The sequence below is a fragment of the Punica granatum genome, chromosome 2 (genome assembly GCF_007655135.1).
Source record: "Punica granatum isolate Tunisia-2019 chromosome 2, ASM765513v2, whole genome shotgun sequence".
Classification (NCBI taxonomy): domain Eukaryota; kingdom Viridiplantae; phylum Streptophyta; class Magnoliopsida; order Myrtales; family Lythraceae; genus Punica; species Punica granatum.
The window spans coordinates 29,577,657-29,719,062 of NC_045128.1; the positions used below are offsets into that span (position 1 = coordinate 29,577,657).

At 37.0% G+C, this 141,406-nt stretch overlaps 14 protein-coding genes and 3 long non-coding RNA genes across 26 annotated transcripts; 13 read left to right on the forward strand and 4 right to left on the reverse strand.

The window, feature by feature from the left end:
• The first annotated feature begins 20,091 nt into the window (after positions 1 to 20,091).
• LOC116194668 (receptor-like protein 9DC1) lies at positions 20,092 to 22,942 on the forward strand. The gene is made up of 2 exons (XM_031523536.1): positions 20,092 to 22,422; positions 22,633 to 22,942. Exons 1-2 carry the CDS (start codon positions 20,996 to 20,998, stop codon positions 22,775 to 22,777), a joined length of 1,572 nt encoding a protein of 523 aa, XP_031379396.1. The 5' UTR covers positions 20,092 to 20,995; the 3' UTR covers positions 22,778 to 22,942.
• A 12,165-nt stretch (positions 22,943 to 35,107) lies between these two features.
• Positions 35,108 to 37,816, forward strand: LOC116195084 (receptor-like protein 34). The gene is made up of 2 exons (XM_031524059.1): positions 35,108 to 37,231; positions 37,485 to 37,816. The coding sequence occupies exon 1, from the start codon at positions 35,137 to 35,139 to the stop codon at positions 37,099 to 37,101; it is 1,965 nt and encodes a 654-aa protein (XP_031379919.1). The 5' UTR covers positions 35,108 to 35,136; the 3' UTR covers positions 37,102 to 37,231; positions 37,485 to 37,816.
• Positions 37,817 to 38,526: 710 nt separating this feature from the next.
• LOC116194152 lies at positions 38,527 to 43,079 on the forward strand. 2 transcript variants are annotated; one of them, XR_004154358.1, is made up of 4 exons: positions 38,527 to 38,788; positions 40,499 to 40,562; positions 40,886 to 41,026; positions 42,738 to 43,079. It is a non-coding gene; the product is annotated as an uncharacterized LOC116194152 (long non-coding RNA). The 2 variants fall into 2 exon arrangements; XR_004154357.1 differs by lacking the exon at positions 40,886 to 41,026.
• A 12,010-nt stretch (positions 43,080 to 55,089) lies between these two features.
• LOC116195019 (receptor like protein 27-like) lies at positions 55,090 to 58,295 on the forward strand. The gene is made up of 2 exons (XM_031523971.1): positions 55,090 to 57,861; positions 58,045 to 58,295. Exons 1-2 carry the CDS (start codon positions 55,742 to 55,744, stop codon positions 58,052 to 58,054), a joined length of 2,130 nt encoding a protein of 709 aa, XP_031379831.1. The 5' UTR covers positions 55,090 to 55,741; the 3' UTR covers positions 58,055 to 58,295.
• A 1,522-nt stretch (positions 58,296 to 59,817) lies between these two features.
• On the forward strand, positions 59,818 to 60,627 carry LOC116197879. The gene is made up of 2 exons (XR_004155111.1): positions 59,818 to 60,089; positions 60,307 to 60,627. It is a non-coding gene; the product is annotated as an uncharacterized LOC116197879 (long non-coding RNA).
• A 448-nt stretch (positions 60,628 to 61,075) lies between these two features.
• Positions 61,076 to 63,977, reverse strand: LOC116197595 (uncharacterized protein YnbD-like). 2 transcript variants are annotated; one of them, XM_031527772.1, is made up of 3 exons: positions 63,240 to 63,977; positions 62,874 to 62,939; positions 61,076 to 61,516 (listed from the first exon to the last, which is right to left on the reverse strand). In XM_031527772.1, exons 1-2 carry the CDS (start codon positions 63,781 to 63,783, stop codon positions 62,917 to 62,919), a joined length of 567 nt encoding a protein of 188 aa, XP_031383632.1. In that variant the 5' UTR covers positions 63,784 to 63,977; the 3' UTR covers positions 61,076 to 61,516; positions 62,874 to 62,916. The 2 variants fall into 2 exon arrangements, with proteins under 2 accessions (XP_031383632.1, XP_031383631.1); XM_031527771.1 differs by lacking the exon at positions 62,874 to 62,939 and having other exon boundaries at positions 63,240 to 63,968.
• A 1,290-nt stretch (positions 63,978 to 65,267) lies between these two features.
• On the forward strand, positions 65,268 to 68,921 carry LOC116195034 (pentatricopeptide repeat-containing protein At4g18975, chloroplastic). The gene is made up of 7 exons (XM_031523989.1): positions 65,268 to 65,417; positions 65,871 to 65,990; positions 66,299 to 66,418; positions 66,972 to 67,115; positions 67,372 to 67,584; positions 67,923 to 68,116; positions 68,380 to 68,921. Exons 1-6 carry the CDS (start codon positions 65,388 to 65,390, stop codon positions 68,112 to 68,114), a joined length of 819 nt encoding a protein of 272 aa, XP_031379849.1. The 5' UTR covers positions 65,268 to 65,387; the 3' UTR covers positions 68,115 to 68,116; positions 68,380 to 68,921.
• A 1,934-nt stretch (positions 68,922 to 70,855) lies between these two features.
• On the reverse strand, positions 70,856 to 80,635 carry LOC116195032. 2 transcript variants are annotated; one of them, XM_031523987.1, is made up of 16 exons: positions 80,245 to 80,635; positions 79,040 to 79,572; positions 78,448 to 78,688; positions 77,903 to 78,177; positions 76,407 to 76,577; positions 75,555 to 76,322; positions 75,361 to 75,455; positions 74,943 to 75,005; positions 74,769 to 74,857; positions 74,578 to 74,643; positions 73,879 to 74,478; positions 72,963 to 73,037; positions 72,727 to 72,794; positions 72,490 to 72,547; positions 72,113 to 72,356; positions 70,856 to 71,787 (listed from the first exon to the last, which is right to left on the reverse strand). In XM_031523987.1, the coding sequence occupies exons 2-16, from the start codon at positions 79,462 to 79,464 to the stop codon at positions 71,189 to 71,191; spliced, it is 3,837 nt and encodes a 1,278-aa protein (XP_031379847.1). In that variant the 5' UTR covers positions 79,465 to 79,572; positions 80,245 to 80,635; the 3' UTR covers positions 70,856 to 71,188. The 2 variants fall into 2 exon arrangements, with proteins under 2 accessions (XP_031379847.1, XP_031379848.1); XM_031523988.1 differs by having other exon boundaries at positions 79,040 to 79,601.
• Positions 80,636 to 84,200: 3,565 nt separating this feature from the next.
• LOC116196733 (ACT domain-containing protein ACR12-like) lies at positions 84,201 to 88,754 on the forward strand. Of its 2 annotated transcripts, none has more exons than XM_031526604.1 (10): positions 84,201 to 84,628; positions 85,701 to 85,755; positions 86,003 to 86,125; positions 86,418 to 86,512; positions 87,261 to 87,345; positions 87,467 to 87,526; positions 87,946 to 88,001; positions 88,074 to 88,179; positions 88,260 to 88,328; positions 88,467 to 88,754. In XM_031526604.1, exons 1-10 carry the CDS (start codon positions 84,216 to 84,218, stop codon positions 88,527 to 88,529), a joined length of 1,125 nt encoding a protein of 374 aa, XP_031382464.1. In that variant the 5' UTR covers positions 84,201 to 84,215; the 3' UTR covers positions 88,530 to 88,754. The 2 variants fall into 2 exon arrangements, with proteins under 2 accessions (XP_031382464.1, XP_031382465.1); XM_031526605.1 differs by having other exon boundaries at positions 86,006 to 86,125.
• On the reverse strand, positions 88,646 to 91,154 carry LOC116196734. The gene is made up of 5 exons (XM_031526606.1): positions 90,276 to 91,154; positions 89,896 to 90,158; positions 89,554 to 89,765; positions 89,218 to 89,482; positions 88,646 to 89,073 (listed from the first exon to the last, which is right to left on the reverse strand). The coding sequence occupies exons 2-5, from the start codon at positions 90,154 to 90,156 to the stop codon at positions 88,777 to 88,779; spliced, it is 1,035 nt and encodes a 344-aa protein (XP_031382466.1). The 5' UTR covers positions 90,157 to 90,158; positions 90,276 to 91,154; the 3' UTR covers positions 88,646 to 88,776.
• Positions 91,155 to 91,960: 806 nt separating this feature from the next.
• LOC116197192 lies at positions 91,961 to 93,223 on the reverse strand. Its single transcript, XR_004155002.1, has 3 exons — positions 93,084 to 93,223; positions 92,793 to 92,939; positions 91,961 to 92,561 (listed from the first exon to the last, which is right to left on the reverse strand). It is a non-coding gene; the product is annotated as an uncharacterized LOC116197192 (long non-coding RNA).
• Positions 93,224 to 97,604: 4,381 nt separating this feature from the next.
• LOC116197944 (nifU-like protein 4, mitochondrial) lies at positions 97,605 to 101,175 on the forward strand. The gene is made up of 6 exons (XM_031528226.1): positions 97,605 to 97,935; positions 98,380 to 98,541; positions 98,633 to 98,808; positions 99,311 to 99,414; positions 99,528 to 99,639; positions 100,772 to 101,175. The coding sequence occupies exons 1-6, from the start codon at positions 97,737 to 97,739 to the stop codon at positions 100,838 to 100,840; spliced, it is 822 nt and encodes a 273-aa protein (XP_031384086.1). The 5' UTR covers positions 97,605 to 97,736; the 3' UTR covers positions 100,841 to 101,175.
• A 5,527-nt stretch (positions 101,176 to 106,702) lies between these two features.
• Positions 106,703 to 110,508, forward strand: LOC116194928 (hippocampus abundant transcript-like protein 1). Its single transcript, XM_031523851.1, has 14 exons — positions 106,703 to 107,161; positions 107,720 to 107,831; positions 108,130 to 108,242; positions 108,335 to 108,457; positions 108,563 to 108,735; positions 108,824 to 108,899; positions 109,042 to 109,128; positions 109,227 to 109,307; positions 109,393 to 109,425; positions 109,528 to 109,581; positions 109,695 to 109,736; positions 109,846 to 109,924; positions 110,025 to 110,095; positions 110,177 to 110,508. The coding sequence occupies exons 1-14, from the start codon at positions 106,943 to 106,945 to the stop codon at positions 110,282 to 110,284; spliced, it is 1,371 nt and encodes a 456-aa protein (XP_031379711.1). The 5' UTR covers positions 106,703 to 106,942; the 3' UTR covers positions 110,285 to 110,508.
• A 385-nt stretch (positions 110,509 to 110,893) lies between these two features.
• On the forward strand, positions 110,894 to 113,750 carry LOC116194930 (organelle RRM domain-containing protein 1, chloroplastic). Of its 2 annotated transcripts, none has more exons than XM_031523858.1 (8): positions 110,894 to 111,280; positions 111,606 to 111,837; positions 111,927 to 112,024; positions 112,117 to 112,182; positions 112,609 to 112,692; positions 112,788 to 112,856; positions 112,975 to 113,061; positions 113,160 to 113,750. In XM_031523858.1, the coding sequence occupies exons 1-7, from the start codon at positions 111,097 to 111,099 to the stop codon at positions 113,031 to 113,033; spliced, it is 792 nt and encodes a 263-aa protein (XP_031379718.1). In that variant the 5' UTR covers positions 110,894 to 111,096; the 3' UTR covers positions 113,034 to 113,061; positions 113,160 to 113,750. The 2 variants fall into 2 exon arrangements, with proteins under 2 accessions (XP_031379718.1, XP_031379717.1); XM_031523857.1 differs by having other exon boundaries at positions 110,903 to 111,280; positions 112,955 to 113,061.
• Positions 113,751 to 114,271: 521 nt separating this feature from the next.
• Positions 114,272 to 116,862, forward strand: LOC116194929 (GDSL esterase/lipase At5g03610-like). Of its 5 annotated transcripts, none has more exons than XM_031523855.1 (6): positions 114,272 to 114,428; positions 114,561 to 114,755; positions 115,351 to 115,625; positions 116,061 to 116,169; positions 116,262 to 116,367; positions 116,539 to 116,862. In XM_031523855.1, exons 1-6 carry the CDS (start codon positions 114,359 to 114,361, stop codon positions 116,609 to 116,611), a joined length of 828 nt encoding a protein of 275 aa, XP_031379715.1. In that variant the 5' UTR covers positions 114,272 to 114,358; the 3' UTR covers positions 116,612 to 116,862. The 5 variants fall into 5 exon arrangements, with proteins under 5 accessions (XP_031379715.1, XP_031379713.1, XP_031379716.1 ...); XM_031523853.1 differs by having other exon boundaries at positions 116,543 to 116,862; XM_031523856.1 differs by having other exon boundaries at positions 116,265 to 116,367.
• Positions 116,863 to 117,039: 177 nt separating this feature from the next.
• LOC116194932 (GDSL esterase/lipase At5g03610-like) lies at positions 117,040 to 119,022 on the forward strand. The gene is made up of 3 exons (XM_031523859.1): positions 117,040 to 117,911; positions 118,263 to 118,571; positions 118,707 to 119,022. The coding sequence occupies exons 1-2, from the start codon at positions 117,534 to 117,536 to the stop codon at positions 118,548 to 118,550; spliced, it is 666 nt and encodes a 221-aa protein (XP_031379719.1). The 5' UTR covers positions 117,040 to 117,533; the 3' UTR covers positions 118,551 to 118,571; positions 118,707 to 119,022.
• Positions 119,023 to 138,821: 19,799 nt separating this feature from the next.
• On the forward strand, positions 138,822 to 140,843 carry LOC116194927 (cytochrome P450 94C1-like). The gene has a single exon (XM_031523850.1). The coding sequence runs from the start codon at positions 139,148 to 139,150 to the stop codon at positions 140,654 to 140,656; it is 1,509 nt and encodes a 502-aa protein (XP_031379710.1). The 5' UTR covers positions 138,822 to 139,147; the 3' UTR covers positions 140,657 to 140,843.
• The last annotated feature ends 563 nt before the right edge of the window (positions 140,844 to 141,406 follow it).

Here is a 141,406-nt window from a genome sequence, read left to right on the forward strand (position 1 = left end):
GTTCCATTAACTCGTGAAGTGAACCCCTATTCTGACAGGAGAAATAGCATTCTGACGCTCGTGTCTAAATAGATTCGTTGCAGAATCAATTTGGACACAACATGGTGTAACATTTCAGTATTCAGAACTGAAAACCAACTTTGCTAATAGCAGAATGTTTAATTTGTTAACCATCAATGCAACAATTCTGATAATCCATTAAGTAGCGTAAGAATTTAGAATGGAGTTAATAATAATGCTGTCCAACCTATTCTCTAAGAAGAACCATAGATAGACGTGTTGAAAATCACGAATTTTGGACGTCACTACAAATAATGAATAGTTCCCAGATAGAATTTCGATGGGAAATTTTCCGTCAGAAATTACTGGTCCAAGGCAGATATGGCCAGTCCATGCGTGGGAACTAATCCTAGGATGGTGGAGGACTCGACCCCCTCCCCTTCCCACTTAAATGCCAATGCCATAATCACTGGCTAAGACCATTAGTATTGTTGTCTAAACAATCGAAATTTCCCGGGAAACTTACTGAAACGTTCCATCGAAAATTTCTTTTGGTAAATTGTAAATTTATAGTGCATGATTGAACCAATACTTGCACTATTTTTATGAAAACGAGCTCAATTCAACCAAAGTATTAGATGTTAGAGAAAGAACTGTACTTTTTTTCCTTTTTCTTTCTCAATCTTCTTTTTTTCAGTCCTGCCCCTCGTAAAGCGGTAACCTATTCGAACTTCTTGTAGGTATATTTTATGATTATGTACCCTCTCAGAATTTGAGATAAACTTTTTGAAATATTAATTGTAAAGTGTGACAAAATTATTCACCGAAAAAAAAAAGTGCTACAATATGAATGTAGACGGAAATATTGGTGGTCAAACTGACGCACTTTTAGGAATAGAGAAGTACAATAGAAGCATTATAAGTTTGCACTTTTAGGAGAGAGTACAATAGAAGTCTTACAAGTTTGCAGTTTTTTGAACTTCAATCCTATAATTTTCATTTGAACTTTTTGGTCCTATAACGTTTGCAATGTAGCACATTTCCAGTCCTGGGGCGGCTCTCTTTCTGCCCACCCTTCCCTCCTGGTAACCACGCCGAGCCTTCAACGAGGTCGCTGAGAGGAGGGGTGGTTAGAGGTGAAGCCCTCTTGGATCTGGTCCCTCCCCCTCCTCTCTCCGTCAAACAGAGAATATAGAGATATGGGAAGGATTTGACCAAATCTAAGGGGCTCCTCTTCCGATCAACCTTCCCTCTCCCCAATCTAGTTCTTACCCCCCAAAACCTTGTAGAAGAGGAGACGACAGGAAGAGGAAGAAAGGAAGCAAATTGTGAGGATTGAGAAGCCATCAGACCTAACTAGCGTTCGACACTTTCATTATAAAGGAATCAATAACCTTTACATGGTGAAAAAGACTAAAGTACCCTCCTAAATTATAACAAAAAACATAAGGTGCTGACCTCGAGGATAGTCGATTGCCATTCAGATGCACAGTCGATTGTCCTTGAGGTCGGCCAATTCATATAACTCGCAACCCTGACATCTATGACTGTCAACTGTCATAACTTACACCTGGTTGTTCTTGAGGTCAGCTAACTAATATAACTTACAACAATTTGAAACGAAGAGAGAAGGGGGATGATGAAATTGGGGGCCCTTCCGGCCATCCGTCCCTCATTGTAAGGTTGCTACCGGGCAACCTTATCTCCGGAGAGGGGGTCGCCGATGAGGGCCCACCCCCGATGGCGAGGGCTGTCCATTCGGTCCAAACCTAACTGAACTGAACGGACCAAACCAAATTATATTTTGCCATTGAAATGTCAACCGAAATGGAACCGAACTAACTCAAAACCGAACCGAACCGAATTTTTATTCGGATTGGTTCAGTTTGGATTCGGTTTAAACCGAAATTGGAAGCGAAAAAAATAGAAAGTGGGGTTCTTGAATCGGACAGAGGACGGGTGGGGTCAAAATGTCCATCAATTAACAATAAAGCTTTCCAAGAGAAAAACAAAATTTCCCATGTAAAAGCTATAAATTTGAGGCATTTGATCTGTGCATCTCTCGACTCTCTCTCTCTCTCTCTCCCTCTCTTTTCTCACTCTATCAACAGTCATCTTCTTCCCCAACACGCCTTTGCACTTTTGCTTCCCGTCAATCAACCCAAGCAAGGATCTTCCTGCAGCAGCTGCTCTTCGTAGGAGGAGGACCTGAAATTGAAGCTGGCGACCATTTTTGAGCAATCTCTCTAGCTCTCTCTTTCCCTCCTCTATCACTCTACTCTTCGTAGGAGGACGACAAGCTTGATTCAGTTGACCGACCACTCTGATTGAACGGAGACGTCGAACTGCTGAGGAAGACTCACCATAGAGAGACCGATGAGTGTGATGACGTGAGTGAGAGGCGGGCAGAAGGCTCTGAGGGGACGTTGAGCTGCTGAATGTCTCAAACCCTAACTCAAATTCAGAGACAAAGATAGAGAGCAGACCGATGAGTGCTATGAGTGCTCACCCCGCCCGTTAAATTCGGTTTTTTGGTTTGGTTCGGTAGGAACAGAACTTTCCGGAGCAAAATCCGAACCGAACCGACAATTTTCGGTTCGGTCTTTGGTCCGGCTCGAGTTGAACCGAATAATGGACAGCGACAGCCACCCAACTCTCTCTTTTTTTAAAAAAAATTTCTTTTAATTTTTTATTTTGTATTAGTTTTTTATTTTTGAAATTTTTTATTGTTTATAATTTTCAACCAATAACAAATTTCCACATGGACAATTAACAATCAATTAGAACAAATTTAACTGCCATTAAATCCATATTAACAGCTTTGTAACTTGCTTGTTATAGAGAGGAGTAAAAAGTGTATTACAGAGTAAATGTTATAGGACTAAAAAAGTTCAAAATGAAAATTAAAGAAACTTCAAACGTATGGAATTTTTACAGCATTTCCCTCTTTTTTGAAATGTTAAAGGTCAAAGTGACATAATTTAGACGTTAATAATAGATATAGACGTAGCCTAAATAGTAATAGGTAACGTTAGCTGCCAAATAATTTTCCCGTTAAAACTAATGAAAAGTTACTAATATGAGAGATGCGATCTAGTGCCCTAGACACTCGCTCTCCATGGTATTGGATTTAATTGTTACAGAAGGATTTTTCCAATTAACATGGGTTGGTTCAAGCGATTTAGTACTTGTTCTCCTTAATTAACGTCTTGAGTTCTAGTAATAGAGAAAATTCATGCTGGGAGAATTTTACCATCTTAGTGGATCGATCCGACTTCAATTTAATTAGTCTGGATCATGAAGTCTTCAAATACCATAGTGCACAAAAAAAAAAACTCTTGCGCCCCTTCATACTATTTCCTTTGTAAATAATAACTTGTAAAACATATTTCAATAGGCAATAAGGGTCCGTATTTGTGTGTTTTGGGCTTTTTCTATTTTCTTGCACAAATTGAGGGAAAAGAAAAAGAAAAACAATTTAATAAAACCACTAGAGGGCAGATATGACGTTGTCGAGCAAAAGGAGCAACTGAGAGTGGGAATTATAATACCATAACTTACAATTGATTGTCTTTGAGGTCAGCTAACTAATATAACTTACAACAATTCGAAATGATGAGTGCAGGGGGAAGGAAGAAATTGGGGGCCCTTCTGGCCATCCCTCCCTCCTTGTAAGGTTGCTGCCGAGCGACCTTATCTCCGAAGAGGGGGTCGCCGGCGAGGGCCCACCCCCGATGGCAAGGGCTGTCCATTCGGTCCAAACCTAACTGAACCGAACAGACCAAACCAAATTATATTTTGCCATTGAAATGTCAAACCGAAATCGAACCGAACTAACTAAAAAAGAACCAAACCAAACCGAACTTATTCGGATCGGTTCAGTTTTGGAATCGGTTTAAACCGAAATTGGAAGCGAAAAAAAAAAATGGGGTTCTTGAATCGGACAGAGGACGGGTGGGGTCAAAATGTCCATCAATTTACAATAAAGCTTTTCAAGAGAAAAACAAAAAAACCCATGTAAAAGCCATAAATCTGAGGCATTTGATCTATGCATCTCTCGTCTCTCTCTCTCTCTCTCTTTTCTCCCTCTATCAACAGTCATCTTCTTCCCCCAACACACGCCTTCGCACTTTTGCTTCCCGTCAATCAGCCCAAGCAAGGGTCTTCCTGCAGAAGCTGCTCTTAGTAGGAGGAGGACCTGAAATTGAAGCTGACGACCATTTTTGAGCAATCTCTGTAGCTCTCTCTTTCCCTCCTCTATCACTCAGCTCTTCGTAGGAGGATGACAAGCTTGATTCAGTTGACCGAGCACTCTGGTTGAACGGAAACGTCGAACTGCTGAGGAAGACTCACCAATGAGTGCGAGTGACGTGAGTGAGAGGCGGGCAGAAGGCTCTGAGGAGACGTTGAGCTGCTGAATGTCTCAAACCCTAACTCAAAGTCAGAGACAAAGATAGAGACCAGACCGATGAGTGCTGAGTTTTTTTTTTTTTTTAAATTCGGTTTTCGGTTCGGTTGGATTCCCCAGTCTTGGAAACCAAAGCCGAACCAAACATTTGGATCTTCGGTTTGGTTCGGCAGGAACCGAACTTTCCGGAGCAAAAAACGAACCGAGCGGACAATTTCGGTTCGGTTCTTGGTCCGGCTCGAGTTGAACCGAGAAACGGACAGCGACAGCCACCCAACTCGCTCTTTTTTCTCTTTTAATTTTTAATTTTGTATTATTTTTAATTTTTATAGTTTATAATTTTCAACTAATAACAAATTTCTACATGGACAATTAACAACCAATTAGGACAAATTTAACGGCATTAAATCCATACTAACAGCTTTGTTACTTGCCGGGTATAGAGAGGAGTAAAAGTGTATTACGAAGTAAATGTTATAGGACTAAAAGGTTCAAAATGAAAATTATAGAAACTTATGGAATTTTTACTGTATTTCTCCGTTTTCAAAAATGTTAAAGGTCAAAGTGACATAAATTAGACGATAATAATAGATATAAACGTAGCCTAAATGGCAATGGGTAACGTTAGCTGCCAAAATGATTTTCCCCTTAAAACTAATGAAAAGTTATTGATATGAGAGATGGGGTCTAGTGCCCTTGACACTCGCGTATTGGATTTAATTGTCACAGAGGGACTCTTCCAACTAACATATTTAATGTTTATTCTCCTTAAATAACGTCTCGAGTTCTAGTCTTATCAATAGAGAAAATTCATTTCAGGAAATCTTTACCTTCTTAATGGGCGACCTGACTTCGATTTAATTAGTTAGGACTATTAGGTCTCCAATTATCAGAATGCACATAGAAGGAAAAGGACACTTGCGCTCCTTCATACTATTTCCCTTGTAAATAATAACTTGCAAAACACATATCAATAGGCAATAGGGGGTCCGGATTTGTCTGTTTTTGGCTTTTTCTATTTTCTTGCACAAAGAGAGGGAAAAGAAAATGAAAAACAATTTACTAGAACCACTAGAGGGCAGACATGACGTTGTCGAGCAAAAGGACCAACTGAGAGTGGGAATTTTTTTCTTTTAATGTTAACACAATATCATCGTAACACGTGATACTTTCCTTAATATGATGCGCAACTTTCTATTCAAATGCATAGTACTTACGTAATATTATTAGAATTTTTGAAAGTATTAAGCAGGTATTATGCTTTTGAATATAAAATGCCACGCTCTATAAAGTAAAGTATCATACATAAATCATTGATTGCCATGATGCTATCTCACCATATAAAATCCCTCTGAGAGTAATATATTTTGATAAGTTTGAAAAGTCAGGGAGACTGCAGTCCACCCTCCACCGTGCATGATTTGCTATCACTTATATGCATCAAACTTAAATAATTTCGAACTCACCAGATTTATGAACACGACTCGAACATTGGTCAAAGGAGACCAAGTCAAATTCAACTGAGGTTGGGGGCAAAAGAAAATTGATGTTGTGTTTGGTTTCGGAGTTAAAGTAACTTTGATTTTGATTGTGAAAAAAGACAAATGATTGTGTAGTGTGTTGAGTTAAAGTTAAAGTTAAAATTTTTATGATTTTAACTGCGAAACCAAACGGAGCATTGAAAATCCCAATTGGATAATTCTTTAATGAGGCTACCAACCGGCAAATTGACTTAGACCAAGCCATGGCACATGGACTTCCCGGTTCCCACAAATTAAAATACAAATTTTGAAGCAGCTTACCCCGATTTCAAAGAATTTCCCCGTTTGGATTTCAAGAAATTTGATTTTAACTTTAACTTTAATTTTAATTCAACACACTACACAACAAAAATATACATTTCCCAAGTCAAATTTATAATTACATCTCATTTGTCCTTTTCCACAATCAAAATCAAAGTAACTTTAACTCTGAATCCAAACTGTCTAAATTATTCTTTTAGTGAAATACTTGTTTTTTACTTGAAATTATTAGCAATTTACTTAATTGTCTGACCGCTCGCTATAATGTGCTTATAATGTGCTCTGCCCGCGAGAAGCGGAAAACTAGGATTAACAATTAGAGGTATTTACCTAAAATGGTCCATGATTTGTCCGTTTTGTCAAATCTATCATATGTTTTTTTGGTCAAATCTATCCCATGGTTTACTTTTTGCATCAAATCTATCCCGGCGTTATCTTTTCCGTCGACATCTAAAGGCCGTGCTGACGTGGCGCCTACGTGGCAAGTGTGGCACACTATCTCTCCATGTGCCACGGCAGCAGGGCCGTTAGATGTCGACGGAAAAGATAACGCCGGGATAGATTTGATGCAAAAAGTAAATCATGGGATAGATTTGACAAAAAAAAAGTATAGGATAGATTTGACAAAATGGACAAACCATGGACCATTTTAGATAAAAACCCCTAACAATTAGCAGTTTCTCCGTAAACTACAAGTTGGTCTTCTATATTAAATATGCAGGTGGATTTCTGCATGTGACTTGGTCTTGCCCTCTACAGCAAACTGTTTCATAATTAATATATATTTTTGTTGTTAAGTGTAACTTAGTGTGTGTTTGATTCAACTTAATTGTAAGTATTGAAAATTAAGTGTTGAATTTTAATCACCTTGACAATTACAAATCTCCCCTCTGATCCTTTGAGAACGTGGGCTACTTGTTATCCAATTGCCCTTAACTATAATCTTATCATCACGTAATAATTATCATCGCTTTGACTCAATTCACCTTGAATAATCTTTATCTCCTAGATCTATAATTGCCTAGTGACTGTGACTCAGAGATAACATTGTGACTGCTCAGATTTTGAGACAGTTAAGATTCGGATACGACGTTGTCACTATTCAGATTTTAAGAGATAGTTTATCACAGAATCTGAATCATGCAGCGCTATGCACAGTTATGTCTAGATTCTGCTTATTCACAGGCTCAGAATCTAAATCTGTTTGCTCTGTCCAAAGCGACGTCGTCCTTCTGGTGTTCCACCAATATTACGCCAATACCCCTAGACTTTTGTAATTTACAGAAATGTCCCGACACGTCTAATGACCTGATTGGACCACGTGGCGAGGCCCTAAAAATTATTCTAGTACCATAACATATATCTCTTGTATAATTTATAGGCATTTTATAAGTTTTTAATAAAAAATATTTATACATGGTTCTCAAGTGATTCTTTATATCTTGTTCTTCATAGATGTTACTCTTTTTTTAAGGAAATCATAAATTTCCTCTATATTTCGAGATATTATTTGATTGTCTCTTATCATTTTTCTTCTAATTTTTTTTCTTCGTACTCTTGGTCATATTTTCATAGGAAGTAAGAAATTGAGCAGTAGGGGCCTTCGCCCGGCAACCACCATTGCTAACGACCTCGTCAGGAGCTATGGTTACATTAGGAGCAGTGGTTACCTCTGATGAACCACCACTGGCTGATCTGCCTTTCTCTTCACTCTTTGATCCCGTAAGTTTGATCGTTATATGTATCTATGTAATTGTTCTAGTTTTTAGAATTTACGAATTTTAGGTTTAACTTTTGAAACATAAAAATATTCAAATTATTGAAAAGGCCTTATTTAAATATTAACAACTATTATCTCCCGTTTATGCAAAAATAAACATTTGGTTCGAAACAGAATTTTTCAATTTTTTTTTTTATTTTTTTGGTACTTATTCCAAATGAAAATTGATAAGAAGTTAAAACTATATGGGATTTACACACAAAAGAATATTAGCAATAATTAGTCATTACTTTCGAAGTAATTTTTTTTACAAAGTATTAGAATTATAAGCAACAAGATTTGTGCTCGCACTACGCGCGGCTTAGTTGTCAGGACTTGTACTCTGTGGCCTAACACAATTTTTTCATTGATATTTTAACATTTTTTCAAAAACATAATTACATTCAATACCTTCATACATATATCAAATAATATAGATTATCAAATATTTTTATAATTTTAACATTAAATCATAAAATTAATTATAGAAAGGACATTGTGAAGGAAACTGGAGAGATAGGAGAGAGAGCAGAGAGAAAAAGTGAGGGGAGAAATAGGAAAAGTGAAATAATTGTTAATTAATGAAGATAAGAATTGACTAAATCACCCTTTAATTAACTTCCAATAGTTTAGTGATTTTTATTTAATTTTATTATCTAACTAAGGATATTTTTGGAAGAACGAAAGTCACACCACCTACTTTCGTTTCGCCATTATAATAGTATAGATTAGATGATCTTTTGTTATTTTGCTTTTCTCTCATTTTCCTTTGACAGTGTTCATTCATTTTGTTCTTTATTATCATGATTTTAATCATGCTTTCTGCTAATTCTTTTTTATATTAATTAATGTAATGCCCATGTTTAATTTTTGTATTTTAACATTTAATATATGTGTAATACAACAAGAATATTTAATTGCCAATAAACTTAAAATGAATGTTTATTACAATTTCTTTTCAGTTATACATTATAATCGGAAATTTTTTCATTCTTTTGTTTCGATTAACTATTTCAAAAGTCCAACAAATATATAATAGTCTAGTAATGTGCAATATTAAAAGATTATAACTTTAATTCTTATAGTAACCTTAATTTTTTTAAGGTAAATTAAATTAATTTTGGCAAAAAGATTGAATTAATTACTTATGTTTGTTGATATTATCAATTATTTTTATTTAAATCATAAATATGCATTAATTATATTAAGTGATTCATATTTATTAATTTGGTATCTTTAAACCGATCAATAAAATTATTAATGATATTATACAATTAATTATATATTTTTCGAATAGCACTTTATATGTATTATATCTTACCACTTAATCGAGAAACGTTTCACGTGCAACACACGTGTAAATTCACTAGTAACTAATAAATGGGCGCGGATGGTCCCTAATGAGTATCAAATCTGAAACCTCTTAATTATCAGACGAAAGCATGCCTCACTGCACTAAATCATATATCATACACAGCTTACAAAGAGAAAACAATTAAGAATCACTATCTAGAAGTGCCAGCTACGATTGAGCAGTTAGCAATAACTTCATCGATGGAGACAACAAAAATCAGGTAGAATTCAAACCACATGTATATCGACTTTAATCAATTTTAAACTTATTAGCCTTGCAGGGACAACGACTTGATCGGTCGTTGGAGACCAAATCAGTTCTCTACTAACGCAGGAAATCAAAATTTTTTTTTGGCACAGTTGGTGAAATGCGAGACCTATGTCTCACTTTTTATTTTCTCATATTACCCGTATTTGATATACTTTAATTAATAAGGGACTAATATGGAGTTGAGATGGCAAAATTACCGTAATTAAAACTACCCACTAAATCTGAGAAAATCATGTTCCCCCACTTGCTCTCTCTCACATCCCTTAATTTTTCTCAACTCTAATTTATCTCACCTGCCCATTGGACGTCTCCTCTTAACCATAAATGAAGTTGAACATTCTTTTCTATGCATGCTAATGATGATTCGTATTATTTTGATTATATTTTAACTAAAAGAACGTCGAACATGTAGGGAATTATACATATGCTTAATATACTTGAGTTAATAGTTAAATACCAATTATATATTTCTTTTGTACGTAGCCCCAATACACCTCTAATGAGTATTGGCCCAAATATGTGATTTACGTCATTAAATCTCTTGTTCAAAGTGTGCCGAGTCTGCCGACCCTAAGCTTCATATCTTTACATGTTCTATCCTTTTCAATGTCGAGTCATCTATTACTATTTGTACTGAAAAAGGGGTGAGTGATATATAATATTCACTTTCCTACATTACCCGTAGAAAAATAATAAAATTAATTTTGAGTCATTAGATTAAAGATATATTAGTAAATATACATATTATCTCTAACTACTCACTAACGCTTTCTTTTACAATTCTCTCTCCATTTAAAGCTTTTTTTTTTAACTTCCGCTTCACAATTTTTTGTTAATTTCATTACTTCATTTTTTTTATTGATTGTAAAATTCAAAAAAGAATTATGTCTGACCACGGTCTTGTCTTTATATGTCCAAGAGCATTCAATCTCAAATACTGGACAATTCTTGAATTCAGTGTCTGAATATTCAGTTGATGCCCTCATACGAAACGTTATTTTTCTTGTATGAAACGTTATTCTCCAAATACGAAAACATTTTGTACAAAATGTTAGTCGACCGATTTGTATATGTAGTCGACTGATTGTTTAGTATAAAGTGTTATTCTCCTTGTACGAAATGTTATTTTCCAAGTATGAAACATTTTGTACGGGACATAGCGATTGAATATTCAACCACTTGACCCAAGAATTTTCCTCAAATAATATTTAACTTGGGCATAATTGATATCTATATATTATGAGTTTGTTACCATAAAATTCCAAACAAAACCAATATTGCATATCTTTTAATGGTAATAAATTAACTTTACTTTTTTCTTGGCCAGACGTAATATAGTTATTTCTACAACGGGTTTTTCCGCGGGCAGGTTTGGAAACTTGTCTAAGTCAATGTCAGAGTCTGAAATATCCGGATCGGGATGGCGTAAAATTTTTTCAGAAATTTTGAGCTTGTTTGGATTGGAGTCATATTTCAACTCAACTCCATCCATATGGCTACAGGACAAAAATTGCCTTCAATGCAGCCGGATGTGGGACCCATTTCGTCTGTCAACGGTAAGTGGGTCAATTGTTAAATTTCAGCTGAGAAATTACCGTTGGACCGAAGAAGAGAAGCCCCGTTCCATATCCCCTTCCCAGCGTCTTCTTAGGGTTGTAGAGCATCGTTGAAATTGGCTGCATACATCTGAAATCCAGCGCAATAGAAGCCGATTGGTAAGTGGGTTCCTTCAATTTGAGCGATTACTGACCTCCATACCTTCAATTTCATCGATTTCTGACTTCCACTCCATCAATGGCGTCGAATCGGACAGTGTTCGTCCGTGACGAGCAGAGGATCGTAAAAGGCGAGCAGATCGAATCTTGTCAGGAATTATTTGCCAACATTTTCTGTGCATCATCACGCTTGTCCCAGCTGTCGCGCATTAAGATCATTGGTAGGGGCCCCTCGTCGTGCTCTGTTCTCGACTAAATTTGCCGATATAAGCAGCGGCAGTCGGTTTTCCCAGTCAAAGCATTCCTCAGTTCAGGTATGTTCGCTTGCATCTGTCTCCGAGTGCTTGTACGATTTCGTTCTTCTTCGTCAGTTGCTTGTTCGTGGGCTGAGCTGCAATAATCTGAAAGCTGACTGCTTGTTCGTTCGTGGGCTAAGCCTTTGTTATCTGAAAGCTGACTGCTTCTTTGAGCTGCAATAATCTGAAAGCTGACTGCTTGTTCGTTCATGGGCCGAGCCTTTGTTATCTGAAAGCTGACTGCTTCTTTGAGCTGCAATAATCTGCAAGCTGACTGCTTCTTCGTTGAGTGCTTGTTCTGCGATTTTTTAAAGCTGAAACTCGTGACTGTGATTGTGTTCGGTGTCTGCCCTTGCACTGATGCCTGTCTGTTCTTATGGGAAATTTCAAGCAAAACAAGCTTCAGATATGTCTCGAAAACATGTACGAATCAGTATGTACATTTGGAATTGCATTTTATTTGAAACTGTGTGTTTGATAACTTGTTATGAGGCTCAGATATGTTGATGTGTTTTTGCTGGTTTGAAAGCATATGTTCTGCTAAGACATTGTCTGACATAATGATCTGCAAGTCAGTGCAATTTCAGTTTGCAAGCTTCAGTCTGAGGACTTTCATTGTGTTGTGGTATGGGGTTATATTACTTGCTAAAATCGTGCGCAGATTGTGATTAATTTGTTGCGAGAAACACCTTCGAAGTTCGTATTTATTTGTAACCCTCAAAGCTGATTGTACCTCTTTAAACAATGAAATAGGCTCATGGATATACGCATTATGGCATTCAGTAGAAGTGCTTTGTTGCTGCATTGTCTTTCTGATGCAAGCACTAGTTGTTTGGCTGTTATTCATCTTGTTTTGCATGTTATTTGTTGAGGTTTTGCAACAGCAACTGCATGCAGCATGGCTCAAAAATGTGAAAATATCATCGAATGGAGTGATGCAATGGATGTCGCTTTCCTAAACGTACTGCTTGAGATGAAGAGAAGAACACACACTATAACATGGAAAACTAGCACTTGGAAAGAGATCACACAGGAAATGATCAACCTTTTTTCCCGAAAAGCATCTGTTCTTGCAGAAGGTGAAGGACAAGTATCAAAGAATGAAGACAAATTTCACCCGATTTTCTGAAATATTAAAGCATACAGGCGTCGGATGGGATGCTGACACAAACACCATCACCGCCGACTCAGATGTTTGAGATATGTTTATAAAGGTACATGCTTGTTTCTTTGTTTGTTCGGCTTCTATTGTTGTTTCCAACATATGTCACTGATCTCATTCGATCATGTCGTTGTTCTTGGTACAGAAGAATAGGGCGTACAAGACTTTTCGGAGTAAGGGATGCAAGCACTACGATATGCAGAAGCAACTGTTTAGTTCTTCCGTGGCCACCAGTGTTCTTCACATATCCTCGACCGATCCACCACCAACTTTAGAGGAAGAACGGCGGGTTGAATGCGGAATTCTTATCTAGGGGGAAGGGAAAGCAGAAACACCATGTTGATCTCGAAGAAGGATCCGATGAGAGTGACGACCCCGTCCATGTTGCAGAGCCCATTTTAATCGAGTCTCGACGTCGAGTGCCAAAAAGATCGCAAAGCAAGAGCTCACAAATGCAGGAGTGCATGGACATATTCAGGGGGAGTTTCACGAAGAACCAACAGCACACCCCACCGTCAGCAAAGAAAAGCAAGTTCGTATCGAGTCCCGAGAAACCTGAGAAGAATAGCATCGAGGAAGCCCTCAATGAGTTGGCTAAATTGGAATCGAGAATCCCTCAATCCTTGTTTGTGAAAGCGGGCAAAGCAGTCCTTGATCCGGCCTCCCGAAGGCTGTTCATGTGGTTCAAAGAGGAGTCACGAATGGAATGGATATTGCAGCTGGAGCATCCTTGAAGCAAGCGTCATCAGATCTTCCTTTTTTTTTCCACGCATCGAACACAACGTTTTTAAAATTTTTCTGACTGAACTCGTACTGCTGATGTTTGTTATGTGTGTTTGGTTATGCTGATGCGTTTTTTTTTTTATGTGGGTGTTAAATGTTATTGGGTTATGATTATAATTGAGTTGTTTCACTGTTAACGATTCATTTCCACAGTAAAAGGCGATCATTTGGCGGACAATATGTCTCGTTATCGGACGCCTTCAGACAATGACAATAACCCCGGAGACAACGAGAATGAACGTATGCAACATATGTTCTACTCCTTGATGATGCAATATGATCAGATGGAAGATCCCGTTCCACAGAACTTGCCGTGTAGAAATTCTGCACTTCAAGGACGGCAGTATATTGTTGAACTATTAGGGAGTAACGTCCGGTGCTTCGAAAGCTTCAGAATGGAACCACACGTGTTTAGAAATCTATGCGACACATTGCGGTTGCGCTGTGGCATCACAGATACTAGAAAATGTATTACCGTTGAAGAGCAAGTCGGCATGTTCATGTTGGTTATTTCACATAGTATGCAATTTTCAATGGTCGCTGAAAGGTTTCAGCATTCGAAGGAAATTGCACGTGGAATGAACCAATTATCTGGCGATTTTATAACACCGCGGAACGTTATTGTCCAGCCGGAAATTGAAAATGATGAAAGGTGGCGCTTCTTTAGGGCATGTTATCTACTAATTTCATATTGTAGACCTTCTGTATTCGGATTAATATGTGAGATAGATATAATTATGCGTTTTTTTTCATGCAACATTGTATTGGAGCTATCGATGGAACTCATGTCGATGCATGCATGCCACATGCGAACATAGTACCTTATCGCGATCGTAATGCCGATATATCACAAAATGTATTGGCTGCTTGTACACACGACATGATGTTCACATACGTGATGACCGGCTGGGAGGGTTCAGCACACGATTCAAGAATATTGTCTGACGCTGCGTCACTTGATCGCTTTCCAACACCGCGTGGTTGTGAGTATTTGCTTTTACCTTTATAATTTTCAACGAAATTGCTTGCCGAAATTCGTTTTGTTTAATTTTCATTTTGTTTTTTTGCAGGACAATATTATGTTGTTGATGCAGGGTTTTCAAATATACCGGGATATTTGGCTCCATACAAGGGAGAACGGTATCACCGAAGCGATTTCCCTAATCATTATCCGCTAACATCGGAAAAAGAGCTATTCAACCATCGCCATGCGTCAGTGCGTAATGTTATCGAGCGTTGCTTTGGTATTTTGAAGAAGAGATTCGCAATACTGACTGCCATGACGAACTTCAAACCGTATACTCAAGGAGAACTTGTCCTTGCTTGTTTTGTTTTGCATAATTTTATACGCCGTAATAATTATCATGACAGATTATTTATGGAGTACGGCGATGCATGGGCGGATTACGATGAATTTCGCAATCCACCACAAAACACGAAACTAGAGTTGATGTGGACATGAGTAGCACGGAAATGAATGTTGTACGCGACCGTATCGCTAATCGGTTATGGCGTGCTGAGCGAGGAGGCCGATGATATACACTGAGGTGTTTGTATTTGAAATTAGTAATAATTATTATTATGATTTATCCTTGTTGCAGTTTGATTTTTGCTAGCATGCGTATTTTTTTCATGCGTACAATTACTCGATTATTGCGGCACGTTCACCCGGAAAAAGTCAAAGGAAGATAAAGAAAAAAAAAAATTTGCCTCAAAGGCAACCACTTGAAATTATGTGTATGCCGTGGCCTTCTTTACTCAACTCATGTGGAAGAATTCTTTGGATGGAATTGTCATGGGTATGGGCCCCACTATATTAACTTATTTCAATCATATTTTGTCCTTTTATGAATTAAGTCGAGTTGAGTTGGACAAAGTTTCAAATCCAAACACACTAACGTGATCAAAGAAAGAAAGAAAGAAAAGTCAGCTACTCTCCCCTCTGAATCAGGAGCAAGGGGTGAAATCCATGCATTCCATAGATTAATTCTCAACTTCAAGTTCAAATATACGACTAAATTTTGCTGCATTCTTATTGTTTGAATTTTTATACCTCGACATAAAAGATAACAAAAGTTTCTCTTGAAAAACACGAGACAAATTACTTGAATTGGTGAGATATGAAATGGAAAATAATATATTTTCTTATTTTTGTAGAAGCACAACTTTATTAAATTTTATCGTATTTAGTTTGTATATTATTTGCTAGAAAAAATATTGGTAAGGTGTTAGTTATTTAAAGTGAATGATTAACAACCAATCAAAATGTCATAAGTGGGAATATGTAGGCCCTACAGTCACTAGTCATGTCCAAGCCACCGCAACACTTCTTTCATAACTTGAACAAGACACGGAGTGCTGAAATAAATGTCAAGGAGCTTAGAAGCTACATCATTCGATGAGAAATATAGAACTGGGAAAACTACGAAGTACTAAAGTTAACATCAAATGGATTTAGAATAGGGCATACGAGTAACGCCTTTGGTTACAAAATACTACAGTTAATTTAGGTCCATGGCCTAGAAAAGGATAGTTAACAGAAGAAAATTATGGGGATATTGAAGTTTTATTGACTAGAATCAAATTATAAACTTTTTAATTTCAAGTTAAGAAAATAAGGATACATCGTAAGGTGATCATGACTTAGAGGATGCGATAGATGGCATGGCAAAATATGACTAATGGACCAATCAAATCAGCTCAACATGGATTCATACATCAGTTTTTCTTTTTGTTAAATCAAATTCCCTCGCTCACTCAATATGACATTATTTTCCAAGATAAGAGAGACTCCAGGAGACTTGACTTTAGATCGCATTATTGGGTCCACTCATATGTATGAAGAGAAGCGCAAAAGCTGCTGAATCTGGAAATCTTTGCTCGCCGGAAGACTTAACTTTAGACATGACTTGATAGTTTGGAGCATATAAGGGGCAAAGTAGACTGAGTGATAACTCAGAACACAGCAAAAGAGAAGAAAAGGGGGGAGAGAGATAGAGAGAGAGAGAGAGAGAGAGAGAGAGAGAGAGGAATCTCATTAGTTTTTTTTTTATTTTTTTTGGGGGATATCTCATGAGATTTTTTCAAATCGAACAATTAGCTCTTACTAAAGATAGGGAGAACGATCTGGGCATTGGTTAAACTGGTTGTTTTACCTTTACATTGTGCGAGATTGTCATTCGTGAAAAAAAAATATAAATTATTATTCAATTCTTTCTTTAAATATATTTAAGTAGTTTATGATTGTAGTAATTAATTCTATTGAAAGTATGAAGTAGAATAGATGGGAAAGGCTGGCATATGAATTCCTCCCTTCATATCGCTCCTCAACTTAATAGAAATTGTCGATGAGAATATTTAAGAAAACTAAGTGATCAAAGAAAGAAAGAAAGAAAGAAAAGTGAGCTACTCTCCCCGCTGAATCAGGAGCAAGGGGTGAAATCCATGCATCCCATAGATTAATTCTCAACTTCAAGTTTAATATACAACTAAATTTTGCTGCATTCTTATTGATTGAATTTTTATACCTTGACATAAAAAATAACAAAAGTTTCTCTTGAAAAACACGAGACAAATTACTTGAATTGGTGAGATATGAAATGGAAAACAATATATTTTCTTATTTATGTGAAAGCGCAACTTTATTAAATTTTATCATATTTAGTTTGTATATTATTTTGCTAGAAAAAATATTGGCAAGGTGTTAGTTATTTAAAGTGGATGAGTGATAACCAATCAGAATGTTTATAAGTGAGAATCTGTAGGCCCGTTGTTGTACCAGTTTTCCACTTTCAAGTATTGTGATTGGGTGTTACATAAACAAGTGACTGAGTAATACTCACCGAATATTGCTCATGTTACGGTCTTAGAATTTTTATTAATTCCAAAAAAAATTATTCTTTTCACTCCTCTCTTTAATCAAGGACCATTTTGTCATTTTACAGTAGATGGTTGATTCTCGATAATTATCTTTGAAAAAATAATTATCAACTTCAATCCGCCATGAAAATAATTGATCAAGTCCTATTATGAAATTGTCAATTTCAATACGTTCTACATAATGTAATTTATTTATAATCGGGCTAACTTCGAGCTGACCGTTCTCATCGCTCAAGCCACCAATTTGCGAGTTCCTGGATGTTATGAAAACCTCATATAAAGAACTACATGTTAAAAGTAAGTTTTGAGTCAAAAAGTGAAGTAGCTTCCTTGCGACATGAGAAATCTGACCATGTGAATTTTTCTAATCGAGAATTACTCTAATAGAATTCGCCATTAGAGAAAAAAAAAAACTCGATGGCTCATTAACAGTGGTCACAGGGCTTGTGATTGCAGTCGAACGCGCAAATTTTATCCAGATCTTTTCCTATATTCTTAAAATTTCTTATAATTTGAGAAAATCAAATAGATACATCCTAAAGAGATGTCAGTGTATCTGCTTTCCTTTGAGTTTTTTCCTTTCCGCATTCCAAAGAAAAAATAAATTAAAAATCACTTTCTACAAATAGCAGCTTAGATCACTGAGAGTGATATATCTATATCTACATCAATATATATATTTAATATATAGCGAAGCTGTGGTGGCCGGGTCAGATGGCTTCAGAATGCTCGTTTTTTTAAATGGGACTTTCTCAAATTTTTGAGTTTTTTTATATTAATTTTATTTTAAAAAATGATTTTTTTAAAAAAAGAATTTTTAAAGATGTGATATGATAAAATTTGATTTTCTCTATTTTTTGAGTTTTTAAATTTTTATGATAATTTTGTATAGAAATTTTTTTATAAAATTTAAAAGATATTTCTTGACAAAATTAGAGTAAAAAAATATTTTCTAATTTTCAAATAAAATACTGATGATTATAAAATATTTATTTAATAAATGCTGAATTTTTAAATTTTAAAAATAAAAGGAACATTTTTTATAAGATGTCGACATACTCCCGAGTACTTTTTTAAATGTATAACATTTTATATCTACATAATATTTGATAATATTGAACTTTTATTTAAGTTACAAATTTATAATGACATAAATATTAGTATTAATATATATATATATATATTAAGATATGTTTATACATAATATAAATATATTTATATATATTTCTTCTGATAATATATAGTCATGCAATTATCTCTCATATAGGTTTTTTTTATTTAAAAATTGAATGAATATTCTTTTTCGCAATTGTCTCTATGCTCTTAGTCCTCTTTCTCGGCGAAGAGGGAAAAGATATGACTAGACTAGAAGTCTAGATATTGATATAATAGAAAAATTTTGAAAATTTTGAGAAGATTTTACAATTTACATAATATTTGATAATCTTAAATTTTTTATTTTAGATAAAATTAATATCAAATCAAACCAATATCAATAGAGTACCTTAAAAATATATATTTATATATGAATAACTATATATTTTTACTGATTTTATTTTTTAAAATAAGAATGTATATGATATAAAATCAATTGACAATGAAAAATGATATCACGTTTTATCCAATGCAACACAGGTTTCACTATTAGTGGATATATATATATATATGCCATTGGCAATGACTTCATCGAAGGCGAGTACAAAAATTAGGTAGGCTTCATTAGTTTACACGCCGTTTCCAATCGCGTGGATGTCGACAGAATAAATTTCAAACCAATTGTACTTGCAGAGAGCACGACTCAATTATTCATTGGAGACCAAATTAATTTTGTATTAAATGCAAGAAATGAGATTTTTTCCTGCAGTTGGTTATTGATTCAAATGTGACCCTAAACAATATATATATATATATATATATATATATACCCTCTGAATCAGGAGCAAGGGGTGAAATCCATGCATCCCATAGATTAATTCTCAACTTCAAGTTTAAATATACAACTAAATTTACTGCATTCTTATTGATTGAATTTTTATACCTCGACATAAAAAATAACAAAAGTCTCACTTGAAAAACACGAGACAAATGACTTGAATTGGCGAGATATGAAATGGAAAACAATATATTTTCTTATTTATGTGGAAGCGCAACTTTATTAAATTTTATCGTATTTAGTTTGTATATTATTTTGCTAGAAAAAATATTGGCAAGGTGTTAGTTATTTAAAGTGGATGAGTGACAACCAACGATAGTGTTTATAAGTGGAAATTTGTAAGCCCGTTGTGATACCAGTTTTCCACTTTCAAGTATTGTGATTGGGTATTACATAGACAAGTGGCTGAGTAATACTCACCGAATATTTGCTTATTTTACTATCTTAGAATTTTTATTAATTCCAAAAAAAATATTATTCTTTTCACTCTTGTTAATCAATGGGCCATTTTGTCATTTTACAGTGATCAGTTGATCCTCAATAATTATCTTTAAAAAAATAATTATCAACTTCAATCCGTTGTAAAAATAATTGATCAAGTCATGTTCTAAAATTATCAATTTCAATACATTCTGAATAATATAATTTATTTATAATAATAATAATAATAATAATATATCCTTCCGAAATATCAAGTGAACTCAGGAGGCCAAGAGCGCAAAATGGTAACATTTGTCCCCAAAAAAAAAATGAATACACCATGAAGCTTTTAAATACACCACACCATAGCCTCCGACCGGCAGAGCCCAGTGCCCACAGACATGAAAACCATGTGTAGTATTATAGCGGCCCTCTGTCTTTCCTTTCTTCTCACACCATCCTTAGCTGCATTGGCTGCATCACCTCCGACGCTTCCATCCAGACATTCCGGTCATGCCGACGAATGTACTGCCCTCCTCCAGTTCAAAAATTCACTCAAAATCAATGAAAAAATTGTGACTGGAGAGCTATGTGGAGAAAGTGGCTTCAATTTCACTTCGTCTCTGAAGACAGCCTCTTGGAAGCAAGGGACTGATTGATGTACATGGGAGGGGATCACATGCGATAATATTACTTCTAACGTAATCGAAGTGGACCTTACTTGCAGTTTTCTTGAAGGCACCCTCCATTCCAACAGCTCCCTCTTTTCGCTCCATCATGTTCAGGAACTCTATCTCAGAGGTAATCATCTCACTGGAACTATCCCATCTTCGATATGCCGAAAGAGCTCTCTCAGAGCCCTGTCCTTGAGGGATAATTACCTGAGTGGCACCATACTCCCATGCTTGGGTAATCTGAGCAATCTCGTCTCTTTGGATTTGGGTGATAATCATCTCACTGGAACTATCCCATCTTCAATATGCCGAAAGAGCTCTCTCAGAGTCCTGTCCTTGAGGGATAATTACCTGAGTGGCACCATACTCCCATGCTTGGGTAATCTGAGCAATCTCGTCAATTTGGATTTGGGTTGGAATCAACTGGAGGGTTCACTGCCGAGGACTCTAGCAAACTGTACAAATTTAAAGTATCTTTCTGTCCATGGTAATGATATAAATGACACTTTCCCTTTCTGGCTAAAATCACTACCGCTTTATATGTTGGAATTGGGTGCAAACAACTTCCACGGACTCATTACATTGGGTCATGCTGCATTTCCCTTCCTTTATCTCGGTACCCTCATGATCGGTCATAACCACTTTCATGGCCAGTTGCCACCAGAGTACTTTCAACTTTCGAACTTAACTTATATTGGCCTATCAGGAAACATGTTTGATGGTTTTCTCCCAATTCCACCAGTCACTACTGAAGTATATACTGCTGTCGGCAACAAATTTACGGGAGAAATCCCTTCCTCTTTCTGTAATATTACTACTCTATTTTTCATTAACATGTCAAATAATAGCTTGACTGGCAAGATTCCTCAGTGTCTTATCAATGTCAATACCAACCTAGCGATATTAGCCCTAGAAAAGAATAGATTACGAGGCCCCATACCAGAAATATTAGCTCGAAAAAATTGCAGCCTGAATGCCGTTACCTTGAGTCAGAATCATTTACAAGGCAAGCTGCCACGATCATGGGCGAGTTGCAAACAGTTGGAAGTTTTAGATCTCTGTGACAACGAATTGGAGGACTCATTTCCGAGCTGGCTTGAAATACTCCCAAACTTGCACATTCTTGTCTTAAGGGCCAACAACTTCCACGGTCCGATAACTAGTTCCAAATTCATTCATCCGTTTCCAGTGCTGCACATCCTTGACATCTCCAACAACAATTTCATTGGAACTTTTCCGAGCCAATACATCGCCAATTTCAACGGCATGATGGGTGGAGACAAAGGACAAGGGTTCTTAGAGTATCATACCGATGTGTGGTCCGTACCCCTGTTTACAACTATGATTTACAAAGGGGTGCAGATGCAGTGGTCAGATATACGTGAAGCATTAGTTGTCATTGACCTATCACATAACCATTTTCAAGGGGAGATACCCGAAGTAATTGGGAATCTACAATCACTTATTGGGCTCAACTTATCGCACAACAACTTTCGAGGTTCGATCCCAACTTCTCTAGGAAATTTGACGCAGCTCGAGTGGCTTGACCTGTCCTCGAACAATTGCACGGGAGAGATCCCTGCAACATTGACAAATCTCACATTTCTGGCCATCTTCAATGTCTCCACAAACCAGCTCACAGGACAGATTCCTCGAGGGAAACAATTCGACACTTTCAGTAGTGATTCTTTTGAAGCGAATCCCAATCTGTGCGGACCTCCCCTGCCAAAACCTTGTACTGAAAGCCATCACCAAGAGGCTTCATCGGCCTCCCAGGATGAAGATGATGCAGAGCGCTGGATTGAATGGAGAGCAGTGCTGATGGGATACGGATGTGGAACTGTAATCGGTCTTTCTATTGGATATATTTTTATTCAAACTGGAAGGGCGCCTAAGTGGCTCATCAAAATGGTCGCGAAAATGCAAACCAGAACAGAAAACAAGCCACGGAAGACCTCTCATGGAAGGTGGAATTCTGAACAAACTCTCACTCTGTTGTTTGTCCTTCCCAGTTTCGCTTCTATCTTTGGTTAGATTAAAGTCGAACTCCCATTTTTCTTCACCAATCTTGTTCATAGGTTATATTTTCTGATGCTATCTGATGCATGTTGCAACTCTTTTCTCTAGCCAATAAATCATTCGTACTTTCTTTTCTTACAATGGAAAATGTTGTGCAGGAACCATCGAGGCAACATATGGTTGATGTGGGTGGACTCTGCATCAAGTGCGAGGAACAGAACAAAACAGCGGTCCGACTGTTCATGCTCAAGCCAGAAGGTCATGCATGCTAGTTATTTACATAGTACTTATTTGGATATATGATATATGTGTGCACTGTGTTTCAATAGTTTGAGTAAATTCTGTCCGGTGTTTACCGGGTGTGTAATTTGTTTTTATTGTAAGTACTTGAGCAATATCTGTGTTAATGTAATTTCAATAACTCGTCAAGTGGACTGCTATTATGACGGATGAAATAACTTCCCAGCATTCGTGTCTAAATAAGCATTCACTGCAGAATCAATTTGAACACATCACGGTGTAACATATCAGCTGAAAGCAGAACTGAAAGCCGGTTTCGCTAACAGCAAAATGTTATTTAGTCCAAACGATGCATTGATAGACATATTGAATCGTGGCTGAATCGGGTGGAAACTCGTGGAATCGTAGAATCGCTGTCTCCAGCCAAAGTCGGGCCGAGGCCAGCCCATTGAGCAGCCCAACCCTCTGCGTCCAGCCCAAAGTTGGAACGGACCCTTCCTAAACAAATTGGGATAGGCTTCGGAGTGGGCCCTACTCATAAATGCAAGGGTTGAGGTTGAGCATGACCTCCGTGATCATATGGTTTTACTTTTCTATACAATTGCAATTGACTGGAAAGACTGCACCATATGAGTGAACTGTGTCAGGACGCTCATTCCTCGCTGAGGTAGACATGCGGTGCTTCAACCATTCCTCCAGGGCTTGGCAGTGGAGAGCGTCCATTCGAATATAATGCCGCCTCCTTATTGTAACGCACGCATTCTTACGGTGTTCTGCAACCCCTTGAGCCACACCAGTAATGCACAGATCAACGCAACGCTTCTTCCATGACCTGAAGGAAAGTTCGAAATTGAGGATATCACTATAAAGAGTGCATTGATCCATCCCCACAATTGACCTCCCAAATCAAAGAAAAGAATTTTACCTATTCATCGAGAGATCCAAGAAGTACAAGACAAGTTGGCATTCCATTATAGGGAAGCTCAACTTTAAACTGATCAAATATAGTATAAATCCTAATAAAATCAGAGAACTTTCAACCTTAACCTGAGGAAAATCGAAAGTACTTATCAGACTCAATTGAAACTAACTATATCCACACCTTCGCATCTATACATAAATATTCCATAAAAAAGATATATGCCTGGTTGCCTGGGATATAGCGCAAATATGTATCTATATATATATATATATATATGAAAATAAATTTTCGAGCCGGGATTCTCGCACCACCACATCATCAAAATCCATGTCATCGTTTATAAATTCAGAAAAAAAAAATTATATGGAACGCCCTCTTTTAGGAGCAAAATATATCGACCGAATAATATATATATATATATATATATAGTCCAAAACATATCTACGGAAGATAGATACATACTCAATATATTAAATATATTAACGGAAGATACATATATATTAAATATATACATAAGTGCAAACGAATATATATATATATATATATGTATATATCAATTCTTTGGGATTTTTATTTAAAATGGTCAATGATTTACGCGTTTTGTCAAATTTATCATAAGTTTTTTTTTGTCAGTTATATCATATGATTTATATTTTGTTTCAAATTCATCCCGCCGTTATCTTTTACGTCGACATCTAACGGCCGTGCTGACGTGGCACCCACATGGCAAGTGTGGCTCACTATCGCTTCACGTGCCACATCAGCACGGCCGTTAGATGTCGACAGAAAAGATAACGCCATGATAGATTTGATGCAAAAAGTAAATCATGGGATATATCTGACAAAAAAAAGCATATGATAGATTTGACAAAACGCGTAAACCATTGGCCATTTGAGATAAAAACCCCTCAATTCTTTCAAATAAATATCGCATGGTAACCAGAAAGGACGTTATATCAATTCTACAAATATATATGCATATATATTGATTCCCTTATTCAACCTTATGATCTTTATGTGTGTGTGTATATATATATATATATATATATATATCGCACGAAGAATCTAAATTCAAGAATTTGGACACAACGTCAACTAGTAAAGGTAACTATGCCCTCTTCTTTCCATCAACCAAATATATTATGAAGAGATGTTAGTGTATTTCTGGAGATATCAGTTAGGTTATATAAGGTACTAGGTGAGACCCCTTCGAGTAGGAATAATTAATAATTTTTTTGATAGAAAGTAAGATTTGAAATTAAATAAATTATGAACTTTTCAAAAAAATTATGGATTTAGAAATTATTTCACTTGAAAATTAAATAGGTTTATTGGAGAATTATTGATATTTCATCCAAAATCGGGGTTTTGGTATCCTAGGTAGGATTTTTGTGTCCTAAACCAAAATCACACAATTTAAGATTAATATCTTAGAAATGTAAAACAACTGAAATTGCACCATTTTGAATGAAAAAATAAATTTTAAGCCAAAAAAGGTAATGTGTCGGTTTTCAAATATGGAAAGACGCATAATCTTAAATAATTATTTTTAAAAAAAGTAAGTATCTGAAAAAGAGAATTATCTAAAATATGTAGGCGAGGTTAATTATTTTCTCTACAGTCATTATCATAACTAAAACTTATCCATGAAATCGCTCATTTTGATTTTATGTTGCAGTAGCACCAAACTAAGCAATTAATGATAATTGTTTTGTCCACCCAAAAGAATAATTGTTTTAGGAAATCGAAGTAATTAGAGATAGTTATCTAAAATAATTAAATTTGGAGGAATGAATTTATTCCTGCTGAGAAAATTATTGATCTCATTCAACAATACATATAGGCACAAATTATAAAATATAAAATCATAAGAGGTAAATGAGTAGCATTCATTGACATATTTATTAGATACAATAATGAATAGTAAAAATTTGCATACATATATATATATATATTCTGCATTTTAGATTATGAACATTATTCCTATTTGGTTATCATAAGAAAATATTCGGAAAAAAGTTTATAATAGCAATTAAAAAGTATCTTATAATTTCAAATTAAGAGAGTTAAATTTATAATATATATGCATTGTATAAATGAAATTTTAGGCGGAAAAGTCTTAAAATTATTATTTTTATAACGATGTTGAAGTAAATATATAAAAATATTGTAAATTAATAGCTCAATTGTAATTTAAATAATAAATCAAGATGGACAAACCATGTATTCAAACAATAAAAATTAGGATGAAATTGGAAAGCACTCAAAAGTTGAGACCGAAAACGAATTTTCTTATTGAGTCATGATGATCAATGAGGTGGAGTGTCAATTTTTTCCAAGAATGTGTTGAGTATCATTAAGTAAAACCTTAAAGGAGGAGAGTGTATTTTACCCTTAAATATTCCTTACTATTATAAAATTAAAAACTTGCCCGCGCAACACGAGAGTTTTCACCTAGTTACACATCGGTAGGGTTGTCAATTATTCAGTTTACACCAAACCAAAATTTGTCAGTTCGGTTTAGTTCGCTTTCAGGTACTTCGGTTTGGTTTTTGATTTTTTTTTAGGTTTGTGATTTCAGTTCACCCTATACATCGTATTAGAACGCAAGTTTGATAAGTCATATATGCATTTGCCACCCATCTAATTAACTTCATTTTAAAGTAAAGGATCGTGATTATCTCAGCTTCTCACATTTTCAAAATTACTAGTAGAAAACCACGTGTGTGGCACACATGGTTACATAAACTTAAATATTCAAATTTTCTTTCATAATTTTAAGGTAATAAACCAACTATGATAACATTTACAAATGTATACCTTATATAAAACATGTGAAGTTAAGTAATGTATTTTTGCACATACGAACTCCACTTGTGCATCTTCTCTCCAATTTTACCTCCTAATATTCCAGAGAATCCTACCAATGGCGTTACTTGAATCCAAAGTGACAATTATTACATATAAGCAATATTGTGAACTCTCGCTCCTCATTGGTCACACATAGGAACCCCTAAATCTCCCTGCTGCTCCAACTACCATAAGTCACGAAAGTGTTGCCTTTAAGCACCTTCTAGAATTGCTTCCTCGGTACGATTCTATACACTTTCCTTTTATCTCCATGATATTCTTCAATTCCTACTTTTCATCTACTCTACGCTTTCTCATTAAATATAAAAAAAAGGAAAAAATAAATCTTCCACCGTGAGACATGGTAGCGTGCAAAATAAAGATAAAAATAGTGAGAGAATGAATAACAGGCAATGGTGACCTCAAACATCTCAGCGCGAGGATAGTGGCCAGTAGGCGGTGGAGATGGATGTCGAGGCCACAGTGTCGTTGGAGGTGGTCCCAACAAGCATCAAATCGAGACTCTCAAGTATGAAGAATAAACAAAAGCTGACAGGATGTAGGACCCACTTGGGTGAATTGACGACGCTTTAGGTGAGACACTTCACCAGAGTTTTTCTAAAAAAGTTCAGTTTTCGCTCTATCATTGAAGCCAATGAGATTCAGATTATTGAAAATAATAAATAACAAAAAAATAATCAATCAAATCAAAAGAATTTTTAATTGCAGATCATAGAGGAACGAGGGACAAATTCAATGGGAGCAGAAGCTAACTGAAGAATATGCCGGCTCCAGCCGGGGGAACGGGGCCGATAGTGGCAAGTCGAGTAAATAGTGAGGATATAAAAAGGTAAAGTGGCAAGAGAGTATCAGAAGGTTTCTTTTATTTAATTTGAAGAATTATTTTTCAATTTTAAAATAACTAAAAGGAATTTGAAGACATGCCTCGGTTGTTGAAAGTGTTCGAACGTATTCAGTCGAACCATGAAGAATAAATCCAATTGATTGATTGATTCTATCGAGCAACAAAATGTTCTATCATGCACTACCAAGAGGGCAAAGGGGAAGAGAAGAAAAGGAAAGTGAGGAAAGGTTGTTTCCTAATTTACACAACGCCATTTTTATACATAAATAATGGAAAGTTTGAATTAAACCGTTATGTCTCTTAATTTTTTCCTCTTTTCTTTTCTTTTCTTTTCTTTTTTTGGATCGAAAAATTTATAGTTGCGATGTTTAAAGGGGAAGAGGAGGGGGTTATTATGAAAAACCACTATTTTATTATGAAAAAGACACTACTATGAAAAGTCAATTATTGTTCACCCAAAAAAAGTCAGTTATTTAGTTATTACGACAATACTAATTTGGAAAAGGATAAGGAAGGATGGTCAAATGAAGAAGAGATACTTTTAATTTGTTATTTTTAATAGAGAGACACCACCATAATTCAAGAGTTAAATGAATTAGAATTCAAATTTATCTAGATACATTGAATGTGAGTAGAAATTGAAACATGCCTATATATATCAAAGAGTAAAAATGAAATTATGAGAAATTGAGAAACACCCCAATGAGCTCCATACTTTTATATTAATTATAGATTTTAGATTATAGATTATAAATTAGATGTGTGGACAGGACGACTAGATTGGTCAATGGAGACCAAATCCATTTCATACCAAACTCATTTTCTGCCATTGGTATGGAATGGATTTGGATATTTTGTGCAGTTGCATCACAGGACAATTAACCCAAATATGTGGCTTAGAGTCATAAGACTTCTTGTCCAAACGTGCCGCCTCCAAGCTTCTTAGTTTTTTTTTTTGGCCCGATCTCAGCTTCGTATTTAGTTTACATAGACTTTTTTTTAACTGTTATTTACTATCTTGGTTTCTCCATTATTTAATATCTACTAGCAAAAAGAACTCGCGTTGCTGCGGATTCATTTCAAGAATCGAGTTGACTATAAGATTACAATGAACTCTATCTGTTATAATTTTCGAATATGTTTAATCTTTTTATTTTCTTAGTACAGCTTCCAGCTCAATATATCTTATTTTCGAGTGTTACATATCTATCTGCTATAGATATAAAACAATATTTAAGTAACAAAAATAACAATTATTTAAAAATTATATAGAAATTGACAATTTGGTAAAAACAATGCCATACTACAACATATTAACTAAAATATTACCTATAGATGAGGTTCTCACCTGAATAAAAATTAGTATGATTTATTTATGAGTATTCTATTGAACTTCTTTCAACTTAAAGCTTGTCGAAATGTTTTGACTTTAGTCAATTTATTCGAGATATACTTTATTTTTCTTGTAAATATTAAAGAGTAAAAATGAACACAAAATGGGAAGAAACATACTTAATAATACTTGTTTTTAATATTACACCTATAGAAGAATGGACTAGTCAAAATAAATTTAAGAGAAAGTATTTAAGTTGGAATAAAATGATTATAAAGTTAACAGGTCAAATTGTAACAAAAATAAGAATCTATAAACAATACATAATAACAAAACGAAAAAAAATAAGTTTAACGAGGTTGCGCTATGTGTTATCTCAGGATTGACAAGGTTGTGTCTGTGTCAAATTCTCAGCTCTCTATTACCTAAATTTCACTAATTTTCTCTATCATCTTTAATGCATAATAATTAATGCACAAGTAAATAAATTAATTTATAGAGATAATATATTTATATCAATTTAATTTACTAAAATAATTTGCATTTTTTTAATTGGAAATATAACAAACAAAATTATGTTTACTAGAATATCTAGTTGATATGTAACTAAAAAACTTAGAAATTACTAAAAAAAAGGGAGTAGAAAAGCCCTTATTGGGCCACTTATCAACTAAAGGAGGGTTGCCTTTTGACAAAACCTTCCTTTGAAAGTACAAGAAGTTTTCATACTTTTCAAAAGAGAGGACATTGCCAGAAAAACCAAAAAAGAGAAGAAATTGCAAGAAAAACCAAAAGCTTCCGGAGAATTAGAGAATAGTCCCTGAGAGTCCTGATTCTGTTCCAAATAAGTCCCTTTTAGTTTTTTTGTTTGTGTAATAATTCATGAACCCTGAATTAGACCTAATATTCGCTATTAGTGCTGTTAGAGATATTATAGGATATTTTAGAATCTTGTTTAGTGTAATTTCTCTTTTTCCTGAAAATCAAGGGATTTGTTCTTACAATTGTCTCATAACATGAGTACTCAAGTAAGGACCCCGTTGGTTCCTCTTGGTAGAGATTGCAACGTGGATCAAGACATGTGAAGAACAAATCAAGGTTTGGGAAGAACAAAAAGAAAATAATTTCATGAAGTTTCTTTGAATGTTCCATGAGTCCATAGGTACCTCTATATCACGAGTCAAGCCATCCATTACATTATACCTATTATTAGTTTGGTGTTGTGTGTAGTTTTTATGATGACAGTGACTTCATTATGCACATGAATTATGAAGGTACACATGACATGTATAATTAGCATGTGGCATACATGAGAGTAGCAACGTTGTGTCTATATAATCATGAAGTGTCTAGGGTTTTATATAATTACTTTTGTGAAAATGACATTGAGGGTAGCCATGAAGATTGTGCATGATAGCAGCATGCACTAGAAGAACCTTAGATAATTATTGGACTCGCCCCGAATAATAGTTCTGATAATGAAATTGGAGACTCTAGTTGGTATGAATATTTTAAAAAAATATGTAACTATTTAATTTTAAATGTTACTTTCTTTTATATATTTTAATAATCCGTCCCGTGCAATGCTCGAGTTCTCACCTAGTTTTATATTTAGGACTTATTTATTAGTTGATGACGTGAGACATGTACGAAATCAGGAAAATTCTTCAATTATTAATCGCATCTCGGTCACAAATAGAACAATAGTTGTTACAAGTGCACTGTAAAACTCATACTGAACTTAAAGGGTTAATTCACCCGAAAAAAAAAAAAACAACTTTAAAAAGTTAAGTTCATACCTACTCGAGAGAACGCGCGAAACTGGAAAAGTTTATGAGAATTAGAGTTGATACAGATTGTCGAGGCATAACCATAGGAGCCAGGAGGCGCAAGATGAAGAGAAAGATAATTGGTTTTAAAGGCGATATTTGAGACGAGGACGAAGGAGTATTGCAGGGTTTCCATGGGGACGATGGAGAATTTTCTTTTTTATTTTATTTTGGTGTGTCGATTAAAGTGAAAATTTTTTTACCATTATCAGTACACCATAGAGAACTTTTCAAAATTTTAGTGGGATCACCTGACCCCTCTAGTTCATTGCATAGATACCTCCCTAATAGCATTTTGTGTGAATGTTCTTTCCATCTCTCTTCTCTAAAGTTTCAATAGAATCAAATCGAATCAAGATATATAAACCGCACCCACAAGCCCTTCTCTTCCGCCACATATTTTATTGAAGATTCACAACTCGAATTTTACAACTTATTAAAAGGCGTGGGACTAAGATCGGGCCGTAAATATGAAATTTAAGATACACATAACAATAATCGATTAGATTTAGAACCATGCGAACATTATAAAATATGACTGTGGTTAATTAACATGAAATGGATTTTGTGTATAGGCCCAGCTACCTGAGAAAGAGTAAACAGACAGTCAAATGGATTTGGAGCAGCATATGTTCAATGGCAAAACAGATTATGACAACTAAATCAATCAAATCTCCGGATAGAACACATACACCAAACCCCTCATTTACTCAATGCGATATTATTTTCCAAGATGAAAGGAGAGTCCGGAAGACTTGACTCGGATGATATTATTGGTCCACTGTAATATATTATTTAAGGATAGGGATGGAGATGGGAAGAGGTTGAATTTGAAATGCCAAAAATATAAAATATATTAATCAAGTGTTTGGAGACTCGGGTGTAACAAGGACTAGGATTGAGATATAAAAAGGAAATGAGTAATGCATCCATAAATAATAATTATCTTAAAATATCTTATAATTAAACAAATTTGAAAAAATTTTCCGGTGTGAACCCTGTTATCCGAAAATTCAATTGAGTTTCAACTAATCCAGTCCAGCGAGGTCAACTCACAAAGAGATAAAGCTCTCATAGCATAGATGTTCTACAATCACAAGTACTCGAATACGAGACATTGCTTAAGCGGAATAAATGTCGAATTACTTGAACCAACCCATATTGGCATTTTTTTTTTAAAAGACACAATTGCAGATGGCCAAGTTAAGGCCCAACACCACCCCCCATTCTGCAATCACAAGAACTTGAACTCAAGACCTTACTTAAGTGAAATAAATGCCGAACTACTTGAACTAATCCATATTAAATTTTTTTTTTTTAAAGGACACAATCGCAGGTGGCCAGATTAAAGGCCCCCCCCCCCCCCCCCCCCCCCCCCCCCCCCCCCCCCCCTTCTCTCTCCTTCTCCAATTACTGTAATGGCAAGTTTTTGGATATGTGAAATAAGGGCAGACGTATTATGCTATGCTAGTCTACCCTTAACCCACTCCTCGCTGGGATTAAACTAACAATTATATCCTGGTAAATTCTTATCCTGTTGTCTTTAAACACGGGTTTGAGATTTCTAAAATCCCATCCCGCTCCACATCCGACCTACCAAACATGGCCAAAAAGGTATATAATTTTCATGACTACATGGATGTACGTACATTAGTTTCTCTGTCAAATCAAAACCCCCATACTCTCAATATTATATTATCCAATGTAAAAGGGACGCCAGAAGACTTGACTCTAGACGGTATTATTAGGTCCACTCGTATGTATAAAGGAAAGAAAAGGCACGCTGTTGAACGTGGAAATATCTCCTACTCTTGCATGTATGAGAATGACGTCCCACGAGAGAAGTCGAGTCAGAATAACAAGTAGACCACGGAAGAGCTCTCCGGGGACTCATGGAAGGTGAATTCCTAAACGGACTTTCACTCTGTTGTCTTAAGCTTATGAATTTTCATTCCTGATGCTTTTAATAAGTGCCATCTGATGAGCCCTTGTGAAGATGTGCTATTTGAGGTTGCAACTCTCTACTTTCTAGCAAATAAATCATCCTGACTTTCTTTTCTTTCAATAAAAAATGTCATGCAGGAGTCTTTAAACTCAATGAACTAGACAAATCAACAGCTGCCCAACTATGCTCGAGCTCGAAGATCATGCATTCGAGTGACATGCATATAGTAAAATATTGGATGTCTGATATAGTCGTGTTCCAATAGTTTGAGTGAATAGAGTGTCATAGCGTGTATAATTCATTGTTGTTAATGTAGGCTATCAGTGTCGATGTAATTCAAATAACTCATGAAGTGAACTTCTGATCTCATGGATGAATTAGCTTTCGGACTACTCATGTCTAAATACGTTCTTTGCAGAATCAATCTGAACACACGATGGTGACATATCAGGAATCAGAACTAAAAAGGGGCTTTGCTATCAGTACAATTTTCATCTGAATCTCTAAGAATATATTTGGAATTGAGTTACAAATAATGCTGTCCATCTGAATCTCTGTGAAGAATCATAGATAGGCATATTCAGGTTGAGCACATGACCACCGTAATCGTATCGGTTTCCATATTATCGGAATCTCTAAGAATAATGAGTGGTCTCCTCATTTAGTATTATATCATACCGTACCACTCATAGTACGATTGCTAAATCTATGAATTTCCACCATTTCCTTCGGACTCGACAGTTGACAGGGTACATTCAAATATAAGGCCAGCTTTTCCAGGCATTCTTCTATCTAGTCTTATGACCCCCTACAGCCACTAGTCAAGTCCAAGCCACCGCAACACTTCTTTCATAACTTGAACAAGACACAAAGTGCTGAAATAAATGTCAAGGAGCTTAGAAGCTACATCAATCGATGAGAAATATAGAACTGGGAAAATTACGAAGTACTAAAGTTAACATCAATTGGATTTAGAATAGGGCATATGAGTAACGCCTTGGTTACGAAATACTACAGTTAATTTAGGTCCATGGCCTAGAAAAGGATACTTAACAGAGGAAAATTATGAGGGTATTGGAGTTTTACTAGTAAGAACCGAATTCTAAACTTTTTTGTTTCAGGTTAAGAAAATGAGGAGATATCGTAAGTTGATCACGATTTGGAGAATACGATAGATGGCATAGCAAATTATGACTAATGGACAATCAAATCAGCTCAACATGTATACATACATCAGTATTTCTTTTTGTTAAGTCAAACTCCCTCACACACTCAATTTGACATTATTTTCGAAGATAAGAGAGGATTCCAGAAGACTTGACTTTAGATCGCATTATTAGGTCCACACGTATATATGAAGAGAAGAAAACGCAAAAGCTGCTGAATCTGGAAATCTTTGCACTCCGGAAGACTTGACTTGATAGTTTGGAGCATATAAAAGACAAAGTAGATTGTGATAAGTGATAACTCAGAACACGGCAAAAGAGAAGAAAAGGCCGGGGGGTAGTTGGGAGAGGAATCTCATGAGTTTTTTTTTTTTTGGGTGGATATCTCATGAGAGTTTTTCAAATGGAACAATTAGCTCTTACTAAAGATAGTGAGTACGATCGAGGCATTGGTTCAACTGGTTGTTTTACCAGTACATTGCATGAGATTGTCATTCGTGAAAAAAAAATATATAAATTATTATTCAATTTTTTCTTTAAAAATATTTTAGTAGTTTATGATTGTAGAATTAATTCTATTGAAAGTGTGAAGTAGAATAGATGGGAAAGGCTAGCATATGAATTCCTCCCTTCGCATTGCTTCTCAACTTAGTAGAAATTGTCAATGAGAATATTTAAGAAAACTAAGTGATAAAAGAAAGAAAGAAAGAAAAGTGAGCTACTCTCCCCTCTCAACTTCAAGTTTAAAATATACAATTAAATTTTGCTGCATTCTTATTGATTGAATTTTTACTCCTCGAGATAAAAAGTAAGAAAAGTTTCTCTTGAAAAACATGAGACAAATTACTTGAATTGGTGAGATATGAAATGGAAAACAATATATTTTCTTATTATGTGGAAGCGCAATATTATTAAATTTTATCGTATTTAGTTTGTATATTATTTTGCTAGAAAAAATATTAGCAAGGTGTTAATTATTCAAAGTGGATAAGTGACAACCAATCATAATATTTATAAGTGAGAATCTGTAGACCCGTTGTGATACAAATTTTTTACCTTCAAATATTATGATTGAGTGTTACATAGACAAGTGACTGACTAATACTCACCGAATATTTACTCATTTTACTATCTTAGAATTTTTATTAATTCCAAAAAGAAAAATTATTCTTTTCACTCCTCCGGCTAATCAAGGGCAATTTTATCATTTTACAGCGGCTGGTTGATCCTCGATAATTATCTAAGAAAAAATAATTATCAACTTCAATCCGTTGTGAAAATAATTGATCAAGTCCTGCTCTGAAATTGTCAATTTCAATACGTTCTGCATAATATAATTTATTTATAATAATAATATATATCCTTCCAAAATATCAAGTCAACTCATGTGGCCGAGAGCGCAAAATGGTAACATTTGTCCAAAAAAAAAAATGAATACACAATGAAGCTTTTAAATACACCACACCAAAGCCTCCGACCGGCCGAGCCTAGTGCCCACAAGACATAAGAACCATGTGTGGCATTATAGCGGTCCTCTGTCTTTCCTTTCTACTCACACCATCCTTAGCTGCATTGGCTGCATCACCTCCAACGCTGCCATCCAGACATTCCGGTCACGCCGACGAATGTACTGCCCTCCTCCAGTTCAAAAATTCACTCAAAATCAATGAAAAAATTGTGACTACTGCAGTATGTGCAGAAAGTGTCTTCAATTTCACTTCGTCTCTGAAGACAGCTTCTTGGAAGCAAGGGACTGATTGCTGTACATGGGAGGGGATCACATGCGATAATATTACTGGTAACATAATCCAGGTGGACCTTACTTGCAGTTATCTTGAAGGCACCCTCCATTCCAACAGCTCCCTCTTTTCGCTCCATCATGTTCAGGAACTCTATCTCAGAGGTAATCATCTCACTGGAACTATCCCATCTTCGATATGCCGAAAGAGTTCTCTCAGAGTCCTGGACTTTGCGGATAATTACCTGAGTGGCACCATACTCCCATGCTTGGATAATCTAAGCAATCTCGTCATTTTGGAGTTGGGTTTTAATCAACTGGAGGGTTCACTGCCGAGGACTCTAGCAAACTGTACAAATTTAATGCAGCTTTCTGTCCATGGTAATGATATAAATGACACTTTCCCTTTCTGGCTAAAATCACTACCACTTTATATGTTGGAATTGGGTGCAAACAACTTCCACGGGCTCATTACATCGGGTCATGCTGCATTTCCCTTCCCTTATCTCGGTTTCCTCATGATTCGTCATAACCACTTTCATGGCCAGTTGCCACCAGAGTACTTGCAACTTTCAAACTTAACTTCTATTGACCTATCAGGAAACATGTTTGATGGTTTTCTCCCAATTCCACCAGTCACTACTGAAGTATATACTGCTGTCGGCAACAAATTTACGGGAGAAATCCCTTCCTCTTTCTGTAATATTACTACTCTATTTCTCATTGACATGTCAAATAATAGCTTGACTGGCAAGATTCCTCAGTGTCTTATCAATGTCAATACCAACATAGCGACGTTAGCCCTAGCAAAGAATAGATTACGAGGCCCCATACCAGAAATATTAGCTCGAAAAAATTGCAGCCTGAACACCGTTACCTTGAGTCAGAATCATTTACAAGGCAAGCTGCCACGATCATGGGCGAGTTGCAAACAGTTGGAAGTTTTAGATCTCTGTGACAACGAATTGGAGGACTCATTTCCGAGCTGGCTTGAAACACTCCCAAACTTGTACATTCTCGTCTTAAGGGCCAACAAGCTCCATGGTCCAATAACTAGTCCCAAATTCATTCATCCGTTTCCAGTGCTGCACATCTTTGACATCTCCAACAACAATTTCGTTGGAACTTTTCCGAGCCAATACATCGCCAATTTCAACTACATGATGGGTGGAGACAAAGGACAAGGGTTCTTAAAGTATTATACCGATGTGTGGATGGTACCCCTGTCTACAACTGTGATTTACAAAGGGGTGCAGATGCAGTTGTCACGTATACTTGAAGCATTAGTTCTCATTGACCTATCACATAACCATTTTGAAGGGGAGATACCCAAAATAATTGGGAATCTACAATCACTTACTGGGCTCAACTTATCGCATAACAACTTTCGAGGTTTGATCCCCACTTCTCTGGGAAATTTGAAGCATCTCGAGTGGCTTGACCTGTCCTTGAACAATTTCACGGGAGAGATCCCTGCAACATTGACAAATCTGACTTCACTGGCCATCTTCAATGTCTCCACAAACCAGCTCACAGGACAGATTCCTCTAGGGAAACAATTCAACACTTTCAGTAGTGATTCTTTTGAAGGGAATCCCTATCTGTGCGGACCTCCCCTGCCAAAACCTTGTACTGAAAGCCATCAGCAAGAGGTGCCATCGGCCTCCCAGGATGAAGATGATGCAGAGCGCTGGATTGAATGGAGAGCAGTGCTGATGGGATACGGTGTGGAACAGTAATCGGTCTTTCTATTGGATATATTTTTATTCAAATTAGAAGGCCGCCTGCGTGGCTCATCAAAATGGTAGTGAAAAAGCAAACCAGAACAGAAAACAAGCCACGGAAGAACTCTCTGGGGACTCATGGAAGGTGGAATTCTGAACGAACTCTCACTCTGTTGTTTGTCTTTCCCAGTTTCGCTTCTATCTTTTGTTATATTAAAGTCGAACTCCAGTTTCCACCGAAAAAAAGTCGAAATCCAGTCTTTCGTCACCAATCTTGTTCATAGGTTATGGATCCTGGTTGAGAATTTTCTGATAATATCTGATGCATATTGCAAATCTTTTCTCTAGTCAATAAATCATTCATACTTTCTTTTCTTACAATGGAAAATGTTGTGCAGGAACCATCGAGCCCTGTGAATTTGACGAGGCAATGGATGGTTGATGTGCGTGGACTCTGCATCAAGTGTGAGGATCAGAACAAAACAGCGGTCCGACTGTTCGTGTTCAAGCCAGGAGGTCATGCGTGCTAGTTATTGACTTAGTAATTATTTGGATTATGCTATATGCGCGCACTGTCTTTCAATAGTTTGAGTAAATTCTGTCTAGTGTTTATCGGGTGTGTAATTTGTTTTTGTAATTGTTAGTACTTGTGCAATATCTGTGTTAATGTAATTTCAATAACTCGTCAAGTGGACTGCTATCATGACTGATGAATTGGCTTTGCAACATTCGTGTCTAAATGGCTTTCCAATATCTGTGTTAATGTAATTTGAACATATCAGCTGAAAGCAGAACTGAAAGCCGGCTTCGCTAACAGCAAAATGTTTATTTAGTCCAAACGGTGCACTGATAGACATATCGAGGCTGAGCATAAGAACACAGAGTTGAGTTACCAATAAGGTCGTCCATATGAATCTCTAAAGAGAAACATAGATAGACATATTGAGGTTGAGCATGACCTCCGTGATCATATGGTTTTCTACACAATTACAATTGACTGGGAAGACTGCACCATATGAGTGAACTCTGTCAGTACCCTCATTCCTTGCTGAGGTAGACATGCAGTGCTTCGACCATTCCTCCAGGGCTTGGCAGTGGAGAGCGTCCATTCGAATATAGTGCCGCCTCTTTATATTAACGCCTGCATTCTTGCGGTCTTCTGCAACCCCTTGAGCCATACCAGTAATGCACTGTGAGACCTAAAATTTTTATATTTAAATAGCATACGTATACATATACATATACTTACATTCTTTTATATATATATATATATATATATAATCATACACATGTTTGCTGAAGGAAAAAGAAAAAGAAAAAGAAAAAGAAAAAGAAAAGAGTGATGGCAAGGGCCCCACGTGGCCTCAATTTCCCCTGACCCATTCCACCGCCTCATTCATTTCATTTCTTTTGTTCTTTCTTCCTCTTTTTCCATTTTATTGGGTTTTCTCTTTTCCTTCTTTCTTTTCCTCTGTTTTGGCTGAGAAAAACGGAAGAATGAAAAACAGAGGAAAACAGAGAGGGGGCACGAGAGAGAAACAGAGAGAGAGAGAGAGAGAGACAGAATGAGGGAGAGAAACGATGAGAGGGAGAGAGAGAGAGGGAGGACAAGAGCAAGAGCAAGAGCTCGAAAGCACGGGAGGAAGGCACAGCTCGGCATGCATGAGTTCAAGGGAGAGGAAGATGGAAAGGAACAAATCGGGTAACGTTCAAAGGGAAGAAGTTTGTTTGCTCACAATTTCGTTATAGACGCTGAGTTGATTAGTTAAGCTTTTTATCTGATTGTGTTCTTCTTGTGAAATTGGAAGTGTTAGGTAAGTGGAATTACGAAATTGAAGTGACAAATTGGGGGGAAATTAAGCCAAAAAGGGATTCAGATTGGAACTAAATAGGTTATTAGATAGTTGATTCCTTTTCTTCCAATTTGTTTTTTGGTTCAATTATGTTGTTCATTCTGTGAAGTTCAAATTAATAGCTAATTAGATTGATTAATGAAATGATGGAAGAAAAATATGATACGTAAGAGTATATGGGAGACCTGGAATATGTCTTTTTTTTTGCTATGAATTTAGAAGCAACGCTAAATTAGAGAAATTGATAGAACACCTTAGACCAGCTCATTTGAATGTTTAGTGAATTGAACTTGGATAAATTGATGATGCTGGAATTTACTTATGACTACCTTGTTCTTATTGATTTAGTGGTTGTACTGAGAATTGGTTCTCTTTCAAGCTTTTGTCCTTCATAGCTGGAACAAGATTCTGAATTTGGTGTTAATGAGTTAATGGAATTTCCATATTTGATTGAGAAGGTGATATGTCGAAACGAAAGAGTGGATGGTGGGTTTCGATAGTATAGGGGAATTTGGATGAAATTATTGATGTAGTCGATTGTTTGAGCTTTGCCCTTTTCAATTAATATGATTGGGTTTTTCTATGATCATTTAGGGTGTGTTTGTTTTTTTAAAAAAAATTCAACTCAACTCAACTCAATTCCACTTTTCTTCAATTCAACATCACAATCATTACTTTTTTTCATTTTTTAAATTTTTTTAACCATTCAATTCAATTTTTAATATTAAATTTTATCAACTATTCATTATTTTTTCACAATTCAACAACACAATTGTTACTTAATTATTACTTTCTCTCAATTATTTATTACTTTTTCACACTTTTTCTCATAATTCAACAATACAATCATTACAAACCAATTAAAACCAAAACTCAACTCAACTCAACTCTAAATCCAACGCACTCTTAGTTATTATTGAGATATGACAAGAAGAAACGTATTTTCTTTTAATGTGAAAAATGTACTTTCCTTATCCTTTAAGGTTACTAGGGATTTACGATGGTCTTGCCTTACTAATTTTAGTGAATTAGGATTTTGTTTAATCGTGATGGGATAAGCATGCCAAGTTGGACATTGAGGAATGTGTTAAAGTTTATAAGGATTTATTTATTCGATTGCTCAAGAAATCTGTGAGTTTAAAGCTTGTTAATGGGTGACTTGTGGAATAAGACAAATCGGTATTAATTAGCTGTTAATGTTGATGGTAACTAAATATGGAATTTACTTACTGATTTATTTGGAATATATGGTTATCTTCTTTAGCTTTTGATACGGTTTTGGTGCTTGTATGTATTTGCTCTTTTATGAATCTCTCATTTACCTTGAAATTGACAAGAGCAATTAGGTTTGTTTAAATGAGAATTTTAGAGATTGTTTTAGGTGGTTTTTGACATAGATAAAAAAATGGACATAATGAATATGATATATATATATATATATATATATATATCGGGATTTATTGGAAATAATAGGCTCTAGAGAAGATTGTGGGAGATATCAGAAGTCCCTATGATGGTGCTATATTTTTATTATCTAATCTAATGCTTGCAAATAATAGGGATCGTGGAGATTGAATTCTTGCACTCTGAAGGATTGACTCAGTGATTACTTTGACGAGTTCGGTGAGTACCTTACTCCATTGCTAAATGATATATATATATATATATATATTAGAGTTAAATGCACTTTGGCCCCTGACCTATGAGGTGAAATTAGGTTTGCCCCCCGACCTATGAATTTTGGCAGAGTGCCCCTTCATCTAATCTAAAAATAAGCAATGTGACTCCCGGATTAAATTTTGGTCATAATTCCGGTCAAAAGAAGGCACATGTTGATCACATGTCAATTTAATGGGGGCAAAATTATCACAGGGAATAATTAATTAAAAATTGAATTTTTGCAAAATTAGGCTATTTTGATCGTTCGTCTTCCCCGATGTCTACAGCTCTTCCCCGACCGCAAGCACCACTGTGAATCTAATTGAATCCGGTAACCGTCAGCCTTCTCTGCTCGTCTACCGCAGTTCATCATTCTCTAATCGTCGTCCGCCTTCTCTACTCGTCCGTCATCTAACCCTCTTCATCTGGTGATTTTTCGATTCCTTGCTATTGAGTGCCACTGATTTTCCATTGCTGCATCTGATGTTCTAATTGGTTCAATTTAGTGTGTGGGTGTTCTGGGCAGCTCAAAATAATCATTATCCCTCATCGTCTATGTGCAGTTTGCTGGTTTTCTGGAATTTCCACACGCCTACTCTGTGTTTGTGTTGTTTTGCAGACATCGGGAAAGACGAACGATCAAAATAGCCTAATTTTGCAAAAATTCAATTTTTAATTAATTATTCCCCGTGACAATTTTGCCCCCATTAAATTGACATGTGATTAGCATGTGCCTTCTTTTGGTTGGAATTCTGATCGGAATTTAATCCGGGAGTCACATTGCTTATTTTTGGATTAGGTGAGGGGGCACTCTGCCAAAATTCATAGGTTGGGGGGCAAACCTAATTTCACCTTATAGGTCGGGAGGCAAAGTGCATTTAACTCTATATATTATGTGAGTACTTTATTCCATTGTGAAATGATATATATATATATGTATATAAATATATATTACGTTAGTGGATGGTAATGTTGGTGTAATTAATAGGATTGATTATAATAAGAGGATTTGACAGATGTTTTATGTTTGTATTGTAGTCATTTGTTTGAGGTTATATGATTATTATGATTATTGCAAGAGCTTTAGCTGGTAATAATTATATGGAGTGTATAAATTGATTTATGCGAATATAGGATAAGTGGTGGATTCTAATGTCATTTATGAGACATGAATTGTATGGATGTTATTATTATAGGGAATATTGTAATAATTTGGAAATGAGAATTTGGTGTGGGTCTTTGATGTGAGATGGCATGGTTGTAGTTGATTGTGCTTGTGAGTGTTGTTTGACTATAGCCATGGGATCGCTGAACCCGGCGGATTACAAAATGGGCCAGATCGGCCGCTGGACCCAGCGGAATACAAATAGGGCCTGATCGGTCGCTAGACCCGGCGGAATATAAATAGAGGCCTAATCGGCCGCTGGACCGTGCGGAATAGAAAAATGGGCCCGATCGGCCGCGAGACCCGGCGGAATATAAATTGTGGTCAACTCTTACCGCAAGAGGTTAATAGGCGGCCCCTACTTATGAGATATGGATATTGGGAGTTAAAGATGATATGAGTGAGATGTGCGGGGTCACGGTACCATCATTACTCTGTTGCGAGGAAATGCAACCCTATGGCTATATTGATTGGTTTGTGTTGTATATTGTTTGGCTGGTATGATTGTTGGAGATATGATGATTGTTGAGATTGTTGGAGTTGTGATTATTGTTGAGATTGTTGGAGATGTGATGATTGTTGAGATTGTCCGAAGTCGTTCTATGAAAGTCGTGTTGTTGTTAGAGCTTGATATGTCAATTGATTGTGTCGTGAGTTGCCATGGAATGCTAATGAATGAATATTTGATATTTATGTAATATTGGATATTAGAGAAAAGGTTGGAGGGGTTATGTGTATTGGTTAGTAGAACTTAAATTTAGTTATTATATTGAATATAATTATTATTATAGCTTGTTTAAATATATATACAGTGTATGTATGCTGGGTGAGCTGATAATTGGATTGGATGTGATTGTATTATTTGTTTGAATATTCGGTTGTTTGCAATTAAATATTTATTCAACAATAATTCATTTTGCTTTGGAATTTAGTGTTCACTGATATGCAACTCACACTCTGCATATGTTTTTCAGATGAGCTAGGAGCTAGATTAGCAACACATGAGAACTCTTTTGATATTGGGGATCAGCTCGGATGACTAGGTATGAACCTTAGTTATTTCATAAGTATTCTTTTTGTATAGAATGTATTTGAATATGTTACGACCTGAAATTTTTGTTTAGTTTGGTTTAGTGATTGATTGAGAAAAGAAAATTACTCTCTTTTGAGACGTGTATACATATTAGAGCTTACTAGATTAGTTTTATATTTTTGGGAGTTTATGAAAAGTCGGTTTTTTTTTTTGTAACTAGTGTATGTGATAATGGATATCAAGTTAATATAGGGAAAACTCTAACAAAATTTTCGGGTCGTGACATGCACAAATCAACGCAACACTTCTTCCATGACCTGAAGGAAAAGTTCAAAATTGAGGATATCACTATATCGAGTGCATTGATCCATCCCTGCAATCGACCTCACAAAGCAAAGAAAAAAATTTACCTATTCATCGAGAGATCCAAGAAGTATAAGACAAGCTGGCATTCAATTATAGGGAAGCGAAACTTTAAACTGATCAAACATGGTATAAATCCAAATAAAGTCAGAGAACTTTCAACCTTAACCTGAGGAAAATCGAAAGTACTTATCAGACTCAACTGAAACTAACTGTATCCACCACTTCGCTTCTATACATAAATATTCCATAATTATATGCTTGGTTGCCTGGGATAAAGCACCAATCTATCTATATATATATATATATATATATATATGAAAATAAAGTCTCGAGCTCAATTCTCACACCGTCACATCATTAGAAATAGAAAATAGAGCTCTTTTGCATTGCCACGTCATCATTTATAAATTTAGAAGAAAAATTATATGGAACGTCCTCTTTTAGGAGCAAAATCTATCAACCGAATATACACAATGTATATATATATATAAGTCCAATATATATTAACGGAAGATACATATATATTCAATATATACATAAGTGCAAACCAAAATATATATAGATATATATATATATATGTATGTATATATCAATTCTTTCGAATAAATATTGCATGGCCATATAAGTAGAAAGGACGTTATATCAATTCTACAAATATATATGCATATATATTGATTCCCTTATTCAACCTTTATATATATATATATATTGCACGAAGAATCTAGATTCAAGAATTTGGATACAACGTCAGCAAGTAAAAGTAACTATGCCCTCTTCTTTCCATCAACCAAATATATTATGAGGAGATGTTCGTTGGGTTATATAATGTACTAGATGAGACCCCTTCCAGTAGGAATAATTAATAATTTTTGACAACAAGTAATATTATAAATTAAATAAATTATGAATTTTTCAAAAAAAATTATGGATTTAGAAATTATTTCACTTGAAAATTAAATGGGTTTATCGGAGTATCATTGATATTTCATCCAAAATCGGGGTTTTGGTATCCTAAGTAGGATTTTCATGTCCTAAACCAAAACAGTTGAAATTGTACCATTTGAAATGAAAAAATAAATTTTAAGCCAAAAAAGGTAATGTGTCGGTTTTCAAATATGGAAAGATGCATAATCTTAAATAATTATCTTAGAAAAGTAAGTCACTAAAAAAGAGAATTATCTAAAATATATAGTAGAGGAAAATTAATTATTTTCTCTGCAGTCATTATCATAACTAAAACTTATCCATAAAATCGCTCATTTTGATTTTATGTTGAGGTAGCAACAAACTATGTAATTAAAGATAATTGTTTTGTCCACCCAAAATAATAATTGTTTTAGGAAATTGAAGTAATTAGAGATAGTTATCAAAGATAATTAAATATGGAGAAATGAATTTATTCCTGCTGAGAAATTTATTGATTTCATTCAATAGTACATATAGGCACAAATTATAAAATATAAAATCATAAGAGGTAAGTGAATTACATTCATTGACATATTTATTAGATCCGATAATGAATAGTAAAATTTGCATATATATATATATTCTACATTTTAAATTATGAACATTATTCCTATTTGGTTGTCATAAAAAACAATATTCAGAAAAAGTTTATAATAGCCACTAAAAAGCATTTTATAATTTCAATAAGAGAGTTAAATTTATAATATATTTGTATTATATAAATGAAATTTTAGGAGGAAAAGTCTTAAAATTATTTTTTGGATAACGATGTTGAAGTAAATATATATAGATATATAATACACTAACTAAAAATAAGGTAAAATTTTTCTTCAAATAGAAAATTATTATTATTGATTTTTAAACAAAAAAATTTCTTAAAGTCTAAAGATTAGATGAATTATCACCTATCAAGAAAAAATTGATAAGTTATGTTCTATTTTGTGAACCTTATCAAGAAAATTAAAAAGTAATAAATAAGTATGCATCTAAATTTATGTAAAATAATTATTCATTTTAAAAAATTGAAATAATTGCAATAATAATTCTGATGCGTGCATTTTAAAATGATTAGAATAGTTAGAATAATAATTTATGTACTATATTATTTTTGCAACTTATTATCATAAAGAGAAATCTTGAAATAATGAACTGGTTGTTATACATGAATAGAAGATTGAGATTTATATAAATTGAAAAATCTGAAAAGGATTTAAAATGTAAAAACAAACTGCCTATTATTTCTTTGAATTTCAATTTGTATTATAATAATCTAAAAGTTTCATGAAAAATTGACCTAATATTAAAAAATCTATAATTATTAAGTTTAATTCTTATATATATAATTTGAGATAGAAAGTATATTTTGTAAATATTCATTGGCATACATACATTGTTATCAGAACCGAACAGGACCGGCCGATTTGACCGGTCGGATCAGAAATCGGCACCATGTCCGATCCGGTTCGCTTGAAAACCGAAATTGCAGCTTTGAACAGCCGGACCCATTGAACCGACCGGTTTTAAGTAAAATTCCATTGAACCGGCCGGTTCTATGGGTTTTATGGGTTTCCTATTTAATATAAAAATTGGTTGTTCATGTAAGGATTTGAACTCATGACCTCTTGCTTCTTATACTAGCACACTACCAACCAAGCCACCACCATTTTTTTATTCTTTTAACTCTACTTTTAAGTACTTATTAAAATAAAATATTTATTTTGAAATAAGAAATATCAAATATAGATACTTTCTTATACTATTGTTATATTTCTTTAAAATCATCATACTTTTATCTTAATTATCATAATTTTTTTAATAATATGAATATTTATTTTATTTTAAATAAATGTGTGGTCCGACCCATCAAACCCCCGGTTTGACCTATAAACCCATGAACCTGTACCCCTTCCGGTTCATTTTCCGGTCCGGTTCTGATAACACTGTATACATATAAAAAATATTTAAGTCATATATACATGAAATATCTTTCCTAGATATTAAAGGAATACATACAATTTGGTTTTAAAGTTAAGAAGAGTTGGGTTTTGATTTTAATTGGATTGTAATAGTTTTGTTGTTGAATTGTTGAAAAAGTAATGAATAGTTGAGAGAATTTAGTATTAAAAATTAAATTGAATATAATGGAGTTGTATGTGGGTTTATATATGGGGCCCACATATTTGAATTGGAAGAGTTGATTTTTCTTGTGTAGTGAGTAGAATTAAAATTAGAGTTAAAATCTTAGGTTGCGTTTGGTTTCATAGTAGGATTTTAAAATCAGATTTTGATTTTGATTTTGAGTGGTATAAATGGGGCCCACCCTTTGACTTTGTATGTGTTATGTTGTTTTGTTGTGTAAAAAAGTGATATAAATGGGGCTCACTCTTTGACTTTGTATGAATTATTTTGTTTTGTAGTGGGTAGAGTTAAGTTAGAATTGTGATTCTAAAATACCATCTTGAAACCAAACAGGCCCTTAAAATCATATTGTAAAACCAAACGGGTAACATTTCTCATGGATTGAATTATAATATAATTTCCATATATAACCAAGCGATGGTGAAAATAAAATATATCTTACAAGATAATAATTTGAAAATCTATCTAATAAATAGTACCTAGTATAAGATAAAAGAAAGAAAATCTTTAGAAAATATGAAAAATAATATTTAAAAAAAAGGTCATAAGGCCGAAGGAAGGGGGATGGGCGACACCAATTGAGGGGCGACGGCCAGCGTCGGGGCCTCCTCTACTAGCCCTCTCCCATCCCCCTCCCTTACGGCCTTACAGACTCTTTCTTTTTTTAATTTCTGAATATTTTTGTTTTTTAAACATATGAAACTCACTCGGCCAATCATTATGAAACACGTGATACCATCATGTACTCGTTAATAATTTCAATTAAAATTAATGGATATAATAACGGTATGCTAAATTTTTTTATCAAATTGATAGTTTGTGATTTAATTGGTGAAAGAAAAAAATCCGTACCAAAATCGTTAAAATGTGAAAAGTTTGAAAAAAAAAAATTTGGTTATTAACCCTATCAATCATATCGTAAATATGCTTTTCTTTTCGTATTTTTTTAATTCACTATTTAGGCCCATCGATGACGACACGGGCTTAAAATATATACAGACATTATTTTTTTATTAAAATATTTTGCAGGTTGTATATTTGTATATGTATCTCGATGTTTTTGTTTGAAGGTTAGCAGTTGAAAAAATATGACTTGCTAATAACCAGCTATACGTGTACGCATGCTTGATTTTCGGCCGATGTGACTTCTTCATATCACCGGAGAAACTTATCGAAACCGGCCGATCCAATTTATGAAAACCTGCTAAAAATCGAGTATCAATAGGAGGAGAATTATTCCCCTCCTCTATCGCTACGAAGCACTTTCGTTTTCTTTTTACGCAATTTTTTTTACCTCGGTTTTAAACCATTTGAACATCTCAAAGTTTCATCTATGTTTCTCACAAAATATATGTATTTAAATCTAGAGAAATCATCTATAACAGTGATAAAGTAACATTTTCCGCCTCTTATGAGAGAACTATTCAATTCACAAATCTCCGAGTGGATTAATTCTAAAAGTTGCATCCCTCTTTCGCTTAGGAAATGATTTTTTAGTGATCTTCGATTGAATACATATTTCACATTTTTCATCAAGTTAATTGCCACAAAGATTAATATCATTATTTCATAAATCGAAGAGATTTAACATTCAAATGTGCGAAACCAGCTTCACAAAAAACAAGAATCAATGATATAATCACATGAATTTACTTTATTCATGTCCACATTTCACTTGAACTTCCCCTCGATACACTTCACTTTACTTGACCTAATCGAATCAGTCACCGTGGTCACTAAGTCCATCTCCTCAACTACATTGGCCTTCGGAGTGGTGGATTGCTATTGTTGATTCTCCTTCTTGGGAACTCGGCAATCCTTTATTTAGTGCCCTTTCTTATGGCAATGGTAGAACGTACGCTTCTTCTTTTGATTGTCTTGCCCTTTCTAAATAGGAATAAAAATTTTTTTCCAAATTTAATTATCTTAATCACTTTTCTAATTGTTTTGATTTCATAAAATAATTATCTTAGATTACATATCTAGCTGCCACCGCATCATCGAATCAAAATGGGCAATTTCATCGATAGGTTTTAATTGTGGTAGTTATCATAGAGCAAATAACTATTTTTCCTTGAACAAATACCTCAGATAATTTCTTTTCTAATTATTTACTTTCTTAGAACAATTATTTAAGATGGTGCATTTTTCTATGTTTGAAGAACCGGCGCATTGTTTTTTTTTATTGACATAAACTATTTTTCTATTTCAAATTATATAATTTCCAATTGTTTTATTTTGCTAAGACATCTATGTTTGATTGTTTGATTCCGGTTTAGGATACGAAAAGTTCACTTAGGATATCAAGACCCCGCTTCCTCATGAAAAGACAATCATATATTTAAATATTGGGTAAATTATATTCCCTTCTCTTGAGGTATTGCTAAATGACATTCCACCCAGAAGAATGACACTCTATCCCATTCTTGGTAAGAAATTGGCACTCCACCCCATTGGCTATGTTGAATTAATATAAAAAATTCTTTTCGCCCTCGTTCTTTAACCTTTTTAAAATTTTATTCTATTTCATTCTTTTGCTCAATATTGTCTTCAACATTAAGAAAATTAAAAATATGAAAACAACATCAAGTATTTTAACGAGGTCTATGATGACTATTAAGCCCTTTAATTATTTGGGGCAATGTATAGCTTCGAGCCTATCCCTTAATTTCGATATCCAAAAGTAGGACCTCTAAAATATTTCTTAAGTAAAGGGGTCTCCTGCAGTGACAATATTACCCAGGGTTATTGTTACCAAAGTATTGCTTACAACTTTCACGAGGTGATGATGGCTTCTTGGAACCACAAGTTTTTTTATATAATTTGCAATTATGGAATTTTTTTCCACAATAATAATATAATTTTTAAAAATTAATAAATAAAAAATGAATGACAACAAGGAGGAAAGGAGCGGATGGCGTGGGCCACCACCTTGGGAAAATAGCAGGAAAACATATTTGGCAATGATCACTTTGAACAGGAGTGGGAAGGGGTACGAGCATTCTCCGGTTGAATCGCCTCCCATCAAGACCATTGAAAGTCTCTATGAATAGTTTTATCGTATAACTTTGGACAAACTCTTTACATCTACTGTAATCTTTCTTTATAACAAAACTATTCTATTCACAAAAATATTGCATGGTTATAGGCATATCTCGAGATCAAGATATCAAAAGTAGAAATTTAGGATATCATAGAAAGCATCAATTATTGTTGGGGAGTTACTTTTTAAAATTTTCGAAAAAGATATTATTCTTAAAAATATTGTAAATCAATAGATCAATTGCAATTTAAACAATAAATCAAGATGGACAAATCATGTAATATCAAGAATAAGATCAAACAACAAAAATTAGGATAAAATTGAAAAGCATTCAAAATTTGAGATCAAAAACGAATTTCCTTCTTGAGTCAAGATGGTTAATGAGTTAGAGTGTCAATTTTTTTCAAGAATGTGGTTGAGTGTCATTGAGTAAGACCTTAAGGGAAGGGAGTGTATTTTACCCTTAAATATTACTTACTATTATAAAATTAAAAACTTGCTCACACAACACGAGAGTTCTCACTTAGTTACAAATCGGCAGGGCTGTCCATTATTCGGTTTACACCGAAGCAAAATTTGTCGGTTCGGTTTGGTTCGATTCTCATGTATTTCGGTTTGGTTTTCGATTTTTTTAGGTTTTTTCGTTTCGGTTCGCCCCATACATGGTATCAGAACTCAAGTTCAATAAGTCATTTATGCATTTGCCACCCATCTAATTAACTTCATTTGAAAGTAAAGGATTGTGATTATCTTAGCTTCTCACATTTCAAAATTACTAATAGGAAACCACGTGCGTTGCACGCATGGTTACATAAACTTAAATATTGAAATTTTCTTTCATAATTTTAAGGTAATAAACCAACTATGGTAACCTTTAAAAATCTATACCTTATACAAAACATGTGAAGTTAAGCGTCTAAAATCGAACTCCATTTGTGCATCTTCTCTTCAATTTTACCTCCTCATATTCCAGAGAATCCTACCAATTGCGTTACTTGAATCCAAAGTGACAATTATTACTTATAAGCAATATTGTGAACTCTCGCTCCTCTCTGGTCACACGTAGGAACCCCTAAATCTCCCTACCGCTCTAAATACCATAAGTCACGAAGGTGATGCCTTTAAGCACCCTCTAGAATTACTTCCTCGGTACTATTCTATACACTTTCCGTTTTTGTCCATGATGTTCTTCAATTCCTGCTTTTCATCTACTCTATGCTTTCTCATTAAATATATAAAAAAAAGGAAAAAAAAATAAATCTTCGACTGTGAAACATGGTAGCATGCGAAATAAAGATAAAAATAGTGAGAGAGTGAATAACAGGCAATGGTGACCTTAAACATCTCAGCGCGAGTATAGTGGCCAATAGACAATTGAGATAGATGTCGAGGCCTCGATGCCGTAGGTGGTGGTCCCAACAATCATCAAATCGAGGCTCTCAAGTATGGAGAATAAACAAAAGCCAACAGGATGAAGGACCCACTTGTAATGGCTTTGGTGAATTAAAGACGCTTTAGATGAGAGACTTCACCTGAATTTTCCTAAGGAAACTCAGTTTTCGCTCCATCATCGAAGTCAATGAGATTCAGGTTACTGAAAATAATCAATAACGAACAAATAATCAACCAAATCAAAAGAATTGATAAATAGCATATCATAAAGGATCGTGGGACAAATTCAATGGGAGCATAAGCTAACTGAGGAATATGCTGGCTCCAACAGGGGGAGCGGGGCTGGTAGTGGCAAGCCTAGTAAATAGTGAGGATATAAAACTGCAAAGTGGCAAGAGAGTATTAGAGTGTTTCTTTTATCTAATTTGAAGAATTATTTTTCAATTTTAAAATAACTAAAAATAATTTGAAGACATGGCCCGGTCGTTGAAAGTGTTCGAACCTATTCAATCAGACCATGAAGAATAAATCTAATTGATTGATTGATTCTATCGAGCAAAAAAATATTCTATCATGCGCTGCCAAGAGGGCAAAGGGGAAGAGAAGAATAGGAAAATGAGGAAAGGTTGTTTCCTAATTTACATAACGTTAAACCGTTATGTCTCTATGTTTTTCCTTCTTTTCTTTTCTTTTCTTTTCCTTTTTTTTTTTGAGCGAAAAATTTATAGTTGTGATGTTTAAAGGGGGAGGTGGTTATTATGAAAATTCACTATTTTATTATGAAAAAGTCAATTATTGTTCACCGAAAAAAAGTCAGTTATTTAGTTATTTCGCCAACATTAATTTGGGAAGGGATAACGAAGGATGGTCAAATGAAGAAGAGATACTTTTAATTTGTTAATAGAGAGACACCAACAAAATTCAAGAGTTCAATGAATTAGAATTCAAATTTATTTAGATACATTGAATGTGTGGAGTAGAAATTGAAACATGTCTGTATACATCGAAGTGGAAAAATAAAATTCTGAAAAATTGAGAAACACCCCAAGATTGGTCAACGGAGACCAAATCCATTTTATACCAAAATCATTTTCCGCCATTGGTATGAAATGGATTTGGATATTTTGTGCAGTTGCGTCACAGGACAATTAACCCAGTTACCCAAGTATGTGGCTTAGATTCATAAGACTTCTTGTCCAAACGTGCCTGCCACCAAGCTTCTTAGTTTTTTTTTTTTTGTTTGCCATATCTTAGCTTCTTATTTAGTTTACATACACTTTTTTTTTTGTAAATTGCACTGGTAGTTCAAAAAATTTTACAAATATTTCAATATGGTACAAAAAGTTTTTTTTGCTACTTGATGGTACAAAATGTTTCAAAGTTGTTTCAGTATAGTACAAACCGTCATCTCGCCATTGATGCCGTCAAACTGTCCTTTACAAGATCTATAAATTTTGCACCATCATGTAACTTACGTAAAACATTTTATACTATTAAGTTACAACTTCAAAACATTTTACACCATTATATAATGTCCCACAAAAATCGATTTTGTATCATCAGCGTCGGCTTGACGGCGTCAATGGCGAGATGACGGTTTGTATTATACTGAAACAACTTTGAAACATTTTGTACCATCAAGTAGCAAAAAAAACCTTTTGTACCACATTGAAACATTTGCAAAATATTTTGGACCACCAGTGTAATTTACCCTTTTTTAAACTATTATTTACTATCTTGCTTTCTCCATTATTTAATATCTACTAGCAAAAAGAACACGCGTTGCTGCGGATTCATTTCAAGAATTGAGTTGACAATAAGATTACGATGAATTCTACAACTTATTAAAAGGTGTGGGACTAAGATTGGGCCGTAAATATGAAATTTAAGATACACATAACAATAATCGATTAGATTTAGCACTATGCGAACATTACAAAACATGACAGTGAGAAAGAGTAAACAGACGGTCAAATGGATTTGGAGCAGCATATGGTCAATGGCAAAGCAGATTATGATAACTATATCAATCAAATCTCAGGATAGAACACATAAATCAAACCCCTCGTTTACTCAATTCGATGTTATTTTCCAAGATGAAAGGAGACTTCGGAAGACTCGACTCGGATGGTATTATTAGGTCCACTGTCATATATTATTTAAGGACAGGGATGGAGATGAAAAGATGTTGGATTTGAAATGTCAAAAATATAAAATACATGGGAAAAAGACAAAAATTCCCTTGTGATTTGGAGTTGGGACAAATCGCACCATATGCTTTTTTTTCGGACAATTAGCCTTCTGTGGTTTGCTCCGTTAGATATAGGGAATTACGACGTTAATTTTTTTTCCTTTTTAGTCCTCAATCTTTAATCTTTTAATCATTTTGGTTATAAATCTTTTCCTTTTATCATTCTTATCCTAAAATTTTTATTTTGTTTCATTTTAGTCCAACAGAGAAAATTGAAAGGAAAGAGTGGTCGGGGCCTCCAATCGGTAACCCCGACCCCTCCACCGGGGTCGCCGGTGCCCACAGAGGTCGCCGGCGACCTCGATGGAGTGGTCGTGGTCGCCGATTGGCAGCCCCGACCCCGAATCGACCGAGGACCTCCGAGTCGGAGTCCTCGGTCGATTCGGGGTCGGGGAAGCCAATCGGCGACCCCGACACCTCTACCGAGATTGCCGGTGCCCACATAGGTCTCTAGCGATCAAGGTGAAGGGGTCGAGGTCGCTGATTGGCGGCTCCGACCCCGATTCCCTTTCGATTTTCTTTGTTAGACTAAAATGAAATAAAATGGAAAGTTTAGGATATGAATGATAAAAGAAAAAGATTTATAACCAAAATGATTAAAAGGTTAAAGATTGAGGACTGAAAATGAAAAACAATTAACGCCGTAACCCCCTATGTCTGACGGAACAAACCACAGGGGGCTAATTGTCTCAAAAAAAATAACATGGTGCGATTTGTCTTAATCCCAAACCACAATGGGGGTTTTTGTCTTTTTCCTAAAATACATTAATCAAGTGTTTGGGGATTCGAGTGTAGCGAGGATTAGGATTGAGATGTAAAAAAGAAATGAGTAAATACATCCATAAAAAATAATTACATTAAAATATCTTATAATTAAAAAAAATTGAATTTTTTTTATGTGAACCATTTTATCCGAAATCTCAATTGAATCCCAACTAATTCAGTTTAGCGAGTCGACCCACTAAGGGATAAAGCTCTCCCAGTATTAATTTTCTACAATCACAAGGAATAGAACTGAAAACTTACTTAAGCGGAATAAACGTTGAACTTCTTAAATCAATTCATGTTCAATTTAAAAAAAAAAAAAAAAAAACACAATCGCAGGTGGCCAGGTTAAGGCCCCTGCCGCCCCTCTCCTTCTCCAATTACTCTAATGGCAGTTTCTGGAAATTTGAAATAAGAGCAGACGTATTCCGATCTTTTCATATGAAATGCCATGCTAGTCTACTCTTAACTCACCCTAGCTGGGATTAAACTAACAATATATCCTGGTAAATTCTTATCCCATTGTCTTTAAACATGGGTTTGAAGTTTCTAGGGAAAAAGTTTCCGTTTTGGTTTGGGATCGGGACAAATAACACCCTGTTATTTTGTTTGAGACAATTAGCCCCATGTGATTTGTTCCGTTAGACATAAGAGTTACGACGTTACTTTTTTTTCATTTTCAGTCCTCAATCTTTAGTATTTTCAATCGACGGCCCCGACCCCCTCCCCTTCGATTTTTCTTCATAGGACTAAAATGAAACAAAATGAAAAGTTGAGGATGGGAATGATAAAAGAAAAAGATTTAGGATTAAAATGATTAAAAGACCCCGTTTGGATTGAGAGTTAAATGATTTTAACTTTGACTTTAACTTTACCTCAACACACTATACAACAAAAATACACATTTCCCAATTCAAAAATTTTAACTTTAACTTTAACTCAACATACTACACAACAAAAACACACGTTTCTCAAGTCAAATTTATAATCACATCTCATTTGTCCTTTTCCACAATCAAAATCAAAATCAAAATCAAAATCAAAGTAACTTTAATTCTGAATCCAAACGGCCTCTTAATTTTAACTTTAACTTTAACTCAACACACTACACAACAAAAACACACATTTCCCAAGTCAAAAATTTTAACTTTAACTTTAACTCAACACACTACACAATAAAAACACATGTTTCCCAAGTCAAATTTATAATCACATCTCATTTGTCTTTTTCCACAATCAAAATCAAAATCAAAATCAAAATTAAAGTTACTTTAACTCTGAATCCAAACGCACCCTAAAGATTGAGAACTGAAAATAGAAAAAAAATTAACGCCGTAATTCCCTATGTCTAACGGAGCAAACCACATGAGACTAATTGTCCCAAATAAAAGAACAATGTGCGATTTGTCCTGACTTCAAATCACTAGGAGGATTTTTATCTTTTTTTTTCCAAGTTTCTAAAATCCTATCCCCGCTCCATATCCGACCTGCCAAACATGGCCAAAAAGGTATATAATTTTCTTTGACTACATGGATGTACATACATCAGTTTCTCTGTCAAATCAAAACTCTCGTACTCTCATATTATATTATCCAATGTAAAAGAGACTCCGAAAGACTTTACTCTAGACGGTATTATTAGGTCCACTCGTACGTATAAAAAGAAGAAAAGGCACGCTGTTGAACGTGGAAATATCTCCTACTCTTGCATGTATGATCAAAGGAAAAGTAGTTTCCGATGACTAGGTCAGAACACGGCACATCTCTACATTACAGACGGATGAGAATTGGAAACAGAATGACTAATTTCAGTTTCTATTTGGTTTAACACGTAATTAAAATTCGTTTCCTTTATTCATATTTGGTTTGAAACTTGTTCAGAATGAAATTTCATATTTAAATTATTATTCATAAAAATCAATACCTTTTCAGTTGCTTTCCCTGTTATTGGAACTCTTGGAAATTTGTCCCAATAAGAGTGAATACACAATGAAGCTTTTAAATAGAGCAGCCCATAGCCCCCATGTCCACAAGCAGTAGCACAAAAATGATCTGTAGTATGGCCTTCTTTATTTCCTTTCCTCTCGCTCTTTCCTTAGCTGTGTTTGCTGCATCTCCTCAACCACTTCCATCCAGAAATTATTCCTACCATGCCGACGAATGTAATGCCTTAATCCTGTTCAAAAATTCACTCAAAATCAACGATCGAATTGAGTCCAAGCGATTATGTCATGAAAGTCATCATAATTTCACTTCATCTCCGAAGACAGCCTCTTGGAAGGAAGGTACTGATTGTTGCACCTGGGACGGCATCACATGCGATGATATTACCGGTAACGTAATCTTAGTGAACCTTACTTGCAGTTATCTTCAAGGCACTCTCCATTCCAACAGCTCCCTCTTTTCACTCCATCATGTTCATAGCCTCCATCTCGGAGGTAATGATCTCACCGGGCCTATCCCATCTTCAATATGCCAAAAGAGTTCTCTCAATGTCCTGGACTTGCGGGATAATGACCTGACTGGCACCATCCTCCCATGCTTGGGTAATCTGAGCAAACTCAACAGTCTGGAGTTGAATTATAATCGTTTAGAGGGGCTACTTCCAAGAACTCTAGCAAACTGTACGAGTTTGATGCATCTTGACGTCACTGGCAATGAAATAAATGATACTTTCCCTTTCTGGCTAAGATCACTACCACTTTATAATTTGGGATTGGGCGGAAACGACTTCCACGGACTCATTACATTGGGTCATGCCACATTTCCTTTCCCTTATCTTAAGTACCTCACAATCCGTCCAAACCAATTTCATGGCCAGTTGCCACCAGAATACTTGCAAGTGTCAAACCTGACAATTATCGATCTATCATGGAACATGTTTGATGGTAATCTCCCGATTCCGCCAACCACTGCTGAAGTATATGAGGTCAGTGGCAATAAATTTACAGGAGATATCCCTTCCTCTTTCTGTAATATCACTACTCTATCCATCATTCACATGTCAAATAATAGCTTGTCTGGTAAGATTCCTCGGTGTCTCATCAATTCTATTACCGATCTAAAGCGATTAGACCTATCAATGAATAGATTGCGAGGCCCCATTCCAGAAATATTAGCTCCAAACAATTGCAGCTTGAAGTCCATTGCCTTGAGAAGGAATCATTTAGGAGGCAAGCTTCCACAGTCATGGGCAAGTTGCAGGCAGATGGAAGCTTTGGATCTTAGTAACAACGAAGTGGAGGATTCGTTTCCTAGTTGGCTTGGAACTCTTCCAAACTTGTACATTCTCATCCTAAGTACCAACAAGTTCCACGGTCCAATAAGTAGTCCCAAAGCCAATCATCCGTTTTCAAAGGTGCACATCTTTGACATCTCCAACAACAATTTCAATGGTACTTTCCCGAGCCAGTACATCGCTAATTTCAACAACATGATGGGTGGAGATAAAGGACAAGGGAGTTTAGGATATATGACCAACGGGTGGTACAGTTTAGAGTCCGCAAATGTGAATTACAAAGGGGTCCAAATGGAGTTGGTAAGGATTCAAATTGCGTTATCACTCATTGACTTATCATGTAACCGATTCCAAGGGGAGATACCCAGAGTTATTGGCAATCTACAGTCACTTAAAGGGCTCAACTTATCTCATAACAACCTTCGAGGTGTTATCCCATCTTCTCTTGGAAATTTGACCCAACTCGAGTGGCTTGATCTATCATCAAATAACTTTGCTGGAGAGATTCCAGCAGCGTTGGTAAATCTGACATCAATAGCCATCTTTAATGTTTCCTCAAACCAGCTCACAGGACAGATTCCTCAAGGGAAACAATTCCACACTTTCAAGAGTGATTCCTTCAGTGGTAATCCCGGACTATGCGGACCTCCCTTGCCAAAACCTTGTACCGAAGGCCACCGACAAGAACCCCCATTGGCTTCCCAGAATGAAGAAGATGCAGAGCACTGGATTGACTGGACATTAGTGCTTCTAGGATATGGATGTGGAACTGTGATCGGTCTTTCTATGGGATACATTTTCATTCAAATTAGAAGGCCTCCTGCGTGGCTCGTCAATATGGTCGAGAGAAGTCGAATCAGAACAGCAAGTAAACCACGGAAGAGCTCTCCGGGGACTCATGGAAGGTGAATTCCTAAACGTACTTTCACTCTGTTGTCTTAAGCTTATGAATTTTCATTCCTGATGCTTTTAATATGTGCCATCAGATGAGCCCTTGTGAAGATGTGCTATTTGAGGTTGCAACTCTCTACTTTCTAGCAAATAAATCATCCTGACTTTCTTTTCTTTCAATCGAAAATGTAATGCAGGAGTCATTGAACTCAATGAACTAGACAAATCAACAGCTGTCCAACTATGCTCGAGCTCGAAGATCATGCATTCTAGTGATATGCATATAGTAAATATTGGATGCCTGATATACTTGTGTTCCAATAGTTTGAGTGAATAGAGTGTCATAGTGTGTATAATTCATTGCTGTCAATGTACAATATCAGTCTCGATGTAATTCAAATAACTCGTGAAGTGAACTTCTGTTCTGATGGATGAATTAGCTTTTTGATTTCTCATGTCTAAATATGTTCTTTGCAGAATCAATTTGAGCACACGATGGTGGCATATCAGGAATCAGAACTAAAAAAGGGCTTTGCTAACAGTACAATGTTCATCTGAATCTCTAAGAATATATTTTCAATTAAGCTACAAATAATGCTGTCCATCTGAATCTCTGTGAAGAATCATAGATAGGCATATTCAGGTTGAGCACATGACCACCGTAATCGTATCGGTTTCCATATTATCAGAACCTCTAAGAATAATGAGTGGTCTCACCATTTAGTATTATATCATACCGTACCACTCATAGTAAGATCGCTAAATCTACGAATTTCCACCATTCTTCATAGCAGTAGAACAGCCAGCGTAGCGACCTAATTTCCTTCGGACTCAACAGTGGACAGGATTCATTCAAATATAAGGCCAGCTTTTCCCGGCTTTCTTCTAGCTAGTCTTATGAACCCCTACAGCCACTAGTCATGTCCAAGCCACCGAAACACTTCTTTCATAACTTGAACAAGACACAAAGTGCTGAAATAAATGTAACGGAGCTTAGAAGTACAACAATCGATGAGAAATATAGAACTCGGAAAATTACGAAATACTAAAGTTATGATCAAATGGATTCAGAATAGGGCATACGAGTAGGGCCTTGTTTACGAAATACTACAGCTAATTTAGGTCCATGTCCTAGAGAAGGATAGTTAACAGAGGAAAATTATGAGGGTATTGGAGTTTTACTAGTTAGAATCGAATTCTGAACTTTTTAGTTTCAGGTTAAGGAAACGAGGAGATATCATAAGTTGATCACGATTTGAAGAATACGATAGATGGCATAGCAAATTATGACTAATGCACCAATCAAATCAGCTCTACATGGATACATATTGTCCTCGACTAACTCCTACAAGTGATTACCGAAATAAAGGCAATTACATCATATTAACGCATCAGCATGAGGCTTGTTGGCAACTTCAGCTGATCTGTGAGTGCCTTTGTCACTCGTCGTGAACGATGCGACTTTAGAGATCCCTCCGCCTTAGTACATTGGCACCATGGAGGTGAAGCTCCCTCCTGTGCTCGTGCTTCAATGTCTCGATCTCCTCTAGAGGCTCATTCCTCGACTTCTTGAGGGCGTCCAGTTGCTTTTTCCTGCTCATTGCTCAAAGCTTTCCCCAACTAAGCATTTTCTTTTCTAGAGGTTGACGCATTCAACCTCGGTTACAAAAAAGTTTCTGGCAGACCATTCAATGTCTGCGCGACTTCAATTTGGAGCCAGTTGAGCAATAGCCCACTGAACGAGTGTAGTGATTCTCATTTACTTCGAGCCTAAATTACCTCGACTGAGCGAGTGGAGTCATCTTCGCCTGATAATGGGCGGGTCCTCAGGGTAATCCTTGCCGACATTCCCCTCACACTAGGGGCAATATTGGAAGCCTACTTGATGTGCGGGGACTATTTCTATTATTACACGCTCCAGTAAAACTTGACACTGAAGAAGCTTCCATAATTGACAACATGATCCTCGCTAGCATGGTCAACTAGTATTTCATCTACTAGTCGCTCATGCACTCATCAGTAGGGGCAAAAGCATTTACTCCAGAAGCATCAAAGCTACTGGGGGCATAATGATGACCAATTCTCGGAAATGGCTACACCATATCATACACATTATCAGAGAAGAATAATAACTGCTTCGTTCGGCGGAGCGACTGAGCGCAAATCGAACCTCAGAGTCCGAGAGAAAGCGATCCAGAAGAGTAATCAAGCCACGGAGGAGCTCTCCAGGGACTCATGATAGGTCATTTCCAATTTTCTCTCTATCGTTTGTTTGATTAAAGTCGGACTCCAATATTTCATCACCAATCTTGGTCTTAAGGTCATGAATCCTCGTTGAGAATTTTCTTCTGAGCAATACGCTTCATAATATATATGTGCTTTCTGATGAATGTCGCAACTCTTTTCTCTGTAGCAAAGAAATTGACTTTCATTTCTTACAATGGAAAATGTTTGTGCAGAAACTCTCGAGCTCAGTGAATTACACGGGGTGACGGATGGTTGATGTGGGTGGATTTTGCATCAAGTGTGAGGAACAGAACGAAGCAGCAGCGCAACTGTTCGTGTTCGAACCCGAAGGTCATGCATGCTGGTGACATACATATATAGTAAGTATTGGACGTATGATAAATGTCATCCAATCATTTGAGTAAATTCTGTCAAAGTGTTCTTGGGGTGTATAATTTTCTTTTGTGTACTTGTGCGATATTAGTGTCGATGAAATTTCAATATATAACTTAGTGAGGTGAACTGCTGTTGTGACATATGAGATAGCTTTTCAATACTCTTGTCTAAACAAGCATTCGTTGAAGGATCAATTTGAACTAAAACAGTGCAATGTTTTAATTAGTTAACCAAACAGTGCATTGATTCTGACGATAAATACATTCCCAGTAGCATAAGAATTTGTTCGGAGTTTGAGTTACAAATAATGCTGCTCATCTGAATCTCTAAGAAGCAAAGATAGACATTATACTGAGGTTGAACACAACCTTCGTGATCGTATCAGCAAAGCAAATCATGACAACAAGACCAATCCGAATCTGTAAGAGGCATATATAAGCATGAATACATGTTTACCAATTCGTATCTGTGATATCAGTGCTGATCTAATTCGAATAACTCGTGAAGTGAACTACTATTATGGCAGATGAAATAGCTGCCTGACACTCGCGTCTAGATAAGCATTCATCGCAGAAACAATTTGAATAAATCATTGAGTACCATATCAGAATCAGAACGGAAAACCGGCTTCACTAAAAGTACAATGTTTAAATTAGTTACAGAACAGTGCAGTGACTCTGATAATACATTCCAAGCAGTATTAAGAGTTCAGAGTTTCCAATAAAACTGTCCATCAAAATCTTTTAGAAGAAGCATCGATAAGACATTAAGGTTTAGCACGACCTCCGTAATCGTATCGATCAATATCTATACCATTACAATTGATTGGGAAGATCGTACCATATCACCGAACTCTGTCGGTTCCACCGTTTTTTGTAGAAGTAGATAGCCTGTGTTTCGACCATTCCCCTAGGGCTTGGCGGTGGAGAGCATTCATTCGAATATAAGGCCGACTCTTTTTAATAACCTTCTCTGCATTCTTCCAGTCTTCTGAAACCCCCAGAGCTACCAGTAATGCACAGGTTACCGCAACACTTCTTCCATGACCTGAAGAAAGTATGAAGATTAGAATTCACTAACAAGAGCGAGTCCACCCACCCCCACCCTGCAACCCCACAATGCGAAGAAAAAGATTCACCTATTCATCCAGATCCAAGAAGCAACAGACAAGCTGGCATTTGATTATAGTGAAGTGAAACTTTAAATGGACCATATATAACCTAGATCCCACAGAATCGGAGAACTTTCGACTTCAAATTAAAGTAAAACCGTAACCTGACGTAAACCGAAAGTATTTATCATACTCTGTACAAACTAACTATACCCATCCTTTGGGATAAACGACCAGTTAATATACCCATGTCCATATAAATACAATTGCCAACAAAGGACCAGTTTATTATGGAATGGAAGAGAATGGCCATTCAGGCAATAATATTGGGAGTAATATTTCCACTGCCTTCCACACCATCCCAAACAGGCTGCAATCACCTGTAGAAATACATCATCGGCCTACCTAGCTTCCAATCCTAAGCTACCCTGCTCGGTTCACTCCTTGCCCCGAATTTATCAAAGTCACCCACATAATTACTTGCTTTATATCTCAATGCTCATCCCAATGGATAAGACCTATTATCTCTTTTAAGCAAAAGATTATAGCAGATCCAAAATGGACAGAGAAGGGCTGGTATTTGACCATGGTGTCACTCATTAACAGTCGAAACTTAAACTCGACGTCTGTGACCAAGGTTATAATAAAGGTTCCAATCTTCAATTAATTTGACTACTGCTAATTCATATATGGGCTAGAGTTTAACACTGAACTATAACGTTGGAAGATAGAAAAGTATGAGGTAATGACAGACACAAAGTGCTGAAATATCAGTCGATTCTGCAGGAAGTTTGAAGCTGCAGTAGTCAAGGAGTTAGCACTGCAAATATTAAGAAGTACTACAGCAACATAAGATCTCTGAGACACGGATATGAGGTTTATTGTTATCCAACAATTAGCTCTTAGAAAAGATAATGAGCACGATCCACGAATTTGTTATATGAGCCTGAAGCACAGTCAAGTGCAACATAGAAGCTAAACTGAATTGTTCTCGAAATTTAACAACCCTTCCGTAGGCACAGTGGTTAAAAGACTGGCTTATTCTGTAATCTCTTCTGGGAAGCCCAGTTCACTGCTGCAGAATCAAATTCGCATTGCATTCCACCAGTCCAAACAGGCAAAAATCACTTGAAGAAATAGATCAATGGCCTATCTAACCCTCAATCCTAAACCACACCTGCTTGGTTCACTCCTTGCCCAAATTTATCAAAGTGAGCCACATAACTACTTGCTATATCTCTCATTTGCTCATCTCAATAAATAAGACCCACTATCTCTTTTAAGCAAAGTTACCAAATCCACATGGGCAGAGAAGGGTCGGTATTTAACCATGGCGTCACTCATTGACAGTTGAAACTTCTGCAGTAAAAGTTAGACATGTATGAGGTAAAGACATAGGCACAAAGTGTGGAAATATCTGTCGATTCCACAGGAACTTAAGAGCTACAAGAATCAATGAGTTAGCACTGCTAATATTATGAATTGCCGTGGTTAACATCAAGCTTCCGAGACACATGAATGAGGTTGACTGTTGTCGAACAATTATCTCTGAGAAAAGATAATGAACACTATCTGCTCATTGGTTAAACGAGCCTGAAGCACATTCAATTGCAAAACACAAGCTAAACTGGAAATGTTCAAGAAAAGCTAGAGCTATACCATAGGCACAGTGGATGAACACCGGCTTATTCTGCGCTCTCTTGCGCAACGCCCACTTCACCGCGGACTCAATCTCCTGGGGCTGGGGGGACCGGGTGTCCCAAGTTGGGACACAGAGGTACGGCTGCCCAGCAAACTCGGACCGCCTCGGGAACTCGCAGGTGCAATCGACGATCGCGGGGTCCCCGGGCGGCATCTTCTTGCGCGAAGAAGGCCAGCCTCCGACGTACACGCCCTCGCAGACCTCACTGTAAGGTTCCTCTCCACTGAGAAGCCTCCTTAATTTAGAGAAGACCCTGACGAACAAGAGATAAGGGCCGAATATGACGAGTGACCAAATGGGGAAGGACCCATCGGGCCTCTTGCCCAGAAACAAGGGGAGGTTGATCCATGGGTGGGAAGCTACTGAGACGAGGAAGGAGACCAAGGAGGAATACAAGAAGGCCAGTGACAGTTTCGGCAATCCAAGGATTCTGAGGAGTGTGAAGATGATGAACCAAAATGAAGCTTTCAATGCTATCAAGACGGAGATGCCGAGACCCATTGTCTGTTCTCGAACGCGGACACAGAGAAATCAAAGGAGCTTACTTTGCATTATTCGAAGACTTATCTCATGTGGGTGTTTGAGATTTGTCTTCCCATTGGACCAGAGATGTCGAATGTGAAGAGAATGACTTGAAGCAGAGGTCTATCAGAGGAGATGGGCAATGCGGGGAAGGAAGATCGAGCGGTGGGACTGCCACTTCATCGCCACTGCTCAATTTCCTGCTCATCAATTAGGGGTAATTTCTCTTCGCCCCTTCAAGTTTCAATTTATTTTGATTTTGCTCCCAAAAGTAGTCACGATTTTCCTGAGACTTTTGGCAGTTGCTGCAGTACGGCATCCACTCATGAGGATGTAACTTTGTATATGTGATACACACCCATGGGATAATTTCTCTTCGCCCCTTCAAGTTTCAATATATTCTTCAACGGGGGGTTTTTTTCAAAGGCTTGTGAGCAAGGGGGCCGAGGGCGGGCAGGGAGAGTTCACATTATACCGCCGGGACTGTGGGAGGTGGAGGCGGGAAAGCAAAGATTGGCGGTGATGGGGGGCGGGCAGTCGATCAGGAATGTCGAGAGTTGTTGCAAAAAAGATCTCATGGTTGCTCTCACACTCGCACTCACTTGCTCAGAAAAATAAAATAAGCACTACAATGTGCGAATTTGTTCTTAGGGACCGCAAGGGCTGGAAGGGACCGCTTCACATATACAAACGGAACTGCGGAAAGGTGGAGGCTGGAAGGGAGAAAATTGACGGTGACTGGGGGCAGTCGAGTGAGAACGTCGGGAGTTGTTGTAGGAGAATTCTCATGGTTGTCTCATACTTGCTTAAATGAAAATAAGCATTATGGTGTGACAACTTATTCTTCGTTGATGAGTTGGGAATTGTTCTTGTTTCCATGTTCTTGCACGAGTTACTGTTTATAGTAGTATTTTTAGATGAATTTTTTAAAAATATTTGACATCGCAATTGAAAATTTTCATTAAATTATATATTCTTAAATTGAAAGCATTTAAATATTAGTGCATATAATGATATATTCAGAATAATTGGAAAAAATTATAATACAAATATGGATAAAAAAAATCATATTCCAAATGCTTACGAAATCTGAAAGAGTTAATGATATTAGATGGTCTTCCTGCTGTAATTCACTAGTTATTCCAAATGCTTACGAAATTTGAAAAAAAATCAGAGGTAATTTGTATTCTTTAGAAACCACGTCCATAGCGCAATCAGTTATTAGAATCAATAGCTCTTCGACCTTATACTCTATAAAACTACATTTTTAACCATATTTATTATGGGGATACAAGTATATATATATATATATATAGATATAGATTAGATGGAAGAATTTTATAATCTTTTATTGTAGCACGTCACTTTGAAGAATTGTGAAAGTCTCAAAAATACATGGGCAAGCATTGAAACTGCAGGATGTAAATAGAATGGGCGAGCAAACTTCAAGGGGGTAAATGGAAATTAAATCTTTTCGACAGTCGATAAAAGCCCGAATCTCGCCAAAGGTTGCTTCTCCTTCTGTTCCCCGTCTCCCGCTCCCCTCACTCTCTCTCTCTCTCTCTCTACGGGCCTTCCTGGAGATGTGGCGTTCGTTGGGGAAGCATTACATGGTATTCTTCATTCTTCTGCGTACTTTTCCTTAGAATTAGCTATCTGCAGAAAGAAAGAAGCAAACAAGAAAGATATAAGTAACTGGGTCGTGGCTGAGAGGATGGTTTCTAACACCTCCTCACTGCCTTTTCCCAATTGGAGATAAGAAAAAGTGATTACTAACAGGAAAAAGAGAAGGGGTCATTTGGTTGGGTTAACTGATGTGTTTGCAAGTTAAAAGGTTGGTGCTTTTCTGTTTTGTTTGAAGATACAGTCCTCAGCCATCGTTAATGTCGTTTGCTTTGTGACCTCTGGGACCATTTGTTCCGGACCGCGGTTGCGGTGAATAGCATTCCTTTCTAGTTATCTTGTGTCTCAAACAATGTGAAAAGCCACTGAGCTGATAGGTGGGTTTTCTGATTGGCCTTAGCGGTTCAGTGAGTTAGTCTTAGAGTTGTTTATATTATGTGCAGGTTCGTCAGTCGGCTTGGTTAGAAGGGATATGGTTCGAGAAACTGAGGCCTGCATACAGTACAATGACTCAAGCTCAGAGTTACGAGCGGGTCACTAGTAGAGCTGCAGCATCTCCTAGGGTAACCATCAGCACATCGCAGTTCTTACGTCCTTTTCTTTGGATGAAAGTAAATATCTTGGTTACTGGTTCTTGGTAGATGAATGAGACATTCACCTTATGGCTCAGTTATACTCTGATGTAATCTGTTGTCGCCATATTTATGACCTACCTGATATTGCATAACTCGAAAATAGATGTAATATTTTCTTATGTTATTGAATCTTTGTGTATATGTCGAAAGGATGGTTAGTTTGATTTAGCAACATATTCTTTTAACAACATGACTCGGATTCATTTCTTTGTGATATTCATTAACTGCAATTTCAGTTGGATGAGGACGATTACCATGTTATGAAAGATGGATCAGAGGATCCAGGAGGATTGCAAAAGCTTAGAATTGGTGAAAACATTTCAAGAAGGGACAAGTTCAATTTTCTTTTGAAAACAGTGAGTAAGATTAAACAGATCATCATGTTATATACAAAATTACCACTCTTGCTCATGAGTTTTTAGCTTTATCAAAATCAAGTTGCAAATTCCTGCCAAGATGTTTGATGAGGTATTGCCAAGTTAATCAAGCTATTCGCCTAATTAGTACAAGGAAGCTAGAGGTCTAATGTAGATTTAGTATGACTGGAAGATCAGTTTTTTAAGGTGGGAATATTTTGATTGATATGTCATAGTATGGCAAAACATTCATGCTCCTCTTTCATGTTTGTAAGAGAAAGCCACAATCTATCTATATCAAGAGATTGAGCAGCTAAATTTCAGCGAGGTTGCAAAGCATTTTAGGAGGTTTTGTGGATTCTCGTATGGAATTTTTGCAGAAAGATATTTGAAAAGACTCCTGCTTTTTGTCTTTCAATGTCTTATTATGCATCTCTCTCGTTCTTTCTCTTATATTCTGTTCTAGATATTAAGTGTAGTCTTGATTCATCTGTCGCTTACTTAATGAGCTATACCTTTGAACTAAGGTCCATTCTTGTTAAATCTAATGTAGCTCTTTGAGTTGAAAGACAATAAGGAAGCTGTATATGGTGCTCTTGATGCCTGGGTTGCATGGGAGCAGAACTTTCCAATCGGCCCGCTTAGGAGAGCATTGGTCGCTCTCGAGAAAGAACAACAATGGCATAGAGTTATCCAGGTAAGTTATCTCTTCTCTCTTACTCTATCTCAATTGTGTAATAGACCTCCCATAATATAAAGAACTTTGGTAGAACAAGTTTCAAGACATTCAAGGATATGGACCTTACAAACCCGAGAACTGCCATGATCTGCTATGCATAAATTTTTTATATCCAAGAATTGAATTTCCCTTTTGTGACTGTGTGGAGAGTAACACTTTATCCTGGGTCCATTAATTCGGTGCCACAAGTGGTGTGTCTATGAATTTCCTGTAGGTAATCAAATGGATGTTGAGCAAGGGACAAGGAAACACAAACGGAACTTACACACAGTTGATTCGGGCTCTGGACATGGATCATAGAGCAGAAGAAGCCCATCGGTTTTGGGTGAAGAAAATTGGTAACGATCTGCATTCCGTGCCTTGGCAGTTATGCAGCGCCATGATATCGATATATTACAGAAACAACATGCTCGACGATCTTGTGAAGGTATGCTTTCGTACGAGCCTCATATGCTTGCCATGTTTGAGGTATTAAGATGTCGAAATGTCACAGAATGGAATGCTGCACGTAGCTCAACCATTTCACATGGCAGTTTCCGTGCTTTCCTGTTTAACCAAATCCACTCTCTGAATTTAGAGGGGGGTTTAGCACGTAGAAGAATGAAAGTCAAAAGTATGCATCTTTGGGTTGTGATATTGTTATTACAATATTCCTCTGCTATTTGATCCGTGTTTTTTCTTTTCATTGTTTGATCTTATATTTTTTCCTGCTTTTTTTTTCTCTTGATTGGAATTTTTTTTTTTTGGGGTTCTGCACTGTCAAAGCTCTTCAAGAACCTCGAAGCTTTTGATAGGAAGCCCACAGATAAGTCCGTCGTGCAGAAGGTGGCAGATGCTTACGAAATGTTGGGCAGGCCCGATGAGAAGCACCGGATCCTAGACAAGTATAACGATCTTTTCACCGAAAGCCCCAAGAAGTCTCGGAAATATTCCTCGCCAAAGAAAGGAAAGAAATAAAGGTCAAACATCTTCTACTCTCTCTCAAATTTTTGCAAGAAACGAGTTCATCCAAATTTAATACAATTCAATTCTGAAGGAAATATCTGTCTGGGATGTACAGGAACTTCACCGAATTTGACTGGAAAGTACTGTTCTTTCAGTTTAGTTGAATTCTGGCAACTCATATTGATTTTGGCCTTATTTCAGTTGCAATGCTATACTCTGTTTTCCCGCTAAATAGTGGTCGAACTCAATTGACCCGTACTAAATACTACCATTTCAGGTTATCATGGCACGTCTTCACAAGAAAGCTCAATTTTGTGATGGTTACCACATCTTTCTTTCCACCCAATTGTTCAGATGCAGAATTGGAAAAAAGGCAATTCAGTCATTATGGATAGAGTTTCAGATGAAAAGGAGTAAACTGAGTTCCATCTGAAGTGCACAAAATGGACATTGATCTGGCAGTGATAAAATGCAGCAGAGTCCCCGAAGAAATGATTTTATATATGGAATGGGAGATGTAGGTGTTTAGCTGCGTACATCTGATTCTCACAGTAACATATTGTACCCTCGTGTTTCCATGCGTATGCGGACATAGATGCCTGTTACCTGATCCGAAGCCGGTTTTCAGTGTCCTCTTTTCTAGTTTGTATATGCCTCCTGTTTGTTAATGCATGTCTCATTACTGCTAGTCTGCTACTTGGCAGCGGAAGTCTTTTCTTGAGAATCCATAATGAAATCTCGGGATCGGTATGGCACAGTGGAATAGAAACCTAGCGAACTCCCCCTATTGTAATCTGAATCTTGTATCTTGTCGTGTTCCATGTCCCATTCCGTTTCATCGTACCATATTAGCCGACTCTTACTGAATAAGCATTCACAATCGCTTGAAAAAACGGAGGTAAAACAACTACAAGGATAGCACTTTTCAAAAAATACATACGGTAAGAACTCATCTAAAATCCTCATTTATTCATCTTCGATTAACTCTGATCTCCATTCTTCTCCTTATGCCACTTGAGATGCGTCCTCAGACACGCCGGCCTTTACCGGTGGGTTCCCCTCTCTCGACTTGAGGAACCTCCTGATCGCTTCTGAAAGTTTCGCGACCTTCCACTCTAAATAATTCTCCCCTCGTTCCACCCTCCAGTAGTTCTCCCTCGATGATGTAGAGGGGAATGACTGGCCGCTCCATTCTTCGTGCTCGAGCTTGAACTTGCGGAGCTTCTTGTACTTCATTTTCTGCCTGTATCTGTGTGTCCGACTAGACGGGGAAGAGGACGTTGATGAACTTTTATTGGCCAGAGGTGAAGGGATACAGACATGAGTTAGGACAACAAATATCCCTAAGGACGGATTGAAATGGTATTTTTTTATTGTCCCTCTCACAAATGTAGGTGTCGTCTGTTCACCAATAAATTGGTGGGAGTCTCATAACCGTAGAAGCTCCAGTTGAGCGTTCAAACTTAATCGGGTCCGAAGTTAAAGATCATATTACAAGAAAAACTACGGATATGCTCGATAAAAGGCTAATTGATCGAAATGTCAAACTGGGAGCAGATTGGATTAGTAGCTAAGGACCGGATTATCTTTACACAGCATGACCCAATGATGCTCAAAGATGTTTCGCTACTCTGATCGATCTGGCTGTCTGAAAGTGCACCAAATGAAATGCAAAAGTATAGAATTTAAAATGAGCCCACACATAAAGCAACGTAAAGGCTTCGTAGATTCATATGGAACTCTATAAGTGACATGTTATCTACGAAACATTCTGTCGAGTTATCAGAATGAGAGTTTGCATATAAGGAAAGGCTAATCTGAAGAGCAATACACGAAACCTGGCGCACAGTCGATATGCATTGAGTAAGAAGAGAACTGTAAAGATCAGAGTCTCGACTGGACCTGAGTACACGGAGTCGCAAGCAATTTGGAAGTCAACCCAAACAAGTCATTTGGAACTCGAAGGCACAAGTGTACTCGAGCCTGATACCCCGTGCCCTCCCACCTCATTGCATCTCCAAATTACTGATACCTTACAACCTGGACAGCTTATCTGCCTCCAACTTCGAAAGCTTATTTTCTTCTCGTGAAATTGCAAATGGACTCATTTGCAAATTATGTAAAAGTTGAGGGGCACCGCCGCAAATATGATAAAATTGCCTTCAGCTGAGCGATTCAGCGAAAGAACCGCTGAATGATTAAGATACACAGCCCAAATGAGAAACTATCAAATATCAATCATTTTGTCCAGCCAACAGTACATAATTGTAAGCTTAAAGAACCTCTGAGCACGACAAATTTACCTGCGACTATTTCAGAGAAAGTCTGTTTCCTCTCTTGTTAAACCAACTTGCTAGTGACCAGAACGTGCTCAGCAGTTGATGGATGATTATGAAGCAAAATAGACAGCAGCATGGTTACCGTATCTGAAATATATGAAAAGCTTGACAAAGTAACAAGTAAACACCCTAGAGAAGAACTAAAAGCACGAATTTTCATAGCTTTATAACTTACCCGGTGAGTCTTCTCGATAAGCCCGTGCTGCGTTCTCCATGTGACTGAATATCAGGACCCAAAAGTTTTGTCAGACTCCAGCCAGACTAACTGGGGAAAAACCCAAACAGCAAACGGGCAATCCCAGAGAGAAACAATGTAAACTAAGCATGAAATGACCGAATAACAAAAATGAGTTCCAATAAGAGCAAATAATCATATCCCAAAGGATTGTCGTTACCGGACTATAACATCAAAGAGAGACAAGAAACAGAGATCAAGATTAAATATATCATCGCATCACTAATCAATACAAGAATCAAGAGTTCAAGAGAGCCAACCACTATGGCAGAAAAGAGATGCTAAACTTTTGAATGTACTTTGTTACAGAGGAAAATCACTCCTATAACATAAACTTCTTTGGGTTTTTCTCCTTCCAAAAACCTTCCCGAACAAAGTATACAAGAAAGAATGGCCATAATTACAGGGTGCTAATTGTAAGGAGCAGGAAACAAATTTCAAATTATATCAACGTTGCTTGTCCCAAGAAACATTTTCTGCAGCTGCTTCTTTTATGGTACACGCTGTCTTCTTCACAGAAATACATCGGACAGATCGTCCATGGGGATCTCAAGACCCGCCGAGTCAATATCCTGTAACCCATCTCCATCGAAGTTAAACCAGCCCGGCACATCTAGGTCGTCAATCGAGTCTATTGGCAGGTCCAGATTTGCAAGTTCGACAGATTCCTTATTCTCCTTAGCTGTATCTGAGCCAACATTACCATTACTGGGCATCGCACCAACAGTCTCTCTTTTCACGTCCGAACTATTGCTAATAAAGCCGTTAACGGATGTGGATAACTGGGCAGTTCTCTGCTTAGGCTTCGCCTTTGTTTTACGCTCACCTTTAGCATTAATCTGACGGCCGGTCTTAGCGTTTTTGGTTTGCGGATCCCGATCTCTGTCTCGTTCTCTATCACTCCTCTTACCCTTTGCTCCACCGGAGAAAGTGTTCCCAAGGCTTGCCGGGATTCTGAGAGAAGGAGGTTTGCCTCCGATGTCATCGAGCAGAACTTCCTTCTTCTTCCCTCTGATCTGTAACGGCCCAGTTTTTGCAATGGTTCCATTAGTTTCACATGTACCATGACCGTTGTTAAGATCATGCCGATCAACTCTGCTGGAGAAGGGCCCTGAAGAACAAGGAAAGGATGAGTCAGCACAATATGGGTTCACGTGTTGGAAATATGGCTCGATGGATTCAACTGAGTTTCAAAATAATAACAGAAATCATTTAGCAAAATAAATTCAATAAACTGAAAAGGAGACTGATACAAAGCAAGGATCCTTGATCAGTTCACCCAGAAAATCGGCATAAATGGGACCAGTTCAAGGTTCTGTAGCCGGTTCAGTTGTACTCGAGCCAGTCAGACAATTCTGGTTTCTAAAACTGTGGTTATAGTTATAGATGAGTTACTCCTGGATAATCCATTTGAGAGAAGTTCAAAAAACTCGAACCTGCTGCTCCACTTTCTGGTTTAGAGTTGGGAGTTGTTTCGGATAACTTAGCACAATCCAGTGACTCTTCCCAACGAGGAGGGGGGGCAGAAAGGGCTTCAATAAATGGAGGCTCACTGAAACAACTCTTGCCTGTCTCTTCGAACTTACGACATCTCACAAGAGCTCTCTTTGTGAAAGCCACAGCAACGTGTTTAGGAACCTTAGGAATCCCATACTTCGAAGCATAAGTTGCTCGAGTGGCCTGCAATTATCATCCAACCATAACTTTGCTATCAATACTATATTCTAAAAGAATATAAGTACTAATAGATGATGAATTTTAAGAATAGTAACATCTCAACAAGATAACAAAAGGTAAGGCGTTCGAAGATGACCAGCTGCTTTTTATAAGCTGCCTCAATGTGTTTGTCCATTGCAATCTGCTCGAGGTCCCTGCAAGTTTCAGAAACAATAATAAATAATAAATACATAATCTATGAAGCAACAGGCTCTGTGCAGTAATTTTATGAATTGTTGTCATATAATTCAAACCCCAACAGATTTACTTCATATCAATCATAAAGAAAGTCTAACATCAACGATAAAACCTCCTAACTATCAAAAAACCCCACCTTCCATCTTTTTGATCTCCTTTCCCAGCTGCAATTAACTGACTTAGACAGGCCCTCTTTGCGTCAATCTGAAATTCAGTTAGCAAGTGAGAGATGCAGCCCCAGATGAATTAAAGGAAGATTGCCGCTGAAGAAATGCTCTTGCAGGCACCTTATGATGGTATTCTCAGATTACATGTCCCAATAAAATAATAATAAAAAAAAGGAATTTAAAGGTTCAGGTTGAGAAATATAACCTTTTGGGTAAGTATTTTATGAAGGTCAGAAATTTCATTGTTGATCGAGTCATCCTCCCCATCTGCCAAATCAGGCTGAAAAAAGCATCCAAAAAGACATAACATCAATTAAAATATAGCTGGAAAAAGATGAAGCGGGAAGCACATGGATAAAGTTACAGGATTTGGAGCCTATCGGATATAACTCAATAGAGGAGGGAAAAGGAGGGAGGAAGACAGGGTGGAGAGACATCGTTAGAACCATCAACAAGTCAATCGGTACTCAAACTTCTCTCAAGATGTCTCTACACTCTCTTCTCTCCACCTTTTCCCACTTATGTCAAATAATTTTCAGCACAAACTTAAATTTCTCTCTCTATCTCCACTTTTCTTGAATAATTTCCCAGCAGAAATAAAGGGCCTGTTTACTTTTAGAGAACTGATTCTTCATTTCCATCTCTATTTTCCACTTTTCTTAATTTATTTCTCCATAGAAAAGTATAAAAGCATGTTTACTAATATTAAGTTAGAAAATTCTTTACTTTGAGATAATTCATCATTCATGGAAATTTTGAATTTAATTTGTAAATAGAAAAGCAAATATAAAAAGAAAGTCAAAAATTGGAAGATAGAAATGGAAAAAATTAGCTAATAGAAAATTGGAGAACTAAAAAACATGCTTTTCTAATTCAGATACAATTATGAATACTGGAAAAGAAAAAAAAATCATTTCTATATAAGTAAATATATTTTTTATAGTTCTCAACTTTTTAGAAAATTTTCTAGGAAAAATGAAAAATTCTCCAGAAGTAAACATGCCCAAAATTTTGCCAGATGCCACCTCAAAAGTTTGTCCGGAAGATGCAAAGAAAGAGAGATGAGAAAGAAACAATGAAGGCAGTTTAAATAATAAAAATTGGGTTCAGAATAGACTTACCACGTTCTCGGGATATAACCCAATACTGTGGAGCTCCAGCAGTACTTTGCTCTCAACAGACATTCTCGCATATTGTTCATCACAAGTATAACCATTCTCAGTTATCTCAGCAAAACCTCCTCCGCTATGGATGAGTTGACCATATCCTCCTCGTAGGATATCGCAGTTGGCCGGACTATGAATGTTTTTGCTCATGACACCATTGCAAGATCTTTCGACACCCAACTGATTGGGAAACTGGGGACCCGGCACAAACTGATAATCATATTCAATATTGTAATTATTCTCTCTCAAGTTTCCATTAATGGGCGGGCAGGAAATGTGATTTTCTCCACTATGGTGGAAAGGATTACTCCCTTCACAGTCACCTCCAACCATAGCTTCATCTTCCACAATAAGAGACGCCAATAGTCTCTGGGTCATTGGAATAACTTTCATCCCTCCAGGGTCCAATCTCCCATATATGTTAATTATGTCATCCTCGACCAAACTTATGGCTCCATCCATTTCTTTCAATGCATGCTGACCTTGACTGTCATCATCTCCTGCTCCGTAAATATGAGTTTGAGACATAGGGTTTTCTTCAAGTTCAAGGTTGCCCTAAGAAAGAAGGAATTGTTAACACTTCCATAGAATGAAACAAAACGGGCAATGAATATTTGAACTTATCCGGACCACTCAATAACTCCAAGTAATTACCTTAAGACTATTGCTGCTGTTAAGTTTCTTGGACAGCTTGTCATGGAACTCCTCCGAGGATTTGATCTAGATCCAAATAAAACCGACTTCAAATAATAGAAGCATTGGACCAATAAAATAACAACTTCCAGGAAGGAAAAGTTCTATTTTCAAATGCGAAATCAACAATCAATTCTTAATTTTGTCAGTACCTGCTGTTCCGAGTAGGAGACGTCCTCTGAGCAGATTGAAGCAAAGACTGGTTCCATTTTCTTCCAGAAATTTCCAATGCAAGCAGAATCTGAGAATGAAACCAAAATCACAATTGATTAGAAATTTCCATCATGTGGTCATCCGACCAAATTAAGACTGCTGCAAAGGCATACAGCTTGCACTAGAAGCAAAACTAGCAGCCGCTAATAGTTCTTCGCGATCATCATCTGATTCACCTGAAAGAGAACAAGAAAGGGAGTGACTGCCGAATCCAGCATTTTAGCAAATAAATAGGTAATTTCCACCTACTCATGAGTAATTCAGTTGCAATCAAATAAGAAAGACAAACAACAAAAATAACATTACTTGCATTACTTCTTCTTTTTTTTTTTCCCTTTTTTGAAAGCAAAATGAAAGAGAAGAAAAATCCCTCAATAAATTATCCCACATGTTGTGCTGAACAAATTAAATTGACACTAACAAAGTTATGAACGAACTCTCTTGCTCACTAAAACTATCACTCATGTAAGAAAATAATTTCTAATCCAAACTTCAGTAACATAAAATACGAAAAGATAAACAGACGTTTACCACTGAAATCTGGGGTACTGCCAGCTGGTGTCTTCCCAGGACGAGTAATAACCTTTCTTTCAGATAATTTCTTCAGAGGAGGTCGTCCCGATTTGCTGAAATTAGCATAAAAATAATTCGTAAATCACTAAATTTTAACCCCAAAAAAAAAATAAACTAATGGAATTAGCAAAAAGAAAAACAGTTTTGACTACCTTCCATTCTTATCAGACCCGGCTCTCATACTTCTGTGTGGCTTAGAGCCTGCAGCATTCTCCAGCTTTTCCCTCGAAGGGGAGCTACTAGCCCGTGCAAATGAGGGCCCCCGACCACTCCTTCCTTCTCTCTGTACAACGTCTCCAATCTCATCCTTGCTCGTCATCCGACTTTTTTTCATTGGTCCTCCAGAAGAACCAACATTTTGGACTGGAACCACGTCTCTTTCATCCACTTCAATACTGCCAGCTCTCTTCTCCTTCGACCTACCTTCATGGCTTTCCCCTGCCCCAGATTCCTCGCTCTCAGATAATCTAGCGGGAGAAGAAACATTGTCAAGTTTCACCTTCAACTGTTGGATTCCACTGGCAAAGTTTCTCGACATGGAAGTCATTTTGGGGCCCAAATCTGAACTGCATCCTTCAGATGAGTTTGGGATCTCATCATTGTTCAAGACAGGAGAAATCACGTTTGCCCTCCGTGTTCTGGATATTTTTTGCGGCCTTTGCCCAACCCATTGGGTCATGGGTGGGGACGAGGACGAACCAGATGGAAGGGGACGTTTCCGATTATTATTGGGGCCACCCATGAAGTGCACTTTTGGAACACTCGGAGACTGTTCCCAAGATTCCAACCCTCCAGAGGCACGAGGAAGACTATTGGGTGAGCTAGCAGCCATTATAGGGCCACTCCTTGGGGCCCTCGAGGCTTTTCCTTTCGTCACTGGAGTGGGATTTTGCATAGCAATGTCCTCCCGCATACTCAATCTGAAAATAAAGATCCTCTCTACTTCAAACAAAGACAAATTAATCATTACATGAGAAGTCAAACCTCAATAAGATTATACATACTTATTATTTCCTTTAGCTAAGGCTCGGTCCTTCGCAGAAGCAGGTGAAAAATCCCTTTGAAGAGAGGCCTTCTCCTGTTCATTCTTGGGAAACCCGCGGATATTTGAGCCTGGAGCCAGCGAGGAACTATCCGACTTATTCATTCCACCACCACCATTCAAAGACCCAGATCTGTACCAATACACCTTTGATGAGGATGTCAAGTCTCAAGATTTTTAGCACAAACAAAACAACTCAGCTCAACAACATACGCATACTAAAAACTTACACGGGACTTATCTCGTCTAGACAGCAAAGCCAAACACTATGGATCTCCAAGAGCTACTAAAAAATCTATATCTATATCTATATCTATATCTATATATATATGTATATATCACATAAAGCGGAGCAGGTGGGCCCGGCTAGATAGCATTCTGAATAAATTTTCTCATACTTTTTATTTTTTTAATAAAAAATATTTTTAAAAATTTTAAAAGATATTTTATGACATTCAACCAAGTAAAAGATATTTTATGACATTATAAAAAACAACTTTTTAATTTTTAAAAGATATTTTGTGAGTAAAACAGAATATTTGCCTCATCTTCTAATAAGATATTGTTGATTACATAATATTTAATTCAATATATCATGAATTTTGAATTTTGAAAAAAATGAATATCTCTATCTATATCTATATATATTTATTATAATATAAAGTGGAGCTGTGGTGGGCCAAGCTAGAATTTTTTATAAGATACTGTTATCATATAATATTTTTGAAACTTTTTTAGAAGATTTATTATCTATATAATATTTGATAATCTTGAACTTTTGTTTAACATAAAAATTTAATATCTGATCACATAAATATTAGTAATAAAGTAAGTATATATTAATATATATTTATATAGCATAAAAATATATATTTCTTCTAATAATATATGGTCGCCGGGCTATCTTTAATATAGGCTTTCACTAAATTTTTAAATTTTAAAATTGAAGGAATACTTTTTATTAGATACTGACATAAAAGGAAATTTTTTAAATTTTATTGAGAAGATTTTATCTACATAATATTTGGTAATATTTAATTTTTTATTTAAAATAAAATTAACATCTAATCAAATCAATATTGACAATGAAATAAATATATATTTATACATATGGTATAACTATATATGTTTACTTATTTTATCGATGACATTTTACTAACATCAGTTATCTAATATAATATTTTTTTATTGATTATTTGTAATAGTTTGAAATAAGCATATGATATAAATAAAATTGATAAAGAAAAGATATTACGATCTACCCCGGGCAACGCACAGGCTTCATGGCTAGTTTAGTAATAAAACTAAGGTCCATCACAATCAGTTTCCAGAAGAACAATCCACTTCCGAAAAGAAAGTCGTAATAACTTCAGTTCCCAGATTTCATGCTGTCAGTAGACATTCCTCTTAGGGAGGCAGTAGACATGATGTATCTACTGTATAGACCCTGATCATTACCTTAAAGTTTGGGCATCAGAAAACTGAAGACTTGTATCATTTTTCACCTTCTGAGTAGCTCTCTTTACTTCTCCATCACCTTCCACTGGTCTAGAGAAAACAGTTCCTATAGACCGTTTCCTCTTCATCTTCTTGTCCCAACTTTCTCCTCCAGCAGGTAGCCTTCCAATCTTTTCTTCCAGGGGATCAGAACCTTCACCACCATCCCTACCCACGTCCCGATCCTTTCCCATGACAAAGGATTGTCTCGTTGGTGTATTTCCTTGGCACTCACCCTGATAAAGCAATTTCAGAGTCACTAAACAGGATATGCTATACAATCCCTTTTTTTGCGCCTGAAAGGAAGCTATAGTATAACAACACCAACCAAGAACAAAATGCAAAGATATCATGTGAGACAACCAAGGTAATATCTAATGAAATTGCAAATGCATTTCGCAATCATTGGTTTGAAAAACTAGTATCAGAATAATTATATGAAGATAGAGAAGAAACATTCTCATGGAATCATGATGTATGATGTGTTATTCTATTTTGCAACTGACCCGAAGTTCGGCGACTGAAGTACGGAATCTCTTATTTAAAGGAGCATTCTTTGCCCTGTCTTCAAGTCTATGGGTTGAAAGGTCAGAAGAATTACGATGCAACTGAGAACCCGTCTTCAAATTTGACCCGCCTGGTCTTTCATTCATCAATGACTCACTCCTTTGCTGCTTTTTGGGGTTTAGAACTTCATGGTACTTGTTCAACTTTTGCAAGGAATCATCCAACCTTTTTACTCTAGTCCTGAGCAAGCACAAGACAGTAATACCAAATTCAATGCAAGTCGCTTAGTCATGCTTCTAAAACTAGGAATGTCTCAGCTTCTGCTTTCAATGGATCCATCCAATTAAGTATCTTCTTTTATGTGAACACTTTGAAGAAGATCAGAGGTTGAATTTCACTGCGTCGTGAAAGTGGGAGTAGGCATTACAACAGAGAATTAATTTGTCCGACTTGATGACATGATTCTTTTTCTTCCCCCTTAGTGGAAGGGTTAATCTAGTTTAGACAAACTGCAAAGACAATTTATCCCAAGGCTGAATCATCAAACATAAACATAAAAAGAACAGCTTTGATGATAACTTATGACACTACCTGGCCTTCATGGAAGCATCAAGTAAACTTGACTTGAACCGCTTCAGTTCCTCCATGGCCACTTGATGGGGAACCTTTGCGTGATTAGCTCCAAAAGAACCATCTTCAGCACTACTTCCTAATGGAACTCCGAGGACCTTCCTCAATTCTCCCGATTTAGGGTATTTCGGGTCCACTATTGGAAAGGGTTCCAGAACCAAACACTGAGATATTGGAGGCAAATCCCCGAGCAATGGGGAACTTCCCCGAGAAAGATTAGAGGCAGAAGAACTAAACATCCTGCCCTCACTACCCTCTCTAAAGCTTCCTGACCTATCGAGACTAGCCCCCGAGTGGTTTCCCCTCTGTACATTTGGGTGGGTCCCACTGAAAGATAACTCATCTGTGCTCGCAGGAGATGATTCAAACCTAACATTTCCCGCCATCACTCATACTAAGTTGCTCCGCATCATGTCTTGAATATGAGCATTCCCGTCAACAGTAACTCCGCAAAGAAGGTTCATCAGTTAGTATGGTCATCAACACTCCACAATCTAGGAAGCCACGAAAACAAAATTAGTCCCTGAAAAACAAAGCAGAGCTACATTTGTGACAAGTAAATATAAACCATTCAGATTCTTCAAACACTGAAGCAAGACAAACCACAAGTCATAAGTAAGCAGTCAGCCCCTTCAGTATATCCGAATGTGAAAGAAGTGTGAGCACTAAAAAAGAACAGACCAATGATTCCAAGAGAGAAAAGAAACAAAACTCCTCCAACGTTTCTACTTTTTTAGCCCAAGTACCTAACTTCACATCAATCACACTTCGGTACAAGTCTCAATTCTCTCTGCCAAAAACAGAGAAAAATCTATGCTTGAACCTTTTGTCACATTCTTCTGATTCCCCACAGACTTCAGGCAACAAAAGAAACAGAAAATCACCCCGAAGTCACTTAAAGAAGTAGCAAAAATCACACTTTGATTGAGCAATTCACTAGTTCAAGCCCCCCAATTCAGACAACGATCGATTGACTCGGCCAACTAAAAGAAGTTCAAAGAAACCCAAGTGCCCAAATCCGAAATCAGATTAAAAAAGAACACGAGCAGGAGCTCGAGTAAAGCCGGCAGCTTCACGGACCAACTAAATTCCAATCAAACCGAACCCAATTCAGCGGTTGAGAGGCGGAATTGAGCAGCACGGAGTTAGGGGCGATTGGAGCATACCTGCATTGATCAATGATGAGGGAGATCGATTGAGCTGAAGGTGAGGGTTTCCCTTTTGGTTAGTTTGCCGGTGCAGAGAAGGAAAATTCAACCAGAGCAAGTAAGCGAAGAAGAAGAGCAATTCGGGCTGGGGGCTGATTGGGCTCTGGGTTGCCGTCGTGGAGATTCGAGCGACCGAGCGACCGCGAGAGAGAGAGAGAGAGAGAGAGAGAGAGGGTCCCACTAAACTTCAGGGGCGTTGAGCAGTAGAGAGAGAGAGAGAGGAGAGAGATGAAATCAGGGCCGTTAATCAGGTCTTGTTTCCTAATATGGATGGGGGTGAGTACCAGACGAGGTCCCTTCGATCTAGGGCCGGGGGGAAGAATTAGAGTTGATCTTTGATCAAAGCTTCGATGCGCCCCTTCTTCTTCCTTTATAACTTCCCCATTGGTTTGACTATGCCTTCACGGGTCAACCCGCAATCATATATATTGGATGGGGACATGGATGTCATTTTCCACCCCTCTCCTGTGTCGATCAATCGATCGATCGAGAGGACTCACTTCGACTTTCTCGAAATCAATGACACCCGCCATCTACTAGGTGTCGCGGAGGGATGTCTAATCGGTTAGTTTTTACTCTTTCACTTAGGAGTTGGCTGAGCGTTTAGAATTCAAATAGGCAAGTGATTGTTTCTGGAGAAGCAGAACGCAAACCTCTGACGAAGCTTGAGACATTAACGATGCTCGAAAATTGAGGTGTTGTGACCTTAATACTCGAAGTGGGTCAGTCGATTGCGAGTTATAGTTTAGGGTCCGAGATAGATCGCGATATAGATTTGCAACATTATTGACTTGCCATATTAAGGGATTTGAACAGTGGATCAACCAAATGGATGATCGTGATTGCTGGCCTAGTACCATATCAAACTCATGATCTTACATTCATGTACAACTCTATCAAGGATCTCCACATCCAAGTAATGGTGGTGTAGCACTTATAAGTCTAATTTACTTTATTCGAGTTCGTCCGTTAAGCGGATGATCTTCTAGCATGTCTTGAGCCAAAGCATTCGAGAGATTCAAGATCATTCCAATTCCCAAGCTCAAACTGAGAGAGAATTTAAATTGAATTTTTATGGAGAATTGATCGCATTATTTTGCTAAAAGTCTGAAATGTTGAACTCTTTATTAATAAGAAAATTTCACTTATCTTCATATTTACATGCCATAATTGCAGGAACTCTTACGCTGGTTGTCGTATTTATTATGTAACTTCATACTTGATTTTTTAGAAAATCCAGAATGCGAATGAGTATTACGATATTGATGAACGAAAATATGTGTTCAGTTGAGGTCAATGGATTGGACAAGTCGTCAAAGTACAAATACTCAATATTGCCCAAGCACGTTGCTGAGTCTCAATCCCGCGTGACGACCCGAACCACTAGTTATTTACATCTCCTGCAACAATGTTTGGGATGCATTTGTGAATTCAAAATATTTTAGGATGAGTAAGTTAAACTGAAATAGGACTTCCTCCAAGTGAGTGACAACCCAACCTTTCCAAGCTTATACTAACTAAGCTTTGTTTGGTAAATTTTTTTGCTTCACTTCACTTTAACTCTACTTATCTTCAATTCAACAATATCATTATTACTTTTTCTCATTTTTTTTCAATTTTTTTATCTTATCTACCATTCAATTCAATTTTTAAGGTTTTGTTTGGTAATAGAGTAATTCTTTTTACTCTACTCCACTTAACTTTACTTATCTTCAATTCAATAATATAATTATTACTTTTATATTTTTTTCAAATTTTTTTATGTTAACTACCATTCAATTCAATTTTTAATACTAAATTCCTTTCAACTATTCATTATTTTTTTTACAATTCAACAGCACAATCATTACTTTCTCTCAACTATTCATTACTTTTTCCCTTTTTTTTTCATAATTCAATAACATTATCATTACAATCCTAATTATATATATATATATATTTATTTATTTATATATAGTTAGAATGAAGTGGGGTTAAACCCCACTCCATTTGTGAACATAGCCTAACTAGCTGAAACTTGAGACGGCCCAGTTGGTTGATCCCATCCAATCTATTCAGTATGTGTGTTGATATTGTCCTGATAAAAAAAGAAAAATTAATAAATTAGTAAAAATCCTCATAACTAACCAAAAACTAGAGGGGGAAAAGAAGCAAAGTAGAAATTGTAAATTCCAAATTAATTCTAGCTAGAATTTCTATTACAGATCGAGGGCATTGTTCAATAAAAGTTGTTGTTCAATTAACTTCAAAGTGTAAAATTTCGACAAAAATTAACCCCTAGCAATTGATTGATGCAAATAGTGAAAAAATATTATCTATATATTGTGAGGAGTGTACGAGGATGTACGCTCCTATCCTTGCTAACATGTCCTTTTTTATCGATGGATAAGATGGATAGCCCACCCATAACATGATTGGTTCATTCTTATGTGCGCTCACGAATGTACTTGTTGAGTCCTAAACTCATGCTTGCTCTCATGTTCTTGGTGGAGACACAGCCATAAAACATTGTTTGAATCATAAATTTTGATTGATCTCGATCAAAAATAAAATTTTGAATTGATACAAAAATTCTTCAAAATATTCGAATTGAGCAGTTTCCCCTTTATTATTCTTAGAATTACATGTGATATCATTGCGAGCAACCAATATGATTATTCATTAAAATTTTAAAAGAATTTTGGTTTTAGAATTTTAATGAATAATCATATGTTAGTTGTTCGCAATGGTTTTAAGAAGTTAAATTTCAAAAAAAAAATACTGGTTTTTGTTTTTGCCAGTTTTGTTAAGCAAAAAATGAGTAGGAGGCTCAAATAATGAAATAAAGGGAGTGAAGATATATTTTCTAAAAGTTCAAGATGCGAACTAAACCATGCAAAATTATCTGATCTTATAAAGAATCGTCTATTGATGTGTCAAAAATAACCTCGTTCATTATTCATGACATAGAATGATAAAATTTATTCTTGTATCTAGACGGGTTGTGCTCTATGTTTCATTTTTTTGGTGCTCTATGTTTCACTAAATGTTCAATTCAATCCTTTTCTTTTTACAATTTCGTTTTTTACGTATTGATAATTGTTTTATTTCGTCATTTCCTCTATCAAACTGTTAATATCGTTGAAGTGACAAATAATTTCGTGACACATGTATCTATGCATAAGTGCCAGTTTTAGAATACATATTTTTTCTTTCAAACTAATAAAAATAAAAATAAAAATAAAAATGATTGTTGAAAATAATATAGATAAACTATTGTGAGGGGAAAAATGATTGAGGTGGCTGGTTGTCAACCACCGCTGCCACCGACGGGATTGCCGGTAACTTGACCACCGGTGACCTCAGAAGAAGCTAGCGAGCCACCACAGCCACTAACTGTCGACAACTTTACCTAAGGTGGTGGCGGCGGTGGTTTTAAGGGTGAGCTACCACTGCCTCTTTTCTCTTTCCTCCCTTTCCCTCTCTCTCTCTCTCTCTCTCTCTCTCTCTCTCTCTGAAGAGCGAGACAGAAATAGATTTTGGTGGTGGCTCACCTCCAAGTCACTTTCGCCTACTAGGTCATTATCGGCCAGAAAGGTTGTCCTCTGCTCCCTCAGTGGCTTGCCTTTTTTTCCTTTAATTTTCAATATTATATTTTTATACATAGGTCAATATGTTAATGATCGACACTTTAAAAAAATATAAACCAGTCTGATTGAAAAAAGAATCTGATAAAAAGGATAATCATAATATAAATGACAAGACTAAAGATAATACTTTTTACCTATCTAGATGAATAAACGGCGAGCATGGCCCATCAGTGGCACACTGGCATCAACCATGATTATCTATTACTGCAACTTCGGCGTGAATTGCGACCCCAACGGTCGATAATCGATATATGATCTCCGAAACGATTAAGGTCATGATCAATCATTAATCAGACGGTCATGGCTTTAAGGCCACTCGGAAAATTCCCCGTGCTGCGGTATTTCCGAAAGGAGACTTCGCCGCTCGAAAGAGTCAAGCAGAGTAGGAAACTGGTCAGCGTCATCACACGTCACTGTCAGCCTATCACCACCTTCCTCTATAAAAGAATCACTCTCTCTCTCTCTCTCTTTCGCACACTGCCACTTCTCCTACATCACATCACCGCCAGCCACAGAGAGAGAGGAGACGACGAGCTCTGCGATTTGGTTGCAATGGCTTCGATGAGCGCCATCCTCTCCTCTTCGCGCGCTCTCCACCGATCTCCGGCGGCCTTCGGTTCGGCTTCCAGGCTCTCGCCGTTTCTGGAACCGTCCAGGACGCTCCCGCTCCAATTCAAGTTCCCGGAGCTGGGAATCACCTCCCCGAGGAAGAGGTAAGGACAGTGCTTCTGCCGCTTGTGTTTTCTGTTTGCTTGCTGCTATGATCGTTAGCTAAAATAGTTGACGAGATCAATCTGCACTCGAAATTGAGTGGATGTTCCGGTGGTGAATTGCATACGAAATGAACTGTGCTGTTCGGTTGCGATGATGATGGTTATGAAATGCACATAACCTGAAGTAATCTCTCGATCGCCTCGCTGGAATTTGGCCTGCAAGTTCAGATCATCATTTTTTGTAGGAAAGGAGCGAGACGATTCCTCATGTGGAGTTTGCTGGCGAAGCTTGATCTTATCGAGATAGATAACCTAATTTCCTAACTTTTGGAATTAGGAGTCTAGGAGATGGTAACTGTGAGTAGAGAGCAGTCGGTCAGGTCATTTCAGTCGGAATTGAGTAAGAACAGAAGCACTTTTTTATGCTAATTTGGTTGCTGAGGTTATTGGATTCAGTTAAATTATCGGTTGTAGGAGTTATACTAAGAAATCATGAAGGAGGAGGAAGCGCCTTGAGTTGCCTATGTTCTCTTTAGGTACCTGAAACGATCAATTTTATTGAGTAGGAGTCTATTCCAAAGTCAACGCAGTGATCATTTCTTTGGATGTAATGTTAGAGAGATAACATCTTTTTTTTTTTTGGCTGAAATAGACGGAAAACATCATTGGTGAAAGAGGAGCGTTCCAATTGCTTTGATTTTACTTGATGTTGGAAAAAAGAAGCAGTAGGTTTTTCTTGTTTCCTTTTAATTTTATTATCATAATCATATTCATCTGTCTAAGTCCAGTCCTAGAAGAAGGAAGCAACAATAAGAAAATCAGACATGTAAAATGATTATTTATACTTCATACTACAGGAAATACAAGCATCCGTGATCTTAACATAAAGATGAAGCTGTTATATAGGAGTTGAGATTGTTATGAAAATAGGATTTGATTGATGTGATAATTCCTTTGTCTGTCCTATAAGTTTTATTACAATACTTGTTGCAAATTTTTTGTGAGTTTAATTGTCCACTGATAAATTTTTTATGGATCATTGCTGCTTAACACTGCTAGGATTGTTGTGTAGGGCTGTCATTTGTGAATCAACCAATGACGTAAATGCTTTGCATTCAGCTTCACTGGTAAGTGGCATCTTTTGACACCTTTTTCCCTTGCATTGGAAGAGAAAAGATGATGAGTTTCTCAGTTGCTTGGATGTATGAAAATTGAGTTATTTGTCCTTGTTGACTTGCATATTTGCCTGCAAATTCTTCATGTTAATTGGTATCTAGAATTCAGGTTAAAATTTCTGTGTCTTGGCTAGTATGATATCTCTTTGCTTCTTGTCTGCGAAATGTGATGCTAACGGAAGGTTTTATTTATTTGTAGCAGTCTGACTACGATGCTGACTCTGTACCTATGCCAGTGGTGCATATAGATCAGGATTCAGATCCAAATGCAACCATTGTGCAACTCAGCTTTGGGGATCGCCTTGGAGCTCTAATTGACACTGTAATATATGTCTGCTAATAGAAAATATGTTCCATTTCTCTTCTAGAGATAATATCTTTCATGCTCCAGAGTGCTTTGTTATTCTCTAGTGTAGACATTGAACTGAACTAAGATGTGCAAGTATTAGCTGAACATGCATGAATCTAGAGTTAGCATAGGTAAAAATATGGCATGTTTTATGATTTTGAGCTGGACCTTTTTTATTTTTTTGAGCTGAGCTTATTTCCTTTCCTGTTATTTGGATGTTTCTAGAAGATTGAACTCTGTTAATTATAGATTGTATATGTGGCAGATGAAAGCATTGAAGCAGTTGGGATTGGATGTCTTGAAGGGAACTGTGACCACTGAGGGACCGGTTAAACAAACAAAATTTTTCATTACAAGATTGTGAGTAATATCTTCTGATATACCTTATAAATTCTGTAGGTTTTCCTTAGAGCAGAATATAATGGATCTTTTTGTCCATGCACTTGCATTTTGGAGTCCTGCATTGTCTTTTTAGTTACAGGAGAATATTTCTCTTCCTAAATTATTTCTTGTTATTGGAAATTTTTGGCCTGCTATAGACTTGCTTATTTTGGTCATAAAGTTTGTTATGTTATAGAGATAATAGTGATTGATCCGTAAGAATATCTAGTCTAAACTCTATAATTAAATTTATTCTCGTGTGCCATTCCCTTTATGTTAGATTGAGTCGGTTTCCTTGTTATGGAATGCAGAATTATCATTCTTATATCAAAGGGGCATATATGTACTGAAAGGGGGAGAAGAAGTTACTGATTCCACAGAATGATAGTAGTGATGAATACCTTTTGAGTATTTTTTTTTTTTGGCTGAATGTTTGATCATGTTATTTTAATTATAGAATAAGTCATATAATTTCCTTTAGAATTACAGTAAAACCTTTTGAGGGTGCATCTTGGCTGAACGATTCATAATTTTCATGTATAGTAAGTCAAATATTTTCCTTAAGTTTTTCGAAAAGGTGTTAATTGCCTGAAACTAGTTCACATATTTTCTGATTTTGAAAGTAAACATGAAAGGTTGCAAAGGAAGCATGCAATGTCTTATTTTGCTAAGAGTGGTAAGTTTTGCTTTTAGTGACCTTTAATTTTATGCTCATTTTTGGATATAGAGACACCGGGCGCAAAGTTGAGGAGTTTGATATGTTAGAGAGGATCCGTCTGACAATAATAAACAATCTTTTGAAGTATCATCCAGTAAGTATGGGTATTATGTTCCAGAGTAGTCGAGTAACTAGGTTTTACTTCCAACTGTTGCCAAATGTACAAGTTATAGCTGATTGTCTTTTCCTATACTTTTGTCCTTTTTGACATGCAGGAATCTAGTACCCAACTTGCTATGGGTGAGGCATTTGGAGTTATGGCTCCAGAAAAAAAAGTAATGTATCCAAAATATTTTAATGAAAATGTTATTCGTGTCTTTGGCTTTTCAATTCCCTTTTCTGATCTTCTACATCAGGTGATGGCTTTAGCCAACCGCAAAGTTTGATTTTGATATATTTTGCTTAAACATCATCCACTAATGGTACCTTCCAATTATAACTGGAGTAGAATCAGTGGCAGTCTTCAGTGATGGACATTTGATTGATTTTATGCATATCATTTCCTGTATGCCTCGAAGCCTAAGAAACCATGTTTACGTAAATATTGGATTCTTTATTTTATTTTATAGATTATTTGGGCTCTGATAGTAAGGCAGGAAGGAGATTCTTCTCAGGAAAAAAAGAACTTGCAACTCACAGTTCACTGCCTTTAGTTTGAGACTGAGAATATTGGTTTTGTTTTGTCTTAAAACAGCTCGATGTTGATATTGCAACTCACATACATGTCAAGGATGATGGGCCAAAGAGGAGGTAATAACTGCTTTATTGGTTTATATTTGATCTTTTCTCGAATCACTCCTCACTAAATCTCATATTTTCCAGCTTGCTTTACATAGAGACAGCAGATCGCCCAGGATTGCTAGTAGAAATCATAAAAATGATTTCTGATGTCAATATTGATGTGGAATCAGCAGAGATTGATACCGAGGTACTCCCTCCCTCTCTCTGATGGTTGCTTTTTACCTGTTGATACTTTGTGATCATTGATCTTTGTTCCATACTGTACAGGGTTTGATAGCCAAAGATAAGTTTCACGTGAGCTACAGGGGCGCTGCCGTGAACAGTTCGTTATCTCAGGTATCCGTTTACCCTCAAGGCTTCTGTACTGCTTTTAATGACTGATGCTTCTGCTCATTGAAGCTTTTGTGGTTGAATCTCGGTGAGGTTCTTCCTCTTAATAGAGGCTTTGATATGATTCCTAATCTGAACTGGCAGCTGTTGGTCAATAGCCTGCGTTATTACCTCCGAAGGCCCGAAACCGACATCAACAGCTACTAGGACCTGCAGGGGAACAACCTATTGAGTGTAAAACTCCGATATACGGCTAATAAGTGTACTGTATCTTCAGTTAGCTATGTTGTGTGTCCAATAGATTCAGATAACAGGCACTAAAGTTCACCAACTTACTCGACCGAAAATGAAATGGCTCGTCATTTAGCAATATCGAGTCTTCTCTCTATAAGATACAAGAAAAAAAGGGAAATGAATGAGCTCTCATCTAAAGTGTGCTTGCCAATCCCTCAATTTACTTCTGTCCTTCTACTAGTGACCTGACCACAGCTTCACTTTTTCCCTCGGCTATCGGGAATAGATGCCCGGCACTGGGGATTTCATGATAGTGGATCCATGGGAGTTTCTGGGCTATTAACCGCTGCAAGGAGACTGGCATGACCTTGTCGTCATCTCCCTGCCATAGATGGACGGAGCCTGCATTATCAGGGAAAGGGTTCTCGAGATCCATGGGACTGAACTCCCAATGTCCAAACCCAACCATCATGTCTCGGTGAATTGACTCGAATTCTCCTTGCTGCCTCACCTGTGGCTGTGAGACAAATAATTACTGTTAGATTACGAAAGCTGTTCATCTGTAAGCCAGTTAAATCGAGTACTGAAATAAGCTCCCAAAAAAGTGTGTAGCATCCCGTATAAATTTCACTATAGTGTGGCAGCAAAGACTTGGACATACCCTGTATGTCTCTCGCCCAGCGACCTTGCGAATGAGCTCGATATCTTGATGGGAGAAGATAGCGGGATTGTTGCGGGCTGTGACACTTGAGCTTGGGAACCATCTTTGGGTGTTCCACCAGTAGGTGAGCCACGGGAAGTAGTGTGCCACCCTGACAGCCCACTGGTCCTGCTTGGGTTGCCTATGGTATTCCATGGCCGAGTCGTCTGGAAAGCCTGCCCACCAGTAGTTCACCACTGGAGCCAACAAAGCCGCCCCAGCTAGCCTGTAACCACGATCCTTGCTGAGGACGAATTCACATACTTACAAGCACGTAAGGTGTTTTTCTACACATACCTATGAGGAATATACTTGAGGCATCCCCAAACAGCCTGACCTCCCATGGAATGCCCAATAACATAAAACTTCAACCCCAGCCCCAAGCTGTCGGCGAGCTCTTCCACATCTAATGCTAAGCTCTTCGGTGTTCTCCTTGGGTCAGGATCACTTTCTCCATATCCCGGTCTGTCGAAGGACACGATGTACAGACCGAGTTCTTCAATCACTTCCTACACAATGATCAAGGGTTCAAACTGAAGTAGTTAATTTCTCTGTTACTAAAAAGTCCAACATATATACAATGAAAGAGTTTTTGATTTTTCCTAGTTTCCGGGATTCCTGCGATCAGCAGATCCTTACCGGGGAAAGATTTTTCGCTATGGTTGCATGCCTGCAGGAATCAAAAGCATGACCAAAGATGATCTTGCGAGTGGCCATGTCCTTTGGCACCCCAAACTCACTGTAGGCCAGATGTCTGCCGTCTCTGAGCCTTATCCTCGGGGCCGTGACTGGTGGACCGCCGGTAGAGCGACAGACTTTAGGCGGAGGGGGGCGGAGGACACTCTGGTAAGCCCATGCCAGCGCCACTATCAGCAAGACAGCTATAAGTCCCCTCGACATCCCTGAGAAAATCGAGAACTGCGATCACATTACAAAAAATGGAACAAACACATAGAGCCAAAAACCAAAGCAGAGGAATCAATGTACATTTGAAGAAATTAATGAATCATCACAAGAACCTGAGAGGAATCAGATGATCAGTCGAAGGCAGAAGCTGAGTCCCTTTTTTCCGAGGATTCCCCCAATCAAACCACAGCTCTTGGGATTGGGACACACTTCTCTCTGTCAATTTACATATATATGTGCATGTATGTATGTGTGTATGGGAGGATTGATGAATGATGATGAACGATGGGAAGTGATGACATGCACATAAACTCATCTGCCAGTAGAATCTTCCATGGAAGAGAAGAGGCTTAAATGAAGCAACCTACTACTCACTATCCCAGCAAGAAATCGTTTACAATGAATTTCATTAGATCTCACCAAATAAATAATCAATTCCAGGAAAAAAAATTATTTACTTCCTCTGTCAATGGAGTAATTAGGAAGTGGGTGAACTCCTTAATGCATGTAATCAAATCTTGCAAGTAAAAAAAATATAAATTTTAAAAATAAAAAGAAAGAGAGAAAGGGCCCCACTCCCACCATGGATGTCTCTCGTCTCTCAATTCACAAGATGCCCAGAAAAACAGCAGCTCCAATACATCCCCAAGATTTGAGGGTCCACTGCCACCTGAACCTCTGCACTGCAGCAAGGCAGATCTAACAAAGCAAACCTAATACAATGTGTTCATCTGTTTGCTCACGTTTTCGCGGTCTTTTCCGGATTCCGTCACAGCCCGACTTCGAGTTCGAGGTCCCGTTTTATGGGAATTTAGGCCCTCTCTGGCTTCTGGAAGTTATATAACATATATTGGCGGGGGTACCGGTCGACACGTCCATGAGCCTTGCAATGTGGGACATGCTGTTTAGGTGTGCGCCAAGTATGGTGTTGATAGATAAGATTGCTCCACAACTTAAGTCTTTTTTAATAAATAAGAAGTAGGCATTTCAGATCAAGACAGGGATGGTTTTACTATTATTCCAAATCGACCAACTATCGTCCCTAACTTGTGGAATTTGATTAAGTGGAAGGTAAATGTAGAGGCATGTAAAGCTCGAATTTCGCTATGATAGAACGACTATATTTTTTGTGGACCATTGCGACCTATTCTAAAAATTTAATTGTGCTAGATTAAAGTGCGATTTGCTTTTTATTGCTTAATTGAAGTCATATAATGAGCCTGAACCAGCCCAGAATCTAATGGACTATAAACACACCGACACATATCTCATTACGAGCTAAGAAATTCTTCGGGCTGGGACCTCTGACCTGCTTGGTAATCAAAGGGAGGTGTTCCTACTAACTGGTGTGCCAAGGGGGGACCGACTAAAGCGATGGGCAGATCAGGATAACTTCATGCATAATGTAATATCTCTGAGGTCACCGGCAAATATATAAATGAAAAGGGATAGAGAAGTAGGTGAAGATAACACACTATCCCTATATACTCATCAATGGGTGCATATGCAATCCCCGTTTCCACAATTGCTGCTGATGAGATGGGTCCTTTTGGAAGTTGATTAAAAGTGAGACAGCTCTGCTCCAATCCCCAACTCATTTACTGATCTCACCAATTTCTGTGGCCACATCCTTCACACTTTCCTTTACTCCCCCCAAAAGGTGAATATTTATGCATGTATTCGGTTGTATGTTATATCAGATGCTCAGACTGATAGAGTTCAGTCTGATCTGGGAAAATCAATAACGATCGTGGAAGATTTGCTGCAAAACTGGGGGTCTGATTGAGCTAGAGCGATGTCTACCAGGACCTTAACTCGGACATCAATAAATAGCGTTGCTTCATCGCCATGGTACCGTTAATTATTCCAAACCTCTTGTACTGCATTATTCACCATGGAGGCTATAAACAAGAACTTGGGTGAGAAATTATGGGATCTAGCTAATTTCCCCTTGTGTAGGATCCATGATCAGGTCTAAGCATTCGAACGTATATCACATGTATTTTATGTTGATATAACAAGACATAAACTATACTCGAAACATGTCTCCGACAGGAAGACTTATTTTATACCAACACTTTCATCTCTCCATCTCGATTAGTTTATAAACGGACCCTTTTGCAACCAATTAAGGATCAATCAATCAATCTATTACTTTGTCACTGGACTACTTTGACTTGTGAGCCTTCTCGGCGGAATTAATGGAGGAGGAAGAGGAGGAGGCCTGTTGTTGTTTAAGTTGCTTGAGCAGAGATTCACGCTCCTCCTTCAGCTGCTCAGCTTTCTTCCTCAGCCGCTCATTCTCCATCGTTATCTGGCAGTTCTTCACAAACAGCTTATAGTTCTCTTCCTCCATCTTATGTTAATCCTCTGTTTGCTGTCTTTTGATTTCCCCAAACCTGCAATTAAAGCAACAATGTCAACCATGGGATGAATGAGTTACTCCATCAATTACAATATCTTCCATTTAGGGGAACAAATAACCATTTGCAAAAGGCTTCTGTTTTGTATACGTGCAAGATGATTTATATAGGAAATATATAATATTTTCGAACGAAGATCAAGATTCGGTTTCTTTAAGGTGCAAGATTGGACATTTGACAGTTTGGAATTGAGGATGCGGACATCACCGGACGTGTTTTTCCACGCAAATGAAGTTCTGATGTAAGCTAATAAATCTTGCAATGCGGGATTGGTTGAGGTCGACGTATCCCCAAAGGATTTGAATGAACATGACTTGCTGTACATGTATCCTCAAAATGTTGAAAGGATCAAACCTTAAAACAAGAGTACACAAATTAAATATCACGAAACATAATTCAAGTGAAAAAAACATGAATCAACCTTGAACGATATTGGGCCTCCTAAACAACAGAAATTGTGTTGAGAAAAAATTCAATAGAGATTTAAGGAAAACTAACCTTAATTAAATCCAGCTGATGATCGAAGATATTGAATATTTGATAGAGACACGTACTTGGTGTGCATGGGATATCATGAATATATAATCATGGAAAAGGAAGATCATAATGCAAAAAGGTTCATGGGCTTTGCTCAGAGCAACAAACAATTAACGATTATCATATAGGAAGGCGTGGTGGAATACGTGCGCAAAAATGCGGTTCTCACATGGGACATCACTCGCGCACAGTACCACCACGATGCGCGGGACTGGTAAAAAAAAATGTTAATAATATTCTAGTATATATCTATAAAAATTGTATTCTTGAATTAGATAAAGAAAATAATTCTTAAACAAAGATAAGAACAATAATAATAACTAATATTGGGTAAATTATCTCCTTATATTTAAAATTGAAAACATGATATATATATATATATGTATATATTAATCATCTAGCAAAAGTAAGATCAACAAAAGAGTTAGAATGGAAAAAAAAAAGAACTTATACCAATAAGATAGTCGTATAGCTTATCTCTGATATTGACTTTTCGAACATTGAATTGTTCATCAAATAATATAAACCTAATTATGCGAATTTGGATAAAAATTTAAAATATTCAACTATTTTTTTACATAAACATGCGATTACTCATCAAAATAAAGTGACAAATTGCTTGTAGACATAAGCTTGACAAGAATAGAAAATGAAGTGAGAGATGAACCTAAAGAGAGAGCTTCAAAGAGCTTGGAGGCAGAGCAAACATAATACGAATTTGTAAATTATATATTACTGAGTTAAGAAAACATAATAGGAAACACCATGTATGAACTATTTCATTCTTAATATCAAATTAGTAAATAATATTATATCATGCATACTTCAAAATTTTCTTATAATCTAATATTTTTGCGATAAGCGATATACGAAAATTATTTCCTTAATAATTAATAAGCATATTCATTTTCTTTTTATTAAAATACTTTACTATAATAACTATATATACACGCACAAGAAAACGACATCTACTTAATTAGAATAATATATTGTATATTTCACTATACATTCACTTTCCTTAAGAGTAAACAAAAAAATATTCTGAATATAAAAGACAATCTATATGAGAATATTTTATTGATAAAATAATATAGAAATTTCCTTTATATGGATGATAATAACGTAGCAAAAGGAGAGGATTCCATTTTATATTTTTGAATACGTTGTGATGTAAGAATTCAGATTATGACTCGTTTTTTTTTTTGAGTGAAATGGTAGTGTTTTATTCATGACAAACATAATTTACATTATATTGCCAAGAGCTACCCAGGCCATTCCATGGTTGATTGAAAAACTAGCCTTGACCGATAAATGGGTGATTAAAGAGTCATCCTTGATGTAAAGAAAAAGCAAAACAAATTGCACAAAATACAGTCTTTATTATCGGTCCTATTGATTTATCACATCATGTGAACTCACATGTATGTTACTTGATATAGCAGGGTCATATGGTTTCCTATGGAGTATCACGAAAACAACAAAACCCTCGTATTTGTTACACTCTTGAATAGGGATTTCAAGATGTTTATATAGGTTTAACTATATATTGGTCAAGGAGAACCATTAGATTATAAGAGATCCACACACACACACATATATATATACATTTTAATTTACTGCTCATATTGCGGTGCCAATTCACTGTTAAAATATAAGATCGAAGTCGTATGTTGAAAAATTCTTGATAAGAAAAGGAAAAGAAAAGAAATCAATTAGCAAAAATGGTGCGTCAATCGGATCATATGGGATTCACATAACTCTAGATCATGATTTCACGTTTTTAGTGCAGGACCTCCCTTCAGACTCTATTAACACGATCTTATCGTGCTTTAACCGTTTTGTCAGCATTTAAAAAGAGTGATATAATTGTTGATAGAAAGTCTGGCGGGATGTAAATTTTGCAATAAGGCATGAAGTAAGTGTTGCTTATTGATGTTGTGATATTCATGTGACCACGCAACGAAAACAAAGCCTGGACTTGCGTTTGCATGCATCTCAAAAGAGAGAGTGAACCAGTTTTAGTCTCATAAGAAAAACGAATGTTTTATGTATTGAGAGACACCTAGCATAAGATTATGACATAAGTTTTCTTTTCTTTTTCTTCTTCTTTTTTTTTTCTTTTTGTTTTTGTAAAAGAATATCAAAGAAGTTCTACCCAAGAAATTTAAATTGGGACTTGGTCTTAGTAAAATTTTCATGGCAACTAAGCTTGACGTTTAAACTATATGTCTTACAAGTGGAGGATGATTTTCCGATTCGAACATGATATTCGAATGCATGCTCTCACATTGAAATGAGCCCTTCACTCCAAGCTAGAAGGCTTTGAACACACGTGTAGCACCGCCTTCTAGGATAATCTTATGTTGATCGATTTAGTTGATTATGATAAGATAGATCATTATGTTACATGTGATTTCCCTAAGTGGATGAGGATTGTATGAGCAACATAGATCGTTTCCATTGATTTGTTATACTCATTTAGTATGAGGAACATTTTTGTCTTTCATTCTATGAAAACAAGAAATTGTATATCATTTTTTTTTCCGATTAAAAGGGAGGTTCATGGACCTAGTATAATGAAATATAAATCACAATAGCTAATAAATGAGCATGGATAGTCTCACTGAATATTGAACTAAGATTCTCTTGATTACCAGACGAGGACATGCGTCACTGCACTACACTCTTTTTTGATAAATTGTATATCATTTAGATTATACAAGCCTTGATTATGGGCCATCGAAGATACGGAAGACGTATGTGCCACTTTTAGACATCCCATGCTCCTCAAAATGCGGTCTACCAAACACACCCTCCCTGTATTGTGATGAAAATAGAATAGAAAGAGACCATTACATATTTTCAAGTTATTGTTTTTCAATGTAGAAGTGAAATTAATTCGGACATGAGAATGATATAGAAAAATAACTCATTCTTTTTGTATCCATTGCTGTGTAAAGATAGTGATGTTTCTGCGCTGATTTGAGAAATAAAATTGTGTTCTTTGGCCAAAAGAAAAAGAAAAATTCCACATCAAGCAAGTGCCACGGGTTCAGAGTTTGGAGCCCGTGCGGTTATCGAGGGATCAGATACTCAGGATTAGCGAGGCTCCCCAGGCTCAGCCCTTCTTAGGATTAACAACCTCACTCCAAAGTAAAAACAACACCACCTGAAATACCTACCTAGTCCAACACAATGCAGATGATCCATATACAAATAGAGAATCTTATTATCGCACTTAGGGAGGGACTAATATGTTAGCCCGTTATGCAAGAGTCCTTAGTTCATAAATTTGTTCATTAAATTTTTTTTTTTTGGCTAAAGGTATTTCAGTATTAGATGAATCAGTCTAATGCTACATCAAATTCAGCAATAGCTAATACATATTGCATATTGTTGTATCTTTTGTGAATTTTTTATTCGGTTAAAATATTCTAGTTTCTAATTTAGTTCTATCTCATTTTCATTTTCATTTTCTAAATAGCGTTTGTACTTTTTTTTTGGGTGAATAAGTATTTGTAAAGCCAGCGAAGTCCAAACTATCAAATATCTTTTACATTTCTGAAATTATATTACTATTATGGTTGAGTTCTTGCCCTTCCTTGCATAGTATAGGGGGTCGCCGGGTCGATTCCACCTTATGGGGAAGACACTTTGGAGGCCACCGCTCACGTCACGTACAGTAATCGTGCATGGTACACTCAGTTCTATGGGAGGTTGGGGGGGTCCATGAGACCCAAGACAACTGGGGTCATAAATAGAAAAAATTAAAATTTAAAATCTGCTAATCGTGATTTATATTTGTTTACCTCAATTTTAGCCTACTTAGAGCATACGAAAAAAGAAGAAGAAAAATGACGACTACAGCACGTAAAATCTGAAAAATAAATTGACACAAGTGATGATCTCTTCGTTTGAAAATAGAAACAACGTTAAATTTAAAAACACAATCATTACTTTTTTATTCTTTTAATTTAATAATAAATTCCCTTATATATTTGTTCTTATCTATTATTAAAATTAATTTTTTAATACTAAAATTTCTTAACTATTCATTACTTTTATCTCAATTCAATAACACAGTTATTATTTTTTATCTTTTGCTCAATTTTAATAATAATTTTTCTCAACTACTTTTGCCTTCATCCCGTGAAATAAAAAACTAAATCAAATTAAATCAGCCTATCGAAAAAAATAAAATTAAATCAAACTCTATTCTATTACCAAACGCAATAAATGTTTTAAGTTTTGCTAAATTCTCATAACCACGGCAACAATTGCAATATTGCTAATTTTATATTGATACTTATTAAATCGGTTTGTCTATAAATAAATTTCTATTTTCTTTTTTGGTGAACTAATTTTTTGTTACTTGTATCTTAAATTTCTTGGCAATGTTGTAATTTTGACCAAACATGATAAAGAAGAAAATTAAAAGAAAATGGAAAAAGGAAAAAGAAATATTCTGTCATCGTCTTCAAGTTGAAGAGCTCCTCCTTGTCGTGTCCGAGAAAAAACAGAGCATCTCTTCTGTCACCGAAATTTACAGACAAAATCGACTTCTTCAGCTGAAAGAAATCACCTCCGAAAGCAATCCACCAGAGAGAGAAGACAATGAGAGGGATTGGAAGAGCTGTTGGGCATTCTCTTCTTCAACACTGTCGGAACCCTAACCGCCCTTTTGCTCGCCGCCTCATCTTCGCCTCTTCTTCCTCCTTCACGGCGCTGCCATTCCGCCGGAACCCTTCTTCACCATCCGCTTCTACGGCTTCCAGTCCTTCCTTGTTTTCAGACAGATGGAATCCTTTTGCAGGTTCGTCGATAGACAGCCGCCCATATTCATTTCCATTGCTTCAATTCTTCTTCCCGTGTAATTGGCAATCAAACTGAAAATAAAAGGAAAATGCAAATTTGAGATCTTCGCTATGGGCAATTCATACTGCTTTCCATGTAAATGAACTGAATCACTTTAGCAGCTGAGAGGTTCGTACTCGATAGCTGGTAACTTCTTTTCATTTAGCTAAAATTCTCTCAGTTTGATGATGGGATTATATGCGATTATACATCTGTGGGCAGACCTATGTCTAAGTTTGCCATAGCCTCGAATTCGACAGATGGGAAAGCTTAAGATTGAGCATATGAAATGTTTGTACAAGTGATGCGGGCTGCTCATAGAGAATGTATTTCATAAAGGTTGTTTCTTTACGGGTATGGAATGTGTGTTTGAGCAGTTGTGTTGGTGATACTTTCTGTACAGGGCAGAGGAGGAGTATGTTCATCCAAACTCAGTCCACTCCCAATCCGTCATCCTTGATGTTTTATCCTGGGAAACCGGTTATGGAAGTAGGGAGTGCCGATTTTCCAAATGCTCGGACTGCTATGAATTCGCCGCTAGCGAAAGCCCTCTTTGGGATTGATGGTACCTCGCCTTGATTTCCAAATTTAGTGACGGATTAAGACGGTTTCAAGAGGTGGACATGACAATGCTAAATTTTCTGTTTTGGGGACAGGGATAACTCGAGTCTTCTATGGATCGGATTTCGTGACCATAACTAAGTCGGAAGATGCTTCCTGGGATTTCTTAAAGCCAGAAGTTTTTGCTGCAATCATGGATTTTTACTCTTCTGGGCAGCCGTTGTTCCTGGACTCGAAAGCTGCAGCTGCCATGGACACAGCTATTAGTGAAGTATGTATGGCTTTGAAATTTTTTTTTTTCCGGTTTTCATCTGACGACCTTTTTCTCCACTAAATAGAACTGTGCCAGGTATTCAATATTGTGTTATACATTGCTGGAGCTATAATACTCTTTTGCATAAATTTAACATAGCATCCTGTCAAATGCTGTAGAAAATAATGATGGTACCGTAGTTGTAAAGCTAGGAATCCATGCCTCTCCATTTGGTCCATCTCTTTCCTTTATGCCTTCAATCAATTTCTCAGTTACATCACCCTTGTTCTGTAGCCTGATTATGAAGGGAACCTTTACAAGTGTAACCATCGCAATAACAGTTCTGATTTTGTTTGGGTTGACTTAGGTTGAATTGCTGTAGGTGTTCGCGGAATGTGAATTCCTCTTTAATAGACAATCATTTGAAAACCTTTTCTTTGGAAGGATCTCTGCTTACATTGTAAATTTTATTTTCTTTGTTTGATTTTGCATGAATAACACTTTTTCCTTATGTTTTTAGGATGATTCTGAAATTGTTGCGATGATCAAAGAACTGTTGGAGACCCGGATCCGACCAGCAGTGCAAGACGATGGCGGTGACATAGTGTATCGGGGATTTGATCCGTATGTTGCCCTTCATCTGCTTTGCATAAGCCATGAAAAAGATTGAAATTAATTTATTAGCTTAAATGTTCTCTACTTCTATATATATGTAACTGAGATATCATGCCTTGCAGGGATACTGGTATAGTTAAACTGCAAATGCAAGGAGCATGCAGTGGCTGTCCCAGCTCTTCAGTCACTCTGAAATCTGGAATCGAGAATATGTTGATGCATTATGTACCTGAAGTAAGAACCAATTCTCAGAACTTAGTTCAGATTTTATGATTTACGATTGTGATCGCATTCTTAATTTGGGTGACTGGGTTTAGGCTCCATAAATGTCATGTAACTGAACCCTACCATACTGAGGACTGGCTCTAAGATATTAGTACCGGAACCATTTATTTCAAGTTAGGATTCCAAACCCTACTTAGAACCTATGCTATGCCACAGTAAGAAGGAAAAAGGAAGATTTTAACTAAATATTATAATATAAGAATATCCCCTTTTTGGTTACCAATTCCAATTTCTGCTTTTGGGCACCCAGGGCACCAGAACTGAAGCAGAAATTTACTTGTTCCTAATTTGGAAACTATAAGAGGAAGCAACTACTTAGATTAGGATTAGTTTTTGATTGGCTCCAAGAGTACCCATACTCTAATTTTGACAGTTAGGAATAAATTAGTGGAGTAAACTATCAATTTGGTCATTGACGCTTGAAGTGGCCATCAATTTCATCCTTAACCTTTCATTGCCATAAAAAATTCCCCTGACACTACACTTCCGTTTATCAATTTAGTCCTGCAGTCCACCCGCTGTTAATGGGGCACTAACGGCATCAATTGAAATACTACGAAAAACAGCCCTGAACGAGAAGGGTGCAGACCATTAACAGCGGGGTTAAATTTTGATAGACGGAAGTGTAATGTCGGGGGTGTCTTTTGCTGGCAATGAAAACTTGAGGATGAAATTGTTTGCCGTATCGATCGTCAAGGACCAAATTGATGGTCTACTCAAATTAGTGTGTATTAATTGTCATGAGGCCTGTTTTGGAACAAGCAAGTCATAGCAACATATAAACTTTGTGCTTTTTTCCTTCCCAATTTGTTCATCCTCCAGACATGAGATTCTGACGTCTTTATGTTAAGAGGTGCTGATTTCTAATCCTATTCTCATTTTGACTACATGCAAACGATCATCTTGCATATGTAGTTAGACGTGAGAAATGTGAATAACTTGTATCTCGGTGTTTCATGCTATCTGCCCAATGTGAAATGCTTGATGTACTGTTCTTTGAAGCTGGTTCGAAGCTGGTTCTCATTCTCTGCATCTACTGATTGTGGCATTAAGATATGTCTGTTTTGATATGCATTAATAGGTCAAAGGTGTTGAGCAAGATATGGAGGAAGAGGATGAAGAGGCAAGTTTAACTGGACAGATGGAGTAAAAGCCCTATTCTACAACTTCTGCACGATGTAAAACCAAGAGATTTAGAGCTGAGGAGCACTTCGGGTTGGGCATTGTACAGTCAATAATTAGGTACACCTGCCATATGATCTCGACCATATCTATGTAAGCTCAGTGCAATATAATATGGTCGTGGGGAAGCCAAGTTCTTTGCCGAATCTTGTATGCAAAAGAAATAGAAACACGATTCTTGCATTCTGCAATCAGAATTTTGTTGCCAACCTTAATCGTTGAGACACCAAGTGCGATCAATATGCATGATGTCATACCGTTGGAGATGTACTTATACAGTAGTAGCAGCAGCTGATTTGTTTATTTGACGTGAGTCCAAGAAAACCAGTTTCATTCTCGTTTGCTTAGACTTTTGCATTTTGAGACTTTCATGACTCGGGCTTAGTCTGGGAGAGTTTACTACCGATGGTGAGCGCCAAAACAAAATTGTTGATTTCAGCCCAAAAAAAAAAAAATGTTGAGAAATAATTATTCATTTCGAGGGAAACCAGAGTTTTGCATGGGCAATAATTTAGTGGAAATGCTAACACGACATTGAGCTACAAGAGCACATTTGGTACTTTCAATTTAAGTATTTAGTATTTCAGTGTAAGTGTTAAGTATTCTACTATTCGTGATATAGAGTACAAAGTACTAGATACTTGAATTGAAAATATCAAATGTGACGACGACTCGTCATTGGAGACGAACCCTTAATTTAGAACTGCTGAAACTAATTATGGATGATCAATTGATGCTGGAGTACATGTGGACATTGGTTTTTAAAGTTATCTGTAAAATGGTTTTGCTTTTGTATGGATAGTAATAAAGTACCTATGAAGCCTTTCAGCTGCACTGGCAAACAAAAGTGGTTGAGTAACATTCTTCTCGCAGATCCATTCAAAAAATGAACGGACAAGAGTCGTGCACTGTGCAATTGCATTTATATGATGTCGTGTCTCCTCTAGAAATTAAAACCGTGGAAAATCTATAGTATGTTTGCATAGATATGAATCAAGTTGTATACATGCATATGTTGCTTTTATTGAACTATGTCTGATTATACTTGTCGAGTTGCATGTTAATGTCGGCATGGGTACTTTATGTCATCATTCTAAGACCCTCTCCCATGGGGCCGGTCAGTTCATAGTATGTTAGCGGGGTGGGTCCAAACCATACCATATGATCTTATTTTGGATACATCTCGATATTGTTTTCCATCCTCCAATCTTGCATATAGAGATTTCGCCGACCCTTTCTAGGCATTGGCTGCGTACACGAAAAGAATAGCGACCGATGTGTTTATAGGAATTACTTCTGGGAGATGTTTTCGTGGACCGTCATTTTTTTTTTCCAATTGTAGCAAAAAAATTGCTCGACAGAAAATATAAATAGTAAGAATTAGTAGCTTTATGGGATTTTCTGTAGGGGTCATATCAATTTGACGGACGCTTTGTCAAAAGGAACTTGTCATCGGAGCCACGCTTTCATCTTTTAAGGCATGTAGCATCCTCAACTCAAATGGCATGCCCTATACTTTTAAGGGACAAACTTCTGCTGAAAACGGTGTGCTGGCACAACCAATTCGTAACACCATCGACGTCGGACAACATATCCGATCCTGTCCAATCCGGTTGTTGAAATTCTTGAACTTTTCTAGATCACCGAGTATCAGCATCATTGAATTGGTCCAAAGTCGATACAGACCGTCCACGATACTTTACGACATCGTCCCCCCGGAGCGCACCACGAAGATATTGATTCGTGAAGGCTGTCTAAATCAAGTAAAAAAGGAAAAGTTAAATGGGACTGGGAAGATGTCTATGTGGTAGGGTGGGGACAGAAGTGGCACTATTGAGTGACTGTATGTCCATTGTCCATCAAATGGCTTTAATGAGCATAGGCCAGAGCTAACCCAAACTGACTCCCTACCAAATCTTTCGGTTGGGACCGACCAACCGTTCAACCTTGGCATACTTTCAACTTATTATGCACTCACATTTTTAATTCATCCCAACCATGCATGATTCACATTCGTAAATACCTAAATATATCAATTACACGCGGTAATCTTCTCATCCGCCCGTGTTTTGATAGTAAATAAATAGACCGATTCGTGATCAATGATATGTCAAACTAGATTTGACTGTTGTCGTGTTCTTGTTCAACGTGTTGTGTTATGTCTGCAGGCTTTTGTATCAATTCACAGCTTAGAAGGTGGTACATGGAACGAATATTTTTCGCGTCATTATCGATTTGTCCATGCACACGTAAGAGGTCTACCATAGACGAAGAAAGATCTCTTAGCCAGGTGAGTGAGATTTGTCCTAGACCTAATAATGAAAGTAGCCATGACATGAACGTATACTTATGCATGCACTGACAAAATTACTATTCCACTGAAAAAGGCTTATTCTCAACCTTTAACGAAGAGTTTTTTATCCAGCGTTGTTTGGTTTTAAAGTGTTATTTTAGCATCACAATTCTAACTTAACTCTATCTATTACAGAACAAAATAACTCATACAAAGTCAAAGAATGAATCCCATTTATACTATTTTTTTCCACAACAAAACAACATAACTCATACAAAGTCAAAGGGTGAACCCTATTTATATCACTATTTTTTAAAATCAAAATATAATTTTAAAATTCTACTATAAAACCAAACGTAACCTAAGATTCCTCGTGATGGAACATTTTCCTGTCCTCGTTATTTCTTACAAGGCATAGGATGAAGGATCCCTGACCGTAGCGCGGTGAAGAAATACTATTTGATCGCTCTTGTCCACAAGTAAACTGACCTGACTAAAAGTGCGATAGGTTATGATAGAGTCAGGGTACGTGGCTAATTCGACATTGGAAGGGAGGCTTAGCTAACGCTCGCACGATAAGACAAGAGCAACTTGATTGGGAAGGAAAAATTTGGCAAGGGGTCTTCCAATCAGAGAAACGACCGATGATTAATTACCATTGGATAGGATATACAATGACTCATTATTTTATACTGTTATTTCCCTGAGTCTGTTTAAAATGATAACGACTCACCGTGACATATTTAGTATACTTTTATTTTAATTATATAGTAATTTTGATACCCGTGATTAGTAGATTTTTTTTTATACTTTCAGTTTAAGTATTTGTACGGTTCATCATAAAAGTATTAAATACTTGAACTGAATTATCAAATATGCTATCCGAACACAATATCAAACTAGAATTTCCTTAAATTTCAATAACTTTCATGTCGTATTGTGCAAAACTTGTTAATCGCTCACATCCTTCTAGACAAAAATAAAAAAAGAGCGGGTTTCATTAGCACCCCAGTACATTTTTTTGACATAGCATTAGTATCCGGTCTTTTAAAATTGGATCCCGAGGCCAACGTGCGGTTGGTTCAAGTGGTCTAGACCTTGTTCCCTTTAAGTAATATCTCAGTTTCAAGGTAACAATTCAAGGTCCCGTATTCAAAGTTTATTGATAGTTCTTTTAAGTTTTCAAAAGACATTATACACCATACATGAGAAGGTAACAATACCATTCATAAATGTTGTAACAAAGTGAATTATAAGAAGTTTAGTTTGGTAGTAAGGATGAATATAAGTAATTACTCCATTTCAAATTACCTCTTGAGGCCACCTGTCAAGTCAATCAGCCTAGTTTACCCATCATGGGTGTCGCAGGGGGTTCTCAAGACTCAAGGAATTAGTCAGGGAAATTCGGACACCTCCTATTAGCTAAATAAAGAAAAAAAAGTTGCAACAGAGTTCCTATACAATTGGAATGGGGTATATGTTTGTTCCGAATTTTAAAATGAGGTGGTGCCAACGTCTTTGATGAAACTGCTAAGTGCTCGTAAAATATAGCCAGAAAAATTTTACATATTATCTTTCTTTTTAAATTTTTTTTTTTAACATTGTTGGAAGTTCTACCATTTTGAATGAGTTTTAAGATTAGAAAGAAGAAAACTTCATAATAAGAGATAGATATATAATAGATTTATTCTTAGATACATATCAGGATATAAGTTAAAAAAAAAAAACAGAAGAGAATCTTTAAATGGTACTAGAGTTTTATAATTACTCTCTTTAAATTGGACTTAACTTTTTTCCTTTTTTGCCAATAAAATGGACTTAGCTGAAAATGGAAATATACATTATGGAGAGATTAAAGAGGACAAAATGGTGCTCTATAATTACTCCAAGAAATGTAGATTTATCAGGCGAATACCCTAAAGAGCATAACATTAGTATTTTGACTGCAAAATTTCCAAATTTTGACTGGACAGATTGTAAAAGATGACTAAATTTGAGGGGGCTAATTGATAAAACTCAAACTTTAGGGGATATTGCCCAAACTTTAGAGAGATCTTCTTTACCCCAACTAGGCCAAAATGTTTTTATTTTTTTATTTTATCCCCTTTTAAATTTGGAAAATCAAGAGCTCCCGTAATTGGATGAAATTGCCTGCCAAGCTTTTGGTAGGTGGGGTTACCAAACCTTATCTATATTAGTGGGGAATTTATACTTGCACGTCAAACATTATTAAACAATATCGTAATTAATATGTACTAATAAATTAGTTAATTAATTTAATGTACTATGTTTCCAGTGAGGTTTCATAATAATAATCGTTCAATAAAGAGCATATGGATGCTGATGCTGATGCACTGCTGGTCCCTCTTTATGTACCTCATCATATCCCTATGGCTAATGGCTCTATTTTTATATAATTGAAGGGAAAAAAAGATTTCCATTTTAGCACTTCCTATGGTTAGAAAATTTTCTGAACAAATATATTCCGTTCACACGAGAAATTGTTCAGCGATCATAACTCATGATATACGGGAAAAAGAGTAATTAGACAGCAACAGATTGTAGAACAAGCGTTAATTAATCATCCAAATGTACCATGCTTTTTGCTAATATAACAGTAATTTCATTGACTTCTCTACTCAATCAAATCATGGTAAGCTACATTATTTAAAATTTTCCTTCATTTAATTCCACCTGGAAATGATAATCAAGTTATAATTAAAGAAAAAAGGAAAAGAAATCAGTAAACTAAAGTCCCATCTGCTGCTCTGCTACAAATACTAAACATACAACGCACCTACAATATACATGCACGTACTTAACTTCGACCGATACTACTCCGATTCATTCCACGTAGAAGCATAACAATAAGTCGTGCTAGGCGATTTATATGGTACTTAATCTTTGATTTGGATCGAGAGAAATCGAGGAAAAGAGAGAATAGTCACTCATTTGTAAACCAAATGAATATTAATGCTTATCCATTATCCATTAATATATCGCAATTTCTCCATAGGGAACACATATACACCACACACATTTTCAAGAAACAAGACAAATATTGCACTTATTCCATTGCGGCAGCCTTTCAAGTAGGTCCTGCACTTTGTCCAATTCATCCCAATCCTTTCGGGCTCGACCACATACGCACACATCATCGTGTATCAGTCCACTAAGAAAGTCACGCATATCCGCGGATGTCGTCTTATCGGAGTCGTACACGACCGAGGGCACACACGGACCGGGTTGGGGCTAGCTAATCTCTCCTAACTCAAGGCTGCCAACACAGCAGCACGCGGGTCCCACGGGCATGCGTTGGACTCTCTATTTTGCCAGGTCAGCAGCACAGCTGGGCTACCACGTCGGACAAGGAGGGAGGCGGGCACACGAATGTCGAGTGCCAGCACGCGCACTTCCTTCCTCCCTCACGCCACGGCTCTCAACAGGACCCTCCCCCTTTTATATCCCTTCCCCCGCCCAGCCCACCTACCAGTCAATTCCACCTTCTCCCTCTCCTCTTCAAGCGTCACCCCCCCACTCCCCCTCGTCCTCTCTCTCTCTCTCTCTCTCTCTCTCCTGTCAGTGTTGTTTCAATATATATATATATATATATATATATACACATTGAATGGTCTCGAAGTTGGGAGAATAGTGGACTGTGTAGTTCTGTTCAGCTTAACAGAGCCTTCATTGGCGTAGCGACAAACGGTTGCCCTTTGCATTCTCGACAGCGATCAATTAATTAGCTCGATCGGTCGGTCAAATTAGTTTCCATCAATGGCGGGGGTGGCGAAGAGTAGTCACGAGAGCTTCGGCGGCTGCGGGGGAACGCTTAGGGTGCTGCGGCCTCTGCTCCATCTGCTCCTCCCGCTCTGCGTCCACTGGGTGGCGGAGGAGATGACCGTCTCCGTCCTCGTCGACGTCACCACCAAGGCTCTCTGCCCCGGCGAGTCCACCTGCTCCGAGGCCATCTACATCAACGGCCTCCAGCAGACGGTAATCTATACGCTCTGTCTGTTCCTCTCTCTCTCTCTCTCTCTCCGCCTCTCTCTGTCCCTCTGTGATTGGTTATGCTCGTACGTTTTCGTGTTGCCTTGACGATGAGATATATGAAGATGGGACACGGGAGTGGACGATAATGGCGTCCATTCGCGGAATTTGTTTGGTTGCGAGAGGCTAATTCGTCATTTTGCTTATGAGAAACAAAAACGCCAGCGGCGTCCTCATTTTCGGTTTTTTTATTCCTCAAATTTTATGGTGTCTCAGCTTTTTCTGTTAGTGTCTTTGGCATCTCGCGGTCTGATTCATGCATATCGGCGCATCCGAGGAAAATAAAGATTCTTGAATTATGTTAGGATCTAACAATGGATTCCCGGACGTATTAAGTTGATGATGACGTTGAACTTATTAACCTCTGCTCAAGATGTAATCTTGTCGGGTTTCTAATATGGCCAATGTGATCAGAATTTATCTTCTAATTCCGTTCGGAATCCGGACATTTTAAGGACCTACGTGTACTAACACGTACTTCTTGTTCTATGAATGATCATTTAGGTGGTCGGAATTTTCAAGATGGTGGTACTGCCGTTGCTGGGTCAGCTCGCAGATGAATGCGGCCGGAAACCGTTGCTTCTCCTCACCCTGTCGACGTCCATTTTCCCATTTGGTATTATCTTCTTGCTGAAATGTTTTGTTTCCAAGAGCAAATTTCGCGCGTGATTTTGCAATATTCAATCTTTTGCATGAAGAGAAAACGTTTTGACGCGACATGAAATTCCTTGGTGGATGAAACAGAGCAGCTGTGAACTCAGTTAAGAGAAGATGACAACTGAAATTTGGTCATATTATAAATTTGCAAGTTTTGTAGGCATATGCTCTATTCGATGTCTCGATGGCATTTTGATTCTAGTTGAGCTGATGCTCGAAAATGCCAGACTAAGCCGCCCATTTTGTTCTCGTCTCAGCTCTACTTGCCATGAGCCAATCCAAAGAAATTGTCTATGCCTACTACGTGCTCCGAACTATCTCGTACATCCTAAGCCAAGGCAGCATTTTCTGCATTTCTGTTGCATATGCGGTAAAAATTCGTAGCACAAAACAAATTAAAATTCCCCAAACATAACAGATAGAGATTGAGTCAATTAATTTCAAGATTATTCCATTTAGTAGGCGGACTTCATAGAAGAGGGCAAAAGGGCTGCAGCATTTAGTTGGATCACTGGTCTCTTTTCTGCCTCTCACGTACTAGGCAATGTGTTGGCACGCTTTCTTCCCGAGCAATATGTTTTCTTTGTAAGTTCGTGGATAACTTTCCGCCTGATTTCTTGGTCTCTGTTTTCCTTCTCTGTCTTTGAGTATATGCTAATTCAATTTCTGATAATTGGCTCTTTGCTACAGGTTTCTATCGGACTCTTGATGTTTTCCCCACTTTACATGCACTTCTTCTTGACTGAGACAGTTAAACCGGTTCAGAGACAGGACCAACAACCAGCCTGCTTGTCTAAGATTCTGAGGGTTCTGCAAAAACGGTTCCATGGTATGAGAGATGCTGCCTCTGTTGTTGCAAGCAGGTTTGTTCCTATTTTCCTTTTCTGAACAAGCGTAATATTATGTTTGTTTCTTGTATTGGGTTGACAAAGTTCCATTTCTCTTCTGCAGTCCGACGCTTCGCGGAATTTCACTTGTTTCCTTCTTCTACGAGCTAGGAATGTCGGGCATTACCAGTGTTTTACTGGTAAGTCCAGATCATACATAATATATCAGAAATTGAGTCAGAATAATACTCAATTCTGTGACTTTTCGACTTTAAGACTTACTGGTGTTGCATTAGAAATTTATAGAGCTCGACTTATCATTAGAAACTATGTATTGTGCAGTACTATCTGAAGGCGGCTTTTGGGTACGACAAGAATGAGTTCTCTGAAATTCTTATGATGGTGGGGATCGGTTCAATAGTTTCTCAGGTTCGTTTTCTCATTTCTCTGAAATTTTCAAGTACTTTTGATATTAGACAGAAGTATTGGGAAGCAAACTTAACATTCGACAACATTGTCTTCTTCAGATAATGGTGCTTCCTCTAATCAATCCCATTATTGGGGAGAAAGTGATACTCTGCATCGCCTTACTGGCATCAATTGCTTATGTAAGTCTGTTTCATCTGATTATTTCGCCTCCCATTACTTAGAAATGATGGATGAGATATCTAAGTGTAATTTTTCCACGTACAGGCATTGCTCTATGGCTTTGCATGGGCTTCCTGGGTACGTAATCCTGATTTTTACATATTTCACAAAACATTCAATTGATTATGAGTGGTTGATGGCTATTTCGCATTTCTAACGGAGTTACTTGTCATTGTGCAGGTCCCATACTTAAGTGCCTCTTTTGGGGTCATTTATGTACTCGTCAAGCCCGCTGTAAGTACATCTAGCTGATGGCAAACTCTCCTTTCTCTTTGATAATGAAATGAAAATTCAGACCTCTTAACACTTTTTCATAATCTTTTGGCATATATCCTCTTGACCTGCAGACATATGCTATCATTTCGAAAGCAGCAAGCCCAACTGATCAGGTTAGAAACTAGACCATCGAATATTACCCTGACTAGATATTCTGGCTGGTCGGCTTTTGTTATTTGATAAAATGTTGAACTGTTTTACCATTTCCTCATTTATGCACAGGGAAAGGCACAGGGGTTTATTGCCGGCGTGCAATCAATCGCAAGTCTTCTATCGCCTCTGGCTATGAGTCCATTGACCTGTGAGTTAACTAATCTCCGAGTTTTACTCTTACCATCTGATAATTTCTATCCCCAAGCTTTTCCAGGCAAAGTCGATCTAACCACCTCTCTTATCAACAGCTTGGTTCCTATCGGACAGTGCACCTTTCGACTGCAAGGGCTTCAGCATTGTGTGCGCATCCATTTGCCTGGTGAGAACCCTTCCTCTTAAACCGAGAATAGACACTCAAGAGAATATATCCTAATAAACCTTTTCTTCATGTTTGGGCCAGGTGATTGCTCTATGTTACGCTTGCCTGCTCAAGCCTGAGGGCCACTCGGGTGACAAGTCAGAGAGTGCAGAAGACATCGAAGCGCCACTACTTAGTAGCAGTAATTAGGAGATAATGCTACGATCCCGAGCTTCTAGATATAGATCGCGCGCGGGGATGTACATATTTTGCCTTAGCAGGTTCTGCAATCCATGTGAGATTATTTTTTGGTTTTTTTGCCCTCATGTAATGATGTATATGTAATGCGGTATTAACTAAGCTGGAAAATTTTGAAGGCAAGGCCTCTTCTACTCTCGGTCAGTCTGATAATTGATTGTTATATTTTTTCTTTATATTTAAATAAGTTCCTATTTCTACCATCAGTTGATGTTGTTGCAAAAAGACTAGTCATTTTCGGTTCATATAGAAAATTGCATAAATAGAAAAACAACCAATTTAATTGAATGCGAATTCGGTAGATTTGCCTTCACTTCAAAATCTTCTTCCGTGTGACACCGGATGCAGCTCCGGTGATTCTACCATACTTTTCTACGACAATCGAAGAGTATGAAGTACGTAAATTTTTTCACTGGACCAATATCGACATGGTAGGATCAACTTTAAAAGCCACAAAAACAAATAAAATGGTGCATTTAGCGGTTAAGGGAAAAAAAAAGAAGAAGATATTTTGTTTACATGCTTTCTTTTCTTTCTCGAAGATAGAAAAACAAGATAAGCCTTAAAGCATCTCAGTATATGAAAATGGGGGAAAGCCTCTGGGAAAAAACTTCTCCTGGAAAATGTTTTCCGTTTGTCCGAAACCTAATTAAAATGTGTTTTCTATTTTCAGTTTTTCCCTCCGACAACTGAACGGAAAAATACCTGTTCTCTGGTAATAAACAGAGGAACAAGAAGTGCAACTTCTTCTCCTACGAGCTCTCATGGAGAAATCCTCTCTTGCCATGGGAGCTTCAGCTCTCGCCCTTTCTCCCCCAATTGCCGTCCCCAACTCCAAGGCGCTCCTCAAATCTCGGCCTCGCAGCTCCTCTTGTATGAGCTTCAAGCCCTCTGAAACCCCTGCAGTCGAGCACTCCTCCTTTGCGTTATCATCCAGCAATGGCGCCCGTAAGTCTCCCATCCTGCTTCTCTTCAATAGACGGATTATCAATTGCTTCAGAAGGGTCAGTTATTGAGTTCGCTGGAAGAGTAAGTGTCTGGTCCGTGCAAAGGGAATGCATAGTAACTGTTGACTTCGAGCTCAATAAAGGGGGAAGAAAAAGAACCCAACTTTTTGTAAATGGGGTTGATGGGTAGGTTCAGTGTTTGATTTTGGCTCGATTGGAGTGGTAAAGATTTTGTCTGAAGAAAAATTGCCCACAATGGGCCATGGTGTTTATATCAAAGACTTCATTTTGATTTATTCTCTTCCTTGTGAATGTTCATGATGCAGGATTTCCCGGAGTTCCATTGATTAGGCCCGATCAGGACCTTGATTCGAGAAGAAGGAATTACTCATGTCAATTGTCTTCCTCCTCAACTTCGCACTTTGAAACTCCCCTGTTATTCCCCCCTGGATCTACAAAGCACTGGCTTATACGTTTGGACAAGCCTGGGGTTGGGGTTGTCACTAAGGCCCAAATGGTCGACTACTACACTCAGATACTGACCAAAGTTCTCGGGAAGTAAGTGTCTCACAAGTTTTGTATATGGGCGTGCTTGTAATATTTCCGTTCTTTGTTTTTACCCTGCAAAGTGGAATTCCTCTCTGCAGTGAGAAGGATGCACAGATGTGCATATATCATGTTTCGTGGCAGTCCAACTTCGGTTTTTGCTGTGAACTTGATGACGAATGTGCAAGAGAACTTGCTGGTGAGCAGATGACTTATCCTTTTAACGATATATATTTTGCTCGGGTTTGTTTCTGATGATCTTCATTTGAACATGAGCTGCCACTTTTGCAGAAGTTCCCGGTGTTTTATCTGTTCAGCCCGATGAAAATTTTGGTTCTGATAATAAGGATTATGGAGGTTGGACCACTCTTTCTTTAGAATGATTTATGTTTCTAAGTGTATTATGAAGACCAAAGTCACAGTTTTTCTTCATTTCCGTGGTATGTAGTGGCGAGAGGGCCTTATATATTGACTTGGATAACATCCCAAATAAGTTCTGAAAATTTAATTGAAGAAAAATATATATGTTTTAAGGTATCCCAAAATTCTTCTGATGTGGTTTTAGCATTAGAAGTATATGCTCGAATCAGTGAACCTGCTAAACAACAATGATCATTGTGTTTTTGAGCTTCTGATGGATATCTTGTTTACTCGGAAGAAAGCCTTTGTCATAATTCATGAACTGGCAGCCCTTTAATTCCTACTCGACAGTTTCTGTTCTTTCTCTTTTCTTAAATTATTATTCTATTGAGTAATTGACATTTCCTGATATCTGATATTCAGGCAATTATGTACAGAATTCTTTGCCAGATTCTCGCAAGGTGAGTCCAACAACCCCGATAAAGACGAAGAAACTCTTCATAACTGGTGGGCACAACTGTTCAGTTATTTTGAGAAGCCCGATAAGCTCCTGTTCATTATCAACTGATGATATGTCTTTTGCAATTTTGTACACAAATCAGGCCTCTCCTTTTATACGTCTGAGAAGACCTTACGTGCTGCATTTGAAGGCTTTGGCGAACTTGTTGAAGGTGACATAAAGATGTTTTCGACTGACACATTAATCTCTTCCAAGCTCTATTATGGATCATATTGAACCGTTAATTTCTTGCTGATGTATTCTGATTAGTGAAAATCATAATGGACAAGATATCCAAAAGGTCCAAAGGTTATGCATTCGTGGAGTACACAACGGAGGAGGCTGCTAGCGCAGCGCTGAAAGAGATGAATGGCAAGGTCGATATCGTAAACTAAACTCCCTTTTTGTCGTATCAATGTCGATCTTGTAATATTGAGCAGATATTGAAATTCGATTCCATTGGTTGTGGTGGCAGATCATTAACGGTTGGATGATTGTCGTGGATGTAGCCAAGAGCACGCCACCGAGATACAACAGAGACCGCTCGAGACGTTAGAGTAATTGGAAAGAGGCCGGCCTAGAGTGAGACTCAGACATCTTCTTATCAGTGAGGTCCGTGTTGACATAGCGAGATCTGGTCACTCTTGTGGATCATCTTCACTCGTTCACTAGTTGAATAGACCTGCTTTGTTCCGGAAACTGGGAGAAGTTTTGCATTTTTCTTGTTTCCGAAAATATGACGCGTAACGTGTTGGGTTGCACTCGACAGTATATAAATGACTTGTGAAGTGCAGCCCAATACATACTTTCCCTTTTCTCTTCATTTTTCTAGATGAGGAAAACCTGAAATAGGGGAATCCGATTTCTAGAACCAAGAAGCAAAGATGTGGGCAGAGGTGGGCAGGAGGTGGTTGAACTTCCTCGTGTATGCTCTGCTTCCCCTAGTCCAGGGTAACAGCTTGATCACCTAACATCTTAAATGTTGATGTTATGCAAAGGAGTATGTTCATGAATCTAATTCAATTATATACAGCCCATTTGATTCGAATGGACTTGGTTTGATTTATCTCTGGAACCGGGTAATTATTACAGGGATCGGTTCGAGATGTTTGCTATAAATCGAGAATTGACGAAACTGAACAACAAAGGAGACAACTTGAACAGTTGGGCTCATTGTTTGCACGACAAATTCGAAATTGGAATCCTTAGTCTTACAACGCAAGAAGAAGAAACTGATGTTATTACTGATGGGAGTTGAGAAAACCTGCAAGAGACAGATGAGAATATCTGGACCCTGTTGGTTGGCAACTAAATGAGGGAGCGACCGCAAGAAAAGGCCTGGTAAGAATTTGGGAACATAATTCAAACCCGATTTTCAGCCCTGGAGGTCATCAGTTGGGAACACACAAATCTTTTGATTAAAACTAGCCGAGAAGTTTCCATGGACATTATGGACGCAAAACTGTACACTCATGTAGTTAGGTTAACTTGCTGGGCTGAACTTGAAGAATTAAACTCTCCCAAATTGACTTGTCCAACAACCAAACATTTAATGAAACAGTAAAAAGCGAAAAAACAAAATTGTCAAGTCGGTTGATGATGTCTATAAAAATGCTGCCTTCTTTCCTTCCCGTGAAATTCTGATCTCACCCAACACTTTCCTTTTGATCTTCAATGGAGAACCAAAGGCACACGAGCTTTCTCTTCGTCTCTCTTTTCCTCTACCTTTCAACAGTTTCTTCGGGTATGACCAAACAAAAGATGAAGGAGGAAGAAGAAGGAGAACGACGACTCATTTTCTGTTTTAAACATTCTAGAGGCATTCTTACCTCTTCAAGTTCTGATGGTTTCGTTTCCTCTGGCGTTAAATTTGCAGAAAAGGAATGGCTAGTTGGGAAGGATCAACGTAATGGGAGTGAGGCCCTGAAGCTGTTAGTGTTCGGGGACTCATATGTGGACACAGGCAACTGGGAGAAGTCCAGTGGATCATGGCACTCTCCTTACGGCATGACTTTCCCCGGAAAACCAACTGGGCGCTTCTCCGATGGTCGGGTCTTGACGGATTTCATAGGTCATTGTTCTCTCTCTCTCTCTCCCTTCGATTTTATGGAAGGTACTACAATACGTACGGAACATTCTTCCAAGCAGACCTGTCTTTAGCAATTCGGAGATAGAAGTGTTGCAGACATTATGCATGACACTTTGTGTCTTTCATTAGAAAGAGGCTTCGTTAGATTCTACTATTTTAGAATTCTTGTTGTGGCACTCTCTAATTTGGTTAAATGCTTTCAATTCTCGTGTGTTTGAAGCTCTTCTAAATTGTTTCTTTTTTGGTCTCTTCCTGTTTTGCTCGAAGTTGAACAAAGGACACAGGTAACAGATTTCTCTGCGTGCATCTAAAAAGAATCTTTTAGGAATATACGCATCTCTGAAGTGCTTCGGTGCATTCCAGGTTGAGGAAAGTAAGAACTTGACGAGTTTTCCAAGCTTTCTGGAACCAAATATAGATAGGCCAGTCCATTCCACATGTAGAAAACCAGTTTGCATCTATTCATTGAAGGAAACACTTTCCACTGTGCAATGTCACTTTTTGCCCTGTTTTTCCTCGTGTTCAGAAAATGGAAATAGAAGACTGTACTTTCTTAAACGCAATGAGTTTGCTGCAGCTTCATTTTTTGGAGTACCATCTCCTCAACCCTACATGTGGAGGAAGTCCGTGAAAAAACCACTTTTTCAGTATGGGATGAATTTTGCATATGGAGGTACAGGAGTCTTTAACACGATGGTGAATCAGCCCAACATGACAAGCCAAATCGATCTCTTCCAGGGGTTGGTCAAAGAGAACTTTTTCACCAAACAAGACCTCGAATTCTCTGTAGTTCTGCTTTCAGTTGCAGGAAACGACTATGCTGCCCACGTTTTCAGAGATGGCAAAGAACAGGTGAGAAACTAATGTAAATTTCTTGATGCTGGGCATTGGTACTGATGGCGTTAACTTTTACGAGTCTTACAGTCTAACATACTACAATATATTGTCATCGAAATGAAATGGAAAGATTTGAATTATAATTGTGGCCAAATGACAGCATACAAAAATTATCCTCCTCATGCGTCGTTGAGCAACTGATAAATTCTAAAAGAAAAATGAAGTACCTTCACAAGTTTTTGGTACTTCTAGTTGAACCATGCTTTTTTTTTTTTAAAAAAAGAGGAATAATGAATCTAAGCAAAGCTGTGGCCAAAAAAAGAAACAGAAAATTTAAGCAAAGCTGAAACCCGTTTCCATATTAGCCTTGAAATGCAAAGCTGAAATTATTTTCTTCTAAGAATTTTTGTCTGGAACTTTTGTAGCTTAAGTTTTGTTTCCATTCAACAGGACCTTCCCAACTTTACAGGTTCACTGATGAACCAACTGGAAGTGAATATCAGACGAATCCACAGCTTAGGAGTCCGGAAGATGGCTGTGACAGCAGTAGAGCCAATGGGTTGCTTGCCTCAATTGACAGCTTTTTATTCATATGAAAATTGCAGTGAAAGTTGGAACTCAATCACTGATTTCCACAACCGGGCTCTGCAGCAGATGGTCCAGAAGCTGCAGCTCGAGAACGCAGAATCAAAATTCCTGATCTTAGATCTTCACACGGCCTTCACTTCCGCACTGAAGACACGAGAAAGCACTGCAGGTCACTTAACATTCCCCTCCTTTTCCTGAGTTTGGGCTTGCATTTATATTCTGCTTGATATCATATAAGTTGATTCTACTTCATCTGTGCTTGAAGAGAATGTAGAAATGTTTGAACCGGCTCAGGTTATAAAGACCTAAGCATGGAATTTAAATTCTCTTTCTCATGCAGGCAGTTCGTTAAATCCTTTGAAACCGTGTTGTGTTGGATCCGGAAAAGGTTATTCGTGCGGGAGCACGGATGAGAAAGGGGCAAAGAAGTACGAGGTGTGCAAGAACCCGGAGCTTTCTTTCTTTTGGGACACGATACATCCTTCACAGAGTGGATGGGAGTCTGTTTATTCTATCATTCGGCCTTCTCTTTATGAACTCTATTAGTCCTCCTGACCTTATTTTGTTCCCGTGCGGTTTTTTATGTTAGGAAAGCTCTAAGATCGAGTAATGAACATTTCTATCTGGAGGCAGAAAAATCCTATGGAGAATTATGAGTGCCGAACTCTCGAGCTAACTAGTAATATGAAAAGAGTATATTCATGATGCTAATTGTAACATATATATATAAATATATAAATATAAATAGATATATATATATATATATGTAGCCTCCTTGATTCGAATGGACTCGACTTAATTTATCTTTGAAACAGAGTGGTTAATACAGTGATTAGTTGGAGATTTGGTATCCTTCCTATAGATCCAACATTGACAAAAGGCGAATAAAATATGAGATGACGTGAAACAGTTGGGCTCATTGTTTGCCGAAACAAATTCGAAGTAGGAATCATTCGTGTGTAATACAAAGCAAATAGTTTTTGAATAGAAGAAACTGATGTTATTACTGACGGGAGTTGAGAAGACCTATGAAAACACAGATGGATTACGAGGAAGGGACCACGAGAAATGCTAGTAGAAATTTGGCAATTGCTCACCTAATGCAGAAAATAATCGATCCTGACTCATAGTTAAAACCTGACCTTCTAGGAGGTGTTTGAAGCTCTTTTAAATCCTTTGTCTCTTCCTGTTTTGCTTGATGTGAAACAAAGGAAATTGGAAACAAGTCGGAATGCGTTTTAGAAGACCTTTTACGTTTTAGGTCCAGGAAGAAGACCTTGACAAGTTTTCCCAGCTTTCTGGAACAGAACACAGATAGGATAGTTGTCTTCACGTATGAAAAAACGAGTTTTCCATCTCTTCATTGAAGAACACTTTCAGAAGTACAATGTCGAAGACATTTTCCCCCCTGTTTCGGAACTTGGATTGGAAAAGATCAAAGGGCTGTACTTTCTAAAATGCACTGAGTTTGCTGCAGCTTCAGTTTTTAGAGTGCAATCTCCTCAACGAGTTTGGGATGAACTATGCATATGGACAACCGGGGTCTTCAACACGATGATCAATGAGCCCAACATGACAGCCCAAATCAATCTTTTCCTGGGCTTGCTCGAAAGGAACTTCTACACTAAACAAGACCTTGAATCCTCTGTAGCTCTGTTCTCTGTTGCCGGAAACGACTATGCTGCCCACGTGATCAGAGATGGCAATGAACATGTGAGAAACTAATCTAAATTTCTTAATGTTGGTTCTTTGGTATTGACACTGTTTAACTTTTACGTCTTACAGCCTGAATACTTGAAGTGGAATAATTTAATATTACAATGTGGCCGAGCTAATACAAAAATTTCCCTTTTGCTCTATTGTGCAACTGAAAAATGAAGTACCTTCACAAGTTTTCGGTACTTCTAGCAGAACGAAGGTTACTTTGGAGGAATAATGTATCGAAGCAAAATTTCGAAATGCATTTCCTTATTCGCCTTGGGATGGATGCAAAGCTGAAATTGTTCTGTTAGAAGAACTTTTGTCTTGATCTGTTGTAGCTTACATCTCGTTTCCACTCGATAGGATCTTTCTGACTTCACAGGTTCACTGATGACACAACTGGAAGTGAATAAGAGGCGAATCAACAGCTTAGGAGTGCAAAAGAGAGCGGTGACAGCCATGGAACAGATGGGCTGCTTGCCTCAATTGGCAGCTTGTTCTTTATACGAGAACTGCAGTGAAAGCTGGAATTCAATCACTGATTTCCACAACCGAGCCTTACGGCAGATGGTCCCAAGGCTGCAGACCGAGAGCGCAGGATTCAAAATTCCTGATCTTAGGTATTTCGTGTGGCCTTCAATTCCGCACTGAAGAGACGAGAAAACACCGCAGGTTCTTAAATTTTCTCCTCTTTTCACATAGTTTAGGCCTGCTTTCGAAGTTGCATGTAGCCCGCAGAGTTGAACTGTTTGAACTGCTTCGAATTATGAAGACCTAAAGCAAGTAACGTAAGTGCTCTTCCTGCAGGAAGTTCCATAAATCCATTGAAACCGTGTTGTGTTGGATCCGGAAAAGGTTATTCGCGTGGGAGCAAGGATCAGAAAGCGGCAAAGAAGTACTAGGTCTACAAGGACCCGTAGCTGTCTTTCTTTTGGGACTTGATACATCCTCCACAGAATCGTGGGAGTGTTTATTCTCTATCATTCAACCTTCTCTTTAAGAACTCTATTTAGAACAGATACAGTCCTCTCGATCTTATTTTGTTCCCGAGTGGCTCTTTATAGTAGGAAAGCTTTTAAGTTTGAGTAATGGACATGCTCTGTTTGGAAGCAGAGAACCCTATAAGGAGATATGAATGTCCAAACTCTTGAGTTCGGTAGTAATATGAAACTCACGAATAAGTCGCGTTCTGCTGTGAAAGTTACCACACCATGGAGTTTCTGTCAAACTTCATCCGAGAAGCTGCTAAGCTTTTGGATCAGCTGGCAGGTGATCCATTAATTCGGTCGTTTCCACATTAATCCATTTGATTCTGACTCGTTGTAGGGACTAATAATAGGACTATGAGCAGACACAGGACGAATTCTTTGTCTTCAGGACTCGCAATAACTCGGCGATAGGAGCAACTAAAAATTAACAGCCAGCCACCTATATGAGGAGAAACATGGATATGCGGGCGCGATTACTTGGAGGGAGTACTTATTATTTTTTATAGCCTATGATGTGGAACATGTTTCAACGACCAGCCATAGAAGGGCTGCTCTGCATAGGGATATTGGCCTTACATGAGGAACCAAAGGGGGAAGTTGGTGTCGAGATCTTGACGCCCTGACTCTGACCTTCTCCTTCCTCTTCGATGGTCTCAAGTCTGACACGCCCGAAGCTCAGCCTCCTCTCAACACGAAGGAGGCTCGGGGGAGCTGTTTCGGTCACCTGAAAGCCGCTCGGGTTGAGAGACTTCGACATTAATCTTACGCTTTTTCTTATGTTTCTCTCTTCGATGATAGTTATGTTCGTGTTACCTAACAGATAAAAAACATGTCCATTTATAGTGAAAGAGAAGCATCAGACGCCCACTAGAGTGAATTTGTGCCAAAAAATCTTCCATGTTTCTTTAATCTCTTTGTAGGAATTAAGAATCCAACATATGGAACAAAAACAACTTGCTCCTCCCACTGTCTGTTGGAGATATTAGTGTATCATATGAGGAAATATAATATTTGAATAAGATTGTATCAATTAGTTAGGTTAATTGATATCATCAGAATTTACTAGTATCGTATTTGGACTTTGTGATAGTATTTTGATGTCATTTCTTTCCTAGTCTAATTGCTTCCTGAGCCTATAAATAGGGCTAGTAATTCTATGTATTTGATGAGTTAGTGAGTTAGCCTAAATAATAAACTCTCGTGGCTTTGGTCTCTGGTCAGCACCTCTCGATATCTGCTTTCTCTCCTCTCATATCATATTTGATTTTCTTCATGGTATTAGAGCAGGTCGGCTGGGACAAGCCCCTTGCAACCACCAATTGAAGTCGGCATTTGAAGAGCGTGTATTGATCACGCATATCACCTCCTCTAAAAAAAAGAAAAGGAACAGAGAGTTTTTGTTGGAGTCAAAGAAACTCCTTTTATCATCACCGCAAAATTTGGTCGTAGACAAAAGTTATTGTTCGATTGATCGGATCACGAAATTATAAGATTAGAAATCATGTGCAAGATGAACATTCTGTGGCACTTCATCTTGAGGGGGAGTGTTGGAGATATTAGTGTATCATATTAGGAAATATAATATTTGAATAAGATTCTATCAATCAATTAGGTTAATTGGTATCATTAGTATTTACTGGCATCGTATTTAGATTTTATGATAGTATTTTGATATCGTTTCTTTCCTAGTCTGATTGCTTCCTGAGCCTATAAATAGGGCTTGTAATTCTATGTATTCGATGAGTTAGTGAGTCAGCCTAAATAATAAACTCCCGTAGCTTTGGCCTCTGGCCAGCACCTTCTGATATCTCATTTCTCTCATCTCATATTATATTTGTTTTTCTTCATTTTAGGTGGAAATGAGCCCGACCCTGTATAAATCCATAGTTGTTCTTTCATTTTTTCGGGATTTATAATTCCCAACACTATCAAGTGAAATCTTGACGTTCCAAACTATTAAAATCTTGTGTTTGAAAGTTTATTCTATATGCTTTTATCTTACTATATGCATCATAAACGTTTCGATTTGCAAGGGTCGAATATAGTCCAAATTTAGGAGGATATAATAGAGTGCTTCTTCCATGAAGGGTGCCCTTCTTATGCAGTTTTCATTTTTCTGCCATCATCCAAGTTTGCTTTTTCTGCTGCTTTTAGAAAATGCTGATGAAAATGTTCTCCATGAATGGTCACTATCTGCTTTTTCATGCTGCCACTTTGAATCATTGCATAATTATCTCCTCATGATTCCCCAATTATTATCGCAAATTAATCACCTTAAACTTTCCAAGCTGTTATAATGTTGTGATTGTTATAAGATGATATATGGACAGCTTTATTATAAAAATGGACACTGGCAATCAGTCCTCAGTGCTCAACCCCGTAAAGTTTAAAACATGCATATGATTTGTAAGGTTAATACGTGCATACGATGTCATGAGTGCGACTCCTCATTGGTGCATGATTCTGGGTAAGATCGCCCACATGAAATATGTCAATTATCTGTTCAGGACTTACATGAATTATGGACTTGTGGGATGTTCGTGGCAAGTAGTGGGCCCCGGCAAAAAACAGCACTCCTTGAGAAAAAGAAAATCAATTTTCCAAATCTCGTAGTGGTATATCGAAAGGAAGGGGAATATCTCTGCATTTTGTTGAGGAGCCACGAGTTTGCCCAGTGAAGAGAGAATAAGATCCATAGCTGGAGAGTTCGAGAATCCACTTTTTGCCCTCCCCATTCCACAGGAAATTAATTTCCTAAATTTCTCGTCTAATTTTTGGTGAAGGAAATGAAAAACAAATCATGGCAATTTTTCTGGTAAATTTAGAAAGAAGAGAAATGGCAGTTCTTCTTGGCCTCGAAGAAACGGCAATTTCTTTTCGGTTTGTACCCTGAGAAACCTAAAAAGCCCTCGACTAATTTAGTTCGAGCTGGGTTAGTCCACTAAGAGTTGGTTTTCAGGAGTAGTATGATGTGATTGAGCACAATTTACCTCATTACAAAAAAAAAAAAAATCAAATTGCACCTGAAAAAACAAATCTGTAATTAGATTCTACTTCTCACGTTAAACTCCTACAAGATTATAAGCAGTTGGACGTCCAATCCAAGAGTTTAAACTAATAAGTTCTTATCATTCCTTCATATTCCCATTCTTTGTTTCCAACACCAATACGACAATATTGTCGTAACCTTGCCAAAAACCAACTCGCTGCTTCAGGCATTATAATGGTTCATATGAAAAAAAAAATTAGGTGAACTCGGTTCATGGTGGACTTAATTGCAAGAATAGTCCGAGGAAGTGGAAAATTTTCAATTAATCCCTAATAGTTTTGGGTCTGTTTCAATTAAGCCCATTTTATTTTATGAATCCTCTATTTAAACATCTGCGAGTATACCTGTTCATGAATGCTGGAATATTCGTCAATAAGTTAATAAGGGATATTATAGAATGCCTTAGATATCTTTGTTAGATTTTATTGAAGAAGAAGTCGAGTAGGAAGCATATGAAGAATTCGTTAACAGAGATTTAGAGTAAGAGTCATCTTCATAGAGTGAGGAAGAAGTTGCATTTGTTAATAGCTTGTTTGTAGATTCTGATTGATAATAAATTTTTTTTCTTAAAAATGACAACTCCAATAAAAAAGGAAGAAATGGATGAAAGCTAGTTTGAAGAATACTATAAGGATGTAAGATTGCTCATTAATAGATTTGACAATATGAAACTTGATGAGAACCCATAAGGAAGAAAGGCTTTAGAAAAATAAATTGACAAGTTGGTAAACAGTCGACTTGATGCGGTGAAAAAGCCAAGAAAACCTAGAAAGGAATCAAACTTTGTGACCTAGAACAGGAACTGAAAAAGCTTAGCAATAGGCTAAGACCCCATACATCCTTGATCCAGCGAAAAAAGCTGCTAATGGAGGGGCATAAAGTTCTTCAGGTAATCTGGCGCAAGATCTCAGGAGATCCCTCGGATAGGTGGAGGAAGACCCTATCAACATTGACGATAGGACATTCAATAAACTTCTTACCACGAAAAGGGCTATGTATCAACCTAATTATCCCTATAGAACAAAGACTGAGTTTGTTCCGAGGGATAACCCTCTAAGGCTGATAGTAAGTCCTGATGCTTTTCTAGATCTTGATTGTGAAAAGCACGCATCTAAGAGGATCAAATAGTGGCTCACTCTGATTCGAATGACAGCAAATGCAGGTGGCTATCAAGCAGCCGCTACCAACGAGCTGTGTGAGGCAAATTTAGTCGGTAATGCTAAGAAATTCTGGAAAAGCCTGTTAGAGCATACCGAAATGAATGAGCACATAGACCGAGAACTCACTTCATATGGGGTTTTGGCTACTATGGCTAATGCATTGAAAAGAGAATTCTGTGGATTCTCTCTTTCTACTATTACGGTGGAAGCAAAACAATCCTTGAATGCTCTAATGAAGTTACAAATATGTGATGTGTGTTGGTTTGACAACTACGCCTATGAATTTCAGTCATACTACTACAATTTGGATGTAGCATCGTAAAGGTTTATCTCATAACTGTTTTTTTCTAAGTTACTAGAACCATGGCTAGAAGTAGCAAAAAAAAGCCTTTGATCGACTCCTCAATGAAGACAACATAGTTGATGGCCTTGGAGGAAGAATTAAAGCAATCAAATACGCTATGCATAAAGCATGCACAAAAAAGTGAAAAAAGCCGCCAAGAAGCTTCCTTACTTGAATAAGGGTTGCTCTTCCCATATTGAATACGTTCCACAAATGTATGGTTGCAACATTCATAACATATCTAGGAGATCTAAATATCGTCCTCGTAGGAGCAAAAGAATGTTCGTAGGATACAAGAGGAGGAAGGTGTTTCAACCCAGAAGGGAAATGTCGTTTACGCTTGATAGACCTTCAAGGTTTATAAGGAAAAAGACCAACCTAAGGTACAAAGAGCGTATCAAAGAATTCAAGAAGAAGCATGGCAGAGAACCAAAATGTCCCAAGGGAAAACCCTTGATCAGCTGCTCTTGCTGCTGGATTTGTGGATCGAAAGCCCACAAAACTGATACTTTGTCCTCAAAGGAATCAACGCCCAAAAAATCTTCAAAGAATCTTTCTTCAAGATGAGGATCTAGTCTATGAACCCGTCGAAGAAGACAAGATCTATGACCTAGATTCTAAAGTTGAATCTATTTACAAAGTAGTCTATGAATACGAGACCGACTCCGAGGAAGGTTCATATTTGTGGACTACATTAATGTTTAGGATGCACACGGATGAAGAGTTGGTTCCTATCAACTCTACTCCAGTAATGGAGGAATCATTCCAATACGACGATCCATCTGAATCTATATTGGAATGGAAGTTGTCGGATAAAGATATCAAATCTGTTTATAAGACTTCGAGGTTTAACTTCAAGTCTATAGTGGATGTCTCACAGTCAAATGCAATTTCGCAGGTTTCTAGTATTAAACTAGAAACACTGGATGTACCCTTGATTGATATGGCCAAAATAAAAGAAACTATGAGAAAGACAAAATGAGTCTTTAGCTATATTCATATTGGGTTAATCCAGGTAAGACTAGTGTCGTTGTTCTACTTACCGACAGACAGTCCTGTGATAGCAGCTATTTTAGATAAAAGATGGAATGAATTTCAAAAATTAGCTGATATTAGGGATACAAGCCAATCTTGCCCATGGCCCTGTATGTTTTCAAGCCCATCCAAATTATTTGATGGCTTTGAGCGACAATTGTTTGGAAAATTCTCTTACCTTAAGATTAAATCCTTCAAGATGAACAAGATGATTTCCCAAGCCAAGTTCCTGGCTTGTCACTCTAGGATTATCTACTGATTGGTAATTACAACTAACCCAGGTGTGAAGCATACCACAAAGATGACGGAGTTGTTTGAGGAAGTTTCAACAATTACAAACAATTCCACAGAAAAGAGGTAAATCCACTAGAGTTGACATGGCCAAAAAATTGGGTAATGACAAAACCTAGCTATTCCTCCCATGCAGTCGTTGCATCTCGAATTCACTAAAGTAGAGGAAGGGTCACGCTCAACCTAGGCCAGAGCCCCAGGTTAGATCCAATTTCTTCTTTAGGAAAATTGAGAAATTCTAATCAAGTGCCTACCAGTCTGCATAGAAGTGCAAGCCTACACATAGGGTATAATTCAGAAGACACTTCATCAATATCTAGTAATGATTTAAGAGAAGAGTCAATAAGACATTGTGTGGACTCAAGATCCACAAATAGAACGATCATTGGCTAAAAAAATAAGTTTACTTATGCATGCAGAAGAAGACAAAGAAGCAAGAGCTGAGCAAATCCTCATGCTCAGACATATTCCTAAGGCAGTAAAGGTAATTGAAGATATTGCAAAGAAGAGGTCAATACCTATCGACGAAATTTGGGAATTAGTGGAACCACCCCAGATGGCATCTAAACCAACTATATTTAGTGCTCGGGTGGCTGGAGTAAGCACCTATGTGCCCATGGAATTTAAATTTCCTGAGTATTATCCATATGCTCTGGATGCGTTAATTGAAACAGGGTTAACAATTAGTATTGCAAGACCAAATGCACTGCTTGATGAATGGTGGAATTGCCCAAGCCGACTGTCATTACAATGGCTGTGGAGAAGCTAACATTGTGACCCATGAGGCCACTAGTGTTCCAGTATTTATTGACAAAGAAAAATTTATCATTAAAATGCTTCTGGCATTCCCTGAATTAGACGCTGATCTAATACTTGGCAATGCGTTTCTCAAAGGACAAAAGGAAAATCTTCCGTTTAAACAACGCGACACCTATATCAAAATTGCAGGTGCTAGTATACAAATAGTAGAAAACCCCCGATTAAGACTCAAATTTGGATTTTACCCGGTAAAGGTTTCTCAGTATTGTGGGGATTCTCCATGTGAAAAAACCTTTCAGAGTGCTAGCCCAGCGTCTTGAAGTATGGGAAGAACACTTATTTGAAGAGAAAAATTTACCGAAAAAATCTCCAAATGATACCTCATGGTATGAGGATTTGACCAAGCAAGAGGTGATAGAAAGACTTGTTTCTATCATGAGGAGAGTCAACTTACAAGGAACTAGATGGGATTAGTTTCTTGTAAAGCTAGCAGATAGATTTAGTGATGATCCATTGAAGTTATGGAGTCTGAATAATTTCAAAGCCAGACTTGAGTTTAAAGATCTGGGTACCATCATCAGACCAAGAAACATCACCTATACAAAAGAGATGGTTGAGGAGTTTGGAAAACAAATTCCTGAATTGCTCCCAAAAGGCTTGATAAGAGATAGCTTCACTCCTCATTCCAGATCAGCCTTTATAGTGATAAACTGTGTAGAACATGTCAGGGGAAAAGCTCAGATGGTTATAGACAATCATCAACTCAACAAAGCAACCAAGGACGATGGCTACGAGATTCCTACTGTAAGAGATCTCGTTAACAGGCTAAGTCTCAAACAACCTCACATTTTTTCTAAATTTTGATTTAGAGAGTGAATACTGGCAGGTTAAAATGGAAGAAGAGTTTATCCCACTGACAGCTTTCAATGCACCGCAAGGAATGTTTGAATGGACGGTTATGTTGTCCGAATTGTAGAATGCTTTGGGTATTTTCTAGCGCAAGATGAATGATGTATTTAAACATCTCAACAAGTTCTACGCAATCTACGTAGACGATATGTTAGTCTTCAGTCACAGTGAAGAAGAACACATGAGTCTCTTAGAACAAGTGACTGATGTCTTCAAAAATAAAGGCGTGATTCTAATAGAAAGAAAGATAAACTGGTTCAAGGAAATGGTAAACTTTCTTGGTATGGAACTAGAGAAAGAAAAAATTCATTTACAAAGCCATATTGCCGAAAGTATTATAAACTTTCATGATGAACTTCAGGATAGAAAGCAAGTTCAAAGATTTTGTGGAACTGCTAACTATGCTAGAAAGTTCGTGAAAGATCTCTCCAAACATCTCATTAGACTGTCTAGAAAGACATCTAGCAACGTAACCTGGTATTGGGAATATGAGGATACTCAAGCAGTGAAGAAGATAAAAGAAAAGGTGAAAAACTTACCACATTTAACTTTACCCTTAGACACTTATGAGTTAGCCCTGGAGGTCGATATTTCAAATGAGTTTTGGGGAGCAATTTTGAAAATAAAACAAAGGAAACTTGAACCTATTTGTAAGTATTGGTCTGGAGCGTTTAAGGGGTATGAGTTAAACTACCCGATTCATGAAAAGGAAGTACTTGCTTTAGAAAATAGTATAAAAGCTTTCTTTATCTTCATTGCTACTAAAAAGTTCAAGATAAGAACCGACTTTTTGTCTGTCAAAAGATTCATGAACATGAATTTAAAGGAAGCCAGACAAATCAGGTTTTTGAGATTGCAAGAATGGTTTAGCTATTACAAGTTTGATATTGAATATATTTCTTCCAAGAAAAATATAATAGCTGACTCTCTCTCACTGAATTATCTAGTCTTGTAGATGGATCCTAGGACCAACCCAAGAAAAATGACATGTTGGGAATTGAAGAAGGTGGGACATTCCACCGAGAATGTCCTAAAAATGAGAGAAGAATCGAGGGCTCTAGGAGCCTTGGTCCCCACAAGGGGGCACCTGGAGTAATGTATTAGAAATGTCTCAAGCTAAGACATTATGCAGCATATTGCCCAAGGAGAAAAAACCACCACGAAAGGAACAAAAAGGCTATCAGAAACAAGGAAGCCAAAAAGGCTAGGAAGGACATAGCTGAGGAAATTAACATTCCTAAACCTTCAAAAGGAGTAAATCCTTGGTGTCCTCAAGTACATGAGCTAGAGACCTGTGCTAGTGTCATTAGGAACAACGATGACCGGAGCACTAGTTATCAGGATAATCCCCCGAAAGAGGAGACTGAGGAAGAAATTCCTGAAAAGGAGTGTAATCTCCTTGATAAGCTAATGGCTCATGCTATGATGCCCAAGACTGAAGAAAATTAGGATCTGTTGGGAGAACCATTCGGAAAGTTTGACTACAGGATCAAATATTCCGCTCCTCCTAGTTTCTAAATGAATGAACCCATGATTCCTACAGGATGGGGATCTGAGGGCGGGAGCCTTGAAAAACCAGAAGTGGTTGATGGTGAAAGCCATGAAGAACCCTAGAGGGTTCATGGCCAAGGCCATGAAGAAGCTGAAATTCCAAGAGACTATCAATGATACTATTTAGACCTTGATCCCGACCTTAGAAAATTCAAAGCTTCTAAAGATTCAACACTAATTTTTTTTCGGATTAAAGGGAGGGATAATTAAAAAGGATTTCAACCAAATTGAATATTTTATGAATGAAGCCTTTTGCAAGATCAAACTGCAGGAATGACGCCTTCATATCCGCGAGGTGGATGAGTAAGGGTTGCTCGATAAGTACTCTCGGAGGTAACGCATCTTGCAAGATGTTAAACATTTTATTCCCCTGGAAATCTAAAGGCCTGATCATAAAAAGAAAAGGATCCCTAGATTTAAAAATTTACAGAAACTCCCTTCCTTGAAATGGTGATTGCCTGGGAAGAGGTAGGGGAATGATCAAGATTAAGGTTTGGTAGCCTCTCGGTGAATCAAGGTCTCCCTTTCATAGAGGAAGGCCTGACATACATAGTACATAACAATAGATCTGACTATGAACTGTATACACAGTTGCCTACTTCAGTCAGGAGTGTATTGTGTTACTTGGGGAACTCTCCAAGGTATGTGACAGCTCTGATCCACGATACTAACAAAGAAGAAGCTAGAGAGCAAATCTATACTTATTCTTAGTACTGGAATATCAATCATGTGCAAGCTATAGAATTGTTCCCAGAACAACTCCATCCAGACTCAGAAGTCACGGAAAAAACCTACTGGAATTCCTATCAAGTCCACAAGCTCAAGCAAAAGGCTGTGCGAATAGAGTATTTAAAGGCTGTCTTAGAAGACCTGCTTGCCAAACAACAAGAGTACTTAGTCTTCTGTGACTGAAGTATTACAGCCTCAATCCCAGTCAAATCAGTGGCATACTCAGATGAGGGAGTCGCCAGAACCCACTCGAACAACATAGAGGACTTGCTCCTAAAATTCTGGGATCGAAGTTTGGAATTGTAGATTAGACCTAAGACTTTCAAGCTCTGAAAGTAAATTGCAGAGGCCCAAGACCAGCATTTCGATAGGATCCAAGCTCAAAAGGCCATAAAGCCCAAGCCTTGATGGCTTGATGAAACGTCAGTCATGACGTTACCAAAAGCAAATATATTCCCTGGTAGTGGAAGACAACAATAACGGAACCATGTCAGGCAATAACAGCAAAGCGTGTGGTGTGTAATAAGCAGAAAAGCATCCAATGCTCTAGTGCTCTTCATTATTGTACCGGCGTGCACTTTTTCTTGTCACGTTGTAATCATAATACGTGCGGTGTGTCGTGTTGTGATAATTAGGCATGAGTTGGCTAACAGTGCAAATAACACCGGCAGTGTATAAATACATGTTCTCTCTTCCTAGTTCAAGGGGGCATAGCGAAAAGTAAGTGTGCTAATAACATCAGTGTGCTTCAAAATCCTATCCTCCCTCATATACCTTTCCGATCTCAAAACGATCTGATATTATGAAGAATGTTAGTAAGTCCTCTTGAGTGAGTGAGGCAATTGTGGCATAGAAGAACCTTTAATGCCATTGACAGGCTTGAGGAAGAAGCGGAAGCTTAGTGGACCCTGAAGTTTCAAACTAAGGTCTATGATTATAAATGATTCCATCGTTTATGTCTTCTAACCGTGACTGATTGAAGTGAAATTTTCTCTCGAGCCTAGTCTCAGGGAATATCTGAGTGCTATCCTAGCACAGTGTGATCAAAAGTATACAAAAATTTGCCAAGAAGAAATTGAAACTAACAATTTTATCAGAAGAGAAGAGCATTTGAATAATTGAGGATTATTCCTACTTCAATCATCTCTTGAACGAATTCAGTCAAGAAACTCGAAAGAGTTGGTGCTTGGGCATGGTACTTTGAAAATTTCGAAGTAGAAATTCCAGCAGGTTATGTCAGAATGTTGTCTTAATCCTCAATGTCTACACCTAGACCACGGCGAAGGCAGGGATCCCATTGTAGGACTACTTAAGTCTATATCGGATCGATTAATTTTTTTAAGTGATAAGGTAGATAAGTTATATGAAAAGCTAGATTGTCTTCCTTTGAATTTAGTGGAATTGACTCTAAAACAGAGTGAATTTGAGGAGTTCTTCCTCAAAGGCAAATCCAATCTCGGATTTGTGGCTTCATCCTTCTATTTAAACGAGTTCGAAAAGGTAAGAAAGGTAAGGTAAGAAAGAAAAGAAAGAACATAATCTCTATGAGATCCTCAGCTCATTAAATAAATTTTGGTTCTATGAATTCAAGTGTTGAAAATGTGATAGATTCATTGAATGAGTTTCATTTTAGCAACTTAAGAACCATAATTGAACTAAAAAATGAACTCTTGTCCAAGAAAAACAGTCTCACACTTGAGTTAGAACAATTTACTCAAAATAACCGCAACTTGAGTTGGGACAAGGTAACGTACAAGGTTTGGTGGATACATAAGAGTTTGAAAATAAAATACAGTTTTGTGAGTTGTTTGCTGCAATGATCAACACTTTTGTTGATGAACGGTAGATCCAATATTTTTGTTAAATTGGTATAAGAGCATCTGAACATAATTTCATCAAGTTTTTTACTATTGTTATTCCGCATCATTAAATTTGGTATCAGAGCCTGATAGAGAGTTCTTTTTTTCTTCGAGCACCTAATTGAAAAAGTCAAAAGCCTGGGGACCAGTTTGAAAAAATAGGTTGACAAGCGGTATCTATTGAATGGTTAGTCCATGGATGAGGCGGTGCACTAAGTTCATGTAATACCATCTGGGTTTACATGGCTCGTAATGGTATTTGGATATGGGGATTTGCTCGGTATTTTGGCTATATATTTATCATATTTACCCCTTATTAGTCGAAGCCTGTTGGATTTCAAATTCTACGATGCACGCCGAAACTATTAAAATGATCATTTTTTTACAATAACATACAGGTCAGTTGAGATCAATTGTCCTGGATATATATAATCAACTAAAAAAGAATCATGGTATATTAACCGTACTGAACTCCCTTTCCTTATTTGGGGTGATATTGTCGGTATTTTCTCATATCATGAGACAAAATACGATTAGGGCCTAGTAATTAAATTGTCTTGCTTCATGTAGTGTTTAACTAGAAAAAACTATTAGTTGAATGTCTCAACTCAAAATGCTTATAAGTGAGAATTTGTAACCTCATTGTGGAGTCAATTTTCCATTTTCGGGCATCCTAATTGGATGTTACACAACCAAGTGGCTGAGTCATAATATATGCTCGTTTAACCAATCTAATATTATAGAGAGCAACTCTTCGTTTTAAATATAAAAAATGCTAAGTTCTCATAAAAGATGTGCCAAATTATCCTCCTAATCCTCACATGTATTAAATTGCCTTTGGATGTTAATAAAATTACAACCATGTCATTGTGAGTAGTTATGAAGATTTTTAGGAGACTAATTGGGAAAATTTAGCAAAACTTTTTTTTTTCGATTATAAAGAAGACTTAATGCGTAGTACAATGAATGAGAATTCAACAAAACTCATACCATTTGGAATCCAATCGTTGCACATTCTCGAGAACATTATTAATTTGGTCAATTTTATTTTCAAGAATATAATTATTATTTTCAAAATGGAGTGCGTTTTGGGGAAAAACTCAAAGTTATACACGTTTATCTTTTTTCGACATTAAAGTTGTCACATGTCAGACAATCAGAGGGCACGAAAATTAAGACAGGAAAAAAAGAAGAAGAAAAACTAAAAAAAGCAAAAATAAAATAAATAATGAAAAAATAAAATAAAGGGTCGGCTCAGATAACATAGTAGATAAGTGAATAATTTTGTGGATCTGGTTGGTACTGTATACGGGATAATAATTAAATGTACGGATTATCTGGTCTTTTTTCATGGCCAAATAAGCGTCTACCTGCAACAATAATTTCTGGCTCCTATCGCTTTCATCCTCGTGTGTTTCGAGAAAAATAACATAATAGACGTTTTCTTCTTTGTTAGATGAAACATTTTCTTTTCACTATTACATATTTTAATACATATAGAGGATATTTTCTCTCCATAAAAATTCTAATATGATTCAATATCACCATGACATACTTAATATTTTAATTTAAATGTTTAGTATTTTACTTAAAGAGTTTAGTACTTTTACTATTTATGATGGATTATACAAAATATTAAATATTTCAACCATAATATTAAATATTTAAATTAAAAGTAAAAAATACTTATACTAATCATGATTATTAAAAATATTAAATACTTGAACTGAAGTATTAAATTCTTGAAATGAAAATGCTAAACATGTCACGGTGATACGAAGTAAAATTAGCGAAACCCTTTCTCCATTTATTTTTGTCCCTTGAGCTCTTTGAAAAATCATCCAATCCTGACCCCACACCTTTTTTCTCCATTTATTTTTATTCACCATGCGAAAGCATTTATTTCAAAATTTGTCCAATCTAAATTTATTGCAGCCTCCTCTGTCATGCCTAGTTAAAGCAAAAATGAAGCCAAAAAACAGAATTTCGAAGAGAAAAATAGTGAGAACTGAAGATGAGAGATGCTTTCGAGAAACCTTATGAAAAGCGCACGTGAGAGAAGCGTATATTGGTGCCGACGCATCAAATGACGTAATGGGACCTAGCTAGATTGTAGTTTGCGCATCAACATCAGGTCGGAATATAGAGTTTTAGGGTTTTTATCTAAATCTTTTTAATATTCTTTTTAAATATTTCGTCCTTTATTAAATGTAAGCAGCATAAGGACTTTTATGCTGTGTTTGATTTGAGAGTTGAATTTTGATTTTAATTGGTTGATTATGATTTTAATTGGGTTGTAATGATTGTGGTGTTGAATTATAAGAAAAAATGTGTAAAAGTAATGAATAGTTAAGAGAATTTAATATTAAAAATTGAATTGAGTATAATGGAGTTGTATGTGGGTTTATGTATGGGGCTCACATTTTTGACTTTGAAGAGATGATTTTTGTTGTGTAATGAGAAGAGTTAAAATTAGAATTAAAATCTTAAAATCAAACCCTGAAAACAAACAGAGGTTTAGGTACTTATAAAAAAAATGACTGTTAGGTTACCCCTCAGGAGGGACAAAGCATTTTTTCGGAATATAAATGTGCTAAATATTTTGAAAATTGAGACGCAAGTATTTAGCAAAAGAGTTTCCTCATTATGAATTACTTCATGTGATTTATGTATGTTTGCTTTATTTTGTAGATTGATGCACCATGTCTGCGTTAACATAAGTTATGTATATACATATTAAATAACCGGAAATCCCTTATATTGGATAACATTTCAGTGTTATAGATTTTTCTTTTGATAAGTTATTTCAGTATTATAGATACTTCTGCTTCAAGTATGTTTAAATCTTTGTGTATAGATACGTTACATGTGTGGCCGCACTAAGTGTAGGATTAAATTAGAAAAATTCTTAAAAAAAAAAAGTTGATATAGAGAGAAAGGGTGGTCAGCGTGGCGCCCTCATCCTCCAATTTGAGGATTCCAGTAGCTAGGATCCCTCAAAGAGGGGGATGAGGGTGGGGGGCTCCCTCATTGGCCACAGACACGTGGTCTAAGCCGACTGGAGACCCCGATCGGGGGTGGGTGGCTAGAAAGCGCCCCCATCGGTCTGGGGGTGGGTGACTATTTGTTGATCGAGTAGTTTCGTCAGTGGAGAGATAGCGGCATATGGAGAGGAAGGTTATCGATGGATCGGATTGGTGAAGTTGGTAGGATTTTGAAAGTGGAGACGGACGGACGAACGAACGAGGGGAGAAGGAAAGATGGAAGTTTGTGAACTATAGAAGAAACAGGCTCGAGAAAAGAAAAAGTTTTGGGAATTTTGGGAAAAGAAATGAAAAAGGAAAAGCACGATGCAAATGGTAAACAAAATCCCACATCCCGCGTGGTGAAAACTTTATAAGGAACTCATTTAGGCCATTTTATTGGAGGCGTAAATCCACCAAAAGAACCAAACAGCCCTTTAACAAAAATTGCCTCTATGACTTCTTATAGTTAGTTTGAACTAAATTCAGCAGATGAGTGATTCGAGTTGCGGTATTAATTTCGTTTTCAAGCTTAAAAACGTCGGTCCACAATTTGTTTTATTTGTTATTTTTTTATGGGATCTTTCAGAATTAATCACCAGGGTCCACCCATGGAGAATTTGACAAAAAAAAAAAAACAAAGAAGAAGAAAATACGAAGTACTTGCTATATATATCTAGAGCTAATGTATAGCTCGACGGCCAGCAGACAAATATTAGGTGGGGTTCTTTATTCTGACTTCGACCCGTACATTATGTTGGATTTTAGCCAGAAAGAAAGAAAAAAAATTGAATTCTGGATTCTTATTTACATTATGGTTCAAAAAGTAAAAATATAATTATATTTTAAATTTAAATATCATATAATTTAAATAAAAGAAAAGGGTAAAGATAATTTTATCCATTTGAAATTATTCTTTACCATCTTTTTTTTCCGATACGTCAACCTTTCATTATTTTACTATTTCCTCTAGTATTGATGATTCTTAACCTATCAACAAAACATAATCATCCCTTTGTTTTAGCTTTTAGTATTTACAAAAGTTATCTCATCTCTATATTTATTTATATCTTATCTTATATAGGGTGATTGAAAAATCCAATACATCCTTTATTCTTAATTTAAAAATGTCATATTTAAAATAAGAAGGAAGAAGTTTAAGGACAATTATTGACCATTAATTTATTTTGTCGTTTTCTTTCCAATCAATCAATTTATCCAGTATTGAAAAAAATCATTATAGTTGTGGCACGATATGCGCCAGCAGAGTTCAGTACTCACGAATACAAGGGGGTGTCCGAACATATACGCATATTAAAAATATAAAAGATCATAGTCCACCGGATAAATATATGAAAGATCATAGAAAGCTCCGTCGATGATAATCTAACTTAGAGTGTTTTATTTTCAAATTGACAGTATTAAATCCTATTCTCGTGGCCGTGAACATACTCAACTTAAGTAAGTCAACAATTAATTAATTAATAAGTTTGACGTTAGATTTTTTTGATGTGCCACGCCAAATTTCCCGGTTACTTCCCTTCACTTCTCCGAGAGAAGTGCACAGGTCACCACACACATGGAAGATCTAGAGCTTAGTTTATACTGGGGAGATGGACAGCGCTACGCACGGTTATCAATAACCGCTAATTATAGATCGTAAAATATAAATATGAATGATACTTTTTACTTATTATTAAGTAATGACATGTCATTAAATTTTATATGGAAATTCATATAATTGATATATATTCATTAAAATAATGATTACATCTTATATTTGAAGAAGGAAGAAATACTTACTTTACTCATTTGATGTTGATATACCCTAACAGTTCTTTAAGATGGATGACTCCTTCTTTTTTTTTTTTTTTTTTTTTTTTTTTTTTTTTTCTGTGTACACAATCGTAGTTTGTTCCAAATTCGTAGGGGTTCATAAATCTCTTTGTACATGGAATACCGTTGTTCATGGCTTGTAAGAGAGAATTGTATTGTCAGAAAAAAATAGTAATGAGAACGGATAAAAAAACTCTCTCAACGACAAAACAAGAAAGAATTAAGGATATATAGTTGTGAGACCTATATATAGAAGTGTAAAATGGTATAAATTATACATGTTAAAAAAATATTGGGCTGCCCACATATCAACATATAATTGATTGCATGATAGTGGCTTCATGCACATTGACATGTATATTTTGTTAAGAAAAAAATACATATTCAACTCGAATATATTTTAAAGTATCAATTCATATAAGACGGTCCATTTTGTAAATAAATTTATTTTAAATATTATATATTCTATTCCACTTTGTAATTTAAAATCTATACATTACTTAACTATATAAATTAAGTAAATGCTACGAAATTAATTCAAATTTATTGTTTTATACCGTAACATTTTGAGAAAAAATGAACGTATATATTAATATTATTTACTTCACAATTAAATAAATACATATATTATTATATTATTTTATATTTTATTATTTACTTCCTCGTTAACTAATGTATATAGTTTTATATAAAAATTTAGGAGAAATTATTAATTATATAATGAAAAATAAAAAAATTAATTTGCATAATAAAACAAAATAGCAATGTGAACGCAATTATTTGCTCATTTTCTTATTCATCGGAAGTTGAACGGAATATATTATTTTATATGGAAAGATTTTGATAAAAATGAATGGATATATTAATATTATTTACTTCATAATTAAGTATACATATATTATTATATAATTTTATATTTTATTATTTACTTCGTCGTTACATAATGTATATATTTTTATATTAACTTTTAGGGGAAAATTATTAATTATATATTGTAAAATAAAAAATTTTAATTTGCATAATAAAACGAATATCAATGCTATTTCTATCCACCTATTCGGGCCAAATCATGTGCCAAACAGACTCAGTGGCAGAGTTGGTAATTTTAGGCATTATCGTGGGCAATTAATTGACCCCTCACATTTGGCAGATCAAAGGATCAGATTTTCAGAAGAATAGTTATTTCTCTAAAACGAAATAGCAACATTAACGCATTTATTCCTTCCTTTCTTTACTCATTGAAAGTCGAATAAAATACAACATAAGTAATATAAATTTATTAGAATATACTAAAAATAAACAAAAATGAATTGCAGTCTAATATGAGCGCATTTATTTCTTTCGTTTGTTTATTCATTGAAAGTCGAGCATAATATATTATGAGTAAAAAAATTATTAAAATATATTAATAAATAAACAAAAACGAATCCTACTCGCACGAATACAAAATTAGAATCGAACTCTCGCTAATATCATAATTGATCCAACCACTTGCCCCAGAGGGGTAAAATGAGATCCAAAGTACGGAAGAAATTACTTACTTGATCAAGTATGCTACCAATCGATTTTACGACAAAATTTATGGAGATTAATTTATTGTGAAATTTATAGAAAAATAAACATAAATATTAATATTATTTACTTCATTATTAAGTAAACGTATATATTAATATATTATTTTATAATATTACTATTTACTCTATCGTTAAGAAATTTATCTGCTTAATAAAACGAAATAACAATGTGAATGTATTTATTATTTTCGTTCGTTTATTCATCGAAAGTCGAATAAAATATATTATAAGTAAAATGAATTTATTAAAAATATAATAGAAATAAACGAAAAACGAATGACGGTTGCGAGAATATGGAATTCAAATCGTACTCTCCCGACATCGCACAAAATAGCTCAAGTTTACGGTATATATGTAGATATATAGATATATAAATATATAGATATAGATATATAGATGTAGATTGTGTGCATGCACATATATTTATCTAGTTTATTATAGTGTGTGCACACAAATCATATTTTATATAAAAAAACTAATATATATTTTTATTGCTCTTTATAAAATTTCATTGAATTTATAAGCAATTGGGTCAATCTGGAACCCAAATCTCGAGCCGATAGGTTGTGGTAGACAATCTTTTATAAACTTGTGGATTTCTTCTTATAATTCTGATGTGTGATTCAAGTCGTTCTTTTAACTCTTAACACCCGCCTTCACGTGGCAACGTGTGATCCATCACGATCACGTGCCACGTGTCCTTAAAGACCTGACCTTAACAATTGACCATGAGCCAAACATCCTTTTATGTGCTCGGGCGAGGGGGACAAACTAAACTGACTACGAGTTCCACACTCGGGCTTGACTAACATAAGACACACTCTTAGCAGCCTTGAAACTAGACCAGGCCACATTCGGGCCAACACAGACATACTTTGGCTATCCTTAAAAAGGGACATTCGACGTGTCGTGGTGTGAGATCACATGAGCACGTGAAAGTATAACTCGCTATGATATCTTCCATAATTCTCTTAAAATTCCCCCTTTTAGTCCCATGTGTCGAAATCTTGCAAAGCTATTATTAAATTCAATTGTATTTGAAAAAGGGATTCTAGTGGAATAACATGAGATGTATACTTGAAATTAAGAGGATCTTGATTCAATTCTCATCATTGGTAGTTATTTTTCCCTTTATTTCATTTTATTTCTTTTTATTGTATTAGATCATCGACCTCCCTAATTTCAAAAAAAATTCGACCGATCTCACACCAATATAGAATTGTGCTTCCCAACAATCTGAAATTTCTACATATATATACCCATTCAAATATAAAATCTTGAGAAGCGAAATAGAGCTTATTGAATTAGGAATACACTACACAATTATTTAAAAGAATTTTTCATCTCTCACCTGTTAAATTAATTTTTCGTAATAATTTCGCCTTACTTTACATTTGATACTTCAATTAATCCTCCTACTTTAAACTAAAACTGAAAGAAAAAGAAAACTATGAAAATTGGCATGCTCCTTTCCACGGAAATAAAAGAACCACCGCCCCTTCTCATTTATATCCCCTTTCTCATTTATATAGGATTAACCCATTTAAACCACCACTTTTTTTTTCTCCCTCGGTATGTATCATTATATTCAGAAACCCAACAGACTCTAACTAATCAAGTTCAAGTTGGGTCGGCCCACTGACGGGTAAAGCTATCTCAATCAAGGATTTTCTCCATTCACATGAACTGAACCCAAAATTTTACTCAAAGGGAACAAACGCCAAACCGCTTGAACTAATTAAAACCTCCACTTTCCATTCAGGTATGATGCCAAAAAAACAAAATTGACATATTAGTTACCCTTTACCATTTCGATTCGATTGATATTTAAAAACGATAAATGCCATTCCAAAATAAACTGCTAAGTCTATACTCGAATTAACTCAGAGCAAAAGCAATCGCTCGTACATGAGGGATAATAGTTTTCAACTATACTTCATACAGCATAATATTTATCGATCCTGTTTTTTTTTTATTCGATAATACGTAAATCAATCCCTATAAAACCCACAAACTCGTGTGTCCAGTTTCATCCACAATCTGAAGCTATGTTTACCAATACTATTCATCTCCCAATATGAATAGTATTATTAGTTCTTCTTTCCCTACTTTATTTCATCCTCCCCTTCAAAGACTCATCAATGGAGTTCTCTCATCACTTCCTCCTCCTCTTGTTATTCACCATTTTATTGCCTATCCTCGCCATCTTCCTCTTGAGACATCGGATTTGGTGCAACTGCCACATCTGCACGGCGTACCAAACATCGAGCTGGGCCAGTGACTTCCCGAACCTTAGCGACTGGTACACCCACCTTCTTCGGACCTCCCCGACCCAGACGATCCACATCCACATAATTGGTAACACAGTGACTGCCAACCCAGCGGTTGTCGAGCATATCCTTCGGGCACGCTTTGATAACTACCCGAAGGGCAAGAAGTTCTCCCGGATCCTTGGAGACCTCCTTGGAATGGGGATCTTCAACGTCGACGGGCCTGCATGGGATTTTCAGAGGAAGCATGCAAGCATGGAGCTCGGGAGTGTCTCCATACGTACATTCGCCTTTGAGACTGTCAAGGGAGAGATCGAGCAGCGGCTCCTCCCACTTTTGTCCTCCTTCGCAGGGAAAGTTGGGCCCGAGTCCGAGGCTTTGCTGGACTTGCAAGAAGTGTTTCAGAGATTTTCCTTTGATAATGTGTGCAACTTCTCGTTCGGGTTTGACCCTGGCTGCCTCGACCTGTCCCTTCCCATATCTCCATTTGCAGACTCATTTGACCTTGCCTCGAAGCTATCTGCCGAACGGGCTCTAGTGGTCTCCCCGATTGTGTGGAAAATCAAGCGGTTGCTGAATGTAGGTTCTGAAAGAAGGCTGAGGGATGCAGTCGCAGTGGTCAAGGCCCTGGCAATGGATGTCATTGAGCATAAGCGGAAGCTAGGGTTTTCAGAGCACGGGGATCTTCTGTCACGTTTCATGGGTTGCGTCAGCGACGAGGTATACCTGCGGGACATTGTGATGAGTTTTGTCCTTGCGGGCCGAGACACGATGGCCTCGGCCATGACAGCTTTCTTCTGGCTCATCAGGGCCCGCCTCGACATCGTGTCAAGGATAAGAAAAGAGGCTGACAATATCATCAGAAACAGGAATGGTCAGGCTTTCCCGAGCTTCGACCAACTTAAGGAGATGCATTATTTGCAGGCGACCGTGTATGAGAGCTTGAGGCTCTACCCACCCGTTCAATTCGACTCCAAGTTTGCCTCAGAGGATGACGAATTGCCTGATGGCACGTTCGTGAGCAGAGGCACAAGGGTCATGTACCACCCTTACGCGATGGGCCGGATGGAGAAGATATGGGGGCCAGACTGTATGGAGTTCCGGCCCGAGAGGTGGCTGGATGAGAACGGGAAGTTCGTCCATCAGAACCCGTACAAGTACCCGGTTTTTCAAGCAGGTGTCAGGGTCTGCCTGGGGAAGGAGATGGCCATTGTGGAGATGAAAATGGTGGCACTATCGGTGCTTTGGGAGTTCGATGTGGTTGTGATTGCGCCGATCTCGGAACTTCGGTTCGAGCCCGGGCTTACTGCGTTTGTGAGGGGTGGGCTTAAGGTTTTGATAAAGAAGAGGGACACTGCACCAAATAATAAAAATATATAGCCAAAACTTTGTTCAATTAATTCAAAGTATTTATTATTTCGATAGAGGTATTTTTTTCAGCAAAATATTAGGAAATTATGGGTATTAGTCACAGATTTTTTTTAGCGAAATATTAAGAAAGAAGGTGTAACGCCGTAACACTCGTCCTTACCTATCAATGAAAAAGTTACATATTCGATTCTCATGATATGATTACTCATGACTTTTAAGTATCTATTAGGATTTATATATTTTTGTACTAGATTCATGGACCTTCATCGCAACGAAAAAAAAAATTTACAATAGGCATGTGATGTGTATGCTTGCAATTATTTTCGCATTTAGAAGAGGACTCCTCGCATAAATCAATCTATAATTTTCGATTATTCGATGGATTTTCTTACTAGTGATCTCTTGGCTTTTTTTTTTAATTTGTACCAATAAATTTTAGTTTATTTTTTGATAAGTCAATAATTTTAATTATACGATTAGTGAAAATGCATTAATAAACGTGAATTTTGGAATATGTATTTACTTACCAGAATCATTCATTCATTGAGTAAAGGACAGTGGCACAATTAGTTGACTTAAAACTATTAGATATCAGGTTCAATTCTCACCAATTGGACTTTCGTGCCCTTTCATTAAGTTTTTCGCTATTCTTGTATTAGGTTATATATGTCTTCTTTATAAGCGAAAAGAATAATTCATATTTTCAGTGTGTACCATGATATCCAAAAGTCTAATGGGCTCCGACTAATCCAGTTGAGT

Coding starts and splice junctions, on each gene's coding strand:
- LOC116194932 (XM_031523859.1), top strand. CDS start 117,534: ATGAAAAAACGAGTTTTCCATCTCTTCATTGAAGAACACTTTCAGAAG. Junction 117,912..118,262: donor TCAGAGATGGCAATGAACAT/GTGAGAAACTAA, acceptor TCCACTCGATAG/GATCTTTCTGACTTCACAGG.
- LOC116195019 (XM_031523971.1), top strand. CDS start 55,742: ATGTCCACAAGCAGTAGCACAAAAATGATCTGTAGTATGGCCTTCTTT.
- LOC116194668 (XM_031523536.1), top strand. CDS start 20,996: ATGTTGGAATTGGGTGCAAACAACTTCCACGGACTCATTACATTGGGT. Junction 22,423..22,632: donor CGGAAGACCTCTCATGGAAG/GTGGAATTCTGA, acceptor AATGTTGTGCAG/GAACCATCGAGGCAACATAT.
- LOC116197595 (XM_031527771.1), bottom strand. CDS start 63,783: ATGGGTCTCGGCATCTCCGTCTTGATAGCATTGAAAGCTTCATTTTGG. Junction 61,517..63,239: donor GTTCATCCACTGTGCCTATG/GTATAGCTCTAG, acceptor TACTTTCTTCAG/GTCATGGAAGAAGTGTTGCG.
- LOC116195084 (XM_031524059.1), top strand. CDS start 35,137: ATGTGTGGCATTATAGCGGTCCTCTGTCTTTCCTTTCTACTCACACCA.
- LOC116195032 (XM_031523987.1), bottom strand. CDS start 79,464: ATGGCGGGAAATGTTAGGTTTGAATCATCTCCTGCGAGCACAGATGAG. Junction 72,795..72,962: donor ATAAAATACTTACCCAAAAG/GTTATATTTCTC, acceptor ACTGAATTTCAG/ATTGACGCAAAGAGGGCCTG. Junction 72,548..72,726: donor GGAGATCAAAAAGATGGAAG/GTGGGGTTTTTT, acceptor TGAAACTTGCAG/GGACCTCGAGCAGATTGCAA.
- LOC116196734 (XM_031526606.1), bottom strand. CDS start 90,156: ATGTCGAGGGGACTTATAGCTGTCTTGCTGATAGTGGCGCTGGCATGG. Junction 89,766..89,895: donor TAGCGAAAAATCTTTCCCCG/GTAAGGATCTGC, acceptor ATCATTGTGTAG/GAAGTGATTGAAGAACTCGG. Junction 89,483..89,553: donor CTCAAGTATATTCCTCATAG/GTATGTGTAGAA, acceptor TCGTGGTTACAG/GCTAGCTGGGGCGGCTTTGT.
- LOC116194928 (XM_031523851.1), top strand. CDS start 106,943: ATGGCGGGGGTGGCGAAGAGTAGTCACGAGAGCTTCGGCGGCTGCGGG. Junction 108,458..108,562: donor CCGAGCAATATGTTTTCTTT/GTAAGTTCGTGG, acceptor TCTTTGCTACAG/GTTTCTATCGGACTCTTGAT. Junction 108,736..108,823: donor GCCTCTGTTGTTGCAAGCAG/GTTTGTTCCTAT, acceptor TCTCTTCTGCAG/TCCGACGCTTCGCGGAATTT.
- LOC116194930 (XM_031523857.1), top strand. CDS start 111,097: ATGGAGAAATCCTCTCTTGCCATGGGAGCTTCAGCTCTCGCCCTTTCT. Junction 112,183..112,608: donor TGATAATAAGGATTATGGAG/GTTGGACCACTC, acceptor TCTGATATTCAG/GCAATTATGTACAGAATTCT. Junction 112,693..112,787: donor GAAGAAACTCTTCATAACTG/GTGGGCACAACT, acceptor TACACAAATCAG/GCCTCTCCTTTTATACGTCT.
- LOC116195034 (XM_031523989.1), top strand. CDS start 65,388: ATGTGGCGTTCGTTGGGGAAGCATTACATG. Junction 66,419..66,971: donor TCAATTTTCTTTTGAAAACA/GTGAGTAAGATT, acceptor AATCTAATGTAG/CTCTTTGAGTTGAAAGACAA. Junction 67,585..67,922: donor TGCTCGACGATCTTGTGAAG/GTATGCTTTCGT, acceptor GCACTGTCAAAG/CTCTTCAAGAACCTCGAAGC.
- LOC116197944 (XM_031528226.1), top strand. CDS start 97,737: ATGAGAGGGATTGGAAGAGCTGTTGGGCATTCTCTTCTTCAACACTGT. Junction 99,415..99,527: donor GTGTATCGGGGATTTGATCC/GTATGTTGCCCT, acceptor CATGCCTTGCAG/GGATACTGGTATAGTTAAAC. Junction 99,640..100,771: donor TGATGCATTATGTACCTGAA/GTAAGAACCAAT, acceptor ATGCATTAATAG/GTCAAAGGTGTTGAGCAAGA.
- LOC116194929 (XM_031523852.1), top strand. CDS start 114,359: ATGGAGAACCAAAGGCACACGAGCTTTCTCTTCGTCTCTCTTTTCCTC. Junction 115,626..116,060: donor TCAGAGATGGCAAAGAACAG/GTGAGAAACTAA, acceptor TCCATTCAACAG/GACCTTCCCAACTTTACAGG. Junction 116,368..116,538: donor GACACGAGAAAGCACTGCAG/GTCACTTAACAT, acceptor TTTCTCATGCAG/GCAGTTCGTTAAATCCTTTG.
- LOC116194927 (XM_031523850.1), top strand. CDS start 139,148: ATGGAGTTCTCTCATCACTTCCTCCTCCTCTTGTTATTCACCATTTTA.
- LOC116196733 (XM_031526604.1), top strand. CDS start 84,216: ATGGCTTTAAGGCCACTCGGAAAATTCCCCGTGCTGCGGTATTTCCGA. Junction 84,629..85,700: donor ATCACCTCCCCGAGGAAGAG/GTAAGGACAGTG, acceptor ATTGTTGTGTAG/GGCTGTCATTTGTGAATCAA. Junction 87,527..87,945: donor TTATGGCTCCAGAAAAAAAA/GTAATGTATCCA, acceptor GTCTTAAAACAG/CTCGATGTTGATATTGCAAC.